The 144,179-nt window shown below is 35.7% G+C and overlaps 1 protein-coding gene across 7 annotated transcripts; it reads right to left on the bottom strand.

Moving 5' to 3' along the window:
• Positions 1-11,748: 11,748 nt before the first annotated feature.
• On the bottom strand, positions 11,749-111,422 carry POT1 (protection of telomeres 1). 7 transcript variants are annotated; one of them, XM_026454377.2, is made up of 19 exons: positions 111,205-111,420; positions 110,227-110,408; positions 95,574-95,643; positions 93,809-93,922; positions 92,685-92,732; positions 87,813-87,927; positions 60,383-60,513; positions 52,710-53,000; positions 47,923-48,078; positions 41,771-41,937; positions 40,639-40,718; positions 35,738-35,794; positions 32,114-32,270; positions 30,162-30,367; positions 24,584-24,719; positions 17,746-17,834; positions 15,686-15,777; positions 13,740-13,845; positions 11,749-12,566 (listed from the first exon to the last, which is right to left on the bottom strand). In XM_026454377.2, exons 5-19 carry the CDS (start codon positions 92,691-92,693, stop codon positions 12,454-12,456), a joined length of 1,905 nt encoding a protein of 634 aa, XP_026310162.1. In that variant the 5' UTR covers positions 92,694-92,732; positions 93,809-93,922; positions 95,574-95,643; positions 110,227-110,408; positions 111,205-111,420; the 3' UTR covers positions 11,749-12,453. The 7 variants fall into 7 exon arrangements, with proteins under 7 accessions (XP_026310162.1, XP_026310161.1, XP_026310164.1 ...); XM_026454376.2 differs by having other exon boundaries at positions 110,227-110,411; XM_026454379.1 differs by lacking the exon at positions 111,205-111,420 and adding an exon at positions 110,913-111,144.
• Positions 111,423-144,179: the final 32,757 nt, after the last annotated feature.

Genomic DNA, 144,179 nt, shown 5'->3' on the forward strand with positions numbered 1-144,179 from the left:
CATATGAGGGAGGTCTCTGACGTGGACATCCTTTCCCTGTGGTTTTCGTTGTCAGTATTCACACGAAGTTTAAGTCTCCTAGTGGGCACCCAGACGGGATTGATGATCTCCTGGTGAAACACAAGCATACCCTATTCCCCACTTTATAATTTTCCAGGTTCCCAGGTATTGGTCTTCGAGTTTTTCTGTAACACTGGCTTGCCTTCATTTAGGGAGAATTTTTTGCCTGTATAATGGCATTCAGCTGCAGTCAGAGTATTGTCTTTAGGAACATTTAGCAAGTTTAAAGTAAACAATGCTAAATGTAATTGGAAGTGGGGACTAGTTAAATAATGTTTTTCTTGTTCAGACTGTTTGGATAATTGAGATTTTAAAGTGTGATTGGCCCGTTCCACCACAGTCTGTCTCTGAGGATTATAAGCAATTCCAGTAATATGGGAAATTCCCCATTGTTGCATAAATAAATTAAAAGCCTTATTAACATATCCAGGGGTGTTGTCTGTTTTTATTTGATATGGAAGCCCCATAACTGCAAAGCAAGAATACAGATATCTTTTAATATGGGCCGTGCCTTCCCCTGTTCGGCAAGTAGCCCAAATAAAAACTGAAAAGGTATCTACAGAAACATGTACATATGAAAGTCTGCTAAAGGAGCTAACATGAGTCACATCCATTTGCCATAAATTATTAGGAGTTAGGCCTCTGGGATTAATTCCAGATTCCTGATTTGGAAGCACAAAAATTGGCACTGAGGGCAGTAGTGGACAATAAGCTTAGCCTCCTTCCAGGTTACAGCAAATTTATCTTTTAATCCAGCAGCATTGATATGAGTGAGATTATGGAACTCCTGAGCTTCTTGGATTGCAAAAGAGACCAAACTGTTGACCTTATGGTTACCAGCAGACATAGGTCCTGGTAAAGTGGTATGAGGTCTAATATATGTAATATAGAAAGGGTGTCTACATTGGCAAACCGCCTGTTGTAACCTTGAAAATAAAGAAGGCAATTCAGAATTATCAATATGTTTGATAGTAACGGTTTCTATACTTTTAGTGGCATGTACAACATAAGCAGAATCAGAGACAACATTTAAAGGCTTGGGGAAATCCTGTAAGTCAGTAATTACAGCAATTAACTCTGCCTTATGAGCAGAGGTGTAAGGAGTAGAAACAAGCTTGTTTGTAGGACCCACATAACCAGCATTTCCGTTACTGGAGACATTAGTGAACACGGTAACAGCCTCAGGAATGGGCTGATCTTTGGTCAATTGAGGGACCACCCAAGAAGTCATTTTTACAGAATCAAACAATTTGTTTTTTGGATAATGATTGTCAATAACGCCGATAAAATCATCCAAGTGAATTTGCCACAGTGTGGAATGTTGAAAAGCAGCTTGAACTTCGAGCCTATTTAAAGGAACCACAATTAAATTCGGATCAAATCTGGAAATTTTAAGTATTCTACAATGAGCTTGTCCAATTAGGGTGGCCATTTGGTCCAGATAAGCAGATGAAGTTTTTGACACAGAATGAGGAAGAAAACACCACTCCACTAAGTCATTATGTTGAACTATTAGCCCAGTAGGGGAGTGCAATGAAGTAAAAACCAGAAGCTGAAAAGGCTAAGACGGCTGTACCCTAGACAACTGGGCAGTTTGGATTCTTTCTTCCATGAATTTCAGTTCTAGTGAAGCCTCAGGGGTCAAAGTCCTGGGACTGTGGAGATTGGAATCTCGACGCAGCATAGAAAACAAGTTAGACAGTGCATATGTTGGAATGCCTGAAGTAGGTCTTAAATAATTAATGTTACCTAAAAGTTTTTAGAAATAATTTAAGGTTTTTAAAGAATTTCTCCTAATTTGGACCTTTTGAAGTTGAATACATTCCTTATTGATCACCATTCCTAAATATTGAACAGGAGTGTTCTGTTGAATTTTATCCTGAGCGATGTGTAATCCAGCCTCTGTAGCACTGTGTCTCAAAAATTGATAACAGTCAATTAATTCTTATCAGTGAGGGCAGCAATATATCACCAATATAATAAAGAATATGGGGAAATTGAGCTCAAACGGGTTATAGCACCTGTCCAACATAAAGCTGGCAGATGGTAGGGCTATTCAGCATTCCCTGAGGAAGTACTTTCCATTGATAACAAGCTGCAGGCTCCTGATTATTGATAGATGGTACAGTAAAGTCAAATTTTTCACAATCCGATTTATGTAAAGCAATACGAAAGAAACAATCTTTAAGATCAATAACTATGAGAGGCCAATTCTTAAGTATTAAAGCAGAGGCAGGCACGCTGGGTTGGACAGCTCCCATAGGTTTAATTACAGCATTAATAGCCCTTGAATCAGTCACCATCCTCCACTTGCCTGATTTCTTTTTTTACTAGAAATACAGGATAATTCCAGGGAGAAAGAGAAGGTTCCACATTCCCAAGTTGTAACTGTTCAGAAACCAATTGAGTTAAAGCCTCCAGTTTTTCTTTAGAGAGCAGCCACTGCTTAGTCCAAATAGGTGTTTCAGATTTCCATTGTAGAGGAACAGGATTAGGAGATGTGGCAGTGGCCGTCATTAAAAAGGATAACCTAAACCAGCCCTGTCTTCTTTCACAGTAACTTGAAGAGGTTTAATAATTCCTTCATGTTTTGGATCGAGACTGAGTCCAGGAACAAACCCCATGTTTTCCATTATATGTTGACTGGGAGCAGTATAAGAGTTATATAGAATATTAATTTCAGTCCCCCATCATGCCAGCAAATCTCTACCCCAAAGATTAATGGGGATTGGCATAATATAAGGCTGAATTGTACCCTTTTGACCATCAGGGAGAGTGCAAGGGAAGATAAATGTGCTCTGGTGAACTTCATCAGCTTTTCCAACACCTACTAGTCCCATGTTAGCGGGATGTTTAAGCCAGGAGGAAGGCCATAAATTAGAGGAAATAATAGAAACATCAGCCCCAGTATTACTAGGCCCTCAAACATTTTTCTTTGAATGTGTATGGTGCAGATGGGCCGTTGTTTAGAAATTACGTTAATCCAATAAGCGGCCTTTTCACCACCAGAGCCCATCCCAGGGCCTTGTGTTTTATCTCTTTTGTTTAAAACAATATTAGGTAGTAAAAGTAATTAAGGAAATGACTCACCGGCTGACAGGAACCTTGGCAGACACCATAAGTTTAATCTCATCAGAAGAATCAGAATTAATGAGACTGGTATGAACTATGATACCTTTAGCAGAGGTGGATGCCCTAACACCAGGCCCACTGAACCTGGAGGTAAAGGACCCCCATGGGGACAATTAAAGGCAAAGAATTAGGTAGTAAATTTAGAGGAATGGTACTAGAGATTGACTGCCCTGCCCCCTATTGTGGAGGTAGACAAACATTGTACTGAGACCGAAGAAGAGGCTGGGACCCATCTGGGTTGGCTGTAGGCAAATTTGTGCTGGGGGCTGCGTTGGGACCGTTGAAGTGGAAATGCAACACTGGTCTGAATCTGAGGTGTCCCATTTGATATTGGGGCCCGGGACTGGCCCCGTTTCCCATTTCCCGTTTCCCGTTTCCCTGGTTCTGTGGCAAGGGATTTCAGTGTATATCAGACTTAGAGTGGCAAGTACTTGCCCAATGTTTACCTTTACAACAATGAGGGCTAACAGTAGCAGGAGCATTTGGCCATGTTTGTTGAGCTGGCTTGGCCGCTTTTAAGTTTTTAACAGTGCAATATTTTTTAGTATGACCAAGTTGACCACAATTATAGCAGGCTCCAAGAAAAAGAAAAGGGACCAAAATGACAGGAGGGTGAGGGGCTGGGTGGATGGGGAAGCACCTGCAGAATTACAGGTAAAGTGTAGTTTGGTTCCAGAGCCATTAGATGGCTCTGGAGGCAAAGACTGCAAAGTTTTGGAGAGGGAAGAGTTAGCATAGATATGGTCCCAGGCTGTCTGAGTCGGGGCCGTGGGAGCTATAAGTACCGGCTCTTCGTGAAAAAAAAAATAAGATCATCGGGGGGTGACATTAAGCCAAAGTCATCAGAGTTAGACATTGAGTCCTCAACATTGTCAGGTGGGGGAGGAGTAGGCAAAGGGAGAGGTTGAGCAGATAATGAAGGCCAAGTGGGAGAGGAAAGCTGAGGAAGAGGTAGAGGGTCACCAGATTCGGAAAACTGTGGTAACCACAGAGGGTCACAGGATTGATATATCGTTAGGATGGCACATACCAAAGCCCAATCACCCCCAATAGTGACGGGAACATAATTTCCTGTCGGGACCAGTTACTGGAATTTTGCACCAACATGATCCCATAGTTCTATATCTAACGTTCGCTTTTCAGGAAACCAAGAACAGTGATCCTCCACTGCCCTGAATATGGTGACCATATTTTCCTTGGGTACTTGAACTCCTCCCTGTTTTAACAGGAGTTTAATATAGCAGAGATAAGCATAATGTTTAGACTCGGCATGACCCATAGTTACCCCAGACAATACACAGACAACTCACCAACTGTCAGGGAGCTGAACATGTGTTTCTATGGACCGGATTGATGAACGTTTCTCTGCATCTACCAAAGGGAATCAGGTTCCCACATGCACTTAGGAAAAAGAAAACCACGTTGGCACATCAGATACAGGGGGAACCTGCCCCCAATATTTCAAGGTAAGTTCTTTCCATTTTCCATTAAGTGTCGGCCGGCTGATAAGTAAAGAGAAAGAGTACAAAGAGAGGAATTTTACAGCTGGGCCGCCAGAGGTGACATCACATATCAGTAGGACCATGATACCCACCTGAACCTCAAACCAGCAAGTTTTTATTAAGGGTTTCAAAAAGGAGGGGGTGTAAGAACAGGGAGTAGATCACATGCTTCAAAGAGCAAAAAGGAGAACTACTGATAAGGGTCTATGTTCAGCGGTGCACGTATTATCTTGATAAACATCTTAACAGAAAATGCACGTATTATCTTGATAAACGTCTTAACAGAAAACATGGTTTAAGAGCAGAGAGCAGAGAACCGGTCTGACCACAAATTTACCAGGGTGGAGTTTTTCCCCACCCTAATAAGCCTCAGGGTACTACAGGAGACCAGGGTATATCTCAGTCCTTATCTCAAGCGCATAAGACAGACATTCCCAGAGCAGCTGTTTATAGACCTCCCCCCAGGAATGCATTCCTTTCCCAGGGTATTAATAATCCTTGCTAGGAAAAGAATTTAGTGATATCTTCCCTACTTGCACATCCATTTATAGGCTCTCTGCAAGAAGAAAAATATGGCTCTTTTTGCCCGACCCCGCAGGCAGTAAGACTTTATAGTTGTCTCCCCTTGTTCCCTAAAAATCGCTGTTCTTTTTCAAGGTGCACTGATTTCATATTGTTCAAACACATTTTACAATTAATTTGTACAGTTAACACAATTATCACAGTGGTCCTGAGGTGACATACATCATACATCATATGAAGATAACAGGATTGAGATTAAAGACAGGCATAAGAAATTATAAAAGTATTATTTGGGAACTGATAAATGTCCATGAAATCTTCACAATTTATGTTCCTCTGCCACGGCTCCAGCCAGTCCCTCCATTCAGGCTCCCTGACTTCCCGCAACAGTAGTGAGGAACTGCATCTATCACATTGGGTGGTGAAGGCCATGGTAATCACATGAAAAATAATATGTGCCTTATGTGTTAACAGATCAACCTGGGGAAATTGTGGAGGCAGGAAGACCAGTTGCAGAGCACTGGCTCTAGTCCAGGCATAAGATGGCAGCATGACCAACACGATGGTAGAAGTGGTAATAAATGGTTAAATTCTGGATGTATTTTAAAGAGTTAGTCATGATAATTTTTATAATGGATTGGATGTGGAGTGCAAAAGAAAGAGGAATCATGGATGACTAGATGTAATGTTTGGGTATTAGCTCAGTAAATTTGATGTAGGTAAAATACTCTCCCGGCAAATTCCCAGTTGGGCATAGATGTGAAGCTTATTTGACTTATGACTAAAGCAACACCTTCGATGGAGCACTAAAGGTGAAAAAGTAGAATACATGTCTTCCAAATGACTCATGAAAACCTGCATTCTTCCTGACATGAATCATTATGTTCAAGGTATTTCTTTTAATTCATCATCTCCGACAAGAAAAGGAAAAGGTAAAAAGAGCCAATTTTCTCAGTTAAATTTGCATCAGAAGAGAATAGTTTTGTTTTGTTTTGCTTTTGACACAGAGTCTCGCTCTGTTGCCCAGGCTGGAGTGCAATAGCGCGATCTCAGCTCACTGCAAGCTCCCCCTCCCGGGTTCATGTCATCCTCCTGCCTCAGCCTCCCAAGCAGTTGGGAGTACAAGCACCTACCACACCTAATTTTTTTGTATTTTTAGTAGAGATGGGGTTTCACCATGTTAGCCAGGATGGTCTCAATCTCCTGACCTCGTGATCCGCCCTCCTTGGCCTCCCAAAGTGCTGGGATTACAGGTGTGAGCCACCACGCCTGGCTGAGAATAGAATTTTTAATACCAGAAAAATACTTATTACTTTTCTTGTAATTATTGCTTCTAATAATTTTTAAATATTCAGATATTTCACTTTACATTAATCATTAAAACAAAAACATTCCTCACATAAGAGACAAAAGGTGGACAGTTAGAGGAAAATTACCCTACTCCATTTCTTCCATCTTCAGAACTTAACTCCCACATTCTGGATCATGTTTTTGCATTTTAAAGCAATTACTATTAACTACATAAATCATTCTGTTTAGGGTGTGGAATATAAAAACTTACCTGTACTCAATACTGAGATAAAGAAAAGGTTTGTATTTCCTAAAAACATAATTTAATAACTTTTATTTAGGAGCAATGTAACCTGTTGCATTTTCATGTGTAACAATGATATGGACAGAAAACAGGAAAATACGGGGTAGAAGAGGGCGGTTCCCTGGCAAAGGCCCTACTCTCAAGCTTAGAAACCCACGGCCCTAACTGGGAACAGATATTCCTGTTTTCACACCCAAAAAGTTGCCTTTTGGCTCACCATACCCCCCTATCCTGTACCCATATAAACCTCAGGCTCCAGGCTCCAGCAGCAGATAAGCAGAAAAACAAACATAGCAGAACTGCGCAGTAGAGAAGGAGAGAAGGGAAGGTGTGTCTGAATGTTGAGTTTGGCTGGAGGTGATGGGAGAGGTCAGCTTGTGGATGGCTAAACTCCAGGGGAAGATCATCTTCCCACTCCATCCCCCTTCCAGTTCCCCACCCAGCCCATTGAAAGCCACATCCACCACTCAATAAAAGCCCCACATTCACCCTTCAAGTGCATGTGTGACCTGATTCTTCCAAACAAGAGCTTGTGTGACAAGGGGGCACTGAGAGGCTAGCACCTAAGCCATCCTCGGACAGCAGAGCTAAAAGAGCACCATAACATTGGGGCTTCAGCAGTCACAGGCACCCACCCCTAGACACTGCCATGGGGCTGGAGCCCAAAAGTTCTCACCCCACTTCCTGCACCTGCCCATGTGTGTGCTCCCTGCCTAATAAGGGTTTTGAGCTTGCAGCGGCCTGAATACAGAGTCACACCCCTGTTGCATGTCCTGTGAGGGGTGTCAGGGAACACTGCTGTTTCAATAAGGTTTGTTCAAAACCTATAGCATTCCTTAGAGTTTTTAAATTATCTTAACACTTCTTTGGCCCTTCTTGCCCTGTTTCTAAAGGTGTGCCCTGTGTCCCATGTTTGTCTTTTATTGTAAATCACACCAAATCCTTTTTGGATACAGACACTGTCTGAGTAATAAATGAATGCAAAGATATGTATTAACTTTTACATATCTATGTTGCACTTTGTATTCTTTGTCTTAATCTCCATTTAACCTTCTATTGTACAAAAGTATTTAATGATTTCAAAATTTAAAGATGTTTATTTTTTTAGAACCTTTTCTAATGAAGATTAAGCACATAAGATTTCCTATACAAAAATAAAACCACAGCCATGCCTACCTGATGCAAGGTATGTTTTCACTTGACTCCACAGGTTAATACTTTTGATTTTAAAATGACTTACCTTCTTTGTAGTGCTATGAGAGACTTGCATTAGCTATTTATGTATGTATTAACTATTATAAAAGCTTGGAACAGAATGTCACTTATCAAGTAGCTAAACTTGGCAAGAGACTTTAAATTCTAGAAAGATTGCCTTCTAATGGAGGACAGAAGTCGGCTGAGGAATAGTGTTTGTGTAACAAAAGGGAGTTCCAATTTCAAAAAAGTGAAAAAACATTTTGAAGTTATAGGAAAAAAAAGCAAGGTTGTATATAAAAAGGTACACGTTTAGGAACTACACCAATATTTGATTAACAGATGATAGGAAGGTTAAAGTTTTTAACACGACATGCTCCAAATCTTTAAAATACTGTGAACAAATAGATGAAATAAAAGAAACTTTCACACAAGTTGGAAACGCTTTCTTTGGTAGTTGTGGACTAGATTTTTAGGTAAATTCCAACATAGTACCCTGCAAAGCGAACACAAAGAAGAGAATAAAAGCAAGTATCTCTCTCTCTCACACACACACGCATACACACACACACACACACACACACACACAATGTGACTGTGACTTTGTGACCCAGATTTCAAGGAAAAATACCAGAAATTCATTAAGATGTTGCTATAGTCGAAAAATAGCACAGAGGAATCTCTGTACTATCCATGTTTCACCAATTGGCCATGTGAGGGAGACCTCCCATATACACTGATATATTATCTTTGTCATTGTAATTGATGCCCAATAGTTTTCAACCCATCAAATGCAGTCCTGATGGAAGGGACATTTATTTATCTCCATGTAAGATGATCATCACTTAGAATCCCTAGCTGATCTCAAATTTCCTAACAGCTTAACTCACAATAGTGAAAACACAAAACAAAAACAAAAACATAGCACTACTAATTTCCCAACTGCCAAAAGAAGATAGCATCTCACATACCTCAGAGCACTTGTGAGTGCCTGCGCCCGCTTAGTGCATTTAGATACTCTTTCCAAGTACCAGAGAGAAGACAGGTCATTATGCCCAGATTTGACTAGCTGACTAGGTCCCTTTTTCCTGGAATGGGTAGGGTTGACACTATCCAGAGATTCTGAGGGTCCAAGAAAGGAAGATATATTTATATTTCTCATAAAATAATGTTCTAGAACTTTAATGTGACTCATTATAGCCTTCACAGAGTCTGCATTTCCTAATGAAAAGCATTACAGAAGGTATTTTTTCTTACATTAACATTCGTTTCACAATAAATTCTTCAAAGCATGAAAAAATAATTTAAAGCAACTATGTCATGGCAGAGTCCTAATCCTATATTCGAAGTCTGTATAGGTCTCCAAAATTCCTGTCACCTAAAAACCTCCAGAGGACACAGTGAAACTAGGTCTCTGAGCTTCCAGATGCATTTGAAGGGGAAATAACACCAGACAAAATACAAAGTAAAATAATAAGTAAAACACATTATCATGAATAACTATGTGGTAATAAAGCAGATAACAAGAATACATTTTTGTAAACACATAAAATCCCAAAGTGGCACAATAAAAAATAAATACTTACACAAAAAACCACAACAGAAATAGAAAGTAAAATTATCAGAGAATTACACATTGAAAGTTACTTATGCTGAGTAATTATAAGCAATAAGTTTCTCCCTGTATGTATATCAACATGCAAAAATACAGTTCTCTATATGACAAAAGAAAGTTGCAGTACTATTTAACATGACGCTAACATATATATGTGTGTGTATATACACACACACATATGCATGCTCACATGTTCTTAGAAAGAACAATCTTAAAAATGATACACCATATTGTTAAAAGTGGTTTCTTCCTGGGTACTAATTGGAGCAGGAATGAGTTCAAGTTTATAGACCCTATATTTGTTTTAAATTCTTAATTTTATTAATTAAAAAAGTCTACATAAAAACAAAACGATGAAATATAAGGTCAAATTTAAAACAACATTGAAAATAATCAAATGAGTTTAGCCTTTCCAGATCCCAAGGAAAGCTTCTAGAAAGTATAGAAGAAAACTGTCTGGATTCAGAGTCACATGTAGTGAAAAACTCATGCTTTATTATCTAAAACAGGACTGCATAGTCAGCTGGGAAGTGGGCAGGGAAAATATTTTAGCCCTTTTCTGTTACCTCCAAGTAGCTAAGGCACAAGATCTACACCAATTTGAAATCTGGGCAGCCAGTACCCTAACGGGTGAAGATGGCTTTTTTTAAGTAGACAGAGTATACTATAGTCAGCTTCTTCTAGTCCATCAACATCCATCTTTCTACAATCATTTAGAAACAATTCCCGACTTAAAGCATGAGCAGGGGTAAAAAGAAATGAGGAATGATACACTGTATGTTAGCATGTATAGTTCCCTCAAATACAGCAGTATAATTGAAGGTTGCCACAGAAAAAGTCTCTAAGTAGTGTGTTTCTCATTGCTACATCTAGATAAAGAATAATGTACTGTCTCAGATTTTTCTAAGACATGCATTCTAAGTATGAGTCAATCCAGTAGTGTCTTAAAAAATGGATGCTGCAGAAAGTGGAAATTGAGATTGAGTCTGCACACGAACCTCTTTCTTAAATTTGTGTAATTTAAAATCTGACAGGAAGATTCTATCAGTGTTTACAGAAAGGGGTAGGAATCAAATTGGGGCAAAATTAACTACCATTTAGTTGTTGCTCCAGAAATAAAAATTCTCCTAACTCTGGGTTCCTGATGAGCACAGAGTGCATACATCACTCCAGATAAACACTAGGTGTTGATGGAATAATTCTTGCTAAAAACTGAAAAGTTTTTAAAAATGACAAGGACAAAACTCCACAATAAACCAAAAGAAATCATGATAATGTGGATGTTTATTTAAAACAAAAATAAAAAGAGACATGGCCTATCATCATGAAGATTCATAGGAAGAGTTTTCCTTTGTTAACGTGGAGATCTTGCAGGCTCACAGTGTGAACCTATGGCACCTTTGGACCTCTACTCTTCTAGACTGAGTGCTTCCTGAAGGCAGAAAAAATGTTTATCTCACCTTTGTATCCTGAGCACATCATCAACACAGAAACACACCTATTCCACTGTAGGGTTTTAAAATATTTTTCCTGAAAATGTTTTGAACCAAGAGTCTATATTCCTGAAAATAAAATCAGTCTTTCTCATTGTCTCAAACAAGCTGATTAGTCGATGATGGGGGACATTGGTAGTTAGGTATACAGATGTGTTAATATACTTAGGAACTAGAATTTAGAGTTATTATGAGCAAAGAAAATCAGTTATCCAATCCTTGTTTGACAATAAGATGTTAAAAGTATTTTGAAAGTATAGAAAAACACACTGATTCCTCTTATAATCTATTTCCAATGTTATTTCAGATATTTAAGTCAAAGACTAATTGCAGAAAACTGTTAGCTTCTGTTCCAGAATCCCTGAGTGGTTAAGAGTACAGGCTCTGAATAGAGATTATGTGAATTAAGGCACAGACTCTAGCATTTAAAAACTGTGTGAACTTAGCTTATCAATCAAGCCTCAGATTTCTTATCAGAAAAATGGGTTGCTGTGAGGATCAAATACATGTTTAGTGCTTAGCACAGTAACTGGGATGTAGGCCGCCCTAAACATCTGCTGTATTGCCACACCTGCTTTGATTCTTTGCCTCATATCACTTTTTGGCTCAACTTAGGGCAAATAAATGAAACAGTTGAAATGTGTGCACTTATTTATTCTTCACTAATATTAAACCAGGTAATTTATATCTGTCTTTGGCAAATAACATATACAAATCTATACATATATTAAATGTTTGTATAAAATTGAATATTCATGATTTTAACTTTGACAAACACTGTCAGGTAAAAGTCAAATTATTTTACTAAGTTAACATCTCATTCAATCAGTTGTAAGTTGTAATACTGGCATATTTTACAGGAGACTATTAGAAAAGGATCATATCAAGTCACTAACATTATAAATCTGACCACTTTATTAGGTTGAGGTGAAACAGAGAAATCTCTACTATCCTGGAGAGAAACAAGCAATCAAACCATGTATCACATGTTTAAAGAAGTGAATTTATCCTAAAATCATCAGTATCGGCACCCTAACAAAGCAACTTTGCCATTTCTACTTAAAGTGCACTGTAGCTTGATCAGACAAACACTTATCTCAGCAGTACTTGTTAAAGCAAGTCTGTTTGTGCAAAAGCAAAACAGAAAGCAAAATAAAATCTATAGCCATTATTTACCTTGCACCCAGTAAAAGCCAAGAGATTTAAAGAAAGGACATTTTCTAATCCCATACCCATGCTAAAATCATCAACATTGCTGATACAAAATTCAGGGCAGGAAAAGAAGCTCAAACAGGGATGGTGAGTGGCAACATTTTATGTATGCTAAATTGGATGGCAATATTAGATTACATCTTCTGCGACTGTGGTGTCAAAAATCTGATAGCAAATTTGATTGTCCGTTCCATTTGTGACATTGTATGACTTGATGAAGCATTCCAACCACGGATATGCATCTACAAAAACAAAAACAAAAAAAGGTATTTAACCATTAAAACAAAATAAATAACTCTGAAATAGGTACCTAAGCTTACCACTGAGCTAGAAAAATTAATATTTATTTTGGCTTGAAAAGTAAAAACGTCCCTTCCAAATTTAACATTATTCTCTCTCCAAAATACATGCTAGATTCATGTTATTGTTTTGGAGCAATTGTGACTAATCTGAATTTTTTGTCACAAACAGGTAACAGTGATTACACCTTGGGTTTCAAAATGGTTAGTATATATTTTAAAAATCTAAAATAGTGGTTAAAATGGGTCTAGCAGGCCCATGCTTTTGGATATAAAGATTTACTTCTAGAAATCTATCCAAAAGAATCCAAACAGCTAACACAAATTAAAACTGACAACAAATAAAGGTATTCAAGTTAAACTTTGTTACAGATCAACACAAATTTCTATCATTATGTAACTATTATAAGATGCAAAGCTTGACCAGGAAGAGTAAAGCCTGATTTAAAATAATATATAAAAATTAAACCAGCTGCTAAATCTGCAGCTGGTAAAATTTCCTACAATAAAACATTGTTAGAAAAATCAAATTGTCTTAATATGACTTAGATCTGCAAGTTTCAACATAAGCACAAATATGGTCACAGAAGGAAAATTCAGTGGCAGTAGGTATAAGCAGTACAATTTGAAATGAGGAGGATCTAGTTTAGTAATCAAATGTTTATTCAGAAAACAAAGCTCATAAAAAATTGGTAAAACAAAAGCTTGTAAAATGTGAAACTAGTTAACACTAAATAAAAAAATTCATCCATGAATTAAATTGGATAATTGGAGTTTGTTACAGAAAATGTTTACCGCCAACAATTTATCACTTTTGGTCTAATTTCAACTAAAATGCTTGTAGCATGACAATGTCAAATGTGCTTGTGATCAAAGCTACCCCCCTTTCCTATATTTAAAAATATTTTTAAAATCTTTTGACTGCAAGAATTATGATTCATAACTATTTTATCCTTGCCACTCTCTTCATCAAAGGTTGATCATACAGTAATCAGTCATTACTTAGTAATTCATTTGAAGCAAAGCTTTCAGACTTCTAAAAGTCCACAGAGTACATATATGCTAGTGCTATCTCAAGTTAAAGAATTGTAGGATTGTTAAAATATTCTTGCCTACCAATTTTTATTCCTGGAGGACAAAACATATCCATGATCATATCTATACTTTTCTGAAGGTCATCATCCATTAGAACTTCGGATGCTGGGATCTGGAAGAATTTGTCCTTAAAAATGTTTCATGAGAGGAAAAAAAAAAAGGAAATAATCATTTTAATGTTATTATTAACACATATTTCAATATTGTCCAATTAAAAGATAATCTAGACAGCTTTCCTCTATCAAGACTGTAGAATTCATAAACTAGAATGCTGGTCTCAACTCCAAAATCTTATTTACTACTTTAATCTTAAAATAGCTCTGAGATATACATAATCAAGTAAATTGCTCTGATTTAATAATGATGATGGTAATAATGATTTTAAAACAATGAGGCTGACTATTCTCTTTGTGCACAGAAAAAACATCTTGTGCTAAGCTTAAATGAATATAACATATAGTATATGTATTATATAGTTATTTAATTTTTGTCTTCCCTATTAGGTTATAAGTTTCAAGAAGGAAGGAATTTTGCTTACTTTGTTCACCGCTGTCTCTCCATCACATAGGATAGTACCTAGTACACAGCAGGTGCTCATTAAATATTTAATGAAAGGTTAAATGAACTGTGTAGGTGGGAGAAAAATTCTCCTCTCAACTATACCTCAGCTCTTTTCCAATCCATGTAGTAAATATTTTAACTTTACCCTAAGAGAGGTCTGGGCTTTGACCTTAGCTTGTGGAACGTAATCTCTAAGCCCTTTCCATGTCACACTTGACAGAAACATTTTTGCCTGGAAGCCTTGGGTCACTATGAAGAGTTTAACAGTATGATGTAGGGTGGGAACTTTGAAGCATGTGGTATCACGCTGATATCAAGAGGGGCTGAAGACTGTGATCAGCCATATGGGCAGTCAACCAAACCTACATGATAGAGTCCCACTAAAATCTTTTAGCAGAGCTTCCCTATCTGGCAATGTATTATGTATACTGCTACACACTGTTGCAGGTAAAGTAACGGTCCACAACTCAATGGGGAGAGGACAACCATAAGCTCCATGTCTGGAACTTTCCTGAACTCGGTCCTGTACATCTCTTTCATTATTTGATTTTAATGTACATCCATTAGCTGTAATAATCTGTAACTGTAAGTATAATAGTTTTCAGTGAGTTCTAGGAGTCTTGTGAATTATCAAATCTAAGAGTGGCCTTGGGGACTTCCAGTTGCAATTATTGTCAGAAATGAGGAAGATTTTTGTAGACTGCCTCAAAACTTTATACAATAATATCTATCTTCCCTGTCAAAGTAACTTCATTTCCTCTAATATGAAATGTGGAGGTTTAAAAAGTATGATCAAGGCTGGGCATGGTGGCTCACGCCTGTAATCCCAGCACTTTGGGAGGCCAAGGCGGGTGGATTGCAAGGTCAGGAGTTCAAGACCAGCCTGGCCAAGATGGTGAAACCCAGTCTCTAATAAAAATACAAAAATTAGCCAGGCATGGTGGCGCATACCTGTAGTCCCAGCTATGGGAGGCTGAGGCAGAGAACTCCTTGAACCTGGGAGGCGGAGGTTGCAGTGAGCCGAGATCATGCCACTGCACTCCAGCCTGGGCGACAGAGCAAGACTCCATCTCAAAAAACAAACAAACAATAGTACAACAAAATGTTGATTACAAATAACGCCTCCATAGTGTAGCCATACCTCTGCTTTTTGGCTGTGGTATAGGGAATGACTCTTTAAATCCCTGTTCCTTAATTTTCCACTATTCAACTGTTAAGATTTAGTGTCAAATAAAAAAAGAGATACATACACAGATGATTCAAAATTTATGTGCTCATATTTTACTTATATAAAATTTTAAGTTGCCTTAAGTCCTTTTAGGAATAAAGCAGGTATGAATACATGTATTCAATTTTTTAAATATTATTTTTTAATTAAAAATATCTTTACTACCTCTGATACTTACAGAATCCATGAGATAGGCTTCTAGTACTCCTGTTCCATCATCAAGTGTAAATGTCATAACAAACACATATTGGAGGGGTACAATACCCAGGACTAGTGAAGGAAAAAAAGATCAAACCATATGAGTCTGCTATTCGTTATTATCAAGGTAAAGTTAAAACTGTTTTATGATAGTATAGACCTATAAATTTTATTTACTAAAATAACTCAAGATACAAAGAAAAATTTGGCATTATCTCCAGGTAGACAGTGTCAGAATTGAATTGGAGGACACCCAGCTGGCATCTGCTGAGGGACTGCCTGCTTGGTGTGAGGGTGAAAACCCCTATGCGTTTGGTCACATAAGTCTCCTGTGCTGATTGCTGTGGTGTCAGAGCAGAGGACAAACAGTTTGTGTTTTTAACTTCACAGATACTCAACCTATAATTAAGCTCATTTAGCAGATTCATTTTGGAACATTTCACTATACCCACATAGAGAGAATATCTTATGATAAGCAATTTAATCTTTTTTGATTAAATATTAATGTATATTTAAAATGAGTTGACACCCTCACACCTGTATTCCCAGCACTTTGGGAGGCTGAGGTGGGTGGATCACCCGACAGGAGTTCAAGATTAGCCTGGTCAACATGACGAAACCTTGTCTCTACTAAAAATACCAAAAAAATAGCTAGGCACAGTAACATAAACCTATAATCCCAGCTCCTCTGGAGGATGAGGCATGAGAAATGCCTGAACCGGGGAGGCGGAGGTTGCAGTGAGCGGAGATTGCAGTAAGCGGAGATTGTACCACGGCACTCCAGCCTGGGCGACAGACTAAGACTGTGTCTCAAAATAAATAAATAAATAAAATAAATAAATAAAACAGTTGATAGCCTCCATAGAAACCACAAAAAGTGATTCATGAAATATAACTCCATTGCATGTTAGTTTTATGAAAGATAAAATTAAAATACAGAATGTTCTAAAAAATAGCACGCAGTTAAATACCGTTTTAGCATGCCTCTCTCCATTATAAGCTAGGGGAATAATTTGTAATTTTAAAAAAGAAAAAAGGGATATCATCTGGTTGAATGGACAAGAATGTCAGAATCTGAGATTTAATAATTTGGTAAGATGAGGAAGAAATACGAAATTAGAGATACTGGGTAACATGAAAATTCACAGGTTAAGATAAACATCTTCTTGTTTGGAAAAGAAGATACTCAATTTATAGAATGTTTTATTAGCTTCTATCTGTGGAACCCATATTTAAACAGTAGGACTAATTAAGAGGGCATGTAAGAATAAATTAGGACATACAGACATGAACTAGGGCATACAAAAGACACTACTACAGGGGAACTGATTTTTAGGCTTCAAAAGGTCTCAATAGATGAAAACTGTGAACTAAAACTAAGAAAGATGAACTTAGCAACTACTCCCAGGAACCATAAAAACAAAAATATTACATTAAGAATAGAATGAAGAGACCAAGTTCAAGAAGCTCATGTGACAGAAAAAAAAAATTACATTAAGAATAGAATGAGGAGACCAAGTTCAAGAAGTTCATGTGACAGGAACCCAGGATTTCAACGGACCACAAATAAAACATGAGATGGCTGTATTAAAAAGGAAAGAAAACAAAACCAAGTGTACAAATAAATAGCTATACAATGACATTTCAGGCTAGTAGAAGTGGAGTGTCCAGTTTTAGGTAAAAAATAATTTCACTCTGTTCTGAATTGGCCAAACAACATCTGCAGCACAATGTCCAACTCTGAATGCCAAATTCTGAGAAGAGCACTAGTAAAGTGGAATGCTTACTGAGGAGGAAAAACAAAATAGTAAGGCATGGGGGAAAGTACAAACAAATGTGACGGTGCCTGCTTGAAGAAATACAGACTAAAGAAAGGCCTGGCAGATATCTTTAAATTTACAAAGTCTGTTTATCTTACAGAAGAAGGAACAGGTATACAAAGAAAGAATACGTATACTTTCAGGTATACTGAAACATAAACAGGTGGAATAACCTTGTATACAAACAGTTAAAATTGCAGGGCATGGAAATTTAGCTAACCTTCTGCCACAGAAGAAGGAATCCACGATGTTTTATCGACCAACGAATTTAGATTTTGTATGGATCTCAAACTAGAACACTGCTTACATCTGAAATTTATAAAAGAAAGAACCATAAATATTTAAAAATAATTTAGCTTGTTTAATTGTTGTAACTTTTTACTGCTCAAACATGTGTAGTTTTAAAATATAAATTATTAAACAGAAGAATACTGCATCCCCTATATTGTAATGTGCTTGCTTATTTCACAAGAGAATTATGAAGGAGTAAGCTTGTTACATAAAGGCAATAAAAAAGGCAGTATAAGATTCAGAATAAACAATTCTAAATTGAGAACAGGGTGCTGGGTTCCAGGTCCAAATCATTAATTAATTTTGCTCTCAATTTCCCTATTTGTTAAAATGAAAAGTTGAAGAAAATGATCATCTCTAAGAATTCTCTGATTCTATGAGCAATTTTTTTTTTTTTTTTTTTTAAAGATAAGGTCTCAGTCTGTCACCCAGGCACTGCCACCTTTGCCTCCTGGGCTCAAGTGAGCCTCCCACTTCAGCCTTCCAAGTAGCTAGAACCACAGCTGCGCACCACTATGACTGGGTAATTTTTGTAATTTTGTAGAGACAGGGTCTTGCCACAATGCCCAGGCTGGTCTCGAACTTCTGAGCTCAAGCCATCTGCCTGCCTTGGCCTCTCAAAGTACTGGGATTACAGGAGTGAGCCACCATGCCTGGCCTCTGTAAGTAATATCTTAATAAATTCAAAGTGTTAATAAATATGGCAAATAGAGAAAAATTACTAAACAGTCAGAACATGCAAGATTCTAGATAATGAATATTTTTAGTAAGCACATATCCAGAGGTTTGTAGTTTATGATGCCTAATTCCAGAGTTAACTTTTGAAATGTATGTAAGTATAAGACTACACAATACACTAAAGTTGTGCATTGTGTAGTACAGGTATTTTGCTTTACCTGAATACCAACGTATTTTAAATATGAGTAATTTATTTTTTATTATGCATCATCATAATATTTATGAGATGTTAAGAAAATATACTTGAAAAGATATACGTGAATAAAAATAAAAGTTTAAAAGGTACATGCACATTTGTTCTCATTTGCACTTTGAGGAAAACCATATTGCACCTTATCCCTTTCTACTCATGAAACAAATAGATGTTTCTTTTCTAACAAAAGATGTTAATTTAACGAAATAATATTATTGCCTAAGAAAAAGACTATGATATTGATTAGCATTAGACATTATTAAAGTAAGTATAGTATAAAAATTAAAAATTAAGGATATTAAGTCAAAATTAAATACAGAACTACTTACTTCCAAAGCAGCGAAAGGGGAAACAAAAAATTAGAAACATAAACTAAATATATCAATAACTTAAGAACATACTTAAACTCAACTATTAAAACTAAAATTTAGCCATAAGCTTTTACGTATGAGTGACGTACAAAACAGAATGCCAGAAACTTGAAAGCAAAGGGATGAGAGTAAGCTATAAAGCAACTACCAAATAAAAATTTTTAAAAAACCTATAAAACACAAGAACCTGTAAAGTTAAAAAGGCATGGAATACACTCGAAGTATGGATGAAACCGACAAAAGATTAGTATCTCTAACACGGAAAGAAACCTTACAATCAATTACATGTATGTGTGCTCACACATGAACCAAAAAAGAAATCAGTAACCACATAGAAAAACAGGCAAAAGATGTGAACATGGAATTCACAGAGTAGGAAACCTACATAGTTGATAAACACGGGGGCTGCTTAAACACACTAGACATCTAGGAAACACAAACGAAAACTTCATGGATACCATCTGATGCTCACTGGAAAGTTATAAGTCAGACTAATGCCAAGTATCAGACAGAAAATATACTAATACCAAGTGTTGGAGTGAACTTGGTAGAACTTGGTAGAAACTAAAATTTTATTAATTACTGATGGGACCATACATTGTTAAAACCATAGGAAGAACAATTTGGTATTTTTCCCATAAAACAAAACTTACAATCCAGTAATTCTAATTCCAGGTAAACACCTTAGGAGTAACTTTCAAATATTTTTGTTAAGGACTCACAGTAAGAAATTCATTTAATATCATATCTTAGTAATACATACATACACATACAATTGAAATGAAAGTTTAGGGAACAACAATGACCCTTACTATGTAAAATGTCCTCTATTATCCATTCCCTCTCATTCCATTTCTTACTACAACCACATCATATAATTAAAAAAAAAAAAAAAAAACTGGCTATGACCCACTGAACTCATTTTATGACAAGGGAAATACACAAGAAAACATACAATGTGACTTCAGTACGGTCTGTAAATGAAACAATAAACACATATCCATTAATAGGAAAATAGGCTAATAAATTCTGATACTTCATAACATACTCCATAGACGTTAAATAACCTAAATCTACATGCGTCAATAGGGGTAAATCTTGAAAAAAATAATGAATCAAAAAAAGGCAAGCTTCAAAAGGCTTGGCATAGTATGAAACGGTTTATATAAATTTAAAAAACGAAAAATACACCACACTGCTTAAGAGTTCACACATATAATGAAGGCATAAAAACACTGATAAGGATTTCATACAATCTTGGAAAAGTAGCTACCTCTGAGAAAAAAAGAGTTAGTGTGGAGGCCAAGGCAGGTAGATTGCTTAAACTCTGGAGTTCAAGACCAGCCTGGACAACACAGCAAAACCCCGTCTCTACAAAAAATACAAAAATTAGCCAGGTGTGGTGGTGTGCACCTGTAGTCCCAGCTACTTGGGAGGCTGAGGTGGGAGGATTGCTTGAGTCCAGGATGTCAAGGTTACAATGAGCTGAAATCATGCCACTGCAGCCTGGGTGTCTGAGTGACACTGTCTCAAAAAAAAAAGGGTCTGAAATAATGTTAAAATGTTAAGATTTGTTAAATCTAAATGGTGGATACATAATTGTTGTGATGTTACTTTTTATATTTTTCTATAAGTTAAAATTATTTCATAACCCAAAAATAAAAATAAGAATCAATTAAAAGATATACTGGCTTTTGATGATGAAACTCAAGTAATAAAAAATGTAAAAATGTCTTAAAATCTGAAGTGTGAACAACATTTGCCTTAGTTTTGAAGCAACTAGTAAAAAAGTCGACAGCCTTGGTTGGGCGTGGTGGCTTACGCCTGTAATCCCAGCACTTTGGGAAGCCGAGATGGGCAGATCACCTAAGGTCAGGAGGTCAAGACCAGCTTGGCCAACATGGCGAAACCTCGTTTCTAATAAAAATACAAAAAAATCAGCCGGGTGCTAGTGGTGCGTGCCTGTAGTCCCAGCTACTCGGGGGGTTGAGACACAAGAATCGCTTGAACCTGGGAGGCAGAGGTTGCAGTGAGTTGAGATCATGCCACTGCACTCCAGCCTGGGCAATAGAGCAAAACTCCATCTCAAAAAAAAAAAAAAAAAAAACAAAAAACAAAGGAGGGGGCCTTAAGGTGTAGGGAGACCCCCTGAAACTACTGCTATGGAATAGATTGCTATGGTTCATTTAAATCAGAGAAAAGGTGGAGATGTAGGAAGACACCCTGAAACTATTGCTACGGAATAAAAGATGAAACGCTCCTGATTACTATAAATACAAAATTGCATGCAGGATTGTGTAAAGACAATGCCAGGTTGGACTGCCAGAATCAGCCAACAGCGCATGATGTGCTTCCCCCTGCAGAAAGCCTATGAATGAACATGCAGTCAGGGAGGTTTCACATCACCAAGATTCCTATCCCAGAAAAGCAGATGTTCACAGCTCTGGGAATGGAATGCGATCCTTGTGGGGAGCCTATAATCGGACACATGGGGGGTGCCTGTCCATATGGATAAGATAGGACTATAAACGCCCTCATCTTGCTGCGGCTCTTCTAGGCCTCTTTAGGGTTCATACTCCCTTCTGAGAATTTCTGGTCTAACCGGTTGTCTAACTTCACGTCCTGTTTCTATGAATTGTTTGTAACCAGCTTTTGCTGCAACTGTTACTGCTGTTCCTGTTTTAAGGCTCTGTTAGAAATTACTGATGCACACACTATGTTGTAAATTCTTATCTCTATATACTGTACTTCTATTACAGATGTTAAAGAATTACTTCATCTCCATGTGACCATCTCACCTCATAATCAAACGACCCTAAATCCCTCACTAACCTACCCCCGCCCTCACTAAACTTAATAATTAAATGCTGGCATATTGCATTGTTGGCACCATGGGACCAGAAGGTGGTGACCCCCTTGGACCCAGCTTTCACTATCTCGTGTGTGTCTATTATTTCTCCACCTGCCGATCCGCCTGGGAACAAAGAGAGAGCCCCATTGCATTGTGGGCTGCTGGCCAGATCCCGCAATATTAGGGTTATTTTGTTGAGACTTCTAGTAAAAGAAGAAGTAGTATTTCAGAGTTTAAAATGAGTATTTCCTTTCCTGGTTTAGACTCGTCATGGTGCCCAGTACTGGGAAGGCAAAATAGAGAGAAAGGGGAAAGAACAAAAGCTAGTGAGTGAGGATCTGCATGCAAAAAGAGAAAGCTCAGTGACTTATTATACAAGAAAAACAGAATTTTATGAGTTTTAATTTTTTAATTAATTGGTTTAACTAAAAATCATTTTATTTTCAAAAAAGACAGACTCTCAGATCATAAGGCTAATGAGAGAGGGAATTAGACACTGAGTATATCAGAGTAAAAACAGCAACAACACAGAAATTTAAGTCAGTGGCATTCAGTTTTGCTTTATGGCTAAAATTTTATGATATGTTGGAAGAACATAGGGCAATGCCTGATAGTGACTTTACCACACAATTAGGGAGGTATCATGCTTACAGTATAATATTTTTCAACCAGTATATAATTTTTCAATCAGGATTTGCACATTATGACAATGACTAATCATTGCTACAAATTTAGAAGTAGGAAAGAAAGAGGATGATAAAATATATGCTATAATCCAAGGTTTCTCAAATTAGAATATGTCCAGGGTCATTGTTTCATCAAGCAGTAGAGATTTTATCCCTATCCCCTCCTTCTAAATGTAGAAATCTGTTTGTAGCTCTAATGAATTCTTTTATATTCCAATTTTCAGTGGCAGCAAATTTGTGATTTAGTGGCTCAGATATTTTGAAATTCAATCACTTAATTTTTACTAGGTTTGCAGCTCTGAATTTTTCTCTGTAACTGGTATCTAAATCCTCACTGTTAAGGAAAACAAGTAAGTACCAGCCTCTGGCTGAGGAATCAAAAGACGACAGCCTTATGCCTCACACATTGTATGTACTCTCACTATATATGCTTATCAAAAGAACAGATATATGCCAGAAAAACCTATACATATAAGTTGATACACTGTAAGTTTCTGTTGAATAGTCACCAATGAAATAAAAGAATAAAAATTACTCTTAAACAGTTTTTAATTCCAAAAATTTTCTCAGTTGAAAACACTACCACATATCTACAACCATCTGATCTTTGACAAACCTGACAAAAACAAGCAGTGGGGAAAGGATTCCCTATTTAATAAATGGTGTTTGGAAAACTGGCTAGCCATATGCAGAAAACTGAATCTGGAAAACTGAATCTGGACCCCTTCCTCACACCTTATACAAAAATCAACTCAAGATAGATTAAAGACTTAAATGTAAGATCTAAAACCATAAAATCCTAGAAGAAAACCTGGGCAATACCATTCAGGACATAGGCATGGGCAAAGACTTCATGTCTAAAACACTAAAAGCAATGGCAACAAAAGCCAAAATAGACAAATGGGACCTAATTAAACTAAAGAGCTCCTGAATGGCAAAAGAAACTATCATCAGAGTAAACAGGCAACCTATAGAATGGGAGGAAATGTTTGCAATCCATCTGACAGAGGGTTAATATCTAGAATCTACAAAGAACTTAGACAAATTTACAAGAAAAAAACAAACGACCCCATCAAAAAGTGGGCAAAGGATATGAATAGACACTTCTTAAAAGGAGACATTTACGCAGCCAACACATATATGAAAAAAAGCTCATCATCACTGGTCATTAGAGAAAAGCAAATGAAAACCACAATGAGATACCATCTCACGCCAGTTAGAACAGCAATCATTAAAAAGTCAGGAAACAACAGATACTGGAGAAAATGTGGAGAAACGGGAATGCTTTTACACTGTTGGTGGGAGTGTAAATTAGTTCAATCATTGTGGAAAACAGTGTGGCAATTCCTCAAGGATCTAGAACTAGAAATACCATTTGATTCAGCAATCCCATTACTGGGTATATATCCAAAGGATTATAAATCATTCTACTATAAAGACACATGCACATGTATGTTTACTGCAGCACTATTCACAATAGCAAACACTTGTAACTAACCCAAATGTCCATCAGTGATAGACTGGATTAAGAAAATGTGTCACATATATACCATGAAATACTATGCAGCCAAAAAAACCATGAGTTCATGTCCTTGTCAGGCATATGGATGAAGCGGGAAACCATCATTCTCAGCAAACTAACACAAGAACAGAAAACCAAATACCACATATTCTCACTCATAAGTGGGAGTTTAACAGTGAGAACACATGGAGACAGGGAGGGGAACATCACACACCAGGGCCTGTCATAGGGTGGGAGGCTAGGGGAAGGATAGCATTAGGAGAAATGCCTAATGTAGGTGACGGGTTGGTGGGTGCAGCAAACCACCATGGCACGTATATATCTATGTAACAAACCTGCATGTTCTGTACATGATCCCAGAACTTAAAAGTATAATAAACAAAACAAAACAAAACAAAAAACATACCCGTAGTGATGTACTGTTCCTTGTATAAGAAATGGTGCTGAAAGGTCCAAAAGTTCCAGGTCTTCGTGGCCAGATCTCACAGGAATTACACTATTAAACTTGTTCGAGAGTTTGCAAATTTCACTGAGTGTACCTCCTTTTAAGAGAATAAATAAATCCTTCAAGTAGTGCAAATAAAATGTAGACAAATGTACAGTCCCATTAAACAACATGTGAGGTATAATAAAAGACTAAAGGAATCGACAGAAAAAGACAATAAATGTATGTGAAAAATATTAATTTGTAAATGTACAATCCTATATACTGATTAAAAAAATCAATCCACAAAAATGCTTGGGTAAAATATAAAGCTTGCGAAATTTTAACTAATTTCTTACATTAAACAAATTGCTCTTTATGCCAGGAACACCTTGGTTCAAATAACCAAAAGAGGGAATATAAGCTAAAAGCCAGGTTATGATCAGATTCTCACTAATTTGCTATATACTAATTAATATCTGGGCAAATTTAGAGTTTAAATCTCAATTTTCTGGTCAATATTCCATTTAAATATAGATATGAGTGGTTCATGTAATATGAATTCACATATAAAATTTGTTCATTTTTCCTGGGAAAATTATCACACTTAATTCTATGACAGAGGAAGCATTCAAATGACCAAGCTGGCGGAGAAGTATTGCCTAGTGGCATGCCATTATTAGAAGGCAGTGTCCTTTTTACTTAGCTTATAATGCTTCCTCTCTCCAGGCAAAATGAATAGGATTTAAAAAAATAACTCTGTGTATTTCCTAAAATTTGGGTAGAATTTGTAATGTCAACATTCAATTATAAAGGAGAAGCACTTCTGGCATAGCAGAGTGAGGACATCCAAAGACACACTTGACTGTAACAGCAGTTAAGAATATCGGCAAAAACCGTAAAACCTTTTTTAGAACTCTGGAAACTACCAGAGGCCTTCAACAATCCAAGGAGTGTTTGCTCCAGAAAAAGGGCTGAATTTTGGCAAGAATGGTTGAGCTCTGTAGCATTTTAACTTGCCCTGTTCCCATCCTCCTTCCCCCAAGCTCTTGGTTACTGGAAGCTACAGTTCTGCTATGTCATATTGCAGTTAGATAGAAACCCGCATTATGCATGCTTAAAAACTCCAAACAATATTCCCTAAGCATGCTACTTAAAAGTTTCACAGTTCAAAAGTTAGTCTATCTTCTGGAGACGGATACCTAGCCCTGCTAAAGAAACTCCTGCCTACTGTTCAAAACTGCAATAGGTGACCATTCACCTATTCTCATAGCTCTCATAGAGAAAGAGAACTCTTTTCTCTCTGAGTTCCTCCCCAAAAATACTATTTCAAAGAATCTGGTGAGAGCTCATCTAGTCATTCACACGAGTTTGACTCTGGCACACAAGCTGGACAACCTTGGTCAAGTTACTTAAACTCTAGTATAACAGTTTTCCCATTTGTAAAACTGAGAATAATGTTACTCTGTAAGATCATTATAAAGATTAAATGAGTTAATATTTGTAAAGCACTTAGAGCCATGAGTGACTATTATTATCAATATTTTAGTGATTTCCTCTTAATATAAAGTCCATGAAAGGAAATACTTTGTTGTGTTTGCTACATTATCACTAATGCCTAAATGAGTGTCTGGCACACAGTAGGCATTCAATAAACATGTGCTAAACAAATGAATAAGTACAAAGAAAGACATGTGCATGTATATATGTGCATATTAGGTTTCTCAAGGTTTGTATCTGGAGACATCCTAACTGAGAGCAATTTATTTGCAATCAGTAGAAATATTTAACATGGACTATGGAGACAGAAAGCCTAAGTGTGAATTTTTTTGTGACATTTACTAGGTCTTTAACTTTGAGTTCTTCACCTTTTTCTCTTGGTCTCAGTTTCATCACCTGTTTAAAAAGGGGATACATCTAGCTTACAGAAGATTGTTATGAGAGTTAAAGATAAAATACTAAAGTAGGCAGTACAGTGCCTGACATAGTATATTCAGTAAATTATAGGTAATAATAAATATTTTAATAAAATGATTTGGTGACATTAGAGTTCCATACAAATTATGTTTCAGAGGAAGTTAAATATTATGCACTTTAAAATATAATGTTAATAATAAATACTGTAAACAATTCTATACCCACAAGTTTGACACCTTAGATAAAATGGTTCCATTTCTTGAAAGGCATAATCTATCAAAATTCACACAAGGAGAAATATATCATCTGAATAGGTCTATGTCTATAGAGAAATTAAATCAATAATAATAATCTTGAAAAAAGTCACCAGGCTCAGATTGTTTCAATAGATAAGTCTACCCAAACATGGAAATGATACCAATTCCCTACTATGTATTCCGGAAAATGGAAGTAGAGGGGATATTTCCTAATTCTTATGAGGCCAGCAATATTCTAACAGATAACCAAATACATTACAAGAATGAAAACCTATAGATCGACTCCTCTTATGAAAACACATACAAAAATACTCAAAAAGTATTTAAAAATTGAATCAAAAAAGAAAATAATTATTCACCATGACCAAATGAAATTCATTTTAGGTATGCAAGGCTGGTTAAACACCTCAAAATCAATTAATGTCATTTATCACATTAATAGGCTAAAGAAGAAAAATTCTATGATCATATTAATAGATGCAATAGAAAAGCACTTGATAAAATTCAACATTATTAATAATAAAAATTCTCAGCAAACTAGGAATATTGGGGAGCTTCTTCAACTTGACAAAGAACATCGATAAAATAGCTACAGCTAAAATCACATTTAATGGTGACACTTTCCACCTAAGACTGAGATAAAAGCAAGAACATTCCCTCTCATTGCTCCTATTCAATATTGTACTGGAAGCCCTATCTAATGCAATAAGAAAAGGAAACAAAAGGTATACACACTAGGAAGGAAGAGATAAACTGTCTTTGTTTACAGGAAATCACAACAAAAAAATTCCTGAAATAATCAGCAATTATAGTAACGGTAGAGGATAGAAGATTAAAAAAAAAATCAATTGCTTAACTATACATAAGCAATAAATAATCGGAGTTTGAATTTAACATTAGATAATTAGCACCAAAAAAGAAAATACTTAGGTATAAAGCTAACAAAATGTGATCTATATATTGTTGGATTTACAAGATTTATCTGAGTAAAACTATAAAACCCTAGTTAAAGAGATCTAAGAAGATCTACACAGATAGTCCATGTTCATTGTCAATAATATCAAGATGTTAGTTCTGCCTCTCCAGCTTGACTTATAGATTTATGGCAATCTTTTTTTTTTTTTGAGATGAAGTTTCGCTCTTGTTGCCCAGGCTGGAGTGCAACAGCGCGATTTCGGCTCACCGCAACCTCTGCCTCCTGGGTTCCAGCTATTCTACTGCCTCAGCCTCCTGAGTAGTTGAGATTACAGGTATGCGCCACCATGCCGGACTAATTTTGTATTTTTAGTAGAGATGGGATTTCTCCATGTTGGTCAGGCTGGTCTCGAACTCCCAACCTCAGGTGATCTGCCTGCCTCGGCCTCCCAAAGTGCTAGGATTACCGGAGTGAGCCACCGCGCCCAGCTGGCAATATTAATAAAAATCCCAGCAAGTTATTTTTTTGATATTGACAAACTGCTTATAAAGTTTATATGGAAATGCAAAAGATTTACAATAGCCAACACAATATGGAAGACAAAGAAGAAAGTTGCAGGAACACTACACAATTTCAAGAATTACTGTATAGCTTTAGAAATAACAATGGTGTGATATTGGGAAAATAACAGCTAGATTAAAACAGAACAGAGAACACAGAAACAAATTCACAAAAATAAACTGGTTTGACAAAGAAGCACAGGTAATTCAATGGCAAAGGAACAGTCTTTTTAACAAATGGTACTGGAAAACTGGACATCTGCATGCAAAAAAAAAAAAAAATCTAGACACAGATCTTACACCTTTTACAGAAATTAACTGATACTGTTTTGTATGAGACTCTAATGGTGGGTACATGGTATTCTGCATTTGTCAAAGCATAAAGAACTGTAAAGCAAAACGAGTGAACCCTAATGTAAACTATGGTCACAATAAAATAGAGTCAACTGCATTAACTTGGCATGAATATCAGTGAATGCTACTGCAGGTGCTTAAAGTCTAAGAATGACTTTATATCATTTTCTTTGGTTCATCTCTAAGTCCAGGTCAGTTTTTGATTTTGTTACTTCCTAACCAGAATAGTGCCATACTTCAGTAAGATGCTAGTCCTTGGCTCAGGTTATAATACTTGGAAATATAAAATAAAAATAGCTCATATTTCTTATATGCCTTTTACATTTCAAAGTGCTTTTACATACATCCTCATTTTTTTAAAAAATAAGCCTTTTTTAAAAAGAAGTTTTAGGTTCACAGCAAAATTAAGCAAAAGGTACAAAGTTTCCCTATGTCTCCTAGCCTCTTCCCCATTATCGACATCTTGCACCAGAGTGGTAAATTCAGTCAATCAAGAAACCTATTTTAACAAACCATTATCACTCAAAGTCCACTCTTTACATTACTAACAAACCATTATCACTCAAAGTCCACAGTTTACATTACTAACAAATCCATTATTACTCAAAGTTCAGTCTATATTAGGATTCACTCTTGGTGTTGTACATTCTAAGTTTTGTTTTTAAGACTTCATTTTTTTTTAAGGAGCAGTTAGTTTCAGGTTCACAGCAAAATTAAGAGGAAGGTATAGAGATTTTCCATATCCTCTACTACCATACACGCTAGCCTCCTCCAGTATCAACATCCTCCACCAGAGTGGTACATTTGTTAAAAATAAACCTATACTGACATATAATCACTCAAAGTCTATAATTTACACAGAATTCCCTCATTTATTAAAAATAAAGCAGAATATTACTCTAATGCAAATAAAAGAAGGTATTTTTCTTCTATTAAAAAAGGTTACAAGGGAAGGAAAGCCTTAAGAAAAATAATGAAAAGGTTACGAGGGAAGAAAAGCCTTAAGAAAAACTCTAAACTTGCCATGAGAAAAAATTTACAGTACATATTTTAGATAAATATTAGATAAAAAATTAGATTAAAATGAAAAAACAAACATGATAAATTTCATTTAAAACTTGTCAAGTTATCTTTACTTGTTTCAATGGTCTCTTCTTTGATTTTGATACAATAGATGACTTTTACCCTACTTCTATGAAACAACAGTGACATCCAGAGGCCAATAAAACAACGACGGTACATAAGCAATCAGCCTTTTATTATTACTTAACTAGACAGTCATGTTAGCATTGACAAAATAAAATGTAATCCAACAATATAGTTAAATGTTAACACTTGAGTCTGAAGTACAATTTCAAATGTAATTAAGATAAATTTATGTACGTGTGCATATATATATTTGAATCCAGTTAACATACATATTCAATTTTGTAAAATTTAAACACTATTTTTACTTTATATGTTCTAGGTTGTCTGTAAAATATATTAAATAATAATTAATTAGGAAAAACATGGAAAAAGAGTATTCTAACAAAACAGTGACTTAAACATCTTACCTTCTATCAAAAGTAGACATTCATTTGAAAGTGGGAGAATACCATTATTTTTCACAAAATGAACTGCTACTTTTCGTCCTTTTTGATTTTTAGTGGTCCAGATTTTTGAATCGTATAACGCTGTATTTTGAAGTTTGACATCTGGGGTTTTAGTTGCACCATCCTGCAAAATTATATCCAAATCACCCTCATGTGGAACTTCTTGCCTAAAATTATTGACAATGAAATGACAAAAATCAATTTTGGTATAAGCTTGAAGATTTCAATTTAACAAGTAATCAAAAAGTATCATTCTTATATGCAGATGAGTCAGTTACTTTTTCTTAAATTATCTAAATTATGGAGACAATTCACTTTGCAGAACAAATAACTTTTATTCAATAGATAAATATTTGATAATTTGTGGGTAAGCATATCCTAATCATAATTACATTAATTACCAGTGATTTCCACGTCTGGTTTTGTGATGATACAAAGTCACTTATAATTATTTCTAGTATCAATTTTTTTTCTCCTCTAGTTATTACTTAACTAGACAGTCATGTTAGCATTGACAAAATAAAATGCAATCCAACAATATAGTTAAATGTTAACACTTGAGTCTGAAGTACTCAAGGAATGCTAAATTTCCCAGTAGGAGAAAAAAAATAAAGTGGCCCCCTGTCTTCACTCCAGTTAAATATCCACTTACCACACTTAGGGAAAAGGGCACTTCTAAACTAATAATATTTCCAATTCTGTTTAATAATTAATAATTTTGAGAAGTCATATGGTTAAGTATCATGTAGCAAAAATGGCATCATTTGGAATCAAAAGATGTATGGTTTTATTCCGGTTCTGTTGCCAATTAACTGTGTAACTTTAGATAGTTTCTGTTAATTTCTGAGATAATGTCCTTATTTGTTTAAAAAATGATTGCAGAGAGTGGTTTTATTTTACAAAGCTGTATAATTTTACAAAATTCAATAAACCAAAATTTGATAATACTTGAAGAATTATCTAAAATCCTTATATATACATTTTAATCCCAACCACCATTTCAAGCTTAAATGGGTAAAAACCGTTCCCTCACATTTTATTTAAAGAGATTTTAAAATAAAAAATTTCCTCAAACAGCATTATACTCAAATTTTGGAGGGGAAAATATATGTATATTAATGAACACTGATACAATTTATAAGCACACAAATACATGGCAATGTACATATATATATATATATATATATATATATATATATACACACAAATTGTAGCACATTTTAGTGAAAACTCAATTTATGGCATCCAAATGCATACAGCCATCAATTATCTACATCTTCCAAAACATCATCTTAGATATTCAGAGGAAAAATAGGCAAATTGCAAAAAGATGAGGAGCTTTTAAAAATGATTTTCAGAATATGTCTCAAGCTGATTACATAGTAAAAGGATTACAAAACAGTTATATACATTTATTACATATTTATATAATCACTGATGTTCAGAGTAAAGGCACTGAGAAATTCTCAATTACTAAAGAAAATTTAAATTATATTTATTATATTCTAGTTATTAAGTAGGACAGAAGTTTACCAACAAGGCTCTCTGTATCACTTAATTACATATTTCAAGTAATCACAACTCTTCCCAAAAATTTCAGTTAATAAAGGTTTATATTTAAGAAGATACTTCTGTGACAAATGAGTCTGTCCAAATATATTAAACATTTATTATTTCTCATTTGCCTTTATCAGAGTGACTAAGCTGAATTTTAGATATGAAAATAGCACCAACTTCTATTACTATCAGAATAATTTATTCTCTAAGAATTTAGCATTTTACCTAAAAAATTTACCATTCTTGCAAAATATATTAACAATTTACTTATTCCTAAGACACAAAATTATACATATGTACACATATATACACAAATAATATGAAAACACATTTGTTTTATTATGGCAAATACTCACAGTAAATGACATTTAGGGCAATGAAGTTTAACAGACTGAAATAGTCTTCTGGGCTTATATGACCTCAATTTTGCTCGGATGCGATACTGTTGAGGAGCTTTTTGTTTCAAAATGGCACACAGTGGTGTCCTCTCCAAATACTGATGATCTGTAAGTACTGTAAAGAATTTTTATATATTAAATCAGAATAACAAGAATCATATTTATGACATGCATCCTTCTGAACCAAATATATACTATAAAATCTAATTAATTTAAGATCTATTAGGTGTCACTCCATGAAAGCAAGGGTTATGTCTTTATTTCCTGATGTATATCCAGGGCCCGCTAGCATAGTGCCAGGCACACACTAGGCACTCAATAAATGTGTACTAAATAAACGCTGGATAATTTGGGGGAAGAAATAACTTAATTGCCTAGTAAGCATTCAAAAAAGTATTTTTATATGGGACTAATGGAAATCTGGCTAACAGAAAAAAAGCAAGGTTTATTAAGCTAAGAAAATAATATGCTAGGCAACCATTTTAAGTTCTAACTGGTGTCTGCCACAAAAGAATGTAACAAAACACACTTGCTAAACATTATTTGCAGGCTCTTGGATGTTTCAAATTAGTTACTTTTTATGGAATCATCACTTATAAAATCAGACTAAGAACAGAAAAGGACATTAAGGGTGATATAACTGTCACGGGAGTGGCGTAGTAGTGGACAAGAGAAGAGGAAGTCTGGGAAGTTGGAAGGAGACAGTGGAGCAGAAGGGAGAGGAAAAGGAAGAGGAAGTTGAATCAAACTGGAAAAAAAAAGTCAGACAAAAGCATTAGGAGCAATTGCCTGGGAAATATGTACAACAGGTCTCCTCAGCTACTTGTGGAAAGATGGCCTGGGATTGTAGTGATCAGTTTTTACTGGAAAAAAGTATAAAATTCCTGGTGACCCTTAGCTTAAGGCAACAGCTTGCTATACATTCTAGCTTGACACTTTCATGTGTTTTAGAAAATGAAAATGATGTACAAATCTTATTAATCTCAATGGCAAAGACAATTCCTTTCAGCTTTAATTCAGTGAAATTCTTGTTGAATTAGTTTTCCTTCAAGGAGCAAATGGCCAAGAGTTTACAGTGGAACATTTTGTTGTGGTGGCGATTTTTTTTTTTTTTTTTTTTTTTTTGGAGATGGAGTTTCGCTCTTGTTGTCCAGGCTGGAGTGCAAAGGTGTGATCTCTGCTCACCACAACCACTATCTCCCAGGTTCAAGTGAGTCTCCTGCCTCAGCCTCCTAAGTAACTGGGATTACAGGCATGCGCCACCATGCCCAGCTAATTTTTGTACTTCTAGTAGAGACAGGGTTTCTCCATGTTGGTGAGGTTGGCCTCGAACTCCCGTTCTCGGGTGATCTGCACGCCTTGGCCTCCCAAAGTGCTGGGATTACAGGCATGAGCCACTGCGCCCGGCTGGCGATTGTTTTAAAAAGACCATTGGCAGACCTGATCAATTTAGTGTAAATTGCTACACAGTGATAAGAGCAATTGCTTCAAACTCATATTTTAACCTATAGTTTTTAATTTTTCATTTTAAAATGCTTTCAAACTTAAGGAAAATTGTAAAAACAATACAAAGACCTTCTGTATAATCTTCACCAAGATTCACCAATTGTTAACATTTTTGCACATTTATCATTGTCACCGTGTCTGTCTTTATCTGTCTCTCAACATGTAAATATTATTGAATCATTTGAGAATAACTACCAGACATTATGCCTCCTTTTCTCTAAATCCTCCAGTATGTATTTGAAAAGAAGACATTTTATTGACATAATTACAGGTAATTTTCAACATTAGAACATTTAACTGATTTATTACTATAATCAAATTAACAAACATTACTCAAAATTCTACAATTGTCCTCAAAATGTTCTTCGTAGCATTTATTTTGTTTTCAAGTCTAAGATCCAATTCTGGATCATATATTACATTTAATTCTCATGTCTCTTTAGACTTCTTTAATGTAAAATAAATTCTCAGTTTTTCTTTATCTTTCACGACACTGATATATTTGCACAGCTATTTACTATGTAGAATAAACACCAAATTGGGTGTGTCTGGTTGTTCTTCAGGCTCAGGTTTAGCTTATGCATTTTTGGCAGGAATAATGCATACGTGATACTGTGTGCTTCTCAGTGCATCACATCAAGGGGCATACAAAGTGAGTGTTTCTATTACTGTAGACCTAAACTTTATTCAGCTGGTAAAGGTGGTGTCCAATCACTTCTCTACTAAAAACTTACCGTTTCCGCCTTGCATTTAATAAGAATATACTAGAGAAAATGTAAATATCTTATTTTTTATCATATATCTTGATAGTTTAGAATCCACAGATTCATAACTAACTCAACAATGACTATCATGGTTACAAAATGGTGACTTTTTTTTTTAATTTCATCATCCCTTTCATATTTGTTATTTTACTTTAAGAAAGATATTTCCACTTAACCCCATATATTTTATTTTTCCTTTATCATCATCAACATGGGCTCATGCATTCCTGCTTTACTCAATTAGTATTAATCCTATTTGTTTTGATGCTCAAATGTTCCCAGATTAGACATGTTCTATCCTAAGCCATTTGACCAGTTTCATCATTAACTGAGAACCTCCTTACTTTCTAGTACTACAAGGTTACTCCATACTAATTTTGTAATTCCCTTGTTCTAGTTCTGAAATCTGCTGTTTCACCAAGAGCTCCTTGACAAATATTATTTATAAACCAAAATCTGTGCACTAGGTTTGCTTATGGCAACTGGAGTGCTGTTGCCTCTATGCCTTTTCATGGAGAGAGAGGTAGGGTATATATGAACACACATTCATACTGACACATACACACACACACACACACACACACACACACCCTTATAATATAAATGAAAGTGTATGTATGTGAATATATATGTATCATACATATACACAGCTACATCTATTTCTGTATTTACCTAGGAAAACATGAGTACATAATGGCACCTCCAATTACAACACAACATTAAAAGCATTCATCAGTCCTTTTACCATTCATATTTGTATCTTCTTCCTCCACTTTGAGAAATTAAAATTTAATAAATTTGTGTTTAAAAATATTTTTCTGAAAATTGTATTAGCTGATGTAACAAAAGGAGGAAGTACTTGATAGACACACTATCATTACTAACATTAAATTAAAATTTTGAGGCATATTGCAAGGAGCTCCTTTACGGTACTGTTTAATGCATCATGTGACAGGATAACTCTTCATGTAACAGTTTAAAGATACATGTCTTTACATTGCATGTAACTCTAACAGAGATACATGACTTAAAATACATCATGTATTTAATGCTTAAAATATATATCTGTTTTAAACATTAAGTTTGCTAGAGATATATGACTTAAAATATGCAATGCAAAGACTCGTATCTTTATGTGTTCCGTTTTGTGCCAATGGGACACGGTAGAAGAAGAAAGTTAAATACGGACATATTTTAGCTTTAAAGGATATGTGTTCTACTATTAGAAAGAAATGGATTCGTTGGTAAGTGTAGAGGCAGACTTTATTACGCTCACTACTGTGCCCATATAAAAAACGATGCATGGTCTTACTTGTAGCAGATAGTTGTTGACATCTTTCTACCTCATACAATGATACTGATCCAGAGCCTACAAAAAGGAAAAGGCAAAAGAATTAAGCCCATTACAACTTCAACGTAGGACTGAAAACAATGGAGCGTTGCTGAGAGAAACTGAAGAAAATATAAATGAATAGTGAGATCTGTCACATTCATGATTTAAAAGGCTCAATATTAAGATATCAATTATCTCCAAATTAATCTGTAGATTCAGTACAATCCTTTCAAAATAGCAGAGACTGGGGTGGGCACAGTGGCTCACACCTATAATCCCAACACTTCGGGAGACTGAGGTGGGTTGATCACTTGAGGTCAGGCATTAGAGACCAGCCTGGTCAACATGGTTAAATCCCTTCTCTACTATAAATACAGAAATTAGCCAAGTGCAGTGCAGATGCCTATAATTCCAGCTACTCAGGAGGCTGAGGCATGAGAATCGCTTGAACCTAGGAGGCGAAGGATGCAGTGAGCTCAGACTGTGCCATTGCACTCCAGCCTGGGCAAGAGAACAAGACTCTGCCTCAAAACAACAACAACAAATAAATAGCAGAGGCTTTACTGTAGAAATTGCAAAGCAGATGCTATCACTTATGTGGAAGTGCAGAAAATCTAGAATATTAAATAACATTTTATAAAATAAGAACAAAGTTGGAGAACAATGTACATAACTTCAAGACTTTCTATAAACTTACAGTAATTCCCTAAGACAACATGGTACTGGCATGAGGACTGAAAAATAGATCAACTGAATTAAATTAAATAGAGAGCCTGGAAATAAACCCACATTTACATTGTATTTTGATTTTTTACTAAAGCAGCAAAGCAATGCAAGGAGAATGCAAAAGGTGATGCAATAATCGAAAATTTAGTATGGGGAAAATGCATACTTCACACTATACTAGTAAGCATTGAATGGGAAGACTAGACATAAGCCACATTTATACTCGCTTGACTTTTGACAAAGACATTGAAGTCATCTAACAAGAAAAAGGAAACAAATAATGCCATAACAACTAGAAATTCCTATCTAAAGAAAATATGTCTACCACATATCATGTGGCATTAAAAAGGAAAAAACTAGTGATATATGCAACAATGTGATTAAATCTCAAAAACATATAGTATGTACAAAAAGGATACATATGATTCAATTTTTTCAAAGCTCTAGAACTGCAAATCTAGAGGGATTTGGGTTACACGTTTATATATTAGTCAAAACTCATGGAGTGGTTCATCAAATGGAAAGTTGTCCATTTCACTGCTAATTTTACCTCAAAAACAAAAAACTAAATAACTACTCAACTCTAGCTAATTATGTTCATGCCACGGTGTTTAGAAAATGTACTTATGTCTCCAACTTACTTTGAGATGTGCAAAAAACATAAATTAATGAATGAAGAGGCATATAAGCCAGGCGCGGTGGCTCACACCTGTAATCCCTAACTTTGGGAGGCTGAGGAGGGTGGATTACCTAAGGTCAGGAGTTCGAGACCAGCCTGGCCAACATGGTGAAACCTTGTCTCTACTAAAAATACAAAAATTAGCTGGGCATGGTGGCAGGCACCTGTTATCCCAGCTACTTGAGAGGCTGAGGCAGGAGAAGCTTGAACTCAGGAGGCAGAGGCTGCAGTGAGCTGATATTGTGCCACTGACCTCCAGCATGGAGGACGAAGGAAGATTCCATCTCAAAAGAAAAAAAAAAAAAGAGGCATATAGAAATAAACGCACATGTGATGGAGCAAACAAAGTAAAATAGTTATTGGAGAGTCTAGCTGGTAGGTATGTGAGTATTCATTGTACAACTGTTTTAACTCTACCATGTATGAAAGTCTTTATTATGTTGAAAAAATACAGTGTAGAGGAAATAAAAGGGGAGATGGATAAAATAGTAAACTTATGAAATTTAATAGAATGATCAAACGAACATCAAAAATAGGACTTTAACAAGAAAGCAAAAGTAGTAGTCATAGCATTAAGGTTACAAAATGCTTTCTAAAAAGAAGAATTTAAAATTTTAAAAATCTATATTTTGTAATCACTTTAGCTTACACTCTATTATACATAACAGTACATTATGTTTTTATAATTTATTTTATAAAGCATTACACACAAACATATCCTCAGTATTGCTAATAAGTGGTATAAAAATCCAAGTGAAGAGGACTTGAATGAACATCTCAAGCTGGCATGGTATAATTTCAATAAATCTAATTTAGTAATTAATATTGGCCATTACAACATGAGATGGAAACAATGGCAGAAACCATAAAAGTAGTCAAATAAGAAAATGTGTAAAACATACATGGTTGCCCACAAACTGACAAAAATATAATTCAACAGAAAATCAGATAAAGGGTAAGAGCAAATAACCTGAGGAAGAGGGAATTTAAAACGTTCGTAAATATATAATAAGATTTTCAAGTTTCCAAGTAGTCAGGAAAATTAAGTAAGAAAACGCGTTTCACCTCCTGAACTGTCAAAAATTACATATAATGTTAACTTCCAATATTGTGAAGGTGTGAGGAAAGTACATTCTTCTATACTGCTATTTGGATATAAATTCCTATGACCTTTGGTAAATAATCGGGCAGCATCTATTAAAAGACATGCACACCCTTAGATATATCAACCTCACTTTTAGGAGTTTGTTGTGGAGAAGTACAAACATGAAGTACGTATATTCAAGGATGTTTATTAAAGTATTATTTATAACAGCAGAAAACTGGTAACGATCTCAACATCTATTAAATGAAAAATGAAAAATGGAACATTATTATTATGCAACTATAATGAATTTGAGTCATATGAATTAGCCCAGAAAAAAAGATCTATAATATATTGTTGAAGAAAGCAACTATTTATTATAGTGTGATTTCATTTTGGTAAAAATTTAAGAAAAAGAGAAGAGTCATATTGTTTATATATAGGTATATATGTTTGTATAAAGATGAAGTGATCGAAGGAATCACACTAAACTGTTAAATCTTACCTCAGGGAGTAGGGAATAAAGGCATAGTGAAAGGTATTCAACTAGGTATTATAACACCTATTACAATGTACTTTAAAACTAATGAAAGAATAATTCTAAAAGGAAAAAGAGATTGTGAAAACTATAATTACAAATTATATTGTCTCTAAGTGATTGTTATTTGAACTAAATCGGTTTCCTCATGGTAGTTCAAGTAATCATATACTAGGCCACAATGTTATCACGAAGGTGTTAGCATTTTAAAATAAGGAGAATTTTAAAACAGAGAGAATGAAGAAAAGAAATGTAAAGTATATACAAAAAAATCAAAAAGCCTGCATTTGAATCTGTCTTGCTTTGTCATCAGTTAACAGCTAACTAACTGTGGACAAACTATATGATATCCATCCATCAAAGCCTCAGTTTCCCATTGTTAAAAGGAGACAGAATAATTCATCTCATAGGAGTGCTGTTAGAATTAAATAATAATGCGGCCGGGTGCGGTGGCCCATGCCTGTAATCCCAGCACTTTGGGAGGCCAAGGCAGGTGGATCATGAGGTCAGGAGATTGAGACCATCCTGGCTAACATGGTGAAACCCTGTCTCTACTAAAAATAAAAAAAAAAAATTTAGCTGGGTGTGGTGGCGGGTGTCTGTAGTCCCAGCTTCTATCAGGAGGCTGAGGCAGGAGAATGGCATGAACCCAGGAGGCGGAGCTTGCAGTGAGCGGAGATCGCGCCACCTCACTCCAGCCTGGGTGACACAGCAAAACTCCATCTCAAAAAACAAACAAACAAACAAACAAACAAACAAAAGAATTAAATAATAATGCCTGCAGGCACTTACATGCCTAACAAGAAATGTATGTTAATTTTCATGCTTATCATTATTGGGATGGAAGGAGAATAAATCTCATAAAATGATTCTTTGGATCACAGCAGGGTAGGAGTTAGGTAGAAAATAAAACAAAACAAAAACAAAAAAATGTGACCTAGATTCCAGGTCCCAAAATGCAGATGTAGAGATTCAGACAGGCCAGGCGTGGTGGCTCACACCTGTAATTCCAGAATTTTGGGAGGCTAAGGCAGGAGGACTGCTTGAGACCAGGAGACCAGGAGGTTGAGACAAGCCTGGACAATATATAGTGAGATCCTGTTTCTACAAAAAATAAAAAATTAAAAGAGTAAAAAAAGCCAGGAGTGTTGGCATGTGCAGGACTACAAGTCCTTGCTACTCAGGAGGCTGAGGTGGGAGGATATCACTTGAGCCCAGGAGTTTGAAGCTGCAGTGAGCTATGATCCTGCTACTGCAATCCAGCATGGTCGCCAGAGCAAGACAATGTTTCTTAAACAAACAAAAACTCAGAAATTAAGACAAAGTGGTAAAGGAAAAAACAATGCACACTGAAAGCTTTCAAGTTCAGATTTGACTAGTCATCTATTCAAGTAGACAATATTAGGACATCCACTGTTCGTTAATATTTTGTATTTAGATACCTGCTTAATTCAATAAAGACTAGAAACTATGTATACATCTAACATGTATGAGCAAAAAGTATTTAGGCTATGTGAAATAAGTGGCAAAAACAATCTTTGTTCTCTTTAAAAACTGACAAGCAAAATAGTTGTCTACGAAATCAATACAGATTTTCTTGTGAATACAAACACGTCATGTATATATCATAATCAAGTAATCACTACCACCCAATTTGAAAATGTAATTACATAATTTAGGAAGAAACCATGTTTACTTTTTGGTATAGGACACAGATAAAGATTTTAGTATGTTCCTTTACTACATGAAAGTTTTAATAAGGGAGACAAAGAAAAGACATTAAAAATAATTATGTTGATAAAGCTATTTTATTTAGCAAGAACTAAACTGTCAATGTTAAAGGTTGTCCTTACTTGGAAAGCTGTCATCAGGTTCTGATTGACAGATAACATCTGAATGCTGATTGGCTGTCAAATTTGCAGATTCTAAATCCCTATAATTGAAAGAATACAATTTCAAATTGCATAAAACAAAGTCAATATAGTAAATTTAGCTGTACCCACAAAATCCAGAAATTCATTGAAATTATATATAAAATTTTGTGAATATAAACATTCTTCAGTAAAGGATCTGTTGCTTTCATCAGATTTTCTGAGGGTTCAACTTAAAAAGCTGAGTTTAGAAAGATACAAGTGAAACAGGGCAATGACGAAATAATACAAACAAAAATAAACTGGGAATTTAACAGATGCCATTCTGGGTCAGAACAATCTAACTCTAGATTCAAGAAGCTAAATACTGTGTTGCTATATATGGTAATGATATTAAAATCAGTGAAACTGATATAAAAGTAATAAACAGAAGCTAATATAAAGTCACGCTGATTTCAATGAATTAAAATTTAGACAAAATTTATTTAAATTTACTGAACAGTATGTTTTCTCTTTGAAGATATGAAGATTTTTTAAATTTCTAGAATATTGACCAAAATGCTTCTGCACACAGTACTCACTAGGAATACCTTGGGAAAAAGAGATCTAAATATATAGCAGGTTTAAGATACTATTGACTTTCTGGCACGTGTAAAAGTTTTAAAAATGTTTTTAAAAAGTTTAAAAGGGAGTGATACACCAAAACATGTGTTATCTATTTAATCAGTGGCACTTCAGAAATATATTATTTTCATGAAAGAATTAAATATTTTTGGAATCTTAGATATGTATCAAATTTTCTAAACTTTAGCTAAGGTCTAGTTTCCACTGTATGTTGCTGTACTTGCAGAGTGCAGTAAATGACAGAAAAGAAGCAAGAGTGTAAAAGCCAGATTCTAACAGTTGGAAAACTTCAACTATAACCCTGGCTCTGCTACTACTTAGCTATATGAGCCTATAATCACTTGATTTGTTTCATTCGGCTCATCTGTTTAAAAACATGGCGAACGGCACAAAAGGCTAGGGAACCTATCAGAAACCCCAGAAACAATATTATCTTAGAAATCGGCTTAATCAATACCTTATTTACATTTTCTAAAAATTAAAAGCTTACTTTTTCAGTTGATCCACATCAGAGTTACTTTCTGGCAAGACCCTGATTCCCCGACCATAACTGGTACCTCCATGAAGATGAAACTCTAAACTTAACATTGTCTGATTCTCTGAATTCATTGATTGAAGTTTGGTATGAAGGCTATAGATTCTAAGAAAGCTTCCAACCTAAAAATAGATCATTTGTTATTTAGAAAGCGGGGAAAATAAAACTTTAATAACCAATATGGGGCAATGAGGGCACTGACCAATCAGGAAATATACTAAAGTATCTGCAAAGTATGCTACACAAGTATGGCTGAGTAACAGCTGCATGGAAACTGTATCAAAACTAAATATATGGACATGTGCATGCCTACGCATGTATGCACACACATACATATACACACACATTCAACTGTAAGAGATATTTTCATTTCAGACATATTAAAATGTGAAAAAAAACTGTTTTAGCATCAATAAAATATAATGGTTAAGAAACCCATTACTTAAATGGAATTCAAGCCCTCTATTTGACTAAGGTTTCTGAAAATGCCTTGCTTTAACCAGTTTAAGGCTTAATTAAATATGATCCCTAAGATACTGTCATTATGAGAATACTAAGAAGAAATTTTAAATGTGGCACTATCAAAAAATAATAAACATCTTCCATCTTACAAGTTCTATGGAAAGAAAACTTTTGCATTTGTCCCTGCACCACCACAGTGTGAAACACTCTGTGAGTTCAAACATGAGTTATCAGAGTTTTGAAATAAATGTTCTATAGTTAATCTCAGATGTTTTGCTAAACTTAGTCTACAAATGTCTTTAATTATAGACCACTGAGATTTTTCTTTTAATGGAGATGTCAAATGAGAGAGATGCAGAATGCTATTCAAAGATATTGACACCTACCTAAAAGAAGCTATATAACCTAAATCACATTTATATTTATGAAGAAAGATTTAGAAGCAAAAGGAGTTACAAACAAGGAAATTTAATTCATTTGTATAAAAATAGCACTCCTGACTACTGGGTGACTACAGGGATACCACTTTTTTTTCCCCCCACAAGTTCAGGATTGAATAACAGACATCTTAAATAACAAAAAAAAGTAATATAGGTTAAATATTATTTATCTGAAATACTTGAAACCAGAAGTGTTTCAGATTTCAGATGTTTATGGATTTTGGAATATCTGTATATACATAATGAAGTATCTTATGGATAAGACCCAAGTCTAAACATGAAATTCATTTATGTTTCACATATATGTCATACACATAACCTGAAGGTAATTTTCTATAATATTTTCAACTATTTTGTGCATGGCACAAAGTTTTTGTACACTGAATAACTGGAAAGCAAAGGGGTCACTATCTTATACTGGCAGTCAAAAAGGTTTGCATTAAGAATTCTGGACTTTTAGATCATGGAGGCTCAATCCCATAAAGGGAAACATTTAAAAAAAAAAAAAAAAAAAAAGATGAGTAGCAAATCAACTTTCCAATTCTGCTTATTGTAGCTTCTCTTAATTTTATGTCCCCTCATTACTCTTTATTTCTGATGGAGGATATCAGTAAAGGAAGTAAGGAGAAAACCCACTCTCTCAGGTGCTACTCCTTCATTCCTAAGGATCTTTTTTCCCATCCAATCATGGGTTTTATGAGGAGCAGATAAGATACAAGCCTTTTCTTTGACCTCTTTTGCTGACATCTGTATCACAGCTAGGGAGTAGTATAAAGAAAGTTAAAGAAGAAAAGCACAAAAAGAAAAAACTAATTTTCCTCATAGTCTTCAAAGGAGATATTGGAAAAAACATAAAAATTTCTAGTTTTATCTCATTCTTTTTGACTTATTTTGTGATTCTTTTAAAATATGTGTGTATATACGTATATATAAATATATTAGTATAGCACGTGTATGTATGATCTACAAAGGATTTGAAAGAAGGCCTAAACATATGAAGAAAGACATTCATATACAAAAAATTTTGATACTACAAAAATGATAATTTCCTCCAAATTAAATATTAAATTCTATGCAATTCAATCAAAATTCCCAGAATCTTTCAAGCTATTCCAAAAATGTATACAAAAGAGACTAGTCAAATCAATTTTAAAGAATATGAGAGGGGCGCTTTACCCTATCAAAAAATACATAAAGAAAAAGGATAATAAACATAGGTGTACATACAAACCTACATATGGAGACAAAGAGAGGGACTTGGGGAGCAAAAAAAAACAAAAACAAAAACAAACAAACAAAAAAAAAAAAAACGAGAGCAGGCAGGGGCTCAAAGGTTTGAAGTGTAGAGTTTTATTTCCTAAAACTTAAAAGTGCCTGAAATAAATGTGGCAAAACATTTAAAAATAAGGTGAACACGTGGGTGTTTATTATACTATCTTGTCTACTACAGTATTTTTTAAATAACAAAATTTTGAGGCCAAGACACAAGTTATTCACATAAAGATAAGTTGTTATTATCAAAAATTCCTTATGGAGGCAGCATTGTATTTTTTTAAAAGCTTCACTAAAAATACTACGAAATGTGCCAGATGCTCTATTATAAAAAACAAGTATTGGTTAATCTTGTCAGTATTAAGATTCCAAAAATACAAATGAAACATCAACCAAAAAATTATAAAAACATAGTTTAAAAAATGATGATAGATGTCTATTTAAATACAGAAACAGTAAAAAAAAAAAAAAAAAAAGTAAAGTAAATATGGCTAGTACGAAAAAACTATCCCTTTAGAAATAATCAACCGATTCCTCATAAACTGTCAAAAATTTCTCTTTAGGTTTATTATTTTTAATTCCCTGAATATGTCAAAATAGCCAATCAAATCACAGTTGTTGAACTATTGAAGGCCAAAACATAATTATGACCATGTATATTTTATAATTAACAATTGTCTCTGGTTAAGAGTAGGGATTTAGAAAGTAAAGCTTTAGTTTCTAGAAAAAATATTTGAAATCTCAGTTTACGTGACTTGATCTGTGTACAATGTTTAAGGGAATGACATAACAAAAAGTGAGATTCAGAAAATAGTTAAGGGCAATTCAAATTCTAAAATGTATTGCTTATAGATGTTGATTGTATTATATCCTATAATTGCATTATACTGTCCTCTTTATTAAAATAAAAACACATTTTTTCCTGCTCCTATACAACAAAAGTCTTTCGCATTGGTTCCAGGTATTTTTATATAAAAATGTAATTTTAAACAGTTGTCTTGAAAGTACCAAGAAGAATTCATTTATATCAATGTCATGTGAGTGAAGAGTTCCTAAATCAAGAAGAAATGTTACAGAGGTTGTCAGAAAACAAATAAATGTGATGTCAATGTGTGGTAAATAAAAATCTAAAGTTATGTACACAGAGAAAAATCATTTTCATTTTTATATTGCATTGCAGACAAGTAATATAATGCCATGATATCTTTACAGAAAACACAGTGTCATATATTTTTCTTAATTATGTGTGCTCATATCACCCTCTAGTGGGCAAAATAAAGCAGACCATAAAAAAGGAAAAAAGAATCTGAAAAAAAATCCACAGCATTCACAGATTCATTCATTCAGCAGCAGCTCTTACTTACTTCATCCTCACTACAGGGAAAGCACTGTGATAGGTGCTGTTCAGGACTAAGATAAGAAAAGCAGGCCGGGCGCGGTGGCTCAAGCCTGTAATCCCAGCACTTTGGGAGGCCCAGACGGGCGGATCACGAGGTCAGGGGATCGAGACCCTCCTGGCTAACAGGGTGAAACCCCGTCTCTACTAAAAATACAAAAAACTAGCCGGGCGAGGTGGCGGGCGCCTGTAGTCCCAGCTACTCCGGAGGCTGAGGCAGGAGAATGGCGTGAACCCGGGAGGCGGAGCTTGCAGTGAGCTGAGATCCGGCCACTGCACTCCAGTCTGGGCGACAGAACGAGACTCCGTCTCAAAAAAAAAAAAAAAAAGAAAGAAAGAAAGAATAGGGAAAGAGAAGAGAGTTAAATGGCAAAGGAAGGTATGTAGAGTATGGAACTAAGGTGAATCTAAAATGTAAATTCATTTTGTTTATGAAAGAACTATATGAAAAAACCTCCAGAACTGAACTAATCATTATATTTAATTTTGAAATAAACTAATAAATGTAGATAATATCTTTCAGGGAAATAACGTCAAAAATATATCCTCAACAGTCAGTGTTTTCTGATATGTCACAGAGGTATGTGCATGCATATATACACACTTACAGAAGACAAAATACAGTCACTATTTTCCTGGATCCTGGATTTAATCTAATTTATTGATTTGAATTGGGTAAACTTGTTTTTTTGTTTGTTTGTTTTTGTTTTTTATGTAACCCAGAACAGTGTTGATAGTGAACTTATTTGTAATACAATGTAGAATGGACATATTTGCTACTCCATGGCCACTCATTTATAAAGGGAAATTGGGCACTGAAATTCAGGTCTTCACTCTTCTTTTAACTTCCTGTAAGTAGACTAGAAGATATTTGTGATGTAGATCCCTTCCATTTAATGCTTTAAAGGATTAGCTCTGCAAAGAGACATTGTGGATTCAAACACTGGCTTCATCCAGATAGGGACAGGAGGCAGGGAAATTCTAGGTAGAAGAGGGCAGATCCCCAGCAAGGACCCTGCTCTCAAGCTGAAAAGCCTGATACCACAGCCCAAAGTCAGAACTTACATCCCTGTTTTCCTGCTCAAATGCTGCCTTTTCCAAAACTACCCATGGCCCACCCCACCTGCCATCCTGTGCCCATAAAAACCCCAGGCTCAGCCAGCAGAGGGAAGAGAGGCAGCTGGCCATCAGAGACTATGGCTGGATGTCAGAGAGAAGCAGCTTGACTTCAGAGGGACAGCCTGATGGTGTAACTGGGGAGAAGAATCTGGCCCTAGAGGGCTAGACTTCAGGGTAAGACTACCTTCCTGCTCCATCCCCTTTTCACCTCCCCTTTCCACTGAGCCACTTTCACCAGTAATAAAATCCCCTGCATTTACCATCTTCAATTTATTCTTCAGACCTCATTCCTCCCAGATGCTAGACAAGAGCTCAGGTGCCGCAAGTGTGGTGTGAAAGGCAGTCACAGTTACCCTCCACTGAGTTGTTAACACGTCAGCTGTCCACGGACAGCAGAGCTAAAACAGTACTGTAACACTTCCTCTGGGGCTTCAGGGGTCACCAGCACCCTCTCAGATGCTGCTGTAGGGCCAGTACAGAGTTTGCTTCTGCCCGTGCCCAAAAGCCCTTGCCTGGCTCCTGCACCTGTTCACCTGCATGCTCCCACTCCTGTGGTATCAGTGAGTGGAGCTCTCCTCTGCCAGCACTGAAGTGGCTGGCTAGTTCCAGCACCCATGCACTCCAGTTCCTGCCTGTGAAGGGGTCAGGGAAATACCCTGCTTCAATCCAACTAGCTGTGGAATCTTGAACCACAGATTCAACCTCTGAGTGCCTCATTTCACATTTGTAGAATGAGATGACTATCATCACCTATCTTATCAGAGAGTATCAAATGCATATGAAATGCCTAGAAAAGGTTACTCTTATTACTGTATTATTATTTATCATACCATTCTTTACTACAAAAAGTACTTTCAAATAAAAGATACAATAGAGAAAAAAAATTTCCTACAATTTTTAATAGTTAAGTACTGCCATATCTAAACTGTGCACCTTAATGTATTTCAAAAGAAAGCATGCAAATTCTATAAATTACACACTATATACACATTCCCAATTTACAATATACATTAGAGGTAATTGAACAATTTGTTAAACTAATGAACAAAAAGTTATCAGCTACATTCTATCAAACCAGTTTATCAAGCTTAGTCTTTAAGTTAGCAATATTTTATATAGCATTTGTCATTCTAAAGCAGTATTATCTCACACGACAAAACTTTTCTGTACTATTTTCACAGTAAAATTATGTATAACTTTAAGATACTTAAGAAAGATTATTTTAAAAATTGCTCTAATGCATTAAATTTATCTTTTAATAATTTATTGTAACATAAATTTTACAACTTAAAAATCAAATAAATAAATATAATTTCTAGACTGTATCACCTATACATGTAACCATATATAAAAAATTTACATGAGCAAAAATCACTATAATTTATAAAAACATAAAATATTTTCCTACTCAACATCACCTTCAGAGATCTTGCCACATGAACATGGTTATCGTAGACTAAAATATCTATTGTCAGATTTTGTAGCCGATGGATGTGACTTAAATCACCTTCAAGAACAAGGTCTTGTATTAAGACTCTCCAAGATGGAAATGGCGTCCTGGTGCCATCCCACACCTGCCATAAGAGAGCAGAGTAGTTTCGTGATCCTTTCGAAGAAATGCTTGTGCTAAAAAGTTTTTTCCTGGTAATAGTACTTAAAAGTAATTAAACGTATGCCTCTGAATATTGGCACTATTTTAAATATGACATTATTTTCTGATTCTAAAGGAACTACATATGAAATACGGGTAATGTGGAAAATGTAGAAGAATGTAAAGAAGAAAGAGTCACACTGCCATAAGCCTAGACTAAACATTCCTGAGTCAAGTGTTTTTATACAATAAAAACAAACCAAAATAGTCTTGAAAAACACTCATATGTATTAAAACATTTTTGCATATAAATACAACTAGTAAAATTACGAATGTTCTAAAAATTATAAAAGTAATACATTTCTTTGACATTAATCAAATTATTTCTATGAGATTCAGTCTCATTTCTATTTATTTTTTTGTTTTGTTTTTTAAATTATTATTATTATTATTATTATACTTTAAGTTCTAGGGTACATGTGCATAACGTGCAGGTTTGTTACATATGTATACTTGTGCCATGTTGGTGTGCTGCACCCATCAACCCGTCAGCACCCATCAACCCATCATTTACATCAGGTATAACTCCCAATGCAATCCCTCCCCCCTCCCCCCTCCCCATGATAGGCCCCAGTGTGTGATGTTCCCCTTCCCGAGTCCAAGTGATCTCATTGTTCAGTTCCCACCTATGAGTGAGAACATGCAGTGTTTGATTTTCTGTTCTTGTGATAGTTTGCTAAGAATGATGGTTTCCAGCTGCATCCATGTCCCTACAACTCATTTTTAAATTAGTTGTAAAGCATTATTCTGATGTTTCCATACAAAGAAGTAAATGTTGTAAATTTGAATAATTTCCTTTATATGATGATTTTCTGGTTCACATTATGCTTTTTGTTCTCCAAACCATATTACAGATGAGACATACAAACTACCTACCAGCTCTGGCTATAAATGACGCCTGGTTATTTATTTAAAAAAAAAAAAAAACATAAAACAAAACACAAAAGATAAGGCTGCACCAATACTGTAGATATTAAAACAAATAGAATATATACACTTAGAGAAAATTCAATTTGAGAGTACCGCTCAGAAAAATAATTCATATAATATTAACAGAATAGAGAAAAATGTGGAATGATGCCAGATCAACAAATTTATTGAATTATATTTAATGTAAATGATTGGTGCACCATGGCTACTGAAAAATTAACATGAATGCACTGTGGTTAGTAAAAAAGGTACCAACATTAACATTGTGCCCAGGTTGAGATGGAAAATGATTACACTATTTCGTATGTAACCAGACATTATTTTGAGTAATGTCTAGCTCCTCTGTTTTTAAAAAATAAAATTTAAAAATTATTTCTGATACATAAGAAAATCAATGTATGGAAAAAAAATCACTCATAATTCTATTTCCCAGAGACGAAAACAGTAAAATGTTGCTTTATAGGCCTCCCAATATATTTTTCTATGTACATATACATTTTTAGCATGTAAATGAAACTACAGTAATCACTAAATAGACTATCATGAAATTCTATCTCAACAAGTACATGTCTATAATGTCATTTTATGGTTACAAAGTATTTTATGGTAACATTTACAATGTTATTTTATGGTCATCCTACATAAATAGTGTACACAATTTTCTACTGTTAGTATTGGGGCTTTTTCTAATTTTTCTACTGTATTCTCATTTTTTATACTGTAAGAAAGATAAATATATCCTTTTAAGTGCACCTTTATAAATATTTTAAATTATTTCCTTAAGATAATGAAAATAAAATTGCTAAGTTGAAGGGTACAAAAATAGTTTTGAGGTTACTTTTAAATTGTCATAAGAAAGGTTTTTACAAATTCTTTCCATTTTTTAAATTACACTTTAAGTTTTGGGATACATGTGCAGAATGTGCAGGTTTGTTACACAGGTATACATGTGCCATGGTGGCTTGCTGCACCCATCAACCCATCATCTATAATAGGTATTTCTCCTAATGCTATCTCTCCCCTAGCCCCCTACCCCGCAACAGGCCCTGGTGTGTGATGTTCCCCTCCCTGTCTCCATGTGTTCTCATTGTTCAACTCCCAGTTATGAGTGAGAACATGCAGTGTTTGGTTTTCCGTTTTTGTGTTAATTGGCTGAGAATGATGGTTTCTAGCTTCATCCATGTCCCTGCAAAGGATAAGAACTGATCCTTTTTTGGCTGCATAGTATTTCATGGTGTATATGTGACACATTTTCTTAATCCAGTCTATCATTCATGGGCATTTGGGTTCATTCCAAGTCTTTGCTACTGTGAATAGTGCTGCAATAAACATACAATGTGCATGTGGCTTTATAGCAGAATGATTTATAATCCTTTGGGTATATACCCAGTAATGGGATTGCAGTGTCAAATGGTATTTCTGGTTCTAGATCCTTGAGGAACTACCACACTATCTTCCACAATGGTTGAACTAATTTACACTCCCACCAACAGTGTAAAAGCGTTCCCATTTCTCCACATCCTCTCCAGCACCTGTTGTTTCCTGACTTTTTAATGACTGCCATTCTAACTGGTGTGAGGTGGTATCTCATTGTGATTTTGATTTGCATTTCTGTAATGACCAGTGATTATGAACTTTTTTTCATATGTCTGTTAGCCGCACAAAGGTGGTCTTTTGAGGAGTGTCTGTTCATATTCTTCGCCTACATTTTAATGGGGTTGTTTTTTTCTTGTAAATTAGTTTAAGCTCCCTGTAGATTCTGGATATTAGCCCTTTGAAAGATGGAGAGATTGCAAAAATGTTCTCCCATTCTGTAGGTTGCCTGTTCACTCTGATGATAGTTTCTTTCACTGTGCAGAAGCTCTTTAACTTAACTAGATCCATTTGTCAATTTTGGCTCTTGTTGTCATTGCTCTTGGTGTTTTAGTCATGAAGTCTTTGCCCATGCCTATGTCCTGAATGGTACTGCCTAGGTTTTCTTCTAGGGTTTTTATAGTTTTAGGGCTTATGTTTAAGTCTTTAACCCATCGTGAGTTAATTTTTGTATAAGGTGTAATGAAGGGGTCCAGTTTCAGTTTTCTGCATATGGCTAGCCAGTTTTCCCAACACCATTTTATTAAATAGGGAATCCTTTCCCCATTGCTTGTTTTTGTCAGGTTTGTCAAAGATCAGATGATTGTAGACGTGTGGCGTTATTTCTGAGGCCTCTGTTGTGTTCCATTGGTCTATATATCTGTTTTGGTAGCAGTACAATGCTTTTTTGGTTACTGTAGCCTTGTAGTATAGGTTGAAGCCAGGCAGCGTGATGCCTCTAGCTTTGTTTTTTTGCTTAGGATTGTCTTGGGTATATGGGCTCTTGGGCTCTTTATTGACTTTTCAGTGTTATATTTTAAACTAACACTTACATGACAGTTGTTTTCACTTGTCCAAAAAAGTTATCTATTACAATGGGATGCAGGTATATGTTTTGTTTCTGTAGAGAGAAAATGTAGACTCAACTATTTCGGCTAAAATTTGGCACATTTTATCTTAGAATTTAAGAATTTTCTAAAAACACAGTCAAAAGATAGAATATTCCTCACTGCACAGTAGTAGAGTCCTTGTCATAGGAAGTGTTCAGTTGTAGCAAATGCTCATTTGTTAAGAACATCACTTTTGCCAGAGAGTATGACTGGCTGACCTAAGATTCATTCTAACTTTGTTTGATTTTATATTGCTTTTGTTTCAGCTTTATCATATTTGACTTATTTAACTTTCTGTATGGCATATATTTACAACTTTCTCATAGTATTCCACGTGTATACGAATGTGCTATTTTCAACTGCTGGAATTTTATATTTTATTCAATGATTGCTAACTTCTCTGTTCTTTAATATGGGCAAGGTATAAATGATAATACTAAACCCCAAGACTTGTCCAAGTGCCACTGCACTCCATTTCCTGCCCTATTATTCCAAAGAGTGTATAGAGAAATAACCATAGGAGCAGGCCCGAAGAGGCATTTGTTTAAATGTATCCTCCATAGGATGTCCAGGTAAGAAAAACAGACATTCAGCTTCTCCAGAAGTTATTCTCTAAACTGGGATAGGTGTAAACAGAGATTTGATGGGTCTTAAGTTACTTTATCTTGCTGATTTAAAAGCAAAACACAGTAATACAAAATGCTTCAAAACTATCCACAGTATGACTATGAAGTAGGCAGTGAAAGACATAAGAAGAGAACCCAACATCAATGGGACAAAAAAGTAAATAAATGAGAGGGAAGGTGATCTTGACAGGGAAACAGAAATATTCATGTATAGGACTATAAACTATGAAATAATAGAAAACAAGTCTACATATTATTACTACTAAAATTAAAAAATGCAAAAGTCACACTATATTTAACATGTAGATCTCATAACACTGGAAGGAAAGTGTAAAACAGGAAGGAAAGTTAAAATTTTAGAGCGGTACAAGAGTAGAGCTGCATGAATATCAAAGCTCATCAAAAACAGTTAAAATTTAAGTTCCTAATATAATACACAGTATGTATATTTGTCTCATCAGAAAGCTGAAACATAAGCTCTTTACAGACATGTAAGTGGTGCTAACTTATAATTCCCAGTATTAAAAAATATGTACCTTTAGAAGAAATGATGCTCCGTCCACTTCTGCTTTGCCCAAGAGCTGACAAGTCAGGTCAAAATACTGCATTGGCTGCACATCACACAATTTTAGTAATGTCCAAGATGGTGACATATGAGTAGATGCCCAAACACGTAAGGTTTCTACCATTTTGTGGTCCTCAGTAGTGAAATTAAAATACTTGCTTGAAGTGCGAGGTATGATAGGGGCTCCCAAAGTTCCCTCAAATGTCAAAGATGCAAAGCCAGAGCTGGTGATACCCTGAGTCTCCTTTTTATATACTTGAATCTAAGAAAGTAGGGCAAAGTAGAAAAGAGATACAAATAAAATAGCTTACTGATGCAGAATCTATGAACTGAAGAAATTGGAAAGATTATCAATTTTGCCAGCATAATTAGGAGAAGGCATTTTTTAAAAACTATTTTTTATTTAATTAGCATATGAAATTCTACTCTCATGTGCTGGTGCTACACTAAGATACATAAGTATCATGGACACTGTGAATATTTTTTAAAGAGTTAGATGGTGGTCTCCCTAATCCTATCAAGCTTGCAGTGTTACATTTTATTTATTAGTTTTTTTGTTAAGGTGTAATTTATACAAAGAAAAAGGATCATAAATGACAGTGACTTATGAATATTACAGAGAAGACTAGAACACTTGAAATATGAGAATATAAAGTGAATAAAATGAAGCTCAGGCTAGGGTTTAATCAGAGTGACTGAGAGCACTGAGATATGCCATAAGCTCTTTTGCTTTCTGAATTTGGGGGCTGTTATCAGAGGCACATATATTTATATTGCTATATCTTCATGAAGAGACCCCTTTGTCTTTATGAAAAGCTCCTTTCAAAACTTTCTCATAGTAATACAGTTATTTCATTTCCCTTATGTTTACTTAGTACATTTTTTTTTTACAGCTTTAGTTCTAACTTGTTTAGGTCTTCATATTTAAAGTTCACTTCTTGTAGGTAGCATATATTTGTTTCCTGATTTTTTTTTGTTCAATCCATCTTTCCCTTGCAAATGGAAATTAGTCCATTCGCAGAAAGGCAGTTATTAACATGGCCGTATTTGAGTCTACTATCTTGTTTTCCTTTTTTTCCATGCTTCTTGCTTTTTAGCTTCTTTGCTTTTTTAAAACTTTTTTTTTTTCTTTCTATTGTTCCTTTCTTGTTTTCCTTTTGGAATTCTTATTAGTGCTCCACTTCCTTCTTCTTGGCTATGAATAAATCTTTAACTTTTCAATGTCTACCTGGAAATCAATATTGTTCTACTATGTACTTTATACTTTCCATTTCATACTTGCCACTTCCTATTTTATGCATTCTACTTCACAAATACAACTTTTCACTGGTAGAATTCCATTCACTCATCCCACCCATCCTTTGTGTTACTGTTGTAGTATTTTTTCTACATATTTTATAATCTCCACCATGTAATATTACTGGTTTTACTTTAAATAGGCATTTATCTTGTAATTAAATTATGGAAAGAAATAAAAACATTGTGTTTATATATTTACTATTTTTTCCTTCATTTTTTGTATTTTTGTCACTTCTTAACTATCCAGCTTCTAGTTGCTAGCATTCCTCTTTGGCCTGAATATCATTCTTTTGCATTAATGCTATGCAGATATGCTGGCCATGGACTATCTCATTTTTCCTTTATATAAAATGTTTATTTCACTCTCATTCCTGAAGAACGTATTTGCTGGATATAAAATTCTGTGTGAACCAATTTTTTTCTATCACCACGTACAAATTATTTCTTTGTTCTCTGGGTGTCATTGTCTCTGGTAAAAAGTGAAAGATGACTGGTATCATTGTTCTCCGACAATGCTTCATTTATTCTCCAGTTGATTTCAAGATTTTTCTCTTTTTCAATTGTTTCACTATCTTTTGTTTGGATGTGTTTTTCTTTGTGCATACCCTGTATAAAGTACATTTAAATCTTTGTTTTTCCTCAAATTTGGGGAAAATCTGGTCCTTATTTCTATAAATATTTTATTTCCCTTCACCCGCTCTCCTCTTGCATCCTAAATTACATGTAACATTTGATATTGTTCCATAGGTCCTTAGGGTCTATTAATTTTTATTTAATCCTTGTTCTTCAGATTAGGTAGCTTCTAATGATTTGTCATCAATTTAACTTATATCTGATCTTAGCCCATCCAGTAGATTTTTCTTTTCATTTGTTCTTTTCAGTTCCTGAATCTTCTCTGCTGAAATTTATCTTTTCACATTCATTTAACATCTTCCTCTAATTCACTGAATGTATTTTTGCTTAATTCCTTTTTTAAAATTATTTAATTTATTTATTTATTTATTTATTTATTTATTTATTTATTTATTTATTTGAGAAGGGTCTCATTCTGTCACTCAGGCTGTAATGCAGTGGTGTAATAATATTTCACTGCAGCCATGACCTCCCGGGCTCAAGGGATCTTCCCACCTCCACTTAATTCTTTGAAAGTCTGTATAATCTGTGCTTTAAAGTTTTGTTTAATAAAGACAACATTTGGGCTACCATGGAGTTGGTCTGGAATGTCTATGCTTTCTTTTTTCTTGACTAGGGGTAACACTTTCTTGTTTTCGTGTCTAGTATATCTTTTTTCTTTACTAGACATCATAGATGCTATACTGTAAAGACTGAATTATGTTGGCTTCTTCTGACAAACACTGATTTTTGTTCTTGCTGGCCACTGAGTTGTTGTCTGGTCATCTTAAACTCATGAATGCTTGTTTTTATGCTTTGTTAGGGTGATCTGTGGAAAGCCCATGACGTTTCCCAAAGTCTTCTACATTGATGGGACTCATCCGGCAAACTCTCTGTGAAGTCTTCTCCGTAGAACTTGTTTTAGGCTTTGACAAAACATGTGTATAATAGGCCTTACTGTAAGATGTGGTCCTTTGTGAGGTGAGCTACTTTAGGGGGCTGAAATCTTTGTATTGCCTCAGCTGAATGTCCAAGGTGTTAAATAGGTATTAATAAGGTTATTTGTCCCTATCTTGGACTTCCAGCACCCCATTACTAGACCTTTAGTATCTGCTTCATGTTCAACCACAGTTCAAACACATAGCAGCTTTTGTAATCCTTAAGTAGTTCTACCCTGCCCTGTGCAGCCTGGCTTTCAACCAAGTATTCAAGTCCACCCCAACCCTGGTGGACTTTTAGACATCCCCTTCTGTATAGCTCTTTCCTCTCTGGTTTCTTGTTGTGAAAATTCCAGTTTTCAGATGCCTTGAACTTTGACTTTAGCTATATCAGGACCACAGTTCGAACTTCAGCTTACTGTGCAGTGGTTGAGAAAATGTCTGTAGGCAGGGATGTGGTCATCATGGGGCTCACTTTAAAAGTTTCCCTTCACTCTCTGATCATAGCTACCCATTGTCCGATGCCTAAAAACCACTTGCCTCATACGTTTTATGGGTCTTCGTGGCAGCAGGGCTAGTCAAGTATCAGTTAATTTCTCATAATGTAGAAGTTCACTCTGCAGATTCTAACTATACTTGCCTACAACTGATCTATTACCTAACTTACACTTTTAAATGGATTCTACTTGATGTATATGCTGCTTCTCTTTTATACTCCAATGTCTGATTGATTCTTGGTTCTGTGATCATCATTGTTATCACCAATTCCATGCTCACTAGTGTATACTATTTACCAAAGCTTGCCTCTGCTGATTATCATAGTAAAACAGAACCAACTTCCAGCTTAGGTGTGTTGGTAGCTTTCACGAATCATTTATGAGCAGGTCCTCTTTGCTTGAGATTCAAAATATACCTTAATTAGTCTACTTCTATTTCCACCACCACTGTAGTCTAAGGCATCCTCATTTCATGTCTGTTAACTGAAATAGTCTTCTAAAGAATATCTTTGCCTTCATGCTTGTTCTTCAACAACCCATCTGTTATCCACATGTTACTGAGTGATTTTCAAAATTTTAACCAATCATTTCATGTGCACATTTAAAACCCTCTCATGACTTCTCATTATACCTAGAGTAAAATCTAAATAACTTACCTACTACAATTTCATCTCGTAACACCTCCCCCATAGCTGACTAGGATCCATGCTAGTCTTCTTTCTGTTTCTCCAATACCATGTTCATTCCTATTATAGGGCCTTGGCACCTATAGTGTCATCTGGTGGAAAACATTTTCCCTCAAATCTCAATAGGACTTCTCATTATCATCATTTGGGTCTCAATTCTTATGTCTCCTCATTAGAAAGGTCTTTCATGATTTTGCCTTTATTTATTTATTTATTTATTTATTTATTTATTTATTTATTATTTTTGAGATGGAGTCTCACTCTGTCGGCCAGGCTGGAGTGCAGTGGTGCGATCTCGGCTCACTGCAACCTCTGCCTCCCAGGTTCAAGCATTTCTCCTACCTCAGCCTCCCGAGTAGCTGTGACTACAAGCACCCACCACCACACCTGGCTAATATTTGTATTTTTAGTAGAGACAGTGTTTCACCATACTGGCCAGGCTGGTCTCGAACTCCTGACCTTGCAATCCTCCTGCCTAGACCTCCCAAAGTGCTGGGATTACAGGTGTGAGCCACTGCGCCTGGTTGCTTTATTTTCTTTATAGCAACTATCACTACTTGAAATTACTTTGATTTATATGTTTACTTTTATATTGTCTGCTTCTTTGCATTTAAACAGAAGCCTATACAAAAAAAAAAAAAAAAAAAAAAAAACAGTAAATATTTGCTGGAAAAAAGAAGAGTAGATCTTGACTCTTGTTTTATATATATTTTTGCCATGAGCTATGATCTTCAAATTGCAATAAGAAAAACAAGAAAAAACAAATTCTAGCTGTTTTATGTATATTTTCACTATGAATTATGATCTTCAAACCGCAATAAGTAAAACAAGAAAAAATAAATTTTGATATCTAAAACAGATGTCTGTACTTAGAATGACCTTGCTCAACTAAAGAAAACAGGGCTATTCAAACAAAACTAGCAAACTGTCAACATAAAGAGTGTAAGGAAGCACTAGTAGCCCTAAATATGAACATTTCATGAAAACAGAGAAACAACTTTATAGAAAAATATAGTAACCCTAAATCTATACAGCAGCCTTAAAATATATAAAACACAAAATTAAATAAGAAGGCTTAAACCCCATTAACATTGCTTTAAATTATTAAGCAAAATCGATAGAGCTAAAAGAAACAGGTAAATCCTCTATCATAGTAGTCTTTAAAACACAGTTTTCAATAGCTGATAAAATAAGTAGATAAGAAGTAAAAAATGACATTGACCATATGGTAGAATATAAAGTAAGCATTCACAAATTTCAAAATACTAAACATTTCAGAGTATGTTTCCTGACCACAATAAACAATAGTGAAAAAAGGTAACTATTAAATGATTTAAATAAATGTAAAAAACAAACAATAATCCTATGGAATTAGATTGAATATAACTCTCTCTATATATATTATTTGGATTATTTGAATATAATTCAAATATAAATTCAATATATAAATATGTGTTCAATATAATTCAATATATTCAATAATAATTCAATATATACTCGATAATTCAATATTTATTGGAATTTTTATATTGATTTCCTCTCTGACTTATGGATTACTTACAAATTATTTATAAACCCATAGATCAGAGATGAAATCAATGATCAATATAAAAATTCAATTATATATTCAACTGAATGGCAATGAAGTTATGACAAATTAAAACCTGCTGGATACAACTAAGGCAGTACTTAAAAAATTTATAGTCATAAATGAATATATTACAAAAGAGGTGGCTAAATTATTATAGTAGTAAAGTTAATCTTCTACAGTGATAATACTGCATCTTTATATTCATTCACATTTCTCTAGACTGTGAATGGAGCCATGTATGGTCTGTAAGTGTCTGTGTACATAAATTGTTGAAAATCTCCAAAAAATTTTCCAAAATACTTGGTGAAAAAAGTCTGCATATAAGTGTACCCATGTAGTTCAAACCTGTGTTGTTCAAGGGGTAACTATATGTTGTTACAGGTCATGAGACTCTTTACTCCTGTAGCAGGAGACACAATAATGATCTCCCTGGATGGGGATATGAGGGAAGTTTCTAGAGTGTTAGCTATATGAGTATAGTTATATTGTGAATGATGAAATGTTTATCTATTTGCTATTAAATAGTAACTTCCATAAACAGTAACAACTAAATATGTTTATGAAGGAAGCGTGCATTCTTTGAATACAGTATATAGGAAACAATACTTTGAAAAGTAAGCAATTTTTTGACATTTAAATAAGTATGTATTACATGGCTATGATAATATTTCTTTTTTTCTTTTTCTTTTTCTTTTTCTTTTTTTTTTTGAATCGGAGTTTTGCTCTTTTTGCCCAGGCTGGAGTGCAATAGCACAATCTTGACTTGCCACAACCTCCGCCCTTCAGGTTCAAGTGATTCTTCTGCCTCAGCCTCCTGCCTGAATAGCTGGGATTACAAGCATGTAGCACCACGCCCGGCTAATTTTGTATTAGACAGGGTTTCTCCATGTTGGTCAGGATGGTCTCGAATTCCTGACCTCAGGTGATCCACCAGTGTCAACCTCCCAAAGTGCTGGGATTACAGGCGTGAGCCACCACGCCCAGCGATGATAATATTTCTATTTCTTTCTACCTTTACACAAATATTCTCTATTATCCTCCTATTCTCAAGGAAACAGCATTAATAGGTCATAAGAAGTGCCTAAGAGTAGAACACAGCTGAACGCTGTCCTCATTTATGAGCATCAGACTGACCATGAAGGACAGAATTAAACTGAAGCCTTAGAAGAAAAAGACAACCAAGATGATAAAGAGGTTACATGGAAACCCATGTAACAAAGGAAAACATGAAGAAACTGAAATATTTAAAATCTAAGGGACTGAAAATGTACAAAGTATTTAAAAGCTGTCCAAAGCATCATGCAGTAATTTCCAAAGAAAAATTCCAAAAGTGCATTGAACAAAAAAGCTCAATTAAATAAATATTATAGCAATAAGGAAAATAATTTTGAGAAAATAATAATCCTTTGCATTTTTAAGTTCTAAAATTTTTATTTCTTAAAAATTGTGCTATTTAATAACTCTACCCTTATATTAAAGGCTTTCTTACATTTAGTTATTTAACTACAGGCATACTTTTAAAAGTACCTGTTCATATCTTATTTCTTATAAATGAAAACCAACTTAATTTGATTTTATACTTAGTATCTCAATGTTTTCATTGAACTTGAATTAATACAAGAAACAGGAAAGAATAATATAATCTCCTAATCTTTGTATACATTTTTTCTTGTTGACCTAAAGCTGTTTTCTAAAACATTAAAACACAAATATTCTTTATCAAACTCTACAGATAAAACTTCTACAGCATTAGTCTATATTTAGAAATAGAAGACAGAATGGAACTAGTCTTAATCAGGGCATGTAATACATTTCTGGGGAACGAAGGCAAGTGGTTTGTTCAAATGAAGATGTTTCTTACTGTAAATTATTTGAAGTCTGATAATATTTACACTACTTCTTATCTCGTGAAAAGCTTGCTGTCATGTTTTAACAAAGCAACCACATAATTAGTGCTAACTAGTTTCAGTAAACAATACAGAGTTCTCTTCAAATAAAGTTCTAGACAGTATGATTTATACCTTCAGCCTGTGAAAGCGAACAATATCTCCATTTTTATAAATTATTGGAAGGGCTTCATAGTTTCCACTAAAGAGCAGGCAAGTTAATTTTACATTTGTCTGGTCCACAATTGTTACAACTGAGCAATAATCTGGAAAACATAAAAATATTTTACCTGACTTTCAATATTTTAAAGCATTTGATAAAACAAGAATATGCTTACTTCAAAACACCAAACTTTATTCTTCCTTTTAATTAAACCTCCTAAGAGTTAAAAAACAGACATTTTCTTAGCTTTCAATACACACTGCAAAATTATTTTGCAGAAGTGTTCTATAAATATTACTTTTAGAAAGTTTAGTAAAACAAAAATAAAAATCTCATTCAGTATAAATTGTCTGGAGAGAAAATAACCTTTTTTATTGCTTCAAGGTTTACAAATCATGAAACATAAACGTAGTCAAATAAGAAAAAAGCAATTTATAAAATAAACATAACTAAATTTAGAATGAAAACAAAGGCTTAGATATTTATAGCAGATATGAAGGGTTGTACGCATACTGCATAAAGAACTTATAAAAATCAGGATGATACAGTATATATGTCATACAAATGAATAAACAATTCATAGAAAACTACATCATAACAAAAAATTCAAAAGAGAAAATGGCAATTCTTGCTAGTCACCTATAAAAAATTATACATTATAACAAAAGAGAGGTATTTTATAAAATTTAAACTGGCAGAAAAATTTAATACTCGGGTTGCGGTAAAATGCTAACTTCAAACACTGGTGGTAGTAAAAACTGCCTTTAATTTTTTTTTTAATTAACACATAAAAGATTGTATGTATTTATGGTGTGCTATACATGGTTTTGAAGTACACATACACTGTGAAATCATCAAATCTAGCTAACGAAAATACACATATTACCTCACATAGTTATTTTTGCAGTAAGAACACTTTACATCCATTTTCTTAGCATTTTTCAAGAATACAATATATTTTTCACTACAGTCACTATGTTATACAATAGAACCCCTGAACTTATTCTTGCTAACCAAAATATTGTATCCTTTGACCAACATCTCCCCAAAACCTTCCCATAGCCACACAGGTCCCTGGCAACAACCATTCTACTCTCTACTTCTATGAGATCAATTTTTAAGATTCTGTGCCTGGCATTTTACTTAAGAATGTCCTCCAGGTTCATCCATGTTGTTGTAAATGATAGAATTTCCTTCTTATGTCTAAAGAGTATTCCACTGTGTATATAGATCACATTTTCTTTATTCATCCATTAATGGACGCTTAGGTTTATTCTCTGCCTAATGTGAATAAGCCTGCAATAAACATGGGAGTGCGGATGTCTCTTCAACATATTGATTATTTCCTTTTGATATACATAGTGGTGCTCCCTATCTGGAGCGTCACCTTCCACAGTTTCAGTTACCTGCAGTCAACCATGATCTACAAATATTTAATGGAAAATTCCAGAAATAAACAACATGAATCATCCCTTCATGCAGGGTATCCACACTGTCCATGCTCCCTGCCTGTTAGTCACTTAGTAGCTGTCTTTGCTATCATATCAACTGTTGAGGTATTACAGTGCTTGTGATCATGCAACCCTTATTTTACTTAATAATGGCCCCAAAGTGCTAAGACAAAGTGGTAAGTGCTTAAACTTTATTATAGGTATGTATATTTAGGAAAAAGAGTATATACAGAGTTCAGTACCATCCATGGTTCTGGGCAGCTGCTAGGGGTCTTGGAGCATATCCCCTTTGGACAAAGGAAAAGTACTGTACCCAGTAGTGAGACTGTGGGATCATATGGCAGTTCTAATTTTTGGAAGAATATTTATATGTTTTCCACAATACCTGTGCTAATTTACATTGCCACCTAAAATGTGCAAAGGTTATCTTTTCTTCACACCCTTACGATACTAGTCTTCTTTTTGATAACAGCTATTCTAATAGGTGAGAAGTGATATCTTGCTGTGGTTTTATTTTAATGATTAGTGATATTGAACATCTTTTCGCATACTTGTCTGCCATTTGTACATTATTTTTAAAGAAATGTCTATTCAGGTCCTTTGCCCATGTTTAAATTGGGTTGTTTTCTAATCATCTAGTTGAGTTCCTCATATACTTTAGATATTAACCCATTATCAGATACACAGTTTGCAAATATTTTCTCCCATTCTTTACTCTGTTAATGTTGGTTGTGCAGAAAGTTTTTAAGCTTGATACAATCCCATTTGTCTATTCTTGCTTTCACTGCCTGAGCTTTTGAGGTCCTTTCCAAAGAATTTTTGGTGAGCTCAATCTCATGGCGCTTTTCCCCTATGTTTTCTTCTAGTAGGTTCATAGTACTACATTGAACAGAAGTGGCAAGAGTGGGCATCTTTGTCTTGTTACAGATCTTAGAGGAAAAGATTTTAACTTTTTCTGCATTTATTAAAAGGATCACATAATTTTTGTGCTCCATTCTGCCAATAAACATTTTGATTTGCGTGTGTGGAACCACCCTTGCATACCTGGAATAAATCCTACTTGATCATGGCAAATAGTCTCTTTAATGTGCTGTTGAATTTGGTTTGCTAGTATTCTGTTGAGGATTTTTGCAACTATATTGGCCTGCAGTTTTTTTGCTGTTAGTTTTTACTGTGTCTTTGTGTCTTCAGTATCAGAGTAACGCTGGCCTCGTGAAATGAGTTTGGAAAATATTTCCTTCTCTTCCATTTTTGGAAGAGGCTGAGAAGAATTGGTGTTAGTTCTCCATCGAATGTTTGATAGAATTTGATGCTGCCTATACACATGATTCAGAAAGTGCATTGACTTTCTGTCCTTCCTAGTCCCCTAGTAATGAAGGTATAGAGATTGAAAGGAACAAATCACAAAACAGTGAAGGAAAGGAGAGTGGAAAAAAACAACGTATTTCAGGAAAATGGAAAGTAAGTGGTTAAGAGATAAAATAAACAGAAGAGGCCAAAATCCAGAAGATACTACAAGGTGGCTACAGTAAAGATGGGAGCCACTGGGATTAAGCGTGAGAGTAAAAAGTAGAGATGAAATCAGGGGATCAATTAGAAGTTTACACACAGAACAAGTGTTTCAATTCAATGACTAACCATCCTTATTCTCCATTTCCCTGAAAATGACTTCAGGCAGCATCTCTCTATTTAACAACCTTTCCATTTTGAAAAATTCTAGGAACACAGGTTCTTTTCCAAGGAAGCTGTACTCATTAACTGGAAAGTGGTAAGACTTCTCATGTTGGTGCTAACAACTAGAATAAATTCCACCTCACCATCACATTAGGGAACCTACAGCTTTGTTGGCAGTTCTCATCCCACCCACCCTAGGCTGAAAATTTCAATCAACATGCCCTAACAAGTACTATTAGTCACTACCAAGTTTCCCACTCAAGGAGAGGGAGTATTAGAGAAATGAACTACTTACAAACAAAGCAAATGAGAAAGGTATATGAAACTTAAAATAAACTATACCTACATTCTTAAATACAAAAATACAGCAGAAAATTACCAGACACTAGAATAAAAATGGAAGGCACTGTAATCCTAGCACTTTGGGAGGCCAAGGTGGGTAGATAATTTGAGGTCAGGAGTTCAAGACCAGCCTGGCCAACATGGTGAAACCCCACCTCTACTAAAAATTACAAAAGTTAGCTGGGTGGTAGTGGTGCTCTCCTGGGAAGTGGAGGTTGCAGTGAGTCGAGATCATGACACTGCACTCCAGCCTGGATGACAGAGTGAGATCTGTCTCACAAAAAAAAAAAAAAAAGGAGACAGAAAGAAAATGGGGTTAAGAAGAAAAAGGAGAGAAGGGAGTGAGGGGGAGGAAAAAAAAGGAGAGAGAGAGCAAAGGGGAGAAAGAAGGGAGGAAAGAGAGAGAGGAATGGGAAGGGAAAGGGAGACGAGAAAGAAAGGAGGGTAGAAAAAGAGAAATCTGAATTTGTGAGAAGGGTGAAATAACCTGGAACAAAAAAAAAAAAAAAAACTCTAAAAATGAAAAAACTTTAATAAGCATTTTCAAAAAGAGTAAAAAATATATTATATTCTCATTCCTTGAGGACCCACTGGCTCCAATTTTAGGTTTTAAGTTTCCTTTGTCACTATTTCTTACTATTAGTAAGGAGCGACACTTCATGCCATTTTTTCTTTGTTAGCAGTCTTCCAATGACCAAAGATAAATTTTATTTATTTTTCAAAACACAGAACACATTCTTACTTGCAATTACCATATGACTCTATTGTACCCTTTTATACATCTGAGATACATTATGGAATCTTTTTTCCTATATCTTGAAATATATTGATATTCATTATCTGAGTAAATATTTCATCACTATGCATTAATTATTTCTATGCACGCTTAAAAAGACTAATTTTTAAAATGTGAAATGAGGCAATTGTCTAAAGGATGATACAAGAATCAAATAATCACTATTACATCATTCTTCAGTTTTCATACTCAAGATATAAAAGAAGTTTAGAGACACAATCTTTTGAGTTTCTTCTTTAGCTTTATTTAAACATAGTTAAAAATTCAGAATTTTAAAATTTGTGCCCACGGTCAGTGAGAAGAACATTGATGGAGGAAGTCATTTAACCATTATTAGATGAATCAGAAGCTAAATGCAAAAACAGCAGCACGTTAGCCAATGATGATAAAATTGATCACATAAGTAAAATCTCAGGCTATTTATCTCCAGATGATATCCTATATAAAGTTTCTCAAGCTCAAAAATTGAGGCATGAAAATACGTTTCTAAAAATAGGGAGAAAACACAAAATATTTCTAAAAACAGAGAGGAAATATGGTATTCTTATCCAGTAAGTCATTCAACAAAAATGATTTCACCATACGATATTCTGGGACATGACTAAGGACCATTCCATTTTGCTAAAATGACTTGTGATGGCATTCTTTCATCTTAAATGATATTTGCATATCAAAATTTACATAAAATGGCATGTAAATGGATATGTAAAAGGCAAGTGTATACATAAAGGTAGTGGAAAGAATAGGTGAGCTCAAAATGAAAGATCCATCTTTAATCATCTGAATTGATGTTTAGAAATCTAAAATAGAAACTGTTTTGTAATTATGGAGCAAAAACAGCTGCTCTCTCCAAAAAAATTTTTGAGTCAACAAAGTTTTCAAAAGTATTTTGATGATGCAAGTGCAAGAAGAAAAACCAAAAGCAGTAATAAGCTAGAACCATTTGTTTGTGTGTCTTTAAAACTAGGAAAATATGGGATTATGAAATAAAAATGACTTTGCTATGTTTATATCCTTTTTATAATTTTTAATGAGTTTATTATCTCCTTATTCTCAACGCTGTATAATATTTGAAAAATGACTTAAAAATTCAAAAACTTTAAAAGGTATTGGACCCATATAGTAAAAGATAATGATTGTTTTTCCTATTATGTTTAGGTGTCAAAAAACTGATGATATCTCTTAGAACTTAAAGCAAAAGGAAAAAGAATGACAAAAGTACAGAAAATGGAGAAAAAAATGAGTGAGAGAGAAAACTCAAAGAATTCAGCTTTCTGAACTCTGCTTTCTGAGAAAGAGATCCTCTTTATGGATATTTGGATATGGTACAACAGCCTGCTTCCCCACAATGAGGTTATATCCTCACACAATTTAGTTCAAAACTCAGGGGCACTGAACATATGCACCATTACTTAAATATACAGACTGTTTCTGTAAATTTTTCTGGAACATACACATTAAAGGAAATTCATGTGGCAAGAATGGGCTATTGTTCTCAACTCCAGCACTTGTACACTTTTGTGGAACATTCTACAGCAAATATATACTCTGTAAAAAATTCAGGAGCAAAAGAAAAGCCATACAAAAATATTCTATTAACTGTTCTACTCTACATAGACTTTGTTTCTATTAAATTCTGTACCCCAGGCAAAAAAGTCAGAACCAAAGAACAGCTGACAATCTTATTCCATAAAATCAACTTTAGCAGTACAATATCTGACCAAGAGAAGCCCCAAAAGTAAAGTGTTCTAGAGGAAGAACATTTACTAGAAGTGAATGATGGAATCTTCCAATTAAAAGGGCCCACTGAAGGCAAACAGGATAAATGATCACACCAAGTCACATAATTGTGACATTAGGGAACACCAAATATTTTTTAAAATTCTAAAAACTTCTGTAGAGAATAAAACAAGTCACCAATGTAAGACTGAGAAGCAGATTAACATCAGACTTTTCTATCAACACGACTGGGGTTACTAAAAAGACAACAAATCAATGTCTTCAAAGTCTAAGGAAAAATTTTGATACTTCAACTTTATAAAACCTGACAAAACTATCAATCAAGCATAAAGACAGATGAAGAACATTTCCAGATTTTGGCCAATCAAATATTTTACCTCCACAGTATCTTTCTTAGGTAATTCTCCAGCAATACAATGGGAAAAAACATAAAATAGGAAAATGCAGAGTACGGACAATAGTAATGGATCTCCCAGATTGATAGTTTGAGAGTAGGCCTAGCAAACTACTACTCTAGATTGGAGCAGAAGGGAGCTGATAAGAAAGGAGAGGTTCATTAAAAAAAAAAAAAGAGTAATCACTTAGCATAATGTTCTCCAGATTCCTTCATGTTGCTTCAAGTGATGGGATTTCCTTCTTTTCTTCACATGATTTCATTTACACATGGAATCTAAAATAGTCAAACTTACAGAAGTAGAAAGTGATTATCGATGCCAGGGAGTGGGGGTGGTGAGAAATGGGGAGATGCTGGCCTGGCACGGTGGCTCATGCCTGTAATCCCAGCACTTTGAGAGGACGAGGTGGGTGCATCACTTGAGGCCAGGAGTTCGAGACTAGCCTGGCCAATATGGTGAAACCGCGTCTCTACTAAAAATACAAAAAATTAACCAGATGTGGTGGTGCCTGTCTGTAACTCCAGCTATTTAGGAGGCTGAGGCCCGAGAATCACTTGAACACAGGAGGCAGAGATTGCAGTAAGCTGAGATCATGCCACTGCACTCCAGCCTGGGTGACAGAGCAACTCTGTCTCAAAAAAAGGGGCGGGGAGAAATGCTCACCGAAGGATATACAAACTTTCAGTTCAACAGGAGGAATAAATTTTCAAGATTTGCACAGTACGGTGACCATGGTTAATAATAATGTATTGCATATTTCAAATTTGCTGAGAGATTTTAAATGTTCTCACCACAAAAAATAAGTATGTGATGTAATGGATATGTTAATTAGCTTTATGTAATCATTCCACAATATACACACATATCTAAACATCACATTGTCCCCCACAATATATGTTTGCTTGCCAATTTAAAATAAAAATTTAAATTAAAACAATAAATAATCCCATAGACAACTACGTATTTACATAAACTTGAGGGCATAGTGAAGGCGCAGTTTTATCATTAATAACAATAGCAACAAAAAAGAAAAGGCATTAGAAATCCCACAAAATATAAAAGACTATACAGGAATATCTCATCCAAATATGAAGAAAACTAAAATGTAGCATAGAGATAGCCAAAGAATGGAAGAAATATGTATTGTACAGAAGAGAATATAAATGCTCATAATTATGACAAAAGATAAGTAAAGGTATACCTGACAGAAGACTAGAGAACAAAGTAAACAACAACACTGAATAAAGTTGACGAATGAGAAATGAAAGACAAATACATTATTTAAAGTTAAAGAAAATCAATAAGAAAAAAATGAATAAAAATTTAAAAGGAATGATATTTTCCATAGTATAAAACATTTATATAATCTAAACTCTTCTTCTGAAAATACTAATTGTTTGTTAAATTACAACCACATGGTAACACTTATAAAAAATTATTTCTCAAATCAAAAGTTAATCCCAGGATAAAAACAAATAATCCAGGAGGTGAATCAAGGGGGGAGGCAAATTCAAAAGCTAAAACACATCTGAAAGGGCTCTTACTAGAAATCCAGAGTTTTGGAAATTATACACCAAGTCTGAAAAAAGAAACTACATCTTGGTCTATTGCAAGGTAGAAGCTGAAAGTGAGCTATCAGCATAAATCATTTATCTTAAAAAATGGAAGCTACGGGAAAAAAATCCATCTGCTAGTATAGAGAATCATGAAGAAAATCTGCCTGTCTGTGCCATGGTTTGGAAACGAGGGGAAAATAATAATAGGCCAGTTTGTGGAGTAACTGGCATTAATACATTCAATGAAATTTGTGTAGATATCCTCTTAGCTTGGTTTTCTTTAGTTTTTGTTTTGTTTTGGTTTTTGTTAATGGCAAATGACATGTGGACTCTAAAGTTACAATGGACGAGTAGGGGCTACTGTTATTTAAGACATACTTGAAAAAGAAGAATGCAATGGGATATTTTTCTGTTGAACAGCAAGATTAAAAAGTAAAGAAATTGGGATAATGTAGTGTTTTCTGAGAGGGAAAATTCATTCTTTAGCAATATAGGATTTTAGTGATAAAGAGAAAAAAATCACTATCACTTCTCTCCTATATTTGTACTTCACCTATGTAAAAGTTAATTCCTACTATGTACATTAAAGGTTTCATCTAAATACAAATCCCACAATTCACAATACAACAACTGTTCCTCCACACAGCACATCATTTATGTTATATGACATTCAACTAACACCCTCTCACAGAGGATTTTTTGGTAATAGCTTATAGTGTTTCCCCAAGCACTATACTGGCTATTAACTTTACATCTGGATTCATAAGTATATTCCCAATACTGTCACTTGAACCTGTTTCCACTATAAGCATAACTGTGAATAATGCCCGTATAGTTTTGATCTCCCTTTTCCCCACAAATGTGACACAAGCAATTTCACAGTGAAACAAATGACTGGTTTGCCAATTAAAACACACACACACACACACACACAATGTACTTTGCATAAAACACAAATACTCTGAATGTTTGAAGTTTCTTAAAATTTCATGACAAATACAAAGGCAAAGAGATCACTAGTCTGACAAAATCCAGTTCGGATTTTAAGCTGCAGTAATTCTGTATTACTCCTCTCACTTAATGCTCCAAATTGATCTACTTTTGTAAATTGTGAATACAAAACCAATACAAGAAAAAAACTGAATTTAACTAGGCATAAAAAATAGTAAATAGTTTAATTTAATGTTAATGTTAGTTTAACTTAATATTTAATTTACATAGTTTAATGTTAGCAAAAATGAACTGACAAAGCTCAGTTCCTGTAACACTTACGTAATACTGAAGAATGTAATAACTACAAAAAACTATTGAGATTTTTGTAAAAATTTAGGTTTAATCTAAATTTTAAAATACTGAAAATTGTTTCACATTTTGATTTTTCTATGAAAATGTCAACCTTCCAAAAGACCACCTAACAGACTGCAAAAGACTCTACGTAACACTTTGATAAACATTATTGCAGAGTCACTATCGAGATCTTTACAAGGCCACCTCTTGCTTTTGCTGAATCTTTGTGCAAGTTAGAAAAAGACTCTCCTTTCTCAAATAAAAGTACTGCAAAAACCTAAACAATTTTACAGAGGACCTTGATTGAGTCCAAAAGAGCAGCAGCCTTAGCTACACACACACAATTCTATTAAATTACTGAATTGTAGGCTCAGATACACTTACAGTAGCAATACTTTCAAAATATCATCTCCTTGCTACAATGCAAGCTCTCTGGAATGACATAACTACACGTTAACATGATCTTAGAATCTCCTAAGGTTATCTATAAAATAATGAGCAGTTGCAAAATAAAATACTGTTTCAATATATAGTCATGTATTGCTTAATAATGGGGATATGTTCTGAGAGATGTGTAGTTAGGCGATTTCATTGTTGTGCGATCACAGAGTGTACTTACACAAGCCCAGATGATGTTTATCTTTAAATTTATATATATTTTTTCATATGAAAAAACACAATGTCCCAGCATTGCTACTAAACATCCATCATTTCCCCTAACTGATCTGTTATGCCAATATCCAGTGCCATGTATCAGGTTTCTATATATGCTCCATTATAATCTTATGAGACTGCTGTCATATATGCAGTCCATTGTTGATCAAAATGTTATGTGGCACATGATTGTACTTTATGTTTAATTTAAATATGTACATATTTGTAAAAGGAAACAAAATTCAGGTTAAGGAAACAAGTGGCATTTAAAAAATCCATTCAATAATCTCTCAAGAACAATAAGAAAAAAAAAACAGCAAGCTAAAAGAAATGTTAAATAGCTTTCAGGTTCCCTCAATTCGCATTAGATTCACGGCATGAAGGGAACCACAGTACTTGTTTTATCAAATAATAACAATGCACACTGCTAAAATATGTCTTATCTAACTGCTCCAAGGAAATGAAGTATTTTACCAAACACACACAAAAATGTCCTTCAACAATGACTTCACAAAGTAATAAAAATATTTTCCCCATGCCTTATTTTTCACTCTTTCCCAAATGAAGGTACAAAGCTAAAGGTAATTTAAAAGTCTATCTTCTCGTTAGTCAACATTACCAGGGCGAGGGGAAAGAGTAGAAAATCCTTTAATAAATCAGCATTCGTACTTTAAATAAATAGTACACAGTCCCTATAATGTATATCTTTAAACCATTGATAAAGTATTGACTTTAATGCTTTAGTAATACTTCATACTTAAACCGTTGACAAAGTATTTAACTAGTTTAACACTTTGGTAATACTTCACATAGCTTGATATAAATCTGGAAAAGATAACAAATGATAAATTAAGTTCTCTATTTTGCAATCTTGAGTAATTCACCTAATTTACTCAGTATGATTAAGTGTAAATTGCCTTGGAGTTCTATTATAAGGGAGAGCTGGTAGTTCATCTAAATAAGGTTTTTAATCAAAGAAGCATGCATGCATAAATTATACAATCCACAAAAAGTTCCTCCATGAAAGTTGCTTCATCTCCTTTTTATCTACTAAAACACTGCTGTTTTTAAACCAATCAGTATTTGAGCAACACTATTCCATTGGTAGAAAAGGATATCATTAAAACATTCAAGTAATACCTATGAAGGCAAATCACTCAATTGAGCTACATTATGTGCTGTCATCTGACTTCTTTTACAAGGAAACTTACTGTATAATACAAAAATAAGAGCGCTCTCTTTATTTCTCTGGTGTGAGCTTACATCATTTCCCCTTGTGCTTTTATTCTATTGCAAGAGCATGACAGCATGGAAGATGAAAAAAAGAAGAAAGAATATATGTTATGATATAATAAATATTATGATATATACAGTGACACAGATTAGATAGATATTAGACATTGCAAGCATTCATAAACGTTATTCTGGTGGAGTTTTACTTCTATGTTTTACACTATACATAAGACTAGGGAAAAAGTCTTTTAACTGAATGAATAAAAGACTATACCACAAGTTTTAAGAATTAAAAAAAGTACTAAATTTTATGATTCGTTAAAACAATTCAAATTGTAAACTAATGAAGACAGGGATAATTCTCTAAATTAGTATGTTAATAATTTGAGGAAAAGTCATAAAAGACAAAAGGCTAGTGGTAGTGTCATAAAAGTCAGATGGAAGCCTGAAGCTTCATCAAAAGTCATTCCTGCAAATGAGAAAGAGCAAAAAAATAAATACAAAGTGAAGTGATAGGGAGAGGAAAGTGTCTTTTCTCTATCTCCATTCTTTAGATGAAAATTGATAGAACAGCTGGAAAATAGTATGAGTAAGCTGAAGAGGAGAGGCTTGTCTCAACTACCTCTTCCAAATCTTTGAAGAGGTAAGTGATGACCCGCCATGACCTGAATGAGTACATTTCTGAAAGGCAGTTAAGCACCTGGGAAGAGTCTCCCCTCACTCACCTAGACATACCATAATACTTTTTTTTTTTGCTCCTGAGAAATGGAAAACTCATTGTCTGTCTGATCCACCAACTCCATTCATTATAATAGATAAGTCATCATTCAATTTGAAAATATATATTCAAAAAGCATGGTATCCTTCACAAATGAAGATTCTATCTTACATAGCCAAAAAATGGAAAAGTAGAGTTTTACCAATTGGGGAAAGACTGAAAAAAAGTTTATATAATAGTTATATTGTAATTATTATTCATCAATCTGTCTTCACAAAATTTAATCCCTTGTCAGAAACAATGACATATACAAGTTTGAATTTCCCATGTCATATTATCTGGCATATAGAAAATAAATAATCAGTTTGTTGAACAAACAAATGAGTGAACCAAAATATAAAACTACATATTTATTTATTTTATGTGCCATACATTAAATGAAGAGGACAACTTTATGGTTTTAATATTATCTAAATATTTAGGTAAGTGAATATGAACATATCACAGGTCATGAGCTCACAACATGGAGTTCAAAGTGGGAGAAGCATGAACCATAGATATATGCATAAGTCTGTATACGTGTATGGGTTGTATATTTTTCTAGGATAGGTTCTGTAACTTTTCATCACATGTGTATGACTGCAAAAGGCTTTTTTGTTTTAAAAAGCCAAAGGTGCATTTTTAATTTAAAACAATTTAAAAATATATTAAATAATTATCACATATAATTTTACATCATACTAGATTCTTTAATCTCTCTTTGATAAATCAGAAGGCTCCTGGGTCTTCTGAAGTAACAATGAGTCATTAATTACTCAGTAATTAATACATTAACATCAATATGTATATCAATAATACATAGTTGACATTTTCAACTATATCAGTTCCAGATATGTGGAAGTACATTGTTATACTTCAAAAAGTTAAAAGGCAAAATATATATTTATTTAATATGCAACCAATATTGCTAATACAAAACCAAAATATTAAAACAATTATGCTACATGACACTACGTGTAAATGACATGTCCTTCTCAGATGTGAAAATAATCAATATTACATAAGAAAAAACAGCATTCTAGAGTTAGCTGGGATGTTTTTATAGAATAGGAAAAGAAAAAAAATGTTAGGGATGTATATCCTAGCATCCTATCCCAAAAACTAAAAGCAAGCAAAACTGACAGAGGCTCTCAGAATCCAATGTTTTGGATGCTACTCTGAGAAATTTGATTATACTGCTCAGTAAGTAGCTAAAACAGAAGGTGTCCTTGTGAGACAGTGAACAGGAAGAGAGAAAGATCTGCTTCTAGAAACACTGTAACATCCAAGACTGCTAATCAAACTACTTTTCTAAAATGAGTTTTAATGGGAGGTAGGGTAAGAAAAACAATAAATAATTTTGGAACAGACTATTCCTGAGGTAAGGCAGTGAGCCCACAGGTGATGTACTGCATTATGTGGCACAAAAAGGCTGTGAGATCTCTAGCGAATAAAAGAAAGAAGGGACTCAAAATTTGAGGAAAGAACAAAAAGGAGGAGAGACGAACAATAAATATTTTGTCTCTCCCTTCCTCTAAATTCAAATATTAGGAAATTAAGCACAAACAAGTTTCCTTCTATTTTTCCTATTTGCTCACAATGTGAGTAGGAATTATGGTATATTGATCAAGCAAGGATGAGCCATATACTATTAACAAGCCTCGAAATGTTTTATGGTCTGAATAAATTTATTTTATTTTGTAAGAGTAGATAATAAAAACGGAGTAAATGTGTCTCAAGTTTAAAAAATAGTTAACTATTTCTAAAAATCTGAAATACAGCTAAAATTAAATTCCCTTACATGTGTTATCTAAGAAAATATGATTAATGGTATGTGTCCATGGCAAAAGCTGCGTAACTAATACGATCTAGCTAGTTCCCAAAGCAAAAGAATATGTAAGGCTTTTAGAGAAAATTATTGCTATAAAATCTCTAGTCTTAAGGCAGTGACTTTGTTTTCCTATATGAAAGAAGCATAGTATGTATCACTGATGAGTCATTATCAAAATCAATTTTGGGCTTGGTGTGGCGTCTCACACCTGTAATCCCAGTACTTTGGGAGGCTGAGGCAGAAAGATTGCTTGAGGCCAGGAATTTTAGGCCAGCCTGGACAACAATGCGAGACCTCCATCTCTACAAAAAAAAAAAAAAAAATGTTTTTTAATTAGTTGGGCACAGTGGCATATGCTGCTAGTTCCAGCTACTAGGGAGGCTGAAGTGGGAGGATTCTGGGCTTGAGCCCAGGAGTTGAGACTGAGGTGAGCTATGATCTCGGCAGTGCACTGCAGCCTAGTCAACAGAGCAAGACCCTGTCTTAAAAAATAAAATAATATAAAATACATTTTGATGATAAAAGGACATTTCAATATATGTTGATTATGTAATACTTGAGGAATTCTTTCTCAGTTTTCATCATTAATCTTATCAAAACTGAATAGGAATGTTAGTATCTATAGCATTATATGTTCTTTTAACAACAGGACTGGTAAGACTCTGTATAAAAATAAAAACTTTACTCCAAGAGTGAATATAAAGCTTAGGAATAGAAGCATTTCTACCAGAATAAGATTTCTACCAGAAATAAGACAGCATGCTACAAGTCATATGTAATCTTTATTCAGGATAAGAGCAAAGTTTTCAAGAAAAATTTCTGTCAAGGAGTAAAGATGCCAAATTGCTAATTGCTTCTATCGCACTGAATTTAACATTTATAAGATGAATTTTAATGAAAAATTCTAGCTAATGATATATAACAGAATACATTTTTCCATCTACCTAAATTTGAATTGCATAAAGGTAATTTTCCACCACATAACTAGTTATGTACATCTGGATGTTAGTTAGATTGTAGCCCTGTATTTGTGAAAAAATACTGCTTTAGGTAATATCTTAAAAGGCACAGCTGTGGACTGTTCCTATACATCTATTCTCGTACTTCTCTGTGGTAATACTAATGAAGGTGATCCTTTCTTGAACACAAATATCAGTGCTATTGTCTAACATAACTGTAACTAAAGTTATTAGAGAGAGAGTTTTAAAACTTCATTCTCTGGCTAGTAGTCAAGACATCTTGCTATGTCTTAAGATTGATTTAAAAGCTTCAATGACTAGGTTCGGATAAAATTGATGACATTCATTTTAATTTAGTATCTTAGAAGAAACAAACACATTATCTCTGTAATAACAGATGGCTCATTACTGGCCATGAATTTTTTACTAAGGGACTGCAGTGACTGAAGTAAACATATCCGATAGAGATGTAAGATACATATGCAAATATAATACATATTCTTGTTCCCCATGGCTTTCATTTTATATGCAAGATTTAATAACATCATGACAATACATGATTCTTGTAATAACAACTGAAAATTAATGTTGTCATCAATGTTTTAAGACAGCTATCATTTTAGTCTATATTATCATATTTTAAGTTGCTTTTAAAATGATGTATTTGCAGATCAATTTGTTAAAAAAACTTTTTAAATTATATCTTCTATCAAGTTAGATAGACATTATTAGCAACAATGTAGCTTATTCCTAAGTTTGGTGGGCCAATTAACTTCAATCAGGTAAAACTTCAAATTCAAAGAGGATCATAGCAATTACATCTTTACGGCTAACTCCCAGAAAGGGCAGCACACATAGGATTTGAAGAAAACTGATGGGGAGAGGAAACTACTACGGGAAAAGTATGTGAGTTTATGTTGAACAGTATGATGGGGTGGGGAAATGAAGACTTTGGGAATAAACTGAAATGAGAATATTTGAGAAATATGTATTTAAGCACAAATTTCTCTACTTCACCTTTAATGTTCCCCTTCATCTAAAACAACAGATATTAAAATGATTTTCTACAAAATATTCTTTATAGTCTTCAGGCTTATTATGAGGTCTATTTAAAACGTATCTTTGTATTTAATAGTCTTCACAACTTTCATTTACACACAGACTATTTTTTTTATATTATACATTCAGCAGATAAAGTCAACATTTCATTAACATCCATGTTTCACTATTTACCATCTCTGAAATACGGCTATATCTTAATATTGATAGTTAAGCATAGTTTAATTAGCAGCATTTTCCCTTCTTAATGATATATAAAATGATAAAGCCTTTTACAGATAATGGTGTTTTAGAATAGATGAAATACAATAATCAATGTTAAATTTAGTAAAACTAAATTAAACACAGGTGAAGTGTGTGTTTCTGTTCATTTTATTACCTCATGATAAACTGAAATTCATGGCTTTTGATGTTTTCATTTACATGTTAAAACCTTACATTATCATAAAGCAATTAATAGGTTATATATTTTTATTTTACTTGTAAAACTAACCAAATATATACACATCTCTGTATCAGTTCATATATATGTATATATTTACATAAAATCATGGCCAGGGCCAATGCCAGGAAACCTCTTTCCCCTATATCTTATTCTAGAACATTCAGTTTCAGGTCATACTCTTAAGTCTTTAATCCACGTTGAGTTGATTTTTTTGTGTATGATCTAAGGATCCAATTTCATTCTTTGCATGTGGATATACAGTTTCCCCAACCTCATTTCATGAAGAGACCGCACTTTCCCCATTATATATTCGTGCACCCTTGTCAAAAATCAGTTGACCATAATAAATGCGTGGGCTTATTTCTAGGCTCTCCATTCAATTCCATGTATCAGTATGTCTGGCTTCATGGCAGTACCATATTGTCTCAATACTGTTACTTTTTAACATACTTTGAAATCAGAAAGAGAGAAGCCTCCAGGTTTGATCTGTCTCAGGATTCTTTTGGCTATTCAGGGTCCTCTGTGTTTCCATATGAATTTTAAGATTGATTTTTATTTTTCTATAAAAAATGGTACTTGGATTTTGATAGGGAATACATTGAATCTCAGATGACTGAGTAGTACGGCCATGTTAATAAAGGTATACCTCATGTAATTGTACTTAACTTTATTGTACTTTGTAATACTGCAATTTTACAAATTAAAGGTTTGTGGCAACTCTGCATTGAGCAAGTCTATTGTCACCATTTTTGCAACAGTATGTGCATCTATGTTACATTTTGGTAATTCTCACAATACTTCAAACTTTCCCATTTTCATTGTATCTGTTATGGTGAACTGTGATCAGTGTTCTTTGGCATTACTACTGTAATTGTTTTGGGATACCACAAATCACACCCATATAATACAGTGTACTTAACCAATAAACATGTGTATTCTAACTCCCCCATCAATCTGTCATTCCCCTCTCTCCCTCTCCTGAGGCCTCCTTATTCTCTGAAACACAACAATATTGAAATTAGATGATGTGATAATCCTATAATGGCCTATAAGTGTTCAAGTGAGTGTCACATGTCTCTCATTTTAAATCAAAAGTTACAAATGATGAAGCTTAGGAAGGCATATATCCAAAGCTGAGATACACTGAAAGCTAGGACTCTTGTGCCCAGTTAGCCAAGTTGTGAATACAAAGAAAAAGTTTCTGAAGGAAATTAAAGGTGTTACTTTAGTGAACACATGAATGAGAAGAAAGTCAAAGAGCCTTAGAGCTGATACAGAGAAAATTTTAGTCGTCTGCATAGATGATCAAACCAGTACAACATTCCCTTAAGCCAAAGCCTAAAGTAGAATGAGGTCCTAACTCTCTTCAGTTTTTTAAAGGGCAACAGAGGTGGGGAGGCTAGAGAAGATATATCTGAAGCTATCACATTGGTTCATGGAATTTCAGAAAAGAAGGCATCTTCATAACATAAAGTACAAGGTGAAGCAGCAAGTAGCAAGTGCTGATGAAGAAGCTGGAGCAAGTTATCCAGAAGACCTAACTAAGATCATCAATGAAGGTGGCTACACAAACCAATACATTTTCAATGTAAACAAAACAGTCTTCTCTTGGAACAAGGTGCCATCTAGGACCTTCATAGCTATAGAGAAGTCATTGTGCCCGCCTTCAAAGCTTCAAAAAACAGGTTCACTCTCTTGTGAGGGTCTAATGCAGTTGGTGACTTTTAGCTGAAGCCAATATTTACTTATTCTCAAAATCCTAGGGCCTTTGAAAATTAGGCAAAACCAACTCTGCCTGTGCTCTTTAATGAAACAACAAAGCCTGGATGGCATTGCTTACAGCATGGCTTTCTGAATATTTTAAGCCCAATGTTGAGACGTACTGCTCAGCAAAAAAGATTATTTTCAAAACATGATTGCTCATTGACAGTGCACCTAGTCACACAAGAGCTCTGATGGAGATGTTCAAGATTAATGTTACTTTCACGCCTGCTAATACAATATCCATTATGCAGCCCACAAATCAAGGAATAATTTTTACTTTTAAGTGTCATTATTTAAAAGAAATACCTTTCATAAGGCTATACCCACCACAGATAGAGATCCTTCTGATGGACTGGGGCAAAGTAAAATAAAAACCTGGAAAATATTTATTCTAGATGACATCAAGAACATTCATGATTCATGTGAGGTCAAAATCCAACATCAACAGGGGTTTGGAAAAAGTTAATTCCAACCCTTACAGATGACTTTGATGGGTTCAAGACTTTGGTGGAGTTAAGTCACTGCAGATGTGGTGGAAACAGTAAGAAAACTAGAAGGAGAAATGGAGCCTGGAAGTGTGACTGAATTGCTGCAATCTCATAATAAAACTTCAGCAGATTAAGAGTTGTTTCTTATGGATGAGGGAAGAAAGTAGTTTCTTAAGAAGTAATCTATTTCTGGTAAAGATGCTATGAATATTTTTGAAATGACAACAAAAGATTTAGAATATTCCATAAACTTAGTTGAAGAGAACTCTCAGGGTTGAAGAGAACTGACTGAAATTTTGAAAGAAGTTCTACTGTGAATAAAATGCTATCAAACAGCATCTCACGTTACAAGGAAATCTTTTTTAAAAGGAAGAGTCAATTGATATGAGAAACTTCAGTACTGTCTTATTTTAATAAACTGTTACAGCCACACCAGACTTCAGAAAACACCATCCTGACCAATCAGTCTATCATCTCCACCAGCAAAACGATGATAACTCACTGAAGGCTCAACTTATCCTTAGCATTTTTTAGCAATACTGTATTTTTCATCAAGGTGCATACATTTTTTAATGTAAAGTAGTAAAACCACTACAAAAAACAGCATGGAGCCTCCTTAAAGAACTAAAACTAGAACTACCATTCAATCCAGTAATCTTACTACTGGGTATTTACTCAAAGGAAAAGAAGTCATTATATGAAGACACATGCACATGCATGTTTATAGCAGCACAGTTCACAACTGCAAAAACATGGAACCAACCTAAGTGCCCATCAATCAACAAGTGCATAAAGAAAATGTAGTATATATACACCATGGAATACTACTCAGCCATAAAAAGGAACGAAATAATACCTTTTGCAGCAACTTGGATGGAGCCAGAAGACATTATTCTAAGTGAAGTAACTCAGGATTGGAAAAACAAAATATCATATGTCCTCAATTGTAAGTGAAAGCTATGCTATGAGGATACAAAGAGATAAGAAAGATATGATGGACTTTGGGGACTCAGTGTGGGGGCAAGGTTGGGAGGAGGGTGAGGGACAAAAGACTATATATTTGGTACAGCATACACTACTTGGTTGACAAGTGTACTGAAATCTTTGAGGTGAAGCTAAAGCATATTAACAGGAAAGTTTATAGCACTAAATGCCTTCGTCAAGAAGTTAGAAAATGCAACATCCCTTCATGATAAAAATCCTCAACAGACTAAGCATCAGAGGAATATACTTACAAATACAATAGCAAGAACCATCTATGACAAACCCACAGGCAGCGTTACGCTGAACAACCAAAAGCTGGAAGTATTCTTCTTGAGAACAGAACAAGACAAGGATGCCTACTTTCATTACTCCTATTCAACATAGTATTGAACTCCTAGCCAGACCAATCAAGCAAGAGAAAGAAAAAAAAAAAAAAAAAAAGGCATCCAAATAGGAAGAGAGGAAGTCAAACTGTCCTTTTGCAGACGATATGATCCTATAGCTAGAAAACCCCACAGTCTTTGCCCAAAGGCTCTCAGAACTTACAAACAACTTTAATAAAGTTTCAGGTTACCAAGTCAATGTACAAAAATAAGTAACATTTCTATACATCAATAATGTCCAAGTTGACAGCCATATCAAGAATACAACTATATTAACAATAGCCACAAAATATATAAAATACCTAGGAATAAAGCTAAGCATGGGGATGAAAGATGTCTACAATGGAAATTACAAAACACTACTGAAAGAAATTACAGATGACAAAAACAAATGGAAAAAATATTTCATACTCATGTATAAGAAGAATCAACATTGTTAAAATACTGCCCAAAGCAATTTACAGATTGAACACTATTCCTATCAAACTACCAATGTCATTCTTCACACAACTAGAAAAAAAAATTCCGAAATTCATATGGAATCAAAAAAGAGCCCAAATAGCCAAAGCAACCTGAAGCAAAAAGAACAAAGCTGGAAGCATCACAGTAGCTGACTTCAATCTATACTAGAAAGCTGCAATAACCAAAACAGCCTGGTACTGGTGGTACAGAAACAGACACATAGACAGGTGGAACAGAATAGAAAACTCAGAAAGAAAGCCGTACACCTACAACTGATACAGTTTTGATATTTGTTCCTGACCAAATCTCATGTTGAATTATAATCCCCAGTGCTGGAGGTGGGGCATGGTGGGAGGTGTTTTGATCATGGGGTCTAACACAACAACCATCAGATCTTCAATAAAGTTGTCAAATGCCGTGGGAAAAGGACTCCCTATTAAATAAAGTGTGCTGGGACAACCGACTAGCCATGTGCAGAAGAATGAAACTGGAGCCCTACCTTTCACCATATACAAACATTGTATTTGGTGGATTACAAGATGGATTAAGGATTTAAATATAAGACCTAAAATTGTAAAAATCCTAGAAGAAAACCTAGGAAATACCCTTCTCAACATTGGCCTTGGCAAATAATTTTTGGCTACGTCCCCAAAAGCAATTGTAACAAAAACAAAAATTGACAAATGAGAACAAACTAAACTAACGAGCTGCATGCAAAAGATACTATCAACAGAGTAACTATACAGCCTATAGAATGTGAGAAAATATTTAGAAACTGTGCATCTGACAAAATGCCTGCTATCCAGAATCTATAAGGGAGTTAAATCAACAAGCAAAAGGCAAATAACATTAAAAAGTGGGCAAAGCACATGAACAGACACTTCTCAAAAGAAGACAAACATGAAAAAATGTTTATCATCACTATCATCAGAGAAATTCAAAAGGAAACCACAATGAGACACCATCTCATATCAGTCAGAATGGCTGTAAAAAGTAAAAAAATAACACATGCTGGTGAGGGAGGCTATGAAGCAAAGGAAATGCTTAGATACACTGTTGGGAGTTTGAAAATTTCTCAAAGAACTTAAAACAGAGCTACCATTAGACTCAGTAATTTCATTACTGGGTATATACTCAAAGGAAAATAAATTGTTCTATCAAAAAAAACCCACATTCATATTTCATCACAGCACTATTCACAATAGCAAAGACATGGAATCAACCCAGGCGCCATCAATGGTGGGTTAAAGAATATGATATACATACACACCATCTAACACCACGCAGTCATAAAAAGGAATAAAATCATGTCCTTTGCAACAGCAGGGGTGCAGATGGAAGCTATTATCTTAGGAGAATTAACACAGAAACAGAAAGCCAAATAACTCATGCGCTCACTTACAAGTAGGAACTAAACCTTGAGTACTCATAGACATAAAGATGGGAACAATAGACCTGGGACTATTAGAGCATACGGAAAGCACTCAGATTCATAAAACAAGTTCTTCTTGTTTAATTTTAATTAATTTCAAAGTTTCTGTTTTCTGCCTTTATTTCGTTGTTCACCTGAGTTATGCAGGATTAAGTTTTTAAATTCCCATGTTTTTGTGTAGTTTTGCGAGCTCTCCTTGATATTGATTTCTACTTTTATTGCACTATGTCCAAGAGTGTGCTTGGTATGATTGACTTTTCTGAATTTATCATTTATCCAGACTTACTTCATAACCAAGCATGTAGCTGATCTTATAATATATTCCAAGTGCAGATAGAAAGAATGTGTATTCTGTGGTTGTTGGGTGGAGTATTTTATAGATGTCCACTAGGTCCAAACGATCTAGTGTCGAGTTTACTTCCAGAATTTGTTAGTTTTCTGCCTAGATATCTAACACTGTCAGTAGGGTGCTGAAGTCTCTCTCCCATTGTCATTGTGTTGCTGTCTATGTCTTTTCTTAGGTAAAGAAGAACTTGTTTTATGAATCTGAGTGCTCCAATGTTGGGTGCATACACATTAGGATAGCTACATCTTCTTAAATCGAACACTTTCATCATTTTGTAGTGGCCATCTTTGTCCCTCTTAAATTGTTGCTGGTTTAAAGTCTGTTATATCTGACATAAGAGACTCCTGACTTTTTGTTTGTTTGTTTCTGTTGCATGGTACATATTTATCCAATCTTTTTCACTGAACCTGTGGGTGATGTTACATGTGAGATGGGTCTCCTGAGGGCAGGAGACAGTTGGATGTGTTTTTATCCAGCTTGCCCCTCAATGCCTTTTAAGTGGGGGCATTCAGACTGTTTAAATTCAAGATTAGTACTAATACATGAGATTTTGAATCTGTCATCATGCTGTTAGATGGTCGTTTTGTAGACTTGAGTGTGTATTTGCATTATAGTGTCTCTGTGCTATGTGCTTCAGTGTGTTTTTATGATAGCAGGTGTACTTTTGTTTCCATGTTTAGCACTCTCTTAAGGATCTCTGGTAAGGCTGGTCTGGCTGTAACAAATTCCCATTTGCTTGTCTGATAGAGGAATTTCATTTCTCCTTCACTTATGAAGCTTAATTTAGTGGAATACGAAATTCTTAACTGAAATTTCTTTTAAGGATGCCGAAAATAGACCCCAAACCTCTTCTGGCTTCTAAGGTTTCTGCTCAGAGTTCCCCTCCCATCTTGATGGGATTCTCTTTGTACATGACCTGACCCTTCTTTCTAACTGCTTGTAAGATTTTTTTCTTTCACATTGACCTTGGGGATGGTTCTCTTATATAGTATCACACAGGGTTGTTCTGTATTTCTTGAATTTTCATGTCAGCCTCTTTAGTGAGATTGGGAAATTTTCAGACTATATCCTCAAATATGTTTTCCACGTTATTTACTGTCTCTCCTTCTCTCTCAGGAATGCCAGTAAGTTGTAGGTTTGGTCTCTTCAAATACACATCTATTTCTCAGAGGCTTTATTCACTTAAAAAAAAAATCCTGTTTTATTTATTTTTGCCTGACTGAGTTGTCTGGAAGAACTGGTCTTTGAGATCTGAGATTCTTTCCGTATCTTGGTCTAATATATTGTCAATGCTTCTGACTATATCACGAAATTCTTGTAAATGTTTCAATGTCAGGAAGTTCAGTTTGGTTCTTTCTTAAAATGACTGTTTTGTCTTTCAGGTCTTGTATCATTATACTGAATCCCTTAGATTTCTTGGGTTGGGTTTCAACTTTGAGTCTTGATGAGCTTCCTTGCCATCCAGATTTTGAATTTTATGCCTGTCATTTCAGCCATTTCAATCTGGCTACGAACTATTGCTGGGGAGCTAGTAGGCTCCCTGGAGGTATGAAGACACTCTGGCTTTTTGATTGTCAGAGTTCTTGCACTGGTTCTTAACTGAAAGAGCTTGTGTTTCTGTAACTGTGGCTTAAGTTGAGTATATCCAACTGGCTTCATTTCTGGGTTATTTTAGAGGACCAAGACTCTGTATAGGATCTTTATTTGATTCTTGTCCTGGATTTCATAGGCAACATATGCTGGAAAAATATTTTTGGTCTTGCAATTTGGGATGGAACCCAATATATGGCGCTTAAAAGTAATGACATACAGCCTCTTATTCAGCTATGCTGCCTTTGTATTTCAGTGAGTTCACAGCACTGGTCTATGTTGGAAAGGAAGAGGGATGACCCCTTCACCAAGTCTGCTCTTGGGCCTGAGGGGAGCCCCCACCAGTCCTGGGCCTGAAGAGAGCCCCCACCAATCACTAGCACTGTGCCCATGTCTCCTTTGTTAGGTATTCTGGGTCATGGGTCTTTCTTCCTTGGGCATAGGGCACAGCTGAGAGACAGGCCACTCCCTTCCCAGACCACCTGTGTTGGAAGGGATCCTCTACTTCTGCACTGGCCCCATGAACTCATCACCTTTCTCAGTGTTTTGAGAGTGAGGGCTCCTCCCTCACTCACATACCAGCTACAGATATCAGGTTAGCACTGCCAAGCTGCACGCTGCAGCCCTGGGGCATTGGGACCAGCCTGCAGCTCCATCCTCTGGCCTTTCAGGATCAGGTACCATCTGTGCTGGGGGATCCAAAGTGCTCCCAGACCACCAGTAAAGTATTCAGGCTGGGTCACCAGCAAATCACCCAGGCTGTGTAATGGGGGCTGTGCTGCATACATGATCCTGCAGGAGCCGCCAGGCAGGGACTTTGGGAAGGGCTGGCAGACCTAAAGAACAGACATGCTCCCGTCCCATGGGGAGGTCAACCCTGCTCTCTCTTGGCCCAGCAGTCAGCTTGTGTTAGAGCTACTTGGAAAAAGATGAAGAGCCTTTGGGCATGCACACCAATGGTGACATTCTACTGTAGCTGTCCTATATGCAAAAGTTCCTGAGCTACCTATACACAGGCTGTAGCTCTAACTCTGCCTATTTTCCAGGTAGATTCCCCTGCTGAGTTCAAATGTCCATGGGGATGGTGAGATTTCTTGTAGCTAGGATTCCAGAGGTCAATGGCAAGAGTGGGCTGCCCTGCCATCCCTTCACTCTCCTCTTTTCTAAGAGCCGTTCAAAGCTGGAAACTAGCCCTGGCACATGGTAACTACGCACAGAATTCCCAGCTTCCTTCCTCTTCAGTCTTGCTGTCTGCATTGCCTCTCTATGCAATAAGAGAAACTCTTGCTTTCTCTTCAAAGATCTGGTTTACTGAATATTTTGGTTTCCGTCGGCAGGAAGACAACTTCCTAGCTACCTCTAATTGGCCATCTTGTCTAATCATGTGATTTTTATCCTGCATTTCTTAAAGTATCACATTGATTGGCTTTCTATGTTGAAATATCCTTGCAACACAGTGATGTATTTAACTTGATCATGGTGTATGATCCTTTTAATGTGCTGTTAAATGTGGTTACCTAGTATATTACTGAGAATTTCTGCATCTATTTTTGTAGTCTTTGGTTTTGTTATTATGGTAAAGTCAGTCTTATAAAATGGGTTTGGAAGTATTTCATCCTCTTCAATTTTTCTGGAAGAGTTTTAAAAGGATTGGCATTAATTCTTCTTTAAATGTTTGGTAGGATTCCTTAGTAAAGCTATCTGGTCCTCAACTTTTCTCTATTTTGGGAGGTGTTTGGATTACTGATTTAATCTCATTACTAGGTACAGGTCTGTTCATTTTTTTTTATTTTTTCATGACTCAACTTTGGCAGATTTTATGTTTCTAGAAAATCATCCATTTCTTCTGGGTTATCCAATTTGTTGGCATATAAATTTTCATAGTAGTCTCTCATGATTTGTATTTCTGTGGCATCAGCTATAAAGTACTCTCATTTCTGATTTAAGTCTTCTCATTTTCTTCTTAGTCTAAGTAAAAGTCTGCCAGTTCTATGTATCTTTTCAGAAAAAATTAACTAAGTTTCACTGATTATTTTCCCTATTGTTACTATTCTCTATTCCATTTACCTCTGTTTTGATCGTTATTATTTTCGCCGTACTTCTCATTTTGGGTTCAGTTTGTTCTTCTTTTTCCAGTTCTTTGAGGTGTAAACTTGTTTGGGATCTTTCTGCTTCTTAAATGTATATACTTTTTGCTATAAATCTCCCTGTTAAAACTGCTTTTGCCACACCACATATGTTTGGTATGCTGTATTTTCACTTCCATCTCAAGATATTTTCTAATTTCCTTTTTGACTTCCTCTTTGGCTCACTGATTGTTCAAGAGTGTACTGTTTAATATCCACACATTTCGATATTTTACAATTTTCCTCCTGCTATTGATTTCTAGTTTGATTTTACTGAAGTCAGAAAAGATACTTGCTATCTTAAATTTATTCACTTGTTCTGTGACCTAACAAGTTATCTATGCTGGAGAATGTTCCATGTGCACTTGAGAAAAATGTATACTCTGCTCTAGCTGAGTAGAATATGCTGTTAGGTTCATTTGGTCTACAGTGTTGTTCGAGTTTTCCGTTTCCTTACTGATCTCTGTCTGGACCGTCTCCCCCATTACCGGATGTGGTGAAATGAAACCTCCTACTGTAACTGTGTTGCTCTTTCTCCCTTCACTTCTGAAATGTCTGCTTCATGGATTAAGCGCTCTGATGTTAGCGGCATACATAATTGTTATATTTTCTTGGTGAATTAACCCTTTCATCATTATATGATATCCCAAAACTGCCTGTTGTGACAGTTTTTGACTTAAAGTCTCTTTTGCCTGATGTAAGTATGGCCACTTCTCTTCTTTTGGTTACCATTTGCAAGAAATATCTTTATTTATTCCTTCACTTTGACTTAGCCTATGTGTGTCCTTAAATCTAAAGTGAGTTTTTGTAGAAAGCATATAGTTGTATCTTGTTTTTTTTAATGCACTCAACTACTCTATGATTTTTTTAGTTGGGAATTTAGTTCATTTATAATAATACTAGTTATTGATTAGAAAGGTGTTACGATTGCCATTTAATTCATTGTTTTCTGTATGTCTTGTGACACTTAATTCCCTATTTTCTTCTCTTGCTATCTTTCTTTGTGTTTCATTTTTTTGTAATGACCTGCTTTGATTCCCTTCTCATTTTCTTTTGTGTATCTTTTATAGGTATTTTCTTTGCGGTTACCATGGGGTTTACATAAAATACTTTATATTTATAGCGATCTATTTTAACCTGTTAATTTTAATTGCATACAAAAACTCTACACTTTTACTTCTACCCCCCACACACTTTATGTTACTGATGTCATACTTTTCATCTGTTTATACACTATGTATCCATTAACATATTTCTAGAGTTATAGCTCCTTTTATATATTTGCCTTTCAACTTCTATACCAGAATTAAAAGTGATTTATGCATCAATGTTACAGAATTGCAGTATTCTGCATTTGTTTATATATTTACCTTTACCAGTGAATTTTATACTTTCATATGGTTTCACATTGCTGTTTGGCATCCTTTGCTTCATTCTTTTTCCTTACTGTCTTTAACTAGACTCTAGAATCTAAAGATTATGTTTATTTTACAAATTAAACTAGCCAAAAAATTTGCATCAGTGTTGTTTGGCAATTATAGGTCAGGACTGAGCTTCTATTCTAGGACTTAGGGTACTGATGGAACTGTGTTCCTAAATCAATAATGCATTTCTACTCCATAAAAATTCCACCAGTTTTAATACCTACCAGTTCCTTTGCTTAGATATGGGGGCTTGAAGAACTTCACAACACCGTAGACATTGACAATTGTACCACCCTTAAGTTGATTCAGGGGTGTATATATATAATTTGTTGCTGGAACCTAAAGGAGAAGACAGTGAATACATTTATAGTAAGTATTGACATTGTAGAATCATGTTATAATCATATTAGCAGCAAATCCATATAACTGTATTTTATCCTTTTAAGTGTCTAAAAGAAGCTGTAACCTGAAGAAAAGGCAATGAACACAGCTTAGCTTATCCAACTAGTTTCCCTTAGAACTTTGTTTATAAATGGTACAATTTGCACACTAGCTCATAAAGGCATAACCTATAATCTAATTAAAACATTATAATTCTCCAATACAAAAGGAGCAAACAGTATATGCATACAATCCCTGACTTATGATGGTTCAACTTATTATCTTCTGACTTTAGAATGGGTCTAGTAGGCTGTTTAATGCATTTTGTATTTATAACATTTATGACTTATGATGGGTTTACTGGATGTAACCTCACTGTAAATCAAGGAGCATCTGTAGTGAAATACCAGCAATACATGTCAAAACTGAAGCAATAACAGAAAACAAGAAATACTTTTTTAAAATATGTACATCTTCAATGTAAAAGGTCTAAGAAAAGAAAGTTTTATTAAAGGTAAATGACTAGGCATGATGAGTTATTTTTAGAAGCCCTGAAAAGGTAACTAGAATACTAGTCTTAACAATACAAGTTACATCTCTTGTAAGTTTAGAAAACTTTTTTTTTAAGGACACGCTCAAGGAATCTTTAAGTAATTAAATCATCCTAGCTATCTTTAAGTTAGTACATCCCCAGCTTATTTGGTCAAGAAATTGTAGCTGGAGGACAAGAAATCAAATTGTTAACAGAGAGCAAATTCTAAAAAATGCAACTTAAGAGATTTTGGTTCTATTTTTTAACTAATATCACTTCAAAACTTGTGGTACAATTTCTCTCTTCCCTTTACCCCCATGCTATTAAAGAGATTTTCCGCAGGCCTAGATTTTGACTCATAATTCAAGCCAGGTTTTGAGTCATAAATGGTATAAAAAGATTTAAAATGCTAATAATGAAACTGTACCCCAAAGAATTAAAACTAATAATGTCTAAATTCTCGGGCTTACAGAATAGTAGATAAGAAATGAAAACTTACTGAAAAGTTGAAATCAGCAACTAACAAAAATTCTTGAGTTTGCAGAGTATCAGATAAGAAACAACTTGCTGAGACACTACTGAAACTCCTACTGATTGTTGAGAGCAAGAACAAACTACCTGAAATCAGTTGAAACCAAGATGGCTGACTGGAATTTGAGAACGAGCTTGCTGACATCACAGTATGAATTTCCATCACATTCATCATACTAACTCCACCGGAATTTGCGCGTGCAACCCATGTGTTAATGTGAAGAAATAACTGTGCATGCCCAAGGACTTTCCAAACCTCCCCTTTCATCCTACTAATGACTTACTAATCCGAGTATCTACTCTCTAAAACTCTTCTAATAAAATTACTGACTTAAAGACAGCACAGGGAGACATATTTGAGCTCAGCTCGTGTCTACTTAGGTGCTGACTGACTTTCAGCTTTTCTTTTCTTAAAAATTCAATTTCACAGTATTGGCTTATAGCACATCAGGTAGCGAGCTCCTTTTGCTCTATAATAATAAGAGAGCAAAAGATTAGTTTTTGAAGTAACTGTGAATAAGCTGGGAAAGAAAAGGGAAAGTGGTTTACAAGGATATGTTTGCATATTAACAGTGATACTAAAAAAAGCCTTAAAGGGCTTTAGATAGGTGGCCCCAACATCAAATGGAAAAAAGGACACCTATCACTCTGAGAGTTAAAATTTTTAAACTCAAATTAATTAGTTTTTCCAAGGAGGCTTCTCAGTTTAAACAAGAGTAGAATTTGCTAATCTAATCAAACTTCAATATAAAAGCTAGCTAGCTCATCAATGATTAAAAAAAGAATGACAGAATAATGGAATGGAAAGAGAAATAATGGAAGAGAAGCATACTGAACAGTAGGGAGAAAACATGTGCTTAGTGTACACTCAATACTCTATCTTAACATCTCATGGAGAGATGAATGGGAAAGGCCAGCAAAACTCAATGACACTAACCATTATAATCAACCAAGTAACTGGCATTTGTTAATTCATTACCAATAAACAACTTCTTGTTTGGCTTTCCATGTAAATCAGCAAGTATTTATGTGTACAACAGCTAAGATATAATCCTCATTATAAATTCATAAATTGATATTTTTGCTTCTTAATCATTCTCTAATGAGTTAGGTTAATATTCTTACAAGTTTGGTTAATGTACCCTTGAGTAAGCTCACACTTGAACAAGGTAATTAAATTTAAATGATTCCCAAAAAGCCCTATCTTAGTAGTGAATTAGTCTCCCTTGCTGACACAATAAATTATTGTATTCCATAAAAAAGGACTGTAGAGGGACATCCAAATCAGTTTGAACAAATGTGTTAGCTAGAGAAATAGTGGAGTTAGCTTAGGAGAATGGTAAGCAAAGGCTTTCTGAAGGTGGCAACAAAATCTAAATTTTGAAGGACAAGTAACAAAGGAGAAGTGACAGCACATATTAGCATCATGTAATCAGGGGTCTGAAAATAGTTTCACACTGCTGGTGCAAAAGGAACAGGGCTAATATCTAAAGCAACAGGCATATAATATTTATGGCATCCTAACAACTCCTAGGTTAATAAAACTATTTAGTACTTACAAAAATACTTGTTGAGGTTTTTTATTGCTCACTAAATAATCTAGAACAGCACTATCCAAGAGAATCTTCTGTGATAATGAAAATAGTCTATATCAATATTGTGGCTATTCAGGAATTTAAATGACTAGTGCAACTCATGAACTGAATTTTTAATAGCCACACACAGCTAGTTGCTCAGTATCGCACAGCACAGGCACATGTCCATGAGAAAACCATTGGCTCATGATATACTAAAGATAACTTGATGGCATTATCATTAAGTACATCACTTGATCCACATTTCACATAGACATGAACAATTTTTTTTTTTTTTTTGATAGCTTAAGTGGCAGCCCATTATGGAATCAATCAGTCAAGAAAATGTGAGCACTGGGTTAAATAAGATGCAATTCACAGCATAGGCAGAAAGTTAACTAGTTGACAAAAATCAAGCACAGCAGACAATAAAAGCCTACAGATAGAAAGACACCTAGCAGCATAATTCAACTCATTCATTCCTTTATATTCTGTCCTTCCTTCATTCATTCATTGATGGGCCATGTATCATACAGGGCGATAAAAATAAGTGTGAACGAAACATAAATAGCCCCTGCACCAATGGAAGAACAAACCATTAAAGCGGAGAGATGTCTTAGAGTTGTCTTAGAAGGTCTCTTTGAAAAGATATTTAAAGAAAGAACTAATTAAATGAAGTACAGAAGTTGGGAATGAGATAAACAACAGTGTTCCAAGCAGAGAAAACACATTTAGTATGTTTGAAAATCCAGGAGGTCTGGATGGCTGGAGTGTACTGGTCAAAGGTAATGACAAGACTAGGTTGAATAAAAATATAGGGGATAGTTTATGTTGGGCCTTCAGATTCCACATAATTGGGCTAGTAAAGCTTTTAAATCCTGAAGACAGTACAAGATCAAATGATTACCCTGAGCCACTTGAAAAGCAAACTTTCTACCACTGAAAAATAAAATACTCTATTTTCTAAATTCTAAAAACACCCTGGCCCTCACAGACTACACATTTAATACTATATCCTCAAAAAAATATACTTTTTCAGGAAAACAAGAAACTCAAAAACAATAACTGTCAGTTTTCTTGATATCAACTGCAAGATCCATGCTCAGTTTAAAAATGTGGAAATGTGCCAAATGTGCATCTTTTGATGAGTCAGGAAAATAAAGTCAAATAGAGCTATGCCTGATTTAACTTATTGTTCAGAGGCTTTTACTATTCCTGCCTTATTTACAGGTTCACAAATATATCAAATATTTTAAATTAAACAATCTATAACAATTTTGGGAAATATACCAGAGCTAATTCACATTTTTTAAAAAGTACATCAGTTCTTTTACTGGTAACAGTCCCCCAGCAAAAATATTAATTATACTAATACTTAGAATTTAGTATCTGTATCCTATAGTCATTGTCAACTAGAAACAGTTCCTGAACTCTGTCCATTTGAAACTAAAGGTTCAAAAACATAAGTAGAACATAAACATTATATTAAACTATACAAATAAATTATTAATATCTTCTTTCCAGTTTCACTCAGCTTACAAGTAGACTATCTATAAAAATGGGAATGAGAATTTTCCTATTGCTATGAGGAAGCTCTAGCTATACCTACGCTTTAAAATAATGGGAAAAATGGTTAAAAAAAGAGAAATGTATCTTAAGAAAATTACTTAAAATTATATAATTTGTTCAATTATATAATTCAGCACAAAATTGTCTGGTTAAATACAAGCTAATGTAAAAAGAAATGAATTTGCCTATGGTTTAAAACAAAAATTTAAGGATCTTCATATGGTAAAAACTTACTTTATTTTTCTTGTGTATGTATAGCTTAAACAAAATATCAGCAGATATTATTCCAGACAACAGAATATTCAGATATTGATTACTAGGTAAAATATATCACTCCGATAAAACATTATCAGCTATAAAAAAGTAAAGATTATGTTTTTCCAGTATACTGATACTATATCAAAATCAGACTACAAAGTGGACTGAATATACATATACATGTATCTATGTATGTGTGGTATATACAGGTATAGGTGTAATATTCTAAATTAAACTGAATATCATCTTACCAAAGACATTGATTCTGTAGAAAAAGCTCTTACAGATTTGACATAAACCTGAAGGAAAAAAAGAAAGAACTTATTTGTATACAGATAACCTCCAATGTGATTACAGGCTTTTAGCTGTAGTAAAAGTACATACTTGTAAAATATTTAAATTCACTAGGATGACATAAAGTTATGGCTTACAAATTAAGAGTGAAATGTGCAAAGTTGTCTAAGCTACAGAAACTTAAAAAAAAGGCAAAGATGTAAGGTCAAATGAAAATGTACTTTATTAAAATATTAGTGTTCTTACAGATTAAATTTGAAGCATAGCAATATTCAGTTCTCAGGATAGAATGTAAAATAATGCAAACTTCTATCAGTTCAATAGAAGTGGAAAATCAGAGCTGATATTCAAAATTTTTCCTACACAGAACCCTAGACGTTTTCAGAAAGACAACAAAAAAAATAAGGAAGTGCTTCAGTGATCACTCTAACTGCAAATTTTACCCATCTCCAGCCTAATTCATTAATTTTAACATCAAGCAGAGCCACCGCCAGCACTTATAGTACCTTTGTGCATACTAGAAAAAAAGAGGCAGATGTTGGACTGCAGGCACTTGGCTTAGCCCAATTCTACCTAGTAGCCTCGACTAAAAAGGCAGTTTTCAAGTGTGTGTGTGTAAAGTAAAGTGTTAAAAAAGGAAAGGAGACAAAGGCCATCTTCACAATGAATAAAATAGAAGGAAAAAATCAGTTTTACCTAAAGAGGGGTAGGTGATTAATTTAAAGGGAAATCAGGTAGAGCAAAGTGCCTGATAGTATAATTACAAAGAATAATATCCAGTCTAGAATGTCTGTGCAGTTTTGTAAGTTTCATTATTAAGTATTTATTATTTCACTAAGTATTAATTAACAAGTATTAATAAGTAATTATGGAAGTATTATAAAGGAATTCCCTTTTCTATCTAGTCATTCTAAACATAAAACCAAGAAAAAACTTCTATTTTTTAAACTTAAAATATTCAATTAAAATAATTTAGTCAGACGAAGTAGTTTATCTGCAGATTAACAGAAATACTTTCAATCCCATCACTGTAGCTCATTAAATCTGCAATATAATTAGAGAATAAAAACTACATACTTACATAAACAGTTGCTTTCAGGTCTTCAAATGCTTTCAAAAATATGCAAGGTTTACCATCTCTGCCTATAGATGAAGAAGCTAAAAAAACAATAAATCTAGCCACTGCAATGGTGTCCTACACAGGGAAAAGAAAAGTTTTTGAATCAATCACCAAAATATCTATAATTTGGAATGTCATATAAATCCTTATTTATATTATTATCTTTAGAACACAAATTACTTCTATAAAGCAGAAAATTGTACTCCATTGATCTCTGTCTATCCTTATGCCAGTACCACTGTTTTGATTACTGCAGCTCTGTGATTAGTTTTGAAACTGGGAAGCCTGAGTACTAAGACTTTGTTGTTCTTTTTTAAGGTTGTTGTGGCAATTTGAAGCCCCTTGAAATTTCATACAAATTTGGGGATTAGTCCTTACATTTCTGCAGCAAAGTTTTATAATCCTCATGGGGATTATCTTGAATCCATAGATCATTTTGGGTAGTATTGACAGCTTAACATATCAAGTCTTTCTACACAAGTTTCTGCTATGTAGAAGGCACTAACCACGGAAAGTACCAAAAAAATAAAAAAGAAAAAAAGCCCTTCTTCTGACATATAGTTGGCCCTGTATCTGCAAATTTTGCATCTGTAAATTCAACCAACTCAGACTGAAAAATATTCAGAAAAAACGTTTTTTTAAAAAATTATACTATAACAACAAAAAAAATACAAATTTAAAAATATACAGTATAGCTATTTAGATAGCATGTACATTGCATTAGGTATTATAAATAATCTAGAGATGACTTAATGTAAATGGTGAGGAGACTACACGTGGGTGATAAGCAAATATTTTGCCATTTTATATAAGATTTGAGCATCCACAGATTTTTATATCCATAGGGGGCTCCTGGAACTAATCTCACACAGATACAGAGAAACAACTGTAACTCACTTTTCTACAAGTATCTGTTACTTAATAAATGTATTTATATTTAACTTCTTCAGAAAATTAATTTATTTCTCATACCTCCCTTTAAGCTCTACCACCTTAACTTGCTTTTTCTCCAGACCACATTTCTACCTAATATTACTTTATGTAATTATTCCTTGCATTTCTTCATTCCCCTAAAATGTAAATTCCATGAAGGCAAGAACTAAGTTTTGTTCACAGCTATACCCCCAGGACCTAGAACAGTATCTGATATATACTTAGTTGTCAGTAGTTGTAGAATTTTTGTAGTTTGTTTCCCATTAACTGCTCCAGACTGTTCTAACCAACCACAAGCTTCAGATGAGATCTACTTTTGTCCCTAAGTGTTACAAAGTAGCCCTTCCAAGCTTACCATGATTATTTGAGGGCTATATGGAGAAAGAATTACCCCTGTGTAAGCACAACACCTAGTTAACAAGTACATCTAGGTAACAAGTAACATGTTGAAAGCCAAGTTTTAAGACAGTTAAGCTGCTAAGATGTTTAAGTCACATAAGTGAAACTAGAAGCAGGAAGACCAGTTAGCTACTGCAATGGTCTAGATATGAGAGTAAAGGGCCATGAAGTAGAATAGAAGAAATGGGAGGGAAAGGGAAGGGATATTTGGGAACAACTTTGCTAGAGGAAAGACTAACTTTTCATTCTATAGATTTTCATACTACTACTAATGTACTACCTGTCAGAAATCATTTATGTGTGTCTATATGTGTACATACATACACATATATATGAAGTCACATATTTGTATATTACAGGGAAAAAGTAGAAATAGTTTGCTTATACTATATACCTTGTAGTCCAATCTGCAAAACAGCTGTTTTATTTCCACGATAAGTTAAAGAGATAAGTGAAAGTTTTCCCTGAAATGAGAAAAAAAAAAATAGTTATAAAGAAAAGTCAAATGAGTTTATAATAAAACCAAGATATAAATAAAAATTAGAATTTTTATAGCAACAGCTTTATCTTTCAAGAAGTCAAAGTACTGTGTTCAGGTAACTATTTTAAGACAAGGAACAGTGCTGAATTCGTTTTTCTAGAGAAAAATCAGGTCTACAAATACTTCAAGGTTTATAATATAATTTCTTAAGTAATCCTATTAGGTAGGTACTATGAGTTCCTTATTTTGCCAATAACCAGATCAACTTTCCCTGGCTTTGTTTTAATCTGTAATATTGTTCTCTAAAAAATAATAAAATGATGTTAGCTCCTAGAAAGAAATGAAAACTTAATAAAGATTTAGAAATGCAAAACAGAAATATCATAAATATAGTGTGGACAAATCTACAAGTACAGTTTAGTCTTTGTTCAGCTTCTGTAACTAAGCAGCTCTGTCAGTTTAAAAAAAGTTATTTGAGTCTCAGATAAAATGAAGTGTTTAATCTGGTTTCTGTAAATAAAATTTAAAAACAGATCCTATTAGCCTCCCAGGTTAATATTCCAGACTTTGATACAGCTAACAAAAAATACATCAATTTTACTTATAAAATAGAACTCAATTTTACTTATAGGAACATAAATAAAAATATGGTTATCAACAATGCATAATGATTCACAGTCAAAAGCAAAAGTAGTTACATTTAGAAGATAGAAAGCTGAAAAAAGTAACAACAACAAAAAGTTAAACAATCTGTAAATCTCAAAACTTTTCTTGACCCAGCAGAGTTGAGGTGACAGGGCAACCAACTAAGCAGAAATCTGAAAAAAGCAAGGTACTTCTAATGAGAATAAAACAACTGTTTTATTTCTGTCATAAGTTAAAGAAGAGATAAGTGAAAGATTTCCCTGAAATGAAAAAAAAAAAAAAAAAAGTTACAAAGAAAAGCCAAAGTTTATAATCACACCAAGATATAAACAAAATTTTTATAGCAACTTGCTTACCTAAATGACAAATGTTCCCAGACATCTGTAAGAAAAATTCATCTGACACTTTTAATGAATTGCTAGAGGCCAAGTATGGGGCAATGAAAACACATGGAGCCCCGGAGCTGCAAACACGGGAATTCATATTCATTTACATGTGCTTCGCCACAGACCTGACAAGGTTCAGGACAGAAGTAGGGCAATGGCAGCAGCAGTTACTGCACGAAAGGCAGGAAACTCTGCTTGGATCTTTCTCCTCTTTCTTTCAGAACAAAGGCCTTAAAATGCTGGGAGAAGGGCAAAAAAACATGTCAATCCATGACTATTGGTGGAAACCCACTGCAGCTGGAAGGCAAGAACAGAAAAAAAAAACCTTCTATCCCCGTCAGGGGTGGGCAGGAACAGGTATATAGGTGAAAGGCCCAGACCTATACAGCTAGAGGCAAAGCACGATCACTGAGAAGGCCCCACACACAAGACCTGGGACCTACTGCTACCAAGACAGGCTTCACCAGAACAGAGAACATCTACCCGTTGAAGGTTAACCAGTACCTAGTAAAAAGTAACATGGTCTACTACTGGAAGAGAAGACCTTGAGCAGGGAGAGAGACCTTATTTGAGGCAAAGCACAAAGGAAAGATCTAAAACTAAGGATGGGGAAGACAAGAGAAAAATCCTCTAGTCAACTAGCTCTGATCCTACATACAAAGTAACTCTAGAGGAATATGAAGCCTCTAGTGCATTGAAGAACCAAAAACAACAACAAATCCCAAACCTAACTCTACCCCTGACTAGATTAACTCAATGCACCACACTAAAGGCCTAGCACAAAGAAAGACCTACACATGCCCAGAAATAAAACTACCTCAATTTCCACTGTCCTACACAAGACGTATAGCTTTGAACAATAACATACAAGACATACAAAAAAGGCAAGAAAAAACACAAAGCAATCAAGAGAACCACAATCAATCAGATTAAATGACAACTTAATCAGGAGGGGTAAAGCTGAATAGCTGCCCTATATAAACTCCTAGATGCATCATTTCAACCTTCCTCACTGAGAGTACAAGAAATCCCCTTCACACAGCAGGAAGACACCTGGCCCTCACTGCATCGCTCTGAATGGGGAGGACGGGCAGGGAGTTATTGCTGAGATATGCTGAAATGGAGCAATTGCTGAGAATAATATAATTATGTGGTGCTGAACAATGGGGATACATTCTGAAAAATGTGTTGTCAGGCAATTTCGTCTTTGTGTGAACATCAGAGTATGCCTAAACCAACCTAGATGGTATAGCCTACTATACACCGAGGCTATACAATATAGCCTATTGCTTTTAAGCTATAAACCTGTACAACATATACTGTATTAAATACTGTAGGCAATTATAAGACAATAGTAAGTATGTATCTAAACATATACAAACCTAGAAAAGGTAGAGTAAAAACACAGTACTATGATCTTATGGGACGGACCACCATCATATATGCAGTGTATTGTAGACTGAGATGTCGTATACGCTGCATAACTGTAATAAGAGTCTGACTCTATTCTACAAATTCTGTTTGCTTTTAGGACAAAAATGAATTAGTATAGATATAAAAAACATAACACATCCTGTTATGGACTGAATTGTGTTCTCCTAAATTTCAGGTTGAAGCTCTAACCCCCAACAACTCTGAATTTGACTGTATTTGGAGACAGGGCCATTAAAGAGGTAGTTTGGTTAAAAAGAGGCCATTAGAATGTGCTCTAATCCAGTCTGATTGGTGACCTCAAAAGAGAATGGGACATGCAGAAAGATACCAGAGTCTCAGGCAAGCACAGAGAAAAGGCCAGGTGAAGACACAGCAAGAAGGTGAGCATCCGTAAGCCAGGGAGAGAGACCTCAGAAGAAACCGATCCTGCGGCCACTCTGATACTGATCTTTCTAGCCTTCAGAACTATGAGAAAAATAAATGTTTAAGCCACCCAATCTGTGGTACTTTGTTATGGCTGACCTGATAAACAAATATACACTTTTTTTTTTTTTTTTTTTGAGACGGAGTCTCGCTCTATCGCCCAGGCTGGAGTGTAGTGGCCGGATCTCAGATCACTGCAAGCTCCGCCTCCCAGGTTCACGCCATTCTCCTGGCTCAGCCTCCCGAGTAGCTGGAACTACAGGCGCCCGCCACCTCGCCCGGCAAGTTTTTTGTATTTTTTAGTAGAGACGGGGTTTCACCGTGTTCGCCAGGATGGTCTCAATCCCCTGACTTCGTGATGCACCCGTCTCGGCCTCCCAAAGTACTGGGATTACAGGCTTGATCCACCGCGCCCGGCTACACTTCTTAAAAACTGGGGATTTTCTAAGCTCAATGACCCTCAGATGTGCTACAAACTCTATGTGCACATTATGTACCTGGCCCTGCCCCCATGGGACTTGGGGAGGAAAGAAGAACTAGTGCAAACATGAGGTTCATGTTCCCTGCTGTGCCAATAAGTAATATACTACCTAAATCTATTTGGATGCCTTGCCTCCTTAACAGCTGAATCTAGAGAAGTGTAGCATGCCAACCTACAAGCTATATCATATACTGTTGCTTAGGAACTATTTGAACACTTGACATTTACTCAAATGAAATAAAAACCTATATTCAGATAAAAATCTGTACATATATATTTACAGTTGCATTATTCACCATCACAAAAACTGGAAAGAATCCAAATATCCCTATACTGGGCAATAGATGAATAGGTTGCAACAAAATTCTAATCACCAATAGAAAGAAATACTACTGAAAAAAACAACCTGAAAGAATGTCAAATGCATCATACTAAGTGAAAGAAGCCAGATGCAAAAGGCTACATGCTGTATAATGCCATTTATATGACATTCTTGGAAAGCAAAAATACAGTGCCAGGAAATTGGTAAGCGGTCATGAGTGGTTAGAGTTGGCAAAGCAGCTAACTATAAAATTTTGGAAGGTGATGAACTACTTGATTGTGATTGTGGTTACATACACATTTGCATATATTTGTCAAAACTCATAGAAATCTACACAAAAAACAGAATGTAGCACTAAAATCCATTTCATAAAATTCAAAAAACATTGACATCTGCAGATTAGAAAAGGGTATGTAAGTACACAATAGAGAGCTGAAAAATGATTCCAATATGTAAAAGAACACAAATACCTCAATCTTTTTTTAAAAAAACGAGCATTCTACATAGCTTGTTAACCATGAGAAATACATAAAAGGTATTTCCTAGTTTTAGCCCTACTAGATACTAACGTGTTCACTTACAGCTAAAAGAATTCGTTAATAAAAATGTTAAAATTGGACAGGGGTGATAGCTCATGCCTGTAATCCCAGCACTTTGACAGGTCAAGGTGGGAGGATTGTTTGAGGGTGCGAGTTTGAGACCAGCCTGGGCAACACAGAAAGATCCTGCCTCTATAAAAATTTTTTTTCTTTTTAATTAGCTGGCTGTGGTGGCATGTGCCTGTAATCTCAGCTACATGGGAGGCTTCCTTGAGCCAAGGAGTTTGAGGTTACAATGAGCTAGGATCACACCACAGCACTCCAGCATGGGTGACAGAGCAACATCCATCTCTTAAGCAAACGAATAAGAAAATGTTGAAATTAAAAAAATATTTCACTAATATAAGTAGGAACAAAAATAAAACAAGAACTTAGCAAACTGTCATAGTATTTAGCATTTCTATATCAAGCACACAAAAGTATGTCAAGATTAGATGCAGCTTGGAAATAATCATTATTAATGATATATCAAAAAGGAATCAAATCATGGTACTTCATTAATAAATACAAGTATACAAGAAATATCACACTAATTGACCAGATGTAAAATAAGTTGAGAATGCTAACAAGCATTTGATAATCATTTAAATGCAATTAAGTAGAAAAGACTAACTGTAATTCATAACACTTCATTTAATAAGAAAGAAAATTCCAGGAAAATAAATAGAAATAAAAATTAAAAAGAAATAGGTGAGTAAAATGTGTTACAAACAAATGTCTACATGAAAAATATAGACAAGCAAAACTGAAATGTAGATTTCTTTTTATTATCAGATATATTTTGTCCCTCACTCCCTCAACTAAAATTAAAACACTCACTAAAAATGCATCCAGAATATTGGATATGGCAGACAAAAGGTTCAGTGAACTCAAAGAGACAGCAACAGAAATTACTCAACTGAAAATCCTCTCTGCCACACAAATAAAACACAATAAAAGAGAAAGGAACAGAATCTCAGAGATCTGTGTTACAGTATCAAATAGCCTAATACATGAACATACACATGTAATTGGCATCCCCAAAACAGAAAAGGGCAATAATATGGCAGAAAAAAAATATTTCAAGAAATATTATCCAATAATTTCCCAAGTTTGAGGAAAAACACTGAATAAATCCAAGAAGTTCACTTACCCACAAAGGAGAAATTCAAAGAAAAAGCATACTTAAGCACATGCCAGTCCAACTGCTAAAACTAAAAGATAAAATAGAAAGGGGACAGTAAAAAAATGCAAATCACATACAAAATAGAAGCCAGAAAGCAGTGGAGTGGTATCTCTACAGTCCTAAAAGAAAAAAAAAGTCAACCCAGAATTCTATATCCAATAAATACATCCCTCAAAACAAACATGAAATAAAGCCATTTTCAAATGAATGAAAGCTAAGAGAAGTTATCTCCAGCTGAAATATATGAAATGGCAGATGTTTTTCAAGATGAAGGGAAATAATGCCCAGATAAAAATGGATCTACAAGTAAAAATGAAGAACACCAGAAATGGTAAATATGTCAGTAAATATAAAGACCATATTTTTTCCTTCTTTTAATTTCCTTAAAAGACGACTCATTGTTTAAAGCAAAAGTAGTAATGTAAGGTAGAGTTTATAATGCATGTACATGTAAAAAATATAACAGCTCAATGAACAGGGGAGTAAGTAAATGGAATTTCACTATTATAAGATTCTTATATATGTCAAGTGGGAAGAAAAAAGCAGGATATGAGCAATAACAACTGTACTATGGGGAATGGTACAATAGTAGCTGTAAGTATACCTTAGTAAGGATGCATATTGTTAGCACTATCATAACCACTAAAGGAACAAAACAGGTGTTGCTCAAAGCCAATAGAGAAAATAAAATAGAATAAAAAATATTTAACCCAAAAGAACTCAGGAAGGAAAACAAAAAACAGGAAAAACAAAGGGAACTCAAGTCGTTTCATAGACAAACAAAACCATATCAATAATTATTTTAAATAAGCTGACTATGCTGATTAAATAGTGGGACTGTCAGACTGGATCAAAAAAACATGATCCTATTATATGCTGAGATAATTAAAATACTAAACCATAAATAAGTTGAAAAAGAAAGGAAATGTTGATACACTCTTTTTTTTTTGTGAGACGGAGTCTTGCTCTGCCGCCCAGGCTGGAGTGCAGTGGCCGGATCTCGGCTCACTGCAAGCTCCGCCTCCCGGGTTCACGCCATTCCCCTGCCTCAGCCTTGCCAGTAGCTGGGACTACAGGCGCCCGCCACCTCGCCCGGCTAGTTTTTTGTATTTTTAGTAGAGACTGGGTTTCACCATGTTAGCCAGGATGGTCTCAATCTCCTGACCTCGTGATCCGCCCATCTCGGCCTCCCAAAGTGCTGGGATTACAGGCTTGAGCCACCGTGCCCAGCCGATACACTCTTAATATAAGGCCACACTACCAAAGGCACCGAAAATCAAAGCCAAAGTATCTTAACCAACAACATATATACATCTTCAGAAAACATTTCTTCCCTACAAATGCAATTTCAAAAAAAAAAAAATAGACCAAGTAATTGCTATACCAGGTGCGCAGATATCAAAGGAAGCGCACAGAAAACATGAAAAAGCAGAGAAATATGACATCGCTAAAAGACCACAACAATTATCTAGCAATAAATATCAATTAAAAAAAATTCCTCGAAATGCCAGATAAAGAATCCAAACTAGTGATTTTAAAGAAGTTTAATGAGATGCAAGAGAAATCTGAAAACCAATACAAAGAAATCAGAAAATCAATTCAGGTTATGAATGAGATTTACCAATGAAACAGAGATCTTTAAAAAAAAAAAAAAAAAGAAAAAGAAAGAAAGAAAGAAAATGGAAACCATGAATTAAAAAATTGAAGAAAATAAAAAATATATTCAAAAGATTCAATAACAGATTAGACCAAGGAAAAGAAAGAATCTCAGAACCTGAAGACAGAATGAAATTTTGAAATAATGCAGTCAGGCAAAAATAGGAAAAAGTATAAAAAGGAATGAGCAAAGCCTTTTGAAATGTCCAGGACTACAAAAAGCAAACAAACGTATGAATTATCAGTATTCCTAAGAGGAAAGGGAGATTAGAAAGTTTTAAAAACCTATTTAAGGAAATAATCAATGAAAACTTCTAAAGTCTAGCAAGAGAGTTAGACATCCAGATACAGGAAACCCAGCTATCCCCAGGAAAATACACTGCAAAAAGGACTTCACCATAGCATATTATATTCATAACATGTAAAGTCAAAGTTTAAAAAAAAGAATTTTAAAATTACCAAGAGAAAAGCATCTATCTAGTCACCTATAAAGAAAACACTATAAAACTAACCGGACTTTTCAACAAAAATCTTACAGGCCAAAAGGGAATGGATGGCATTTTCAAAGTGCTCAAAAAAAAAAAAAAAGTAAGCCAAAATTTTATATCCTGCCAGAAGAAGCTTAATAAAAGAGATATAAAATATTTCCTAGACAAGCAAACAATGCGGGATTCAGTAGAGAAAAAAGTAGAAAGATCACAAATTAACACGCTAGCATCACACCTCAATGAAACTAGAAAAAAAGAACAAATGAAACTCAGAGTTAGGAGAAGCAAAGAAATAACCAAGATCAGAGCAAAACTAAATGAACAAGAACCAAAAACAACAACAAAAAAACCCAAAGGATCAATTAGACAAAAAGTTGGTTATTTAAAGAGAGAAACAAAATTGATGAACTACCAGCTAGACTAACCAAGAAAAGGAGAGAAAAGATCCAAATAAAATTAGAGAGGAAAAAGGAGACATTACAACTGATACCACAGAAATTCTAAAGGTAATCAGAGACTATTATGTATAACTACATGCCCATAAACTAGAAAACATAGAGAAAATGGATAAATTGCTGGAAACATACGACCTCCCAAGATTGACCCAGGAAGAAACAGAATTCCTGAATAGATCAATGATGATAGCAAGACTGTATAGTAATAAAAAAAAATCCCAATAAAAGAAAGTCCAGGACCAGATGGATTCACAGCCTAGATGTACAAAACACAAAAAGAGCTAACACCAATCCACCTGAAACTATTCTAAAACTACTGAGGAGAGAATTCTCCCTAACCCATTCTACAAGGTCAGTATCACCCTGATATCAAAACCAGACAAAGACACACAAAGACAAAAATTAGACTAGTGTCATGCGCGTCCGAGTGAAGAGGCCACCAAACAGGCTTTGTGTGAGTAACATGGCTGTTTATTTCACCTGGGTGTAGGCAGGCTGAGTGCGAAAGAGAGTCAGCGAAGGGAGATAAGGGTGGGGCCGTTTTATAGGATTTGGGTAGGGAAAGGAAAATTACAGTCAAAGGGGGATTGTTCTCTGGCAGGCAGGAGTGGGGGTCACAGGGTGCTCAGTGGGGGAGCTTTTTGAGCCAGGATGAGCCAGGAAAAGGAATTTCACAAGATGATATCATCCCTTAAGGCAAGGACCGGCCATTTTCACTTCTTTTGTGGTGAAATGTCATCAGTTAAGGCGAGGCAGGGCATTTTCACGTCTTTTGTGATTCTTCAGTTACTTCAGGCCATCTGGGCGTATATGTGCAAGTCACAGGGGATGCGATGGCTTGGCTTGGGCTCAGAGGTCTGACAACTAGTATCTCTGATGACATTCACGCAAAATTATCAACAAAATACTAGCAAACTGAATCCAACAGCATGTCAAAAAGATCACACACCACGATCAAGTGAGATTTATCTCAGGGATGCAAGGATAGTTCAACATACACAAATCAGTAAGTGTTATACACCACATAAACAGAATTAAGGACAAAAATCAGATGATCATCCCAACAGATGAAGAAAAAGCATTTGACAAAATTCATCTTCCATTCATGACAAAAATCCTCAACTGAAAGAAATCAGGCACATTCCTCAGCCCTGGGCTCAACACAAACACCATATATCTCTCAATTTCCTGGGCCCAGTACAAACACCATATATCTCTCAATTTCCTGAGCCCAGTACAAACACCATATATCTCTCAATTTCCTGAGCCCAGTACAAACACCATATATCTCTCAACTTCCTGAGCCCAGAACAAACACGTCCCACCATATATCTCAACTTTAGAAAAACACCACCTGGAAAAATCCCTGATAACGACACAGCCGTTTGTAGTTTTACTGAAAGCACGGGAACCAATAGATAACTGCTAAATGTATAACTTAATATGTTAACCAATTGTAATGCTGTAACCTAAAGAATTCCCTTGTTCCTCTGTAACCTTACAAGTCCTGTTTACAGCGGGCTATAAAAAGCGAGCGCACACATTGTTCGAGGCCCTCTTGTAAGCTGTGATGCGGAGAGACTAAGTTCGAACTTGCAGTAAAAGATCCTTGCCGCTTGGCTTTGACTCTGGACTCTGGTGGTCTTCTTTGGGGAACAAACAGTCTGGGCATAACACAACAAACCAGACACAGAAGGAACATCCCTCAACATAATAAAGGCCATATATGACAAATCCACAGCCAACATAATACTGAATTGGGGAAAGGTTGAAAAGATTCCTTCTAAGAATTGGAACAAGATAAGGATACCCACTTTCACCACTCTTATTCAGTATAGTACTGCAAGTCCTAGCCAGAACAACCAGGCAAGAGAAAAAAACAAAAGGCATCCAAATTGGAAAAGAAGTAGTCAAATTATCATGGTTGGCTAATGATATGATCTTGTATACAGAAAACCCTCAAGACTCCACCAAAAATCTCTTAGATTGGTAAATTAAGTAAAGCTTCAGGATACAATATCAATGTACAAAAATCAGTAGTATTTCTATACACCAATAAAAAGCTAGCTGAGGATCAATAATGCAATCCCATTCACAATAGCTGCAAAAATAAAATAAAATACCTAGGAACATACTTAACTAACAAGGTAAAAGATCTCTGCAAGGAAAACTACAAAGGACAGATGAAAGAAATTGTAAACAACATTAAAAAAATGGAAAAACATCTCATGCTGGTGGGTCAGAAGAATTAATATTATTAAAATGAACATATCGCCCAAAGCTACAGGTTCAATGTAAACCTTATCAAATTACTGATGTCATTCTTCACAGAATTAGAAGAAAACAATGATAAAGCTCATACGGAACCAAAAAAGAGGCCAAATTGCCAAAGCAATTCTAATCAAAAAGAACAATGGTGGAGGTACACATTGCCTCACTTCAAAATATATTACAAGGCTATAGCAACCAAAATAGTATGGTAGTAGTATAAAAATAGACACACAGATAAATGGAATAAAACAGAGAAATGAGAAATAAAGTCACATACTTACAGCCAACTGATCTATGACAAAGATGGCAAGAACACTACACTGGAGAAAAGACAAACTTTTCAATTAATGGTGCTGGGAAAACTGGATTGCCACATGCAGAAAAGTGATACTGGACTCGTATATGTCACCACATATGAAAATAAACTTAAGATGGATTAAAATTTTAAATGCAAGACCCAAAACTATAAAAATACTAGAGGAAAACCTAGGAAAAACTCTTTTAGATATTGGTTTAGGCAAACAATTCATGACTGTAGGGGTGGCCTGCCCCTCCATACCCGTGGGCGTTTCTCGTTAGGTGGAAAGAGAGACTTGAGAAAAGAAATGAGACACAGAGACAAAGTATAGAGAAGGAAAAAGTGGGCCCAGGGGACCGGCGCTCAGCATACAGAGGACCCACGCTGGCACTGGTCTCTGAGTTTCCTCCGTATTTATTGATCATTATCTTTACCATCTTAGAAAAAGGGAAGTGACAAGATAATAGATCAATCGTAGGGAGAAGGTCAGCAGTAAGACAGGCGAGTAAAGATCTCTGTGACATAAGTTTAAGGAAAAATGCTGTGCCTTGATATGCATATGTAAACATCTCCATAAACCTTTTTAGTGCATAAAGAGCATCATTGTGCTAGCAAGTCCCACATTTCGCCCTGAGGTAGTTTTCTCCTTTCTCAGTAAACAGAACATACAATCGGGTTTTACACCGAGATGTTCCATTGCCCAGGGATGAGCAGGAGACAGATGCTTTTCTCTATCTCAACTGCCAAGAGGCCTTCTTTCCTCTCACACTAGTCCTCCTCAGCACAGACCCTTCACGGGTGTCAGGCTGGGGGACGATCAGGTCTTTCCCTTCCCATGAGGCCATATTTCAGACTATCACATGGGGAGAAAGCTTGGACAATACTTAGCTTTCCTAGGCAGAGGTCCCTGCGACCTTTGGCAGTGTACGTGTCTCTGGGTACTTGAGATTAAGAGAATGGTGATGACTTTTAACCAGCAAGTTGCCTTCAGGCACTTGTTTAACAAAGCACACCTTGCACAGCCCCAAATCCGTTAAACCTTGAGTCACCACAGCACATGTCTCTTGCAAGGACAAGGTTGGGGGTAGGGTCACAGATTAACAGCATCTCAAATACAGAACAAAATGGAGTCTCTTATGTCTACTTCTTTCTATATAGACACAGTAACAGTCTGATCTTTCTTTTCCCCACAATGACTAAGACCTAATGACTAAGTGCAGGCAATAAAAACACAAATAGACAAATGGAACTTAATTAAACTAAAAAGCTTCTGTGCTACAAAAGAAATAATCAACAGAATGAACAATCTCTGGAATGAGAGAAAATATTTGCAAACTATGCATTCAACAGGGGACTAATATCCAGATTTTACAAGGGACTCAACCAAAAAACCCCAAATAATCCCATTAAAAAGTAGGCTAAGGACACGAATAGACATTTTTCAAGAGAAGATAAACAGCCAACGAGCACATGAGAAAATGTTCAATATAACTAATCATCAGTAAAATGCAGATTAAAACCACAATGAAATATCACCTTACACCAATCAGAACGGGTACTAAAAAGACAAAAACATAACAGACATTGGGGTGCAAAGAAAAAGGAACTGTTATACATTGTTGGCGAGAACACACATTACTACAACCTCTATGGAAAACAGTACAGTGAGTTCTCAAAGAACTAAAAGTAGAACTACCATTTGATCCAGCAGTCCCACTACTGGGTATCTACCCAAGGAAAAGAAATCATTAAATAAAAAAGAGACCTGCACTCATATGTATACCACAGTGGTATTCAAAATCACAAAGATACGGAATCAACCGAAGTGTACATCAATGGAGGACTGGATTTTAAAAGTCATATATATACACAATACTATTTAGACATTAAAAAGAATGAAATTGTCTTTCACGGCAACATGGATAGAAATGGAGACCTTTATCTTAAATGAAACAACTGAGACACAAAGAGAAATACTGCATGTTCTCACTCAAAAATGTAAGCTAAATAATGAGTACACATGGGAAGCAGAGTGTAGAGAGATGGACAATGGAAACTTGGAGGGGTAGGGGATTAGGAGTGGAGTGGATGATGGGAGGTTGCTTGGTGGGTATAAGCTGTATTGCTCCAGGGACAGATGCACTGAAGGCACTTACTTCACCACAATGCTATATATCAATGTAGCAAAATTGCACTTGTTTCCCATACATATTTACAAAACAAATTTTTAAAAATTGCTTAAATTATCAAAAGTATCACAACTCATTTCTTGACAGACATTTTCTGCTTTCATTTTTTCACCTGACATTCAATCCTCACACTACCGGAAAATGAATTTGCTTCTTAGTGTTTAAACAAAACTAACTTTTCCAAGTGATCAATAATTTCTTGGTTATTAGAACGAACAGATACTTTTCAGACCTTTGAGCATCTAATAGCAACATAATGCTCTGGTTAGTAGCAAAGACAATGGGCATGTAAATCACTGCTCAGCCACTTACTGGCTACCAGACCCTGAATAAATTACTGAACCAGTGTTTGTTTTCCAGCTATAAAATGAGAATAATACTTAGGATCCTCAGGATTAAGAGATTACATATACAAAGCATTTAGGAGAGTGCCTACTAAACAGCAATCTATACAAGTGTTACTGAAACTTGCTTTCTTATGTATCAAAGACACCACTCTCTCCTGAGTTTCTTCCTCTTTCTCTAGACCATCTCTGCTTCCTATTCATGTTACTTTCTTTCACTGACTCCTTCAACATGGTTCTCTTCTCTTCTATGCTTTGGCTCAAACCCATCTAAATTAGAGACCCTTTGAGCTTCAAATTCCCCAAACCATTTGCCTACTGGACACTACTATCTATACATCTCTAAAGACCTTTCAAATTTGTCCAAATTGAACTCCGTAAACGTTTCTTCCTAAATGTGTACCCCCTATTTTCTTCTCCTGGCTGGCTAGGAATTAGAAACAGAAGTTTCCTGAATTTCTCTTTGCCACTCTAGTCTAATTGTTTTCTAAGACCTACTGATTCTGCTTCTTTATCCTGTCAAGTCTAAAGCAAATCATCTATATTCAAATTTCCTGCTCTACTACATTTTATCAATACAATCTCAAGCAAATTGCTTAACCTTTCTGAAACACAGTGTCTTTAATAACAGTACCTACCGTCATAGGTCTTTGTGATGATTAAATAATATATGTAAAGAACTTAAAACACTACCTAACGTATGGAAAAAAAATGCAACGAATGTTAACTTTAGGTATTACTATTACTATCTTTTTTCAATCTCCTTCCCAGCATCCCCTCTGCTACTGGCCCAGATCATCATCAACTCTCATCTAAATTACTGTAATTGCCTCTTAACACCTTTCCACTAATCTTGCCTTCTCCAATATACTCTCTAACTAGAAGCAAAGTTTTTTAAACTCAAAGTAAATCATGTTTTTCTCCTGCTAAAACCTACCAAAGACTTCCCATAGTTTTTAGAGTAACATCCAAATTCCTCAATATGCACATAAGGACTGTTTTTTACACCAAAGGAAGGTACAGCACAGTCTGTTATCTCGTAACTTCCAGCTCAACTTTCCTGATCTGTCAGAACCAAAAGCTCTTATGCTCACATATCACAATGCTAATAACACACCTATTAATTTTAACTGGAGATCAGGTGATTGTCAGACCCCATAGAAATGTGATTACCTTTAGTTCAGGGACTATATTTCTTCATCTTTGTACCTCAGAAACTTACTCCAATGTTTCAGGAATTTGCTAATTGTTTGCTAAATAAATACTGAAAAACGTATTGAAATATTCAATCTCAAATGTTACCACAAAGACAAAAACCATACCTAAACCAGTTCTCATAAATAAACTCAACATTAAAAAACTGCATTCCTTTTAGTAGGAAAAAGCATTCTGAGTTACAGAAGTTCTTACCTGAATATATTTCTTGCTATAATTGTAACCTGGCTGTAGGGATCCGAAATCTACTTTACGTAATTTACTCAGAGGCTGAACTTCAGGCACCCCATTGACTTCCTTTATTAATTCAAGTGGCATATCAGTTCTTCTTCACACTGATGTCCAAAGCAAATTCAACTAGGGAATTTGACAACTTGCTGCTGAAGATACAAAACCAGTGTTTTATCCAAAATGCAGTTAATAATTTGCTTTAAGTCTTTTTATGCTTTTTCTTATTACGGTTAACACGGTTCAGGGTTGGGGGTGGCAGGAGGATGGATCATTTTACAATTTTATTGCAAAGATCAATACAGGACATTCTTCCACGGAACTGAAACTTAACCATTTTCTACTAAGCTGCGTATCTAAAGTACCTCTAAAAAGCAAGTTTTAAAATCTGTAACAATGTCACTAACAAATGTCTTTACCATTGTGCTTTAAAATGTAAAAGTTATTGGGGAAGAGGGAGGCTGAATAATCCTGGGTTTTTTTTTTATCCCCCACGGAAGCTGTAATACTGTATAGGCAAATTGTGCACCAAAAGCTTCGTACTCCAATATGTTTCTGTGGCCTCCTCCCTTCACCCCCTAAATAAACTAAAAAACAAAAATTACTGAACTGAGATTAACTTGTGCATCGTAGGCTCCGCCTTATTTACAGACCTCTTGACTGGGACACTCACTAGTGTCGATATCCAATTTTAACGTTTGCGCACCAATCTTCCCCCAAGCCACCTGAGCTCCGTGAGGGCGGGGACTTGGACTTAACTCTGTCCGCTCCTCCCAAAACACCAAGAAAGATGCTGAACACAGTAGGATCGAGATGAACACTCGTAAGAAAAAGTGTTTCTCTGCGATAATGACATCAAATTTGGATCTAAACTAATTCAATCCCGGGCCCCTTCCGTCTGGTAGCCACTCAACGAACACACCAAACCTTACAAATTTTACTCACCCGCAGTTAGAAAGAACCCTAGGAAGAGTTTAGATGGGCGCGCACGTGACGTCACTCGCACGCTGACGGTCCAGCTCCACGCATGCGTGCAGAATCCTGAGCATAGCCAATAGTTCTCCGCCCGCGGCGCCAAGCTGTGTAACCGTTCACACACAGACGGCGCCTGGAGGTTTGGCGAAATAGTGACAGGATGCGGCGCCAACGGGAGCGTAAGGCCAAGGAACAGGCCCCGCCCAGTCCGGTCATATTTCCGGAATTCTTGCCGCTCCCCTTAGCTCCGCCCCCAGTCGCTTTCCAGCTTGCGTGACGGGAGGCAAGTTCGGGGCAACCGGGCGGGTTCGCTGGGCGGGGTTTCAGCTTCCGTTTGGTAGATTGGAAGCTTATGCAGGCAGAACATTTCTTTTAATGTCCAGTTCTCTTCCCCGAAGAAGTAGGCACCCACTGCAGTCTTTATAAGGAAGCATTTACAAGGATAACAGTGTTATTTGAGAGTTTCTATAGTAATTTCGGACATTGGCATTAATGCCACCATTGAGTCTTACTATTTACAGACAGATTTGTAACCTTGTCATTGTTTTATAGGGCTATGATTTTGTGGTATAATTAATAGTTATAAATTATAGGTTTATTATAGTTTCTTATTTAATATTTATTATAACAGAATTGATAAGTATTATAATTTATCATTTATAATGATAAATTGTTAAACATGAATCCTCTGCTAATTTCAGATATATGCCTTAAATCATTTAAGTGAAACCATCCTAGTGTGCAACTAAATGTAATAAAGAATTTACATGAATATTTCCAAGACTAATTTGAACTAAAATATCTTCTTTATATACATATTTGTAGGAGGATATAGCTAACTTTTTTTTTTTTTTTTTTTTTGAAAACGGAATCTCACTCTGTCGCCAGGCTGGAGTGTAATGGCACGATCTCAGCTAACTGCAACCTCCGCCTCCCGGGTTCAAACAATTCTCCTGCCTCAGCTTCCCGAGTAGCTGGGATTACAGGCGCAGGCCACCATGCCCAGCCAATTTTTGTGTTTTTTTAGTAGAGACGGGTTTCACCATTTTGGCCAGGCTGATCTCGAACTCCTGACCTTGTGATCCGCTCACCTTAGCCTCCCAAAGTGCTGGGATTACAGACGTGAGCCAGCGCGCTCAGCCAGCTGACTATGTTTAAAGAGCCTTTTTTATCAACAGGGAGCATTCAGTGTTAGCCCATCTCCCATTTCCCCTCCCCATCCCTGTAGTTATATCCCATGCAGAAGCCAGAGGTGACAAGTGCTTGAACTCAGGAGTTGTCCATTTGAGGAAAACTGTAGGGAAAGTTTAGATGCTATCCTTCCATCTCTGGCTGCATCCAGCTGTGAAATACTGTTCTTTCTTTCTATATGAAGCCCTCCACATGGGCTTTGGACCCTGACCACTTTCATCTCCCTTCCATCATCATCAATATATTTTCTCTCAATGTATTTTAAGCTTTCCTTCTTTATTCATTCTTTCCTGTCACCATTTAAACACATTCTCCCAGGCTCTTGCTCTGTCGCCCAGGCTGGAGTGCAGTGGCAAGATCATAGCTCACTGCAGCCTGGAACTCCTGTGCTCAAGCGATCCTCTGGCCTCAGCCTTCTAAGTAGCTGGGACCACAGGCACAGACAGGCCACCACACCCGGCCAATTTAAAAAAAAAAAAACTTGTGGAAACGAGTTCTTACTATGTTCCCTAGTTGGTCGCACACTCCTCTGTGGGTGTTAAATATTTGTTGAATGAACAAATGCTGAGGAAAACTGTTTATCTTACTTCTGACTTCCACCCCTCCACCCACCCCTGCCCAGCACCACCCCATTACACTTAAACTGCCCACTGAAGAACTCTTTGTTGCTAACCCAAAAGGACATTTTTAGTCTCACATTTTTGAAAACATTCTTTTTGCTACAACATGGTCCTAGTTTTCCTCTTACTTTCTACCAACTGAATCTTTTAAAATTTCTCATAATCTGTTTAGCCGATAAGTATCCCTGTTCTATAGAATGTAATGAAGGTATCTAATAGATGTATATGTAAGTCCTTTTATTTTGTTAAAGTGGTTGTTCTCAGTTCCTGTGGGACACAACACTTCCTACACGTCCAAGTAACTTCCAGTCTTATTTCTTCCGCATAATCTCCCAATTGGTGGCAGAGGCTCCAGAGCCTGTAATGCTTTACCTCACGTTAATAATTAGTTTCCACAAATGAAGAAAATTGCTCATGAATATACAGTACAATTTAAGATAATAAGAGAGGAAAAAAAGAGATTGAATCAACTGAATAAGGCAATGAAGACATATTAATGCCAAAACAATCCATTACTGTTATTCTATGCCTGTGGAAGCAGCATAAAAAAGCTACTCTAAGGCTAACAATTAATGTAATTGTTATTAGAAGTTATGACTTTTAAAGGTGCAATGAAAAAAGTTTTTATATAAAATCTACAATGTGAAAATGTTCAATTTTAAGAAATGTTAAAATTAAATTTTCATTAATAAATAATGAAGACCAAAAGCAGAATGGGTAATTTTTTAAGTGATGTATAAATATAAGGATTCAGTACAGTTATTATAAATCAAAATGAAAGAAATGAATCTGCAAATTTCTGACACATCTTCCCTGTCATAGCATTTTTATATTATCCTTTACTATTTACTTGTTAATGTCTAAATGTAAAATTGAATTGCCTAACATGTCTGGCACTTCAAATTCATTTCCTTTGCATTAATTGTGGGGTGATTAACCCATTCCTATTTGCAGTTGATCTGTCCTGCAAGCTGTTGTCATCAGGTTGCATCTCTAGAGCCTGACAGTATCATCTTCTTACTCCTGAGATTTTTCTAGCAATAGTAGCTAGGCTACATTAGTTGGAGTTCATTTCCTTGTATCGAATAGTCTTTCTGCCCAATCCTAATGAACATCTAAATGGATTTGTAAAGTCCTATTTCAATAAAGCATCAAATTTTTATGTCGTTATGTAGCTGAACCAGGAGATAAATCAAACATAAATTTTTCACAAATGTATGTTTAAGTTCTAAATTTAAATGGTAAAGCATGTAATCATTCATTGCATATTAGGAAGAAAATAAAGATATTTTTAAAACGTAATATTAGGTACTACAAATTGAGAAAACATTAGTGTCCATTGAAGAGGTCTCCCAAAAGCTTTTGTACTTTAATAATAAATCTTTTTATTAACACGGTGAAACCTCATCTCTACTAAAAATACAAAAAACTAGCCGGGCGAGGTGGCGGGCGCCTGTAGTCCCAGCAACTCGGGAGGCTGAGGCAGGAGAATGGCGTAAACCCGGGAGGCGGAGCTTGCAGTGAGCTGAGATCCGGCCACTGCACTCCAGCCTGGGCGACAGAGCAAGACTCCGTCTCAAAAAAAAAAAAAAAAAAAAAATTTATTACTTTAAAATATCCTAGGCCAGGCACAGTGGCTCACACCTGTAATCCCAGATCTTTGGGAGGCCAAGCCAGGCAGATCACGAGGTCAGGAGTTCAAGACCAGCCTGGCCAACATAGTGAAAACCTGTCTCTACTAAAAATACAAAAAATTAGCCGGGTGTGGTAGTAGGCACCTGTAATCACAGCTACTCGGGAGGCTGAGGCAGGACAATCGCTTGAACCTGGGAGGTGGGGTTGCAGTGAGCTGAGATCACGCCATTGCACTCCAGCCCCAGCGACAGTGCTAGACTCCATCTCAAAAAAAAAGAAAAAAAAATCCTCATCAGTTACAAAATTGTCTTTCCTTCAGTTGCTACTCATTTTAAGAATTGTCCAAGAAAAAAATAAAATAACCTATATTCAAATTTTAATTATAAACTATAAGTAGGTCAATATAGTGTATTGAGTTGTATAAATGAATTACAAATATGAACTTTCTCTTGTTCAAAGACTATAAGAAATGTATGACTTCCCCAAAAATATACATGTTTCCTCATATACCTCATGTATAACATTTTCTCTTTCTATATATATATATATATATATATTTTTTTTTTTTTTTTGAGACAGGGTCTCACTCTGTTGCCCTGGCTGGCATATGGTGGGAAGATCATACCTCTTACTGTATCTTCAATCTCCCAGACTCAAGTGATCCTCCCACTTCAGCCTCTTGAGTAGCTGGGATTTTAGGCAGGCAACACTGTGCCCCACTAATTATTTTTAGCAGACGTGAAGTCTCACTATGCTGCCCAGGCTGTTCACGAACTCCAGGTTCAAGTGACCCCTCCCACCTTGGCCTCCCGAAATGCTGGGATTACAGACGTGAGCCACCATTTCTGATAACACTTTTTTAATATGTTAGGAAAAAGGTATTATGTAAACTTAATGAATATTCAGGGAACATTTACCAAGTACCTGAAATTGAGCAGGGCCATGTAACAGTAAGTTAGACACAACCAGGCATGGCCCTAGCTGATTTGGATCTTGCAGTGGAGACAGAATCTCTTTTCAAAATTCAGATAAACTGATGCAAAATTTTGATTATGATGTGAGATACAAAGAATAGTCATGGTACTAGGAAAGTATGTAATGGAAGAAACTGACCTAGATAGAAAGGTCACATTAGACCTTCCTGAGAAGTAAGAATTAAGCAGAGATGAAAATACAGCAATATAATAAAGGCAAATTTTAGTTCTCTGTAGTACATTTCAGTCCTATAAAAACATATGGCTTCAAGCATAAAAAACTGTAGGCTAATCAATATATACATAATTTTTCATATTCTTAAATACTCTCTAAACCCTGTATCCAGCCTTAATTTTGGTCTTCAGATCAAATTCATCACTTCTTTTGCTATCCCTAGGCTGTAGACTGCCACAGATAAAACCCTCATATAGGCAATGATTTTATGTGATCATGCTCAGATATTAGACACAAAAAAATACTCAGAGTGTGACTCTTGTGAAACTGGCTCACGTTAAACAAACTCACATTGATATTTTTAAAAACCTGGTAATACAAATGTATTAAATTCCAACCAAATGTTTTAAATTATTAGCTATATATCTGGAATATGGCATTATCATCATATCAGTACTTATGAGGAACCGAATTATAAATACTTGGCTGTTGGGAAAGCATGGAATTTCGACACACAAAATGTTTTGTATGATCCTACAACCTAACACAATCAAGTCATGTGAGTTTGGTGTCATAGTCTACTGAAGAAATATATGTGGATGTTCACATTTGTGGTCAGGGCACCATCTCCCCTGAATGTTTGCCTCTCAAATGGTCTCTTTTCTAGGCATGTAATTAACCTTCTTCCGATGTGTCCTGTTTTCTTTTTTATTTTCTTTCTGTGCCTTGATTTGGATTAGAAATAAATTACAGCTATGGCTCCGATAATATTTACAAGTGTTTGGCTATGCCATGTTCTTTCCCTTAGTTTTCTAACAATTTGTAAAATTCAAGACTCTGTATAATAACTGTAATCTCTCTAGTGATTCTGAAAAGACAGGGATCCCTTTCTTTAAATTTTCTCATCTATGGCATATAATTTTATTTTTATAGATGTATATTCACCTATTTCTAAGCACAGAGTAAGCCTTCAAGGCTTGTCAGTGAATTAGATGTTCTGCTGCTAAAAGTCAACCTGAGCACCCTCAAGACTCAGAGTTGGCTATTTCCTGAGAATAAATAAAAGGCCATGGCTCATCTCAATGCTATGACAACAATGGGCACTTTCTTCTTCCAGCTCCCTTTCTTCCAGATCAGAGGATTCTTATAAGAATTTATGTGTTTGTTGGGGAAAAAATCATTAATCCAAAGTTTAATCATCCCTTCAGTTTTACTTAAACTGTTTTCTCTTTTGTTTAATTCAAATAAAATTTAAATTAATACTTTTAATTTAAAATATCATTTATGATTATTTTATTTTAAATTAATTCTGTCTTCCTGACCAGTAGCTTAAGTCTAATTCTATGTATTATACAGAGATATCTGAAATGATATTGATAAAATGTTCACACTGGTTATTGTTGAATGAAGAATTTAGATGACTAGCTGCTTTATCTTTTTTAATCAAAAGTTTTTTCACTGCTTCTATCACTTAGCCACATGACTAAAAATAAACCAAAAGAAGTTTTTTGAAAGACTCATATTTAAGCAACCTCTAGTGGTAAAATTATCTGATAACCATATATACAACATTTTGGATGTTTATGCAGCTCACACGCCACTAAGAGCTGCCTTCCACACACAGAAGTCTGTGTATGTAGCCATGTTGGTATTATGCACTTGATCCTGTTCCATCCTGACTACAGGCTGGACCAAGATAATCACCTGATCACTTGACTCAGGAGGCAGCCAATCTATTGCCTGGATGGAGCCAGTTAGAATCTGTTTCTTAAGAACCCAGTAAATTGGGCCACATGCAATGGCTCATGCCTATAATCCCAGCACTCTGGGAGGCCGAGGTGGGAGGATCAGGAGGTCAAGAGATCAAGACCATCCTGGCCAGCATGGTGAAACCCCCATCTCTACTAAAAATACAAAAATTAGCTGGGCGTGGTGGTGCATGCCTGTAGTCCCAGTTACTCAGGAGGCTGAGGCAGAAGAATCGCTTGAAGCTGGGAGGTAGAGGTTGCAGTGAGCCGTGATGGCGCCACTTGCAATCCAGCCTGGCGGCAGAGCGAGACTCCGTCTCAAAAAAATAAAGATAAAATAAAAAAGAACCCAGTAAACGACTTTGGTCATTTGTGTACAAGTGAGTTGGCCTTGGCACTTGATTTGCAAGGGCAAATAGGAGGCTAGGGTGACCATTGTCCATAACAGCGTGAAGAGGCAGAAAAAAACAAACTGCAAAGAAGGATGAATCAGATACATACAGAGAAGCAAACCCAGACACCATGCAATCCCAGAGAAAAAGACAGAGTAGTTTGCTGGGTTCTTAGTATCTTTAGTATCTTTGATATAGTTCTTCAAAAGGAGTTAAATGTCCTTCAAAAGGAGTTAAAACTCTAGGTTCCATGTGACACTTTTGAATTCCACCAGTATTTATTGGTTTTTGTTAAGTTTCTGTTACTTGCAACCAGTAGCATTGTGACAGATAACACTCAGGAATTTCTATTGGCTTTCATCTTAAAATGTGTACATAATCAGACCAATGTATATCACCTCCACCGCCACCACTGTGATCCAAATCAACATACCCTCTGGACTGGATTTCTGCAATAGCATCCTAGAGGGTCCCCCTGATTCTTTACTCTTCACTTCCTGCCCATGCACAATTATTTCTCCATTCTCATCAAGAACAGCAGGTCAGATCATTTGCTCCTCTGCTCAGAATACTACAAGGGTTCTGCAGTACTGTCAGGGTCAAAGTCAAAGTCCTTTAAGTGATCGAATCCCTCTGCTATCCTGAGTTTACCCCTTATGTTCACTCACTTGAGATAGACTGGCTTCCTTGCTGTTTATCTGGAGGCTTAGAGTGGAATGCTAGAATACTCTTCCCTTACTAATTCCCTCAATTACATCAAGAATTTTCCTCAAATATAACCTTGTCAAAGAAGTCAAACTGACCACTGTATTTAAATTTGCACACACATCCCTCCTGAGTTTTGCTACCCTTTTCTTTTTCTCCAGAGCACTAGTCACCTTCTAACATACGGTAAAACTGACCCTTTTAATTGTATTTCACACTGAAAGGTAAGCTCCACAGTAGTAGGAATTTCAACCTGTTTTGTTCATTTGGCAGTCAATAAATACTTGATTCATGAATGGTTAAGACACCATCCCTAATGATTCACTAACCAGTTCTCTCTCCGGTGGTCCACAGGCTGATGGACAACACATTTCATTAACTTCAATATAACAATGCTTGGAAACCATCAGTAGGACGGACATGAAGAAAGACCGATTTTGGATAGACACCAGTGAGGTTATCTATGATGATGAAAAACACGCAAATTTCTTATTTATGCCAGAAAAGTAGAGAAGCTATATTATAAACATGAGCATTATATATATTTATTCCATGAATAACATGGAGAATCTGTATGGCCTATCAGTGATTCAAAGACCATATTTTGTAAATTACAAGTGAAATGAAAAAACTTTTGAGTGTAATGTAATGTCATACATTAGTCAAGATTCAAATTTTGTAAGTTTACATAGGCTAATAAAGACAAGTGATTTTTGAATTAGATAGTTTCTAATTAGAATGTTTAAACAAGAGGTATATCTCCAGCACTCTTTGGAGATTAAGATCCCTCATGCCATCTTTTCTCTCAGCAACAGAGTATATTTTTTAATCAGGTTGGGTTACTTTTAAGCTCACTTCTCACTACATCTGATGGGGTAATGGCTTAAAGTGAATGAAAACAAATACAATGAAAAGCCCTGTCTGAGAAATGCTGAGACAAACCATGCACTAAGGGAAAAATGAATGACTGGAAAGAAAATAAAAGCCTCAAAGTCAAATTAGCATAACAGAGGATCCAAGTATATGCAACAAGGCACAGACTAAGCAAGGACAGCCAAAATTTTCATAGTGGAGAGAAATGGGTCATTTTCTAATTTTGAGCCATGCCATGTGGCACCTAGGTGACTCAGTGTGTAAAAGGTACAAGGTTAAGATAGACTGTCTCAGCAGAGATAAGTTTTGGTTAAATTACACCAAATGTATTTACTGATTTTTTTTTTAAACCTGCATTTAGGAAAATTATTTTGAGTGATAATTCTGAGTGTTTATTCAGAAACACATTCTTTGACAAATCTGCTTATAGTAACAGCCAAGATCCTCCAGGTGCCTATGTGTGAGAAGAGCTATGTTGCCTAAGAAAATGATTGGTTCTTCAGGTTTCTCTGTAAAGATGGGGAAGCAAGAGAAGAAGAAAAGAAACTGAACCAGAGAAACCAAGAGAGTATGCATGTTTCCCAGAGGAGATGCCACTCTTTGATACCTATGCTGTGCCCGCATTCAACCCACTCAAAGCACACCAACATGGCACATGTATACATATGTAACAAACCTGCACATTGTGCACATGTACCCTAGAACATAAAGTATAATTTAAAAAAAGAAGAAAAAATCTTTAGAAAAGTTATCGAGCTCACAGAATGCTTACGAATGAGTGAAATTTTTGAGAAAACCAGTGAGGAGCTTGATTTATGTCAGATTGCTGCATTTCTAATTGAGGCAGCACACACAAAAGGCACATGAAGAAAAAGAAAGAGAAAAAAAAATTGCTGGAAATTAATAGACAGAAGTAGACTGGTCAAACAGGATCTTTCAACTCCTTTACACTGTGGAAGTAGGGGTTTATATCTTGCGTTCAATGTCCCCTTCATCTACATATCTTACATTTTATATCATGAAGATATGTCCTGGGAAAATCTGTAATAATGCCCACATCTACAGCCTCTTTTCTATGTAATCTTAGATGTTTAAAAAAGAGTTGATAGTTAATTTGTTGTGAAAAGTAATGGACCAGCTTTAAGCTGGAGAGCACAGAAGCAGACAGCAATTTGTTAGCCTGACATTTTTCTTTGTCTTCCTCCTGTTTTTTGAATGATCAACAATTGGCACAATTTTAGAAACTTTATAATGAATAGCTTTAAATAATGGAAAGATAAGAGTTTGCATGATTTTTAAGTTCATTATGCTTATTTGGAGTAATTAGGAACCATTTGTTTCATGGTGAAAATACACTTTTAACACAGAGAGACATTTTGTAACATTGTCAGAACCTTCTTATTAATTTAAATTAAATTTGCCTCTATTCATTACATTCATACACTTCTATGGGAAATGGGAAAGTCAATATATAGTCTCCTTGATGAAAACTGTGGGTAGCTTATTTATTTTTCACTTGTGTGCAATAATATTGAGACTTTATATGGCTAAATATGAGTTTACCTTTCCTCCCCCCAATTTGCCCATCAAAGACTATGTATTGTTAGAAGTATAAGTTTATAGCTACTGTATTAATGAGATAATAAAATCTCATTTGTGTTGTCCCTTTTACCTAATTCTCAATAGTAAAAAATTACTCCAGGATATCTTTTCTATGATTAGAGCAGAATAGAAGTGATTACTATATAATCACATTTGAAAAACTTCAGTTTAATTAGGATATATATTCAACCCAGAACTTGGCATCAGAGTCTGGCATAGCCAAAGGAACAGAAGAGATGAAGAAAAAGAAATACTTTTGTACTCTTACTTATTTTCACATGAGGATGGTGTAAACCAGTCCTAAGTATAGAGGCATGTTTGTTTAATAAACTCTTGTAAGTCTATTACACTGAAAGGAAATGTTAAAAAAGAAATGTATTCCTTTTGTCTTGTTGTTTATATCTGACCATCAATAATTTTCTACTTCTTCTAGATAATCTGCTAATTCTATCCATATTATACATCCAAATACTAATGATACTAATCTTGATCAATCTCCTCCTTAATTTTGCTCATAGTAAAAATGCTTCTTTTCTTTCCATTTCAACCAGATACTCTTTATATCAAACCATGTATCCTGGAGCAGAAAAATCCTGTCTTCATTGCTACAGCTGCAGATTTCAGAAATGAGCATGTAACCAAATTCAGGCCAAAGAGATGTAAGGAAATACTTTCTGGAATTTCTAGAACTTTTTTTTCTTTCTCTCTGGGGAAATATCATGGGAAATCAACCTCTCCTCTTCCTGATGCTGTGTGAGGAAATGTGTAATCCGATTATTCCTGGCAGCCATTCCACAACCAAAAGGGAGCCCAACTTAAGATGAAGCCAGTCCTGTGGTTGACTGAACAGAATGCCACGTAAGTTAAAAAAATAAATAAAATCTGCAACTTTCATGGTAGTGTTAAGCCCTTACATGAACTAACCCTGAAATCTCATGTGTCTCTTACTCTCTACTTACAGGAACTAGAACATTTCCTTGTTATTTAAGTCAGTTTGAGTTTTTGGTTTTCTGTTACTGGCAGTAAAGTAACAATCTCCTTTCAGTCAAACATCAGGAAATTCACAGTCTCATGACATCTAAAATCACTAATAATCTTTGCACTTAGTAAAAACTGGTACCAGATGGGAGAATACAGTAAATAAATGTATAGCACCTAAGTGTTCTGTACTTAAATTCTCATCCTTCCACTATCCAACAACAGCTTGACATTCCTTTGATAAATCACTCCCTTTCCACTCTCAGTGCAGTTTATATGCTTATGACTTCCCAATTTTATATCTTCAGTTCTAGATGTATACATCCCAAATTTGTATTTTTCATAAAGTCCAGACTTGTATTTTCAACTGTGTATTAACTATTTCCACTTGCTGTCTAGAAGATATCTCCAACTCTCAAACTTCCTACAGACTTGTTGAGTGGCTTTGACCAAAATACTGATAGTGATATGGACAATAAAGTCCAGGTTGAGATGGTCACAGATGGAGATGAGGAGCTGGAGTAAACGTCACTCGCTATGCAAAGAGACTGGTAGCGTTTTGTCCCTACCCTAGAGATCTGTGGAACTTTGAACTTGAGAGATGATTTAGGGTATCTGGCAAAAGAAATTGTAATCGCCCAAGGGGTTCATTGCCTACTGCCTAGACAGAGCCGCTGCATCAAGACAGGGGAATTGCAATAGAGAAAGAGTAATTCACGCAGAGCCGGCTGTGCAGGAGACCGGAGTTTTACTATTACTCCAATCAGTCCCTCTGAGCATTAGAAAAGCACAGTTTTTAAGGAAAACTTGGTGGGTGGCAAGGAAGCCAATGAGTCAGGAGTGTTCATTCGTCAGAGATGAAATCATAGGAGTAGAAGCTGTCTTCTTGCACTGAGTCAGTTTCTGGGTGGGGGCCACAAGATCAAAGGAGCCAGTTTATCTGTCTGAGTGATGCCAGCAGATCCATCAAGTGCAGGGTCTGCAAAATATCTCAAGCACTGATCTTAGGAGCAGTTTAGGGAGGATCAGAATGGAGGCTACTCCCGCTGCATGACTCCTTTCTTTTTTCTTTTTTGAAATGGAGTCTCACTCTGTCGCCCGGGCTGGAGTGCAGTGGTGTGATCTCAGCTCACTGCAATCTCCACCTCCCAGGTTCAAGTGATTATCCTGCCTCAGCCTCCGGCGCAGCTTGGACTACAAGAGTGTACCATCAAGTCCAGCTAATACTATTTTTGTATTTTTAGTAGAGACGGGTTTCACCATATTGGCCAGGCTAGTCTCGAACTCCTGACCTCGTGATTCACCCACTTTAGCCTCCCAAACTGCTGGGATTAGAGGCGTGAGCCACTTCGCTCGTCCAACTCCTAAACCATAATTTCTAATCCTGTGGCTAATGTTAGTCTAGTCCGCAGGCAAGAAGGAGGTCTGCTGTGGGAAAGAGCTATTACCATCTTTGTTTAAACTATAAACTACAAACTAAGTTGCTCCCAAAGTTAGTTCAGCCTATGCCCAGGAATGAAAAAAGACAGCCTGGAGGTTAGAACAAGATGGAATCGGTTAAGTTAGATCTCTTTCACTATTTCAGTCATAGTTTTACAAAGGTGGTTTCAAAATTCCTAAGCATCAAACACTCAAGAGGTGACAGAGCATAAAAGTTTGGAAAATTTGCAGCCCGACTATGCAGTAGAAAAGAAAATCCTATTTTCTGGGAATAAATTCAAGTGGGCTGCAGAAATTTGCATAAGTAATAAGGAGCCAAATGCTAATTACCAAGACAATAGGGAAAATGTCTCCAGGCCATGTCAGAGACTTTCCTGGCAGCCCCTCCCATCACAGACCCAGAGGCCTAGAAGGGAAAAATAGTTTCCTGGGCTTGGCCCAGGGCCCCCCTCCTGTATGCAGCCTGGGGACTTGGCGTCCTGCTTCCCATCCACTCCAGCCATGGCTAAAAGGAGCCAACGTACAGCTTAAGCTGTTGCTTCAGAGGGTGCAAGCCCCAAACCTCGGCAGCCCCCATATGGTTTTGGACCTGCAGGTTCACAGAAGTCAAGAATTGAAGTTTGGGAACCTCCATCTAGATTTCAGAGGATGTATGGCAACGACTGGAGGTCTAGGCAGAAATTTGCTGCAGGGGCAGAATCCTCATGGGTAACCTCCACCAGGGCAGTGTGGAAGGGAAATGTGGGGTCAGAGCAGAGTCTCCACCGGGGTACTGCCTAGTAGAGGTGTGAGAAAAGGGCCACCATCCTCCAGCCCCCAGAATGGTAGATCCACCAACAGCTTGCACAGTGCTATAGCCACTCAATGCCATAGGTACTTGCACAGCCATATGCACTCAGTGCCAACCTGTGAAAGCAGTCTGCAGGGGGGTTGTACTCTGCAAAGCCACAGGGGCAGAACTGCCCAAGGCTATGGGAGCCTACCTCTTGCATCAGTGTGACCTGGATGTGAGACATGGAGTCAAAGGAGTTAATTTTAGAGCTTTAAGATTTGACTGCCCTACTGGATTTTGGACTTGCATGGGGCCTGTAGACCCTTTGCTTTGGCCAATTTTTCCCATTTGGAATGGGTGTATTTACCTGATGCCTGTACCACCATTATATTTAAGAAGTAACTGATTCGCTTTTGATGTTACAGGCTTATAGGTGGAAGGGACTTGTCTTCTCTCAGATGAGACTTTGGAATGTGGGCTTTTGAGTTAATGCTGGAATAAGTTAAGATTTTCGGGGAATGTTGGGAAGGCATGATTGGTTCTGAAAACTTGTCTTACCTCAGATGAGACTTTAGACTGTTGAGTTTTGGGTTAATGCTGGAATGCGTTAAGACTTTGGGGAACTGTTGGAAAGGCATGATTGTGTTTCGATGTGTGAGGACACGAGATTTGAGAGTGGCCGGGGTGGAATGTTATGGTTTGGCTATGTTCCCACCCAAATTTCATCTGGAATTGTAATCCTATAATTCCCACCTGCCATGGGAGGAACCCAGTGGGAGGTAACTGAATCATGAGGGCAGTTCCCCCATGGTGTTCTCATGATAGTGAGTAATTTCTCACAAGAGCGGATGGTTTTATAAGCATCTGACAATTCCCCCACTGACACTCATTCTCTCTCCTGCTGCCCCGTGAAGAGGTGTCTCCCGCCATGATTGTAAGTTTCCTGTGGCCTCCCTAGCCAGGCAGAACTGAGTCAATTAAACTTCTTTTCCTTATAAATTACTCAGTCTCAGGTATTTCTTCATCACATCATGAGAACAGACTAATACACTATATATTTCCAGTTTATTTATTTTTACCATTTATAATTGTTACCAGGCCGAGACGGGCGGATCACGAGGTCAGGAGATCGAGACCATCCTGGCTAACATGGTGAAACCCCGTCTCTACTAAAAAATACAAAAAACTAGCTGGGCGTTGTGGCGGGCGCCTGTAGTCCCAGCTACTTGGGAGCCTGAGGCAGGAGAATGGCGTGAACCCGGGAGGCGGAGCTTGCAGTGAGCTGAGATCCGGCCACTGCACTCCAGTCTGGGTGACAAAGTGAGACTCTGCCTCAAAAAATAATAATAATAATAATTGTGACCAGAAGATAAGTTTCATTATGACAGAGATTTTATTATAGACTATATCCCTATCACTTAGGAAAGTGCCACAGGATATAGACAGTCTGTAATATTAATTGATTGATTGAATAAATATATTGGTGGGTAACCCCACTCCCCATCCTCATAATCCTAGGCACTCATTTGCTGCAAACCTGGTCAGTTAACAAATCCTATCACCCCAGCCACACTAATTGATGTTTAGAAACAATCACACAGCCAATTATTTTGGTAACTATAGGGAATTTTGCTGTAATAACTGGAAAAACAGAAGCTCTCCTTACATTGGGCTTTCCAGACACCAAGATATTGTAAGATTGTAAGTAAGTTCAACTTTGATAAACATAGAGCTTGCTGAGAATAAAATCCCTTAAAACAAAAGTAGAGCTAAGAAATAGTAAAGAGAGAGGTTGGAGAAAAGAGGCTGAGGAATATAAGAATGAAGGGATGTGCGCAGGTGTCCAAAGGCAATGCTACAACCACCCCAGCATCTGTTGTAATCTGGTTATCTACTTTTAGACTTTCCAGTTATAAGAGTTAATACATTTTTACTTATGAAAATTTGATGAATTTCTTTCACTTAAAATAATGAATGCAAGTTCTTATTGTCCATGAGCCAAAAATAGATCTTATCTACATTATGTATTGAAACTATTGCCATCTCTTTTTCTTTATTGGTGATATTAATCTTTCTATTTTGAGACTTGATGTCATCGTGTCAACATATAAAGCTGTAGGACCACTTATATCAACAGCAAGGAGAGCTAGCAGATTATAGATCTCAGAAGGAGAAAATCATATAGAGAGCACAGCTTTGAGCAGGTATGTGGCCTTCAATATACTGATATAGCCAGCCTCAGGAAACCCTACGCATCTATATTCCCTCAGTAACACTGTCAAGGTTCCCTACTGGCCAAGGCCAATCAAAAGCCAGAGGGCATCTTTTCTTTCCTGCCCCACCAGTGCATGTGTATGCTTGAAAGCTAGCCTCCCACTGCTGCCAGCAAAGCATACTCTGCCAGCCCCAACATCTTACTGTCATTGTAGCTGGAGCCTTGGTGGGCCCTATGCCCACCAGCTCTGCTGCCACCAGTGCCCTGCCACTGTGCCAACACTACTACTGCAGTGAAACTATGTATGGAGAACAGCAAACCCTCCCTAATGTCAGTGGCCACCTCCACCTGTGTGAATGCGCAAAGGGTACACACCGTCCTGTGCCCACCAACACCCCATCCCACAGGCTAAAACTATCACCAGTGTGACTGCTCACAGGCATCAGCAGGGTACCCACCTTCCTCAAGCTGTGCTGCCTCTGCTGCTGCTCCAAACACTTGCAGGAAGGCTGGCACCCTGGCACTTGCTGGCACTCTACTGCAGTGGATGATCATGCATCCTGCCACACTGCGACTGTTGCTTCTGTGGGCACATGCAAATGAGGATGGATCCTACTCCCATCACCCTGTGAAACACTTTTGCTGGCACCACCTATTGAAGTGCTATGAACAGTGGTTTGAGAGCAACTCAGCCTCCATAGTGCAGTGGGTTCCTAACCTCAAGGAGCCAGAGAACAAAGTCAGGGCCCAATACCAGTCCCCCAGAGTTAGAGCACACAATCCAGGAATTGTGAGTGGGGCATTGGCCCCCTAAAATCTTCCAGAAATAATGCCAGTTGACTGAACCTACCTTATACCACAATCAAACCCTCAAGGTCATCAAATAGGATAAAAGAAAAAAAAAATCCAAAGGACAGCAACTTTAAAGACGGAAGGAACATGAGCTCACACAGATGAGAATGAACCAGTGCAAAAACTCTGACAATTTAAAAAGCTAGAGTGCCTTCTTTCCTTCAAACAATGGCACTAGCTCTGTAGCAAGGGTTTTGAACTAGGCTGGAATGACAGAAATAGAATTCAGAAAATGGATAGGAACACAGATCATGGAAACGCAGGAGTACATTGAAACCCAATCCAAAGAAGCTAATAATCACAATAAAATGATACAGAAGCTGACAAACAAAATAGCCAGTATAAAAAAAAAAAATGTAACCAATCAGAGCTGGAAAACATACTACAAGAATTTCATAATGCAATCACAGTAATAATGGCAAAATAGACCAAATGGAGGAAAGACTCTTAGAGCTTTAGGACTGGCTTTCTAAAATAAGACAATCAGAAAAGAATGGACAAACAAAATGAAAAGGAATGAATAAAACCTCTGGAAAATATGGGATTATGCAAACAGACTGAATCTATGACTCATTGGTGTCCTTGAAAGAGATGGGGAGAATAGAAGCAACTTGGAAAACACATTTCAGGAAATTATCCATGAGACCTTTCCCAACCTAGCTAAAGAGGCTAACATTCAAATTCAGGATACACAGAGATCATCAGTGAAATACTTCACAAGAAAATCATCTCTCAGCCACATAGTCATCAGATTTTCCAAGGTTGAAATGAAAGAAAAAATGTTACAGACAGCTAGAGAGAACGGTCAAGCCACCTACAATGAGAAGCCCATCAGACTAGCAGTAGACTTCTCAGCAGAAACCCTACAAGCCAGAAGAGATTGAGGGCCAATATTCAACATTCTTAAAGGAAAGGAAATTTCAATGAAGAATTTCATATCCAGCCAAAGTAAGCTTCTTAGGCAAATGAGAAATAAGATATTTTTCAAACAAGCAAATACCAAGGGAATTTATTACCACTAGACTGGCCTTACAAGAGTTCCTGAAGAAACCACTAAATATGGAAAGAAAAGACCATTACCATGCACTACAAAAATACACTTAAGTATGCAGACTAGTGACACTATAAAACAATGACACAAACAAGTCTGCACAACAATAAGCTAACATCATAATGACAGGATCAAATTCACACATATCAATACTAACCTTGAATGTACATGGTCTAAATGCTCCCAGTTAAAAGGTAGAGTAGCAAACTGGACAGAGAACCAAGACTCAGTGGTTTTCTGTCTTGAAGAGACCCATCTCACATACAATGGAACCCAGAGACTCATAAGGAATGCAGAAAAATCTACCAAGCAAATGGAAAACAGAAAAAAGCAGCAGTTACAATCCTAATTTCAAAAACAAAGCAAAACAAACAAAAAAAAATACCTTAAATCATCAAAGACCAAAAGAGACATAGAAGGAGATTACATAATGGTAAAGCATTCAATTCAACAAGAAGACCAAACTATCTCTAATATATATGCACCCAACACAGGAGCAGCTAGATTTATAGAGCAAGTTCTTGGAGACCTACAAGGAGACTTAGATTCCAACATAATAATAGTGGGAGACTTCAACACCCCACTGACAGTATTAGACAGATCATTGAGGCAGAAAATTAACAGAAGTAGTCAAGACATGAACTCAACACTGGATCAAATGGATCTGATAGACATCTACAGAACTCTTCATCCAAACACAACAGGATATACATTCTTCTCATTGCCACATGTCATATACTCTAACACCAACCACAATTAAGACATGAAACAATGCTTAGCAAATGCAAAAGGATTGAAATCATGACAACCACTCTCTCAGAACATGGCACAATAAAATTAGAAATCTAGACCAAGAAAATCACTCAAAACCAAACAATTACATGGAAATTAAATAACTGCTCCTGAATGACTTTTGTGTAAATAATGAAATAAAGGTAGAAATCAAGAAATTACTTAAAACTAATGAGTACAAGGATACAACATAACAGAATCTCTGGGATACAGCTAAGGCAATGTTAAGAGGAAAATTTATAGCACTAAACACCCACATCAACAAGTTAGAAAGATTTTAATTTAACAGCCTAACAGAACTACTAAGAAAACTAGAGAACAAAGAGCAAACCAACCACAAAACTAGCAGAAGACAACAAATAACCAAAATCAGAGCTGAACTGAAGGAGATTGAAACATGAAAAACCATTCAAAAGATCAATGAATTCAGGAGTTGTGTATTTGAAATAGTTAATAAGATAGATAGACTGCTAGCTAGAATAATAAAGAGAAAAAGAGAGAAGATCCAAATAAACACAATTAGAAATGACAAAGGGTATATTACAACCTATGCCACACAAGTACAAATACCTATCAGAAAATATTATGAATAGCTTTATGCACACAAACTAGAAAATCTAGAAGAAAGGAGTAAATTCCTAGAGACACACACTGTCCCAAGACTGAACAAGGAAGAAATTGAATCTTTGTACAGACCAATAACAAGTTCTGAAGTTGAATCAGTAATAAATAGCTTACAAACCAAAAAAAGCCCAGGATTCAGAGCTGAATTCTACCAGATATACAAGGGAGAGCTGGTACCATTCCTACAGAAACTATTCCAAAACATTGTGGAGGACGAACTCCTCCCTAATTCATTATCTGAGGCCAGCATCATCCTGATACCAAAACCTGGCAGAGATACAACAACAAAACAAGAAAACTTCAGGCCAATATCCTGGATGAATATCACTGCAAAAATCTTCACAAAAATACTAGCAAACTGTATCCAGCAGTGCATCAAAAAGCTTATTCACCATGGTCAGGTAAGCTTTACCCCTGGAATATAAGGTTGGTTTGACATATGCATATCAATAAATGTGATTCATCACATAAACAGAACTAGAGACAAAAATCACATAATTATCTCAAGAGATGCAAAAACACTGCTTTTGACAAATTTTAACACCCTTTATGTTAAAAACTCAATAAACTAGATATTGAAGGAGCATACCTCAAAGTAATAAGAATCATCTGTTCTATACAAACTCACAGATAACATCATACTGAATGGCAAAAGCCGGAAGCATTCCTCTTGAAAACCAGCACAAGACAAGGATTCCCTCTCTCTCCACTCCTGTTCACCGTGGTAATGGAAGTCCTGGCCAGGGAAATACGGCAAAAGAAAGAAATAAAGGACATTGAAATTGAAATAGAGGAAATCAAACTATCTTTGTTTGCAGACAACATGATTCTATATATAGAAAACCCAAGAGTCTTGGCCCAAAAGCTCCTTAAACTGATTAACAACTTCAGCAACATCTCATGATACAAAACCAACGTACAAAAATCCCTAGAATTCCTATACATCAACAACAGCCAAGCTGAGAGCCAAATCAGGATTGCAATCCCATTCACAATTGCCATAAAAAGAATAAAATACCTAGGAATACAGCTAACCAGGGAGGTGAAAGATCTTTACAATGAGAACTAGAAAACACTGTTCAAAGAAATCAGAGATGACACAAATTAATGGAAAAATATTCCTTGCTCATACATAAGAAGAATCAATATCATTAAAATGGCCATACTGCCCAAAACAATTGACAGATTCAATGCTATGCCTATCAAACTACCAATGACATTCTTTACAGAACTAGAAAAAGCTATTTTAAAATTCCAGTGGAACGAAAAAGCACCTGAAATGTCTAAGGCAATCCTCAGCAAAAAGAATAAAGTTGGAGGCATCAAAACTGACAGACTTCAAATTATACTATGGGGCTACAATATTCAAATCAGCCAGTACAAAAACAGACACAAAAAACAAAGGAACAGAATAGAAAGCCCGGAAATAAAACTGCACACCTACAACTATCTGATCTTTGACAAGGCTGACAAAAACAAGTAATGAAGAAAGGACTCTTCTATTCAATAAATGGTGCTGGAATAACTGGCTGGCCATATGCAGAAGATTGGAACCGGACCCCTTGCTTACACCATATACAAAAATCAACTCAAGATGAATCAAAGACTTAAACGTAAAACTCAAAACTATAAAAGTCCTGGGAGACAACCTAGGCAATACCATTCTGGACATAGGAACAGGCAAAGATTTCATGATGAAGACACCAAAAGCAATTGCAACAAAAGCAAAAATTGACAAATGGAATCTAAACTAAATAGGTTCTGCACAGCAAAATAAACTATCAACAGAGTAAACAGACAACCTACAGAATGGGAGAAAATTTTTGCAAACTGTGCATCTGACAAAGGTCTAATATCCAGCATCTATAAGGAACTTAAACAGATTTACAAGAATAAAACAAACAACCCAATTAAAATGTGGATGAAGAACATAAACAGATACTTTTCAAAAGAAAATATATATGCAGCCAATAAGGATATGAAAGAAAGCTCAATATCACTGATCATTAGATAAATGCAAATCAAAACCACAATGAGTTACCATCTCACACTAGTCAGAATGGTTATTATTGAAAAGTAAAAAAATAATGGATGCTGCCTAAATTTTGGAGCAAAAGGAATGCTCATACACTGTTGGTGGGAGTGTAAAGTAGTTCAATCATTGTGTAAAGCATTGTGGCAATTTCTCAAAGACCTAAAAGCAGAACTACCATTTGACCCAGTGAAGGAATATAAATCATTCTATCATAAAGACACATGCAGGTGTTATGTTCACTGCTGCACTATCCACAATAGCAAAGTAATGGAATCAGCCTAAATGCCCATCAGTGGTAGACTGGATAATGAAAATATGATACATATACACAGTGGAATACTATGCAACCATAAAAAATGTGATCATGTCCTTTGTAGCAATATGGATGGAGCTGGAGGCCATTATCCTTAGCAAATTAACACAGGAACAGAAAATCAAATACTGCATGTTCCCACTTATAAATAGAAGCTAAATGATCAGAATATATGGACACATAGAAGGGAATAGACACTGAGGGCTACCTGTGGATGGAGGGTGGGAGGAGAATGAGGATCAGAAAAAAACAACTAATGGATTGTAGGCTTAATACCTGTGTAACAAAGTAATCTGTATAACAGACCCCTGTGACATGAGTTTACCTACATAACAAATCTGCACATGTACCCCTGAACTTAAAATAAAATTAAAAGAAAAAAAGCCAGAGGGTATGGGGTAGCAGTGAGGAGATCTATACATATCAGCCTCTTCTGGTAGAAAGTAGGTGAAAGGAGACTGTTGAGAAGGTATAGAGGGCCAAGGAAAGGATATATGGCATATCCCTACAGGAATTTTATTTCACTTTTTTTTTTTTTTTTTGAGATGGAGTCTCTCTCTGTCACCAGGCTAGAGTGCAGTGGCACGATCTCGGCTCACTGCAACCTCTGCCTCCCGCGTTCAAGTGATTCTCCTGCCTCAGCCTCCCAAGTAGCTGGGACTACAGGCATGTGCCACCATGCCCAGCTAATTTTTGTATTTTCAGTAGAGACAGGGTTTCACCATGTTGGCCGGGCTGAGTCTTGATCTTTTGACGTCATGATCTGTCCGCCTCAGCTTCCCAAAGTGCTGGGATTACAGGCGTGAGCCACTGCGCCTGGCCTTATTTCACTTTTTGAAGACTAGTTTATAACTATTTTTCAGGACACTGAATTAGGAGGTAAATCACTTATCTCTTATAAATTACTGAATTAAAAGGAAAGACACACAGTGAGTGCCTCAAAGCAATGCTAACCTCCTTCAAAATGTTTATTTTTGAAGATAAAAAGAAATTCTGGAGAAAACAGTGGCAAAGACCCTTTTCAGGACAAGCAATCTGTGATAAATTGTTAATCTAAATCTTGTTTCTCAGAGGCCCTTCGGTAAATACATCTATCTACTACCCTAGTTTAACACTTTTGTAAATCCCAGAAAGCCTGAGAAAAGTCATCAAAAATTAATACGAAGATGAAATATTAACACCATAAGACTCTTCCCAGAAATGTTATATGTGGCAATTTCTATATGTCTATATAAAATTTACAATTTTCTTGCTTTCTCCAGACTCAAATAACAAAATACATACTCGAGCTAGAGTCATTTTTGTAAAATGATGGTTTCTGGCATATTTTAATTATAATTGCATGTTTAATTACATTCATATAGCTCCAAGTTTTAATATGAGTTTTCATGTTATCGTCAACAGATCCCCCTGATATTTCAAGAAAAACAGACATAAAACACAGAATGTTAGAGTCACTTAACTGAGTGCAAATACTTACATTTTTGCATAGATTCATTTGTGCTCTATCTGTACCCCATTATTTCCATTTTATGGTGATGACTGCCACAAAGATGAAAAACATAGGTTTTAAAAATACAAGTATTTAAACTCTACATAACCTAATCCACAAGTTTTTTTTTAAACTAATTTCAGTTAGTATCATTAGATAATAAAATATGTACTGATATTATTCTGATCTTCATACCACGGATTATTGTATTTTAATGTGTCAGCTATAACTAAACCACTTTTTTCTACTATTACAACCTTTAGAATCTGTTTCCTGCCTTAAGCACATATGGAAAAAATATTCCGCAAGTGAAAGTTTCCCTTGCAAAAATGGCTCTTAAACAAATAAACCCTCACATTTCTAGAAAAGAGAAATCTACTCAGATAATACAGGTCAGAGTAAAAAACAGGCTTCAAATCAGATATCATAGAAAGTACCAAATGTGGATACTGGATAAAGTCTGACTGAAAACATGGTCATCCTCTCCAGTGCAAATTCTCTTTGAAATGGCCATATATATTTTACAAAATAATAAATCTCAAGTGGTACTGAAAACCTGGAATATCTATTTTTTCTATTAACCTTGTAATTTGAGAAATTCACTAAATACAGAAAACAGAAAACAGTTTCATCTAAACCACGGCCCAAAAGACATACTAAAGAGGACACTGTGACAGATGTTGAATGGTACCAAAGGATGCTTTGAGCCCAGAGTCAACACCGACACACAGTTGGGGAGACCCCCAGAGAAAGGACTTTTTTGGGTAAGTGCCTGTGGAATAGGTGGACAGAGTTCTTTCCTTCCCTGTGCATCAGCTTCATTTGCGCTCAGAACAGCATTGCGTGGGAGAGTGCCTAGATCACGGAAGCCAGACATAATCAGAAATTTCTGGCACAGTCTACCAGCAGTTTTTTTTCCCACTGTCTCCTGAGGCCAGCTCTGATGTCAGAACATACATCCACATCCAGGCAAGCAGACATAATAAAAAATATGAGAAGGTAGCACAATAAAATCACCAAAATTGTAAGAAAATATGGTTTATTAACATGTTAGCAATTTGACAAGAAGCTAATCCCAACATTTTAGAAAGTAAACAGAAGACTCTTAGATGAATAAAATTAGTATCTTCAGAGTGAGCCAAAATATTATAAAAATATTAGAAATAAAGGGACTTATTACAGATATAGAATATTAAACAAGTATAAACTAATGCTGTATAAAAATTTATGTCAATAAAATTAAAGGCTAAATGAAATAGATAATTTTCTAGGAAAATATAAATTACCTGTATTGGCTCTAGAGTAATAGAAAATAGGAATTAATGAATAGCTATAGACACAATGGAAAAGACAGAGAAGACCTACTCTTAAAAGAATGGAACCATGCAGACATGTAGTTTTAAGCTGGAGGAAGAGCAAAATCTGCCTACTCCTAACAAAGAAAATGAGAAATAGAAATGGTAATTTTATCTTAGATGATATTAGCAGCAATAATTTCAGACTTTATAAAGGATGCCAAGTCCATTAAATATTGGACCATTTTGATAGAGAATACTGAAAGAGATCATCACCCACTACAGATAATGAGCGGACCTGTCATTGTAGTAGATTTCCAAAGTGATTAGTACCATCCAGTGGAAATTTAACTAATCTTGTGTTAGACATTCAAGGTCTAGTGTGTAGCATGACTGAAGAAGCCTTCTTTTTCGTCTTGTAGTGGCAAGGGAATTGGGATTGAAGAAAATAAAACTATATGTATTCAATTTTTGTAACAAGACAGCTTCCCACCCTCCTCTTTATGTTAGCCTAAAGTATTCACCTGATCTGTTTCCACATTAAATTCTGTAAATAACTGGGGCCAGAAAGAACTTCTCACATTCAAGGGTGTGCGACAAAGTTAAAGAACATGGTGCAATTAAAACAACAACAACAACAAAAACCAACAAACAATTGAAGCATTTATACCACTGGAAAAAAACCTATCTAAATGAAGAACAGTTTTCAGAATGTTGAATTAAATGTAATAGAAAATAATAAAAGCATTTAAGTAATTGAAGAGAAAGAGATATACATGGAATTTTGCCAAAATAGATTCACTACATTCTTTCTTGGGGTTCATGTAGAGGAGAATAGAACAAATAGAACAGAAACTATATTGAAAGACACAGCCATGAAAAAGATTCTTGAAATAAAAGAATACTTGGTTCAATTCAATGGATATTGTATTCCATTTAAAATTGCCTCCAATTTATTAATACTAAGACCTTTTCACAGAAATTTCCTATGATTAAAACTAAAGCAAGATTTTTATGGCATAGACACTACCAAAACTATATAAAATAAAATATTAACTCACCTTAAGAGGTACTTGTTAGGTTGATTTTAACCTTCTCTACAGCATTTTTCAATGTAATAAGGAAGTAAAGCAATTCTAGGAAGACCAAGTAGAGAAAGTGTGACTAAAAATTTTGGACCATTCTACATTTTTGAATATCTCTAAAGGTAGCAGATATTTTCAGCCAGGTAATAATTCAGGCAAGATAATTTCTACAAACTCTTCTTCAAGAAATTACTGGAGAATGCGTTTCAACTAACTTAGAAATAAATGCAAAGACTGTGGTTAAGCCTAATGTCATTTAAATGTTGAAGTAAGACTTTCATATCTAGGAAAACTGTGGTTACAGAGCAAGTTATGTGACAAGGCAGAAATAACACTATTAATATCAAATGTTAGATGATAGAGGGAAAAAGAAAAAGGGAAGTTTATAAAAATCCTCATTTCATAGTTTTAAAATGTGGTAAAGTTTGCAGACACCAAAATGCTGATTAAACCAGGTAATAGTGGCATAAGAATATACAAGGTAAAAATAATTACTAGAAAAATAGTAAAATAACTCATGTAAATTAGGTGGTAAATGGAAGGAACTGGAGTAAGAGGGAGTGAAGTAAGCTGATATTCTAATTGCTTGTAGTGGTGAGTCAATAAATATTGTATAATAAAAGGAAATTAACATTGTTATAAAAAGTTGAGACTATAAAAATTCAATCTTCTGAGAAGTAAACCACATAAGCACTTACAGAAAGATACAGCATGAGAAAACACATATTTCATACTAAAGAATAAAAACATTTGAAGCATCTCACACCTGTTAGGATGGCTATTATCAAAATGACCAAGGGATAGGAAGTGTGGGAGAAAAGGAATTCTTGCATACTGTTAGTGGGAATGCAAATTGCAGAGTTATTATGGAAAAGCTATTATGGATGTACCTCAGAAAATTAAAAATAGAAGTATCATATGACCCAGAAATTTCACTACTGTGTATGTCTCCAAAGGAAATGAAATCAGTATTTCAAAGAGATGTATGCACAAAGACACACAAAGAAATGTTAGACTTAAAAGAGAAGAAAATTCTGTCATTTGCAACATCATAGATAAATCTGGAGTACGTTATGCTTAATGAAATAAGCCAGACACAGACAATCACTGTATGATCTCACGGATATGTAGAATCTAAAAGTCAAACTTACAGAATCAAAGAGAATGCCAGGGGCTCAAGTGGAGTCAGGATTGGGAGATGTTGATTACAGGGTAAAAAGTTTTAGTTAGACTGGGCGTGGTGGCTCATGCCTGTAATCCCAGCACTTTGGAAGGCCGAGGCAGGCAGATCATGTGAGATCAGGAGTTCAAGACCAGCCTCGTCAACATGGCAAAACCCTGTCTCTACTAAAAATACAAAAATTACTCAGATGTGGTGGCAGGTGCCTGTAATCCCAGCTACTCAGGAGGCTGAGGCAGGAAAATCGCTTGAACCCAGGAGGTGGAGGTTGCAGTGAGCTGAGATTGTGCCACTCCACTCCAGCCTGGGTGACAGAGGGAGACTCTGTCTCAAAACAAAACAAAACAAAAAAAAAAGTTTTAGTTAAGCAGGATAAGTTATGGGAGTCTAATGTACAATGATGGTGATTATAGTTGATAATACTATATTATATATCTTGAATTTGCTAGGGAGTAGATTGTAAATATTCTCACCCTCCCCCCGCACACAAGGTCACTATGTGAGGTTATAGGTGTGTCAATTAACTTAATTATGGTAACAATTTCACAGTGTTTGCATATATCAAATGATCACTGTATACCTTAAATAAATATGTTTTATTTATTGATTATACATCAATAAAGCTGGGAAAAAACTCATAAAAACATTTAAAATAAGAAACCAAACATAAAATGGAAATTAGAAGACATGGGAAGAACTATCACAGGGTAAATCCCAAAACTAGGGTTGAGCCTTGGAGGCCATGTGGCTTCTTGATTTCTCGCAGAAAGGAATTCAAGAGCCAGCTGACAGAATAAAGTGAAAGCAAGTTTATTAAGAAAGTAAAGGAATAAAAGGGCAGATACTCCATAGTCAGAACGGCCCTGAGGGGTGCTGATTGGTTATTTTTGTGGCTATTTCTTGATCATACTCTAAATATGGGGTAGATTATTCATAAGTTTTACAGAAAACAGTGGGGAATTCCTGGAACTGAGGGTTCCTCCCCCTTTCAGACTACATTAGGTAGCTTCCAGATGTTGCCATGGCATTTGTAAACTGTCATGGCACTAGTGAGTGTCTTTTAACAATCTAATGCATTATAATTACTGTTTAATGAGTAGTGAGGGCCATAAGAGGTTGTTTTTATTGCAATCTTGGTTTTGATGGGTTTTGGCTGGCTTCTTTACCACATCATACTTTATCAGTGGAGTCTTTGTTAGCTGTGTCTTGTGAAAGCAGTCCTGCAGAACTTCCATCTCAGAACATTTTGCCATGAGAAATTTACTACTAAGAATTCACTCGCTCATTTTTTATTTCCTCTGGACAATGTAAAGTAGTGAAAAGCCCATACATATGATCTATCTCTGATCTCATAGATCTCATATCTTGTGAGCCACAGATAAATAATAAGTAATCAAACAAATACATTATGTATTTTGTGAAAATGTTAAATAACATAAAGAAAAATAAACAAAGATAAGAGACAAGAAAGTGATTGAGATAGAGGATGGGGGAGAATTTCTACATAAAAGTACTCAAATAAGAAAGTGTAAACCAAAAAGTATCTGAGACTGATCTCAATCTATTTAGAGATTTATTTTGCTAAGCTTAAAGATATACCTGGAGAAAAGGAACACAAAATCATTGAAACAGACTGTGGTCTCTGCCTTTTTCCAAAGTTGATTTTGTGGGCTTCAATTTTAAAAGGCAAAAGCTGGCTGGAGGGGAAGGAGGGAGGTGTGGTCACATTACTGAATCCACATGTTGTGATATAGGTTGGCTGTTTCCCCACCCAAATATCATATTGAATTGTAGATCCCATAATCCCTTGGTGTCATGGGTGGGACCCAATGGAAGAGAGAATTGAATCGTGGGGGTGGGTTTTCCCATGCTGTTCTCATGGTAGTGAATAAGTCTCACAAGATCTTATGGTTTTATAAAGGGCAGTTCCCCTGCACACACTGTCTTGCCTGCCACTATGTAAGATGTGCCTTTGCTCCACCTTCACCTTTCACCATGATTGTGAAGCCTCCCCAGCCATGTGGAACTGTTAGTCCATTAAACCTCTGTTTCTTTATATATTAACAATTTCAAGTATTTCTTCATAGCAGTATGAAAATGGACTAATACAGTAAATTGGTACCAGTAGAGTAGGGTACTGCTATTAAGATATCTGAAAATGTGGAAGCAACTTTGGGATTGGGTAACAGGCAGAGATTGGAAGAGTTTGGAGGGCTCAGAAGAAGACCGCCAAGGAAGGAAGATGTGGTAAAGTTTGAAGCTTCCTAGAGACTTGTTGAATGGTTTTGACCAAAATTCTGATAGTGATATGGACAATGAAGTCCAGGTTGAGGTGGTCTCAGATGAAGATGAGGAACTTACTGGAACTGGAGCAAAGGTGATTCTTGCTGTGCTTTAGCAAAGAGAGTGGTAGCATTTTGCCCTGCTTTAGAGATCTGTGGAACTTTGAACTTGGGAGAGATGATTTAGGGTATCTGGCAGAAGAAATTTCTAAGCAGTAAAGTGTTCAAGATGTGACTTTGATGCTCTTAAATGCATTCAGTTTTATTCATTCACAAAGATATTGTTTGGAATTGGAACTTATGTTTAAAGGGGAAGCAGAGCATAAAAGTTTGGAAAATTTGCAGTCTGACACTGTGATAGAAAAGAAAAACCCATTTTCTGAGGAGAAATTCAAGCTTGTTGGAGAAATCTGCACAAGTAATGGGGAACCAAATGTTAATTGCCAAGGCAATGGGGAGAATGTCTCCAGGTCATGTTAGAGTTCTTCATGGCAGACCCTCCTATCACAAGCCTGGAGGCCTAGGAGGAAAAAATGGTTCTGTAGGCTGGACCCAGGGCCTTGCTACTTTATGCAGTCTTAGGATATGTATCTCAGTCATGGCTGAAAGGGCTCAATGTACAGTTCAGGCTGTTGCTTCGGAGGGTGCAAGCCCCAAGCCTTGGTGACTTACATGTGGTGTTGGGCCTGCAGGTGGACAGAAGAATTGAGGTTTGGTAACCTCTGTCTAGATTTCAAAGGATGTATGGAAAAGCGTGGATGTCCAGGCAGAGGTGTGCTTCAGGGGTGGATCCCTCATGAAGAACCTCTGCTAGGGCAGTGTTAAAGAGAAATGTGGGGTCAGAGGCCCCCACACAGAGTCCCCACTGGGGCACTGCTGCCTATTGGAGATGTGAGAAGGAGGCCACCATCATCCAGACCCCAGAATGGTAGATCCACTGACAGCTTGTACCATGCACCTGGAAAAACCAGAGAAACTCAATGCCAACTCATGAAGCAGCCTTGAGGGTGGCTGTACCCTGAAAAACCACAGGGGCAGAGCTACCCAAGACCATGAGAACCCTCTTCTTGCATCAGCGTGACCTGAATGCAAGACATGGAGTCAAAGGAGATCATTTCAGAGCTTTAAGATTTGACTCTCCTGCTGGATTTTGGAATTTCATGGGGCCTGTAGCCCCTTTGTTTTGGCCAATTTCTCCCATTTGGAATGGGTGTATTTACTCAATACCTGTATCTCCATTGTAGGAAGTAGCTAACTTGCTTTTGATTTTACAAGCTCATAGGCAGAAGGGACTTGCCTTATCTCAGATGAGACTTTGGACTGTGAACTTTTGAGTTAATGATGAAATGAGTTGAGACTTTAGGTGGATTGTTGGAAAGGCATAATTGGTTTTGAAATGGGACGACACGAGATTTGGGAAGGGGTGGGCCAGAATGATACTGTTTGTTTGTGTCTCTCCCCAAATCTCATTTTGAATTGCAGCTCCTAAAATCCCCATGTGCCATGGGTGGAATCCAGTGAGAGGTAATTGTATCATGGGGGGTGGTTTTTCCTGTGTTGTTCTCATGATAGTAAGATCTTATGGTTTTATAAAGGGCAGTTCCCCAACACATACTCTCTTGCCTCCCACCATGCAATATGTGCCTTTGTTCCTCCTTTGTCTTCCACCATGATTGTGAGGCCTCCCTAGCCATGTGGAACTGTGAGTCCATTAAACCTCATTTTCTTCAAAAATTACCCCATCTTGGATATTTCTTCATAGCAGTATGAAAATGGACTAACATGTTGCAAGATAAAAGAAGCAGGTAGAGGAATAGTCAATTATGTATTTTTCTCCCACTCAGTAAATCAGCACTTCACATAAGATAAAGTGAACACTGAATAGCTACCTGTGGAGATATTTGGCATTCTTCCCCCTCTCAGACCACATTTGGGTAAATTCTATTTGTTTAAGAACAAAAGGAAAGGCAGTTTCTTGCATGTCTCAGCTTTTAGCTTATTTATTTATTTATTTTTCCTACTGGCATAGTGAGGTGTGGTCCTGAGATTTTATTTTATTTTATTTTTTCACAAAAGTGACGAAACAGCAGAGACCTGAATGAAATGAGAAAGCAAGGCACCCAAAGCTCTCCTGGAAGACATTTCCAGGTGAAAGCTACAGCTAATGGCAAGGCATTGAAGAGAAACTACTAGGCTACTGTGGTTGGAGTGTGGTAAGAGCATCAGGGTAGATAGGAACAGAAAGGAAATTGCAGTCTCCAGTCTAAACAAGGGCTAATAGTAAGTCTTTTTATGTGGTATTTGCTCCAGAGAACACTGTGACCAAAGCATTTATTACTGTAGATGCCAGGAGTATTGGCTGCTGATGGCATATGAATGACCCTTAGAAGAATGGATATGGCTAACCCAAAGTGTTGCCCATTTCTGAGGCCATAGCATCAAATTAATGGTTGATGTAGTTGTACCAAGGCCTTTGAAAAACCATGGGATGACTTTGAAGGGCTAGTCTAACTTCAGTGCTCCCCATGGAATGGATACAGGCCTTCTTTGCAATTGTGTCACAGCACAATTTCTGTACTTAATCTTGCTTTCCACACTTCTTTATAGATGTTTTCCCCAGTGCACTCTCCAATAAACCACTAGCAGACAAAGCTTCATCACTGAGTTTGATTCTAGGAAACCTAATCTAAGACATATGCATGAAGAAATTACTCCTTGATAGTAAAACTCATTGAACACTTTTGACAAGGGGGATAACATGATCTGCTACATATATTAAAATTTCACATGTGATGTTGTGTGGAGAAAAGACCACAGGGAGGCAAGCATGAAAACAGAGAGCCAAATTAGGGAGTCTGCAATGAAGTGGCTGTGACTGCCTGAAGAGTTCTTCCTGCCTGCTGGAAAACGAAAGACCACAGCATTGTAGTAGAGAAAGAGTTTAACAGATATGCGAGTGGCCATGCCACGTGGGAGATGGAGTTTGTCCTCAAATTATCTCCTCCAAAGCTCCTATATTAGGTATTTTTCAAATGCAGTTTGGGGGAAGGGGCAGAGGTGGCTAGGCTCACTGCTGATTGGTTGGGACAGAGAGGAAATCATAAGCTTAAAGCTATCTTCCTGAGGGCTCGAACGCCTTCTAGGTGGGCCACGGGAGCAAGGTTGGTGAGTCCAGGTGAAGCAATGGGTGTCAGACATCCAAAAAAAAAAAAAAAAAGACCCTGAACAGATATCTCAAAAGGCCAATCTGCAATAACGTTTTTATATGAAGAAATAATTGGGGATGTTACATATTTTATAACCTCCAGATTCATGGCTGATAATAATTTATGTCTGAGTCTTAGTAGGTCTCAGGCTCTTCTCCTCACCCTGGCCTGCTGGCCTCCCATTAGCTTCACAAAATGAGCTTCTGAGTTTTGCGGCAAGGCCTATTATCATTTAAACTATAGCCTAAATGTCTTTTAAAGTTAGCTTGGACCAATAGCCTGGGAATAATAGAGAGTAATGCAAAATGGTGAATGGATTAGTTCAGTTTGCTGTTAGAATTTTCTCACTGATCCAATTTTTGCAAAGACAGTTTCATAGTCAGGAATATTTATGACACCAGAAAGTTAATGAAGCAAAAGCTACGGAAATACAAGGAGAAATAAATGAAAAGACAGAAGTATTGTGTGGGATTAATTCATCTCTTTCACCCAAGGTCAATCAAGTAGAAAATAAGTAATAATAGGAAACCTAAATTACATGCTTATATGATTACTAAGGTAGCTTTAACTGATGTACTGTGCCCTGTATTTTGAAAACAAAGACTATACCTTTACTATTGGCTAGTAATAAAAATCATCCAAATATAAAAGTTTCTAAAGAAAACATAAACATGTTTCAAAAGGCAGAAAAAGTACAGGTCTCCATCACAATGCTACAAAACCAGAAATTCATTGCAGAAATAGAAACAAAAGCAAAAAAAAAAAAAAAAAATCCCTTAGGCATGCATTGTATAGAAGAGAAAATATAGATATTCCAGAATATCTAGAAATATAGAAATAATTATTATATTTCAGACCTAAAAAATATACAGAGATATTTTCAGAGGAAAAGATCATGGCCTTAAATGTATGTAAAAGCATGAAATAATGCAAATAAACCATTATCTAATGTAACACTATATTTCAAGCCTATGGATTATAAATGCAGATTTGTTTGGAGAAAAAAATTGACTAGTGTTTAAATAAAATGAATAAAAATCATGGCCACACTTTAAATATACCTCAAAGTCAACTGCCCATACCCATGTAGCCAACATGTAAATCATCCTGATTTTCTTGAAATGTTAGCTGCAATTATAAATAAATTATAAACAAAGCATAGAATGTCAGTTTTATACCTTTGTCAGTGTGAGTCAGTTAAATTAAACCGATCAGTTACAGACAAATCAGCTTAAACAGCTCTACTTACCTCAAAAAGGATGCTTACACATAACAGCCAATCACATAAAAGGTCAAATATTTCCTTCTTTTAGCTTAATAAGCTGTGTTGTAACTGTTATGAACAGGGCCACATCACTTTCCGTTTGTAGTTCCCTGATCCTTGAACTGTTCTTTTATACGAACAATGAACTTTAAAT

The sequence above is a fragment of the Piliocolobus tephrosceles genome, chromosome 8 (assembly GCF_002776525.5).
Source record: "Piliocolobus tephrosceles isolate RC106 chromosome 8, ASM277652v3, whole genome shotgun sequence".
In the NCBI taxonomy this organism is placed as follows: Eukaryota; Metazoa; Chordata; class Mammalia; order Primates; family Cercopithecidae; genus Piliocolobus; species Piliocolobus tephrosceles.

Excerpts from the sequence above, each read along its gene's own strand:
- POT1 (XM_026454377.2), bottom strand. Across the intron at positions 53,001-60,382 it reads TTCGCTTTCACAGGCTGAAG|ATTCAAGTATATAAAAAGGA; the intron begins GTATAAATCATA and ends CTACTTTCTTAG. Across the intron at positions 30,368-32,113 it reads TGCCCTAAATGTCATTTACT|GCAAGAAGTTCCACATGAGG; the intron begins GTGAGTATTTGC and ends CAATAATTTTAG.